Source organism: Uloborus diversus, chromosome 8 (genome assembly GCF_026930045.1).
Source record: "Uloborus diversus isolate 005 chromosome 8, Udiv.v.3.1, whole genome shotgun sequence".
NCBI lineage: Eukaryota > Metazoa > Arthropoda > Arachnida > Araneae > Uloboridae > Uloborus > Uloborus diversus.
In genome coordinates this window covers 27,036,684-27,180,862 of record NC_072738.1, presented here as the reverse complement: position 1 = coordinate 27,180,862, position 144,179 = coordinate 27,036,684, and positions in this window count along the sequence as shown.

Sequence of the window (144,179 nt, the reverse complement as noted above, 5' to 3'; positions counted from 1 at the left end):
ATTTGTAGGAGCATTGTTTCAGCCTCATATTAGAGGATTTAGGCAAAAAGTGTAGATTAAAATTAGAATAGACAAATAATTAATGGTTAATTAATTAATTTGATCATAGAATATGGCATTGTCGTTGGGTCTGAGATAACATTCAAAATTTCAAACGAATCCGATCACAGGAAGTGAGCGAAAATTGAGTTGCAAGGTTCCACCCAAATGGATTTCCCCTCGAATTTTGAAATGTTTTTCTCGATGATTTTTGTGTGCATATTTAAAGAGTTTTTAGGGGTTGGGGGGGATCGAGCTTCCTCACAGTTTCGAAAAATTTCTCTCGAATCCACTTGCACCCCTGAATATACCTTGCAGGCATGACACAAACGTGCTCTATTGGCGAGAGATCTTGTGATCTGGAAAGCGATGGGAACACTCTATTCCTTCAACTCATTATCAGGAGAGTTGCGCAATATGTAGACGAGCGTGTCATGCAGATAAATTGCACTTGAGCGATTTGATAGATAAGGCAGTATACACGAAGTTAAAATGTCGTTTACTTAACTGCGAACCATCATAGTGCCCAGAAGGACGACGGGATGTGTTCGTTTGAACAAACAAATTGTTCCCCAACCCTATCACATCTTGTGTAACTGCCGTATGACTCTCGATAACAAATGCCGTATCAAACTACGGATCTAGCCGCCTCCACACGCACGTGAGTAGGTTATGACAACTGGGACTAAATCGGGATTCATCGTTGAAGATAAAAGCCTACTCCGAGTCCCAATCCAACGTGTCCAGAGCGGCGAAGATCCAATCGGCGGCCGCTATGAATGTTGGGTGGTCAGTGATTGCCTTCATAATAGACGCCAGTTCAGGATACCAACGTCTTCAATCTACTCCGAATGGTTTTTCTTGATACTGTCAGATGCCTGCTAGGTGATAAACGGCATGGAACTAATTTTAGCGACGTTGTCGATATGGAAGCGGCTGCTCTTATGACTGCGCCATCTTCTCGCTCATTTGTGTTTCTGGGATGCCCTAACCGATCAGAGTGATCCATTGTCGTCTACACTGAGCTTCTACCATATGGCTCAACCGAGGTGGCAGCAGATACGCCCGTACAGCCAACCTGCATCTCTGAGACCCTTACAAGTCGACTATTTCGTTTGAATAGCTCTTTGGAAAGAGCTATCTCACTTTCAAACTTACTTTTCAGCGCATTTCGTATGGGCATAATGCGCTTACCCTTGCTTCATTCGTGACAAAATTTGAAACATTTGTATGTCTCTTACCAGACTATATTCCGGCCGAATTTTTTGGTTCAAGCTCAATTTCTTATATACAAATTTTTTCTTGAGACAGCATTTTATTTTCTGAACACAGTCCAGTTTGCGTGACTTATTCACTCCCAACGATTTCGAATTTAAATTTAAAATTTAAGTCGATGCACTTGAAAACATTTTTTTCGATTAAAAAAGTAACGGTAAAAAAAGTTGTTCGTTACTCCAAAGTCGAAATCGCCCTCTATCAACATTTTTTTGAACTTCATCTTTGAAATTTATTCTTAAGAAAATACTGACACAAAGAATCATTTTACACATCAAACGAAGCGACCGATTTTTCCGTTTTTCGCCATCATTTGAAAATTTTAGACCCTAAATTGCCATGACGCCTTTTTCCTTCGGAGGACGTTTGGGACTCTTCGTTTTATTAAATGTTATTTGGGATGATGTGTACTATCACCCTTTAAAGTTTTGCCCAAGAGTGTTAAACAATCATTTTTTTGAAACATTTTATGTTGTTATATAGTAATCATTCTTGCAAGTTTTCAATCATTTAACAGATGCCATAATTTATTTTATTTCTATTTTAAATTTAGAGTTTTGAAACTTTTAGCCAAAAAAAAAAAAGAGGTTATGATTATAGTACGAATTTTTTCCAAATAAATCCAACACGGTAAAATTACTTACTTAAAAATATTGCCAAAAGAAATTTTTTTCATTTCTCCTGAAATATTTTTAGTACTTCCTTTCTATTCTAATAGTTGCGATACAGGATAAAGATATTTTAATTCAAATATGCATTTTTTCCCCGTCAGAAATTTTTTTCGAAATGGTTAAAATCACTAAGTATGTCTTACTAGAATGTCAATAGACGGCAGCAGTGGTTTAGCTTTCATCTCCTTTGAAGAGAAAGAGCCGATAGCACGGAAAATCGTGCAATCGAGATTAGAAAATGAACTCCGTATACTTATACACTAATTAATCACTTTTCAAGTAATAGTCAAAGAAAAAATTATTTTTATTATTTTTCTATTACCTATTTAGATAATAAATATAATGGATATGGGTTTTCGATGTAGCAGTGATATAGCGAACATTTGTTTTTGAGAAAGAGAAGGAAAGGCAAGTGTGGAGGAATCTATATCAAGATTCCAGGGTGAGTACACTTTAGGAAATTCGATGCTGGTCTGATCGCTGTTCCGGATACTTAAATGGATGATACTTTCACGTGCCGTCACAGCCCAAGTTTTTATTTTATCAAGTGATTCATTGTAAGAATCGTGCGGTGTTTACTGTCGGGGGTGCTTTCGACTCAGCTGTCTGCTTTGAAAAAAAAAATGGTTTTAAAATCGAAGAACTTTTGGTTGCTTGTGATCCAGGGCAGTCGCTAGGTCAAAAAACTGGGGGCGGGGGGGGAGGGTACGCATTTGACGGCCCCTTAATTGTTTCAAACGCATATTCCAATTTATATATAGAGAGAGACAGAGAAAAGATTTAGCTCCTGATTTAGCGCATGGATAGTCATATTACTAGCAATATAAATTTAATCCGAAGGATAATATTCAGTCAGAAATAGGGGTGTCGGAGGGCTTCCTCCTGTCCTTTTTTTCCGTAATTAAAGATATAAAAACGCAGTTTTAGACTATATTTAAGTTGGGGAGGAAATAGAAAGGAAGTCCGATAACCACTCCCAATAATCCCCCACCAAATTCAAGTTCCTAAAACACAATCGTACATTATTTGATGGGTTGTGCCAACCTACTTGGAAGGTGAACACCTTTAATTTAATGCTTTTAAATTTAGTATGAAATAATATTACCACTTGAAATGCACTCTAAAAATTCTGAAAAAATACTCAAAATAGCAATATTTTGATGACTTCCATTCTGAAACCCGACTCAAAATGGAGTGGGACTTTTTACTTGTCCTTATGAGAAGGGTAATAAAACAATTTGCAACATGTTAAAAAAAAATTTAGGGGAATGTTTGGGTCCGACCCCTATTTTTACTGTACTGTCTATGTTTGCACTCCAAATACTTTTGTCCTAATTAAAGCATAATGCTAAAAAGTGTGGTAGCGTAAGAACTGTTTTATGTTTACATTCGTAAATTCTCTTGGTATCTTCTTTAGTCATTTTTTTCCTTTTATTTAAAAATTCTCCTTGAGTGAAGAATTATACACACTACGCATTGCATCGCAGACATATAATGCATCACTAAAAATCTTAAGTAATCAAGCGTAAGAAGTAGTAAGGTGAAGTTTTGGCTGAAATAATGCTTTAGAGCTATTTTGAAATGGAAAAGACAGAAAAAATAAATAAATAGTACAAACAGGAACTTCTAGGATTTTTTTTCTCCAAGTAATTATAGTTCGTTCGTCTTGTTCACTTTTGTGCCTAATAAGGAAAGTTGCATTGATTAGAAATGTTTCTATGGTTTACAAAAAAAAAAAAAAAAAAAAAAAAAAATTAAAACTACCTAGAAAACCAACATTACATTAAAAAATATATATTCCTATGTTATTTATCTGTAATTAAGGTTTTTGCTGACCACTTTCATAAACTGGATTTTACATTTTCAATGCTATGAAAAATTCATGAAAACGTTTTGAGGGGGATAGAGAGAGATTTGGTTGTTCAAAAAACTCGTTCAAGAACAGAGCCGGATCTATGGGGGGGGGGGGGACAAGCCAGGGTTTTTGCCCCATGCGCACAGTTTTCAAAATTACCGATTTAGGTGGACAAAATTCAGTTTTGCGATACAACTCTCATGTCTCATCTATTTCCATATGTTTTTTCATGCTGAATTCATTTCTTCAGTTTATTTTTGCTGAGAGTGCGCCCGTTTTTACGATATTCATGGTTTCTATCAACAAATTACTCATTTATCTTAGATCCTAATGTATTTGTATGTATTTTTCCATGGTGGATTCATTTATGTCACTGTTTTTATCATATAATCTTACAATTCGAAGTTAACATCAAATTATGGCAACGAAATAACTGCTTAAATTTGTAATTAATCTAATTTTTTATTGGAATGGAAACATTGAATTGGAAAAATCGAAAATACATATAGAACCGAAAAAAATCTTTGAGTAACAAAACTATACTTATGTTTAAACAAAATTATTCAAGGATCATGTTGAGGCCCTCACCATGCCGCTGGGTGGCACACCAAACTTTTTCCTTCGAAACAAACTAAATAATGACAGTATCATTTGTTCTGCCAAAAACCCTTGCTTGGGTTGATCAACAATTAACCTTAATTGATTTTTGAAGTGATTTTGAATTTCTGCTTTCTTCAAAGCAACCATTTGTTTATCTTCTATATTCCTCACTACACCCTTTTTTTTAATGTGTAATCGATACGACAAATGGAGAAGGAATTCGAAAGTTCGAATCCAAGCATGTAATGTTGATAGGCCATAACTAATTTTCTACCCTATCCGGTGGAAGCATTACGTTAGGATTTTTCAAAATCTTAGGTGTGGCTGAGCAAATGAAACACGCGTCTGACCTGATTTGGAATTTGTCAAAGCGTTGCTAACTTTGCCATCCACCATCGATAATCAAATCATGCATGATGGATACTTCTGTCCCGTTAATAGTAAATGTAGTAGGTACTAATTTTTTTTATATTTTATTTGACGTTATCTGTTTTAGAAACAATCAATGGTGTTGTTTCTTTTAGGAACATAGATTTAAGGGGGCGACAAAATCTCGTTGAACCAGGGACGTTATTTTTCCATGCGTAAGTGTGGATATTATTGCTAAGGCGCAGATTGATTGGAACTATAGTGAACATAAACAAATATTCATCATTGCTTGATGCATCAGTGGTAAATTTTTGTTTGTATTTACTGTGTCCCCCCGTTACCGTCACATCCCCATTTGCTGTACAAAATGATTATAAAATTATTTCAACGATGTAGTTATTCAGTAGTACTTAATAACATAATAAACTACTGGTGTTATACATTATTCTTTTTAGTTTTTTTGGTTTTTACGCAGTCGGGTTTTTTTGTTTTTATTTATTATTTTTTTCTTTTACACTTTTCAGGTAATTTTCATTGACTTAGTTATTATGATTATAAGAGGTACATTTCGCAACCTTGTCATTTCATTGTGAGAGTTTGTTTGTATCGTGAGGTTTATTAAGTAACTTGCGGTGGTCTAAACTACTGATAAATAGTCCCTCTACCAAGCAATAAAGTGATTAAAAATTCTTCATTTTCTGAGCTACCAGGATCGATTTTTTTCTGTGGCCAACGAATTCTTTCAAATAATTAAAAAAAAACGTAGCTCAATCTTGAGGGTTTTTTTTTTTTTTTTTTTTTTTTTTTTTTTTTGTCGCCAAGTTTTGTTTCTTTGTTTTCCGCGTCGCGAAGAGCGAAATTAGGTTTCGTTTTTTTTTTTGGCGGAAAATAAACTATGAAAAACAATATTCTATAACCTGTTACGACATAACGTATCGACTAAATATTTTTAATGACATAACGAATATACTTTTTTTTTAATGACATAGGTTTAGCATTTTTTTTCATATACGAATAAATACCAAGAAACTTGAATTTTTTTTATAAAATTGGTATTATCACGCATTTCGATTTCTACACATTTTGATACATTTTTATCACGCATTTTGCAAGTGATTTTCTGATTTATTCTAATTATATTTTCTTACATTAAATTTTGGGATAGATTAATAGTTTAGTTGTTAAAATTAATTCATGATTTTAAACTAATAAAAAAATAATTAATAATAAAACAATAAAAAACGTATTCTTAATAATGTCAATTAAAATATTTTTTTTTTGCATATAAGAATTCTTTGAATTACAATTTAAAGGGCTTGATTTCATTTCTTAAAAGCAATACAATCTTCAGTTTTAAGAAAAAAATATTAAAAAATTAAAATTTAAATCAAATTAAAAAAAATGAATTAAACATCCAATTGAAATCTGCGCACATATGTATATTTCATTTTTAGCTTACTTTCCCAGTAAAAGTCAGAGAAAGAAGAAAATAGCGTGAAAAGCTTACTGCAACTTAAAAAATACATCGCGAAAAACAAAAAAAAAAAAAAAAAAGACAAAAACAAATAAAATAGTTAAATTAATATCGAAAAATTAAAAATTTTCAAGTAGGATATTGAAATGGCGGAAATGTCTGTCGATCTATCCCCCCCCCCATTACTTTTGAGTGAACGGTCCAATTTGAACATTTTTTTTTTGATCGAAAGAGGACGCACCATTCCCACATTTTATTTTTGATTTGAACAATTTTTCGTTAAATTTTGAACAGTTCAAAAAACTTAACATTCGCGCCTACGGGGAAATTCAAAGCAAATATAAATTTTGAGCTTAAAGGCGACTTAGCTTCAATGAAACTTTGTACGAAAGAGCTTTTGATGAGAAATAGATAATGCCATTTGATCTGAACAATTTTTCGTTCAATTTTCAAACAGCTGTTAAACAAATTTTTCTTGAAAAAATAGAGATCTAAGAAAAAAAAAAAAGGTTTGTGAGTCTTGCAGGGGGAATAAACTCTGTATGTTGTTGTTGTTGTTGTTGTCGTGTCCAAAGAAGTGCAGAGTGCGAAAGGTTTAAATGGCTCCAAAAGTCTTAAAAACAAGATCCGCTAATTTTGGAGCCCGATGACTGTAAAGGATTTCATGTGGTGGTGCTCCAAGTTGGAGGAGGGAGCGAATAATGGCCTGGCAATTAAAGACATGGTCCGGAGTTAGTTGTGAATAGAGACAGTGCTTGCAGATGGGATAGGATTTAATATTATTTGGTAGAATCTTCATGCCCTTGAAATGTCCAGTACGAGCCTAGCTATTGTAGAAGAGAGGTTTCTTGGGCAGTGGAGGTTAGGGATTGTTGCCTTGCTGAAAAGCTGATTATAGATCCTTCGCCTGGCTACAGCATTAACGTCTTTGAAGGTGGCTGTTAGTGGTTGGTCTTGGTCTCGTGCCTCCTTTGCAAGGGCATCTGCACACTCATTTCCCTCGATTCCGACATGAGCAGGGATCCACTGGAGAATGCAGGTTGTCTTGAGTGAGTGGAGAAAAAAATTTATTTCTTGTGTCAGTCTTGTCATACCGTTACGTATGGATTCAAGTGCTGATTTTGAGTCGGAAAAAATCACGATTTCTTCTATTAGGTCTTCAGGAGTAGGGGAAGAAAGACAATGAGCAAGAGCCTCTTTAATAGCAACAAGTTCGCTAGTAAAGTTTGAGGCGATTTGGCCAGTGGGTATTTTAAGCTTGACATTATTTCCTGAGGGATAAAAGATGGAGATTCCTGCGCCACCTCTATTACAGTCAATGTCAGAGGAACCATCTGTGTAGATTAATACACTGTTTTCTTTTGCAAGTGAACGAATAGTGTCTTCACCTTTCTGTAATAACATTTGATTTGGTTCCTTCTTAGAGCATGGTTCAAGTAGGTAGGTATTGATTTTAGTACTCTTAGGAGGTCTAAAAGTAGAGAGTGGTTCTTGAGTTATGTCCAGGGATTAATGGGCAAGACCAATGGCTCTTCTGATATCCCTGTCTAACTGCAGCGTTGATGATCTCTGAAGCCTTGATGTGCCTGTCCAAGCGTTGAAGGCTCTGTGGGCAATGTGGTCTTTATTCTGGCTTCTGATTTTATTTGTGAACTTTACAGTAGCAAGTTTCCGTCTGTTCTCGAGGGAAACAAGACCACTTTCGAGTTCAGCCTTGGTGTTAATAACTGCATAATTTAGGGAATTAACTTTTGCATAGGTTTTCTTGTCATACGTGAAATGCTTCATTTTCTATTGATAACTACTTAAAACACGCACACAGGAGTTATGAATTTTGATTTGAATCCACCTTAAGATGAAATCACCCAATTAAAAGTCCAAACTATCAAAGTGCTTACCGCTTACCTTTACCGGGAAAAAAAAAAAAAAAAACATAAATCAAGTATCGATTAAACAGTATTCATTATCTTTTCTTTTATTTTTTTTTAATACATGGGTATGAAATAAAATTTAGTTTAAACTATGTATGAATAAAAACTTTAAACAGTTCAACGTGTTTCTTCCGAAAACTTACAAGGAGACTGCACGAACGTGGGGTCGGAGATTTGCGTCAATTTTTTTTGTGGTGAAAGAGGACCCCTAATACCTTACATGGCCAAAGTAATACGACGCAGTACTCAGAAAATTATGAGAAAAATTGATTTAAAGTCACCATGCAGTCTCTTAGGCGCCTTATAAGTTTAAAATGTCAGTCTTTTGACGAGCCGCCGCTAGCCTAGTTGGTTGAGGCGCGATATTGTGCACCAGAGATAGCACGTTCGAATTCCACTCTGGACCCCCCCCCCCTTTTTTTTTCTTTTTGCTATCACCACAATTAGTGGTAACGCTTTTTACCCTTATATTACTTTCTGAAATTTATTTTTGCCAAAGATCGCAAACTTTTTCATTCACAGAAAAACATTCTTGCTCGTTATTCTGTTGGGTTTGTTTTGCCTAGTAAAGGTTTTTGACATGTGGTCCCCTTACGGTTATAAGGGACAGCTACTCATAGGACATTCGGATCTTTTTTTCTTTCGTTATCACAGCAATTATTGAAACATAATTTCTCTTCCTTTCATAATTTTTAAGAATTTATTTACATCATTTTTTTAAAAAAATTATTAACTTTTTCTTCCGGCAAAACAGTTTAAAACAATTCATATTTTTCATTCTAAAGTATGTAAGGAGGAACATTGATATTTTAATGAGAATAATCAAGTCTATAAGGAAAAATTCAATTTTTTTTAATGATTATGTACAAAAACCGCAGTAGTAGTTATCATAGAAACAAACAAAAAGCAATACTTTTTGCGACATCTTGCGCAACAATTGCGTATTTTTTACAATTGCAGGGAATTTGCAATATATTAGTAGAATACCATCCCTCATTAACATTTATGAAAATATTTCGAATAGTGGATAATTTAGGCGCAAACCAGGCGTACTGAATCATGTCTTGGAATATTGGTGACGATAATTGATATTGAATAATTGAATTAATTTTTATACAATCTTCTCATGAATTAATTTCTCCATTTTGCTCTAACAACTCGCTGCAATTTTGCAAGCGCTTTATGAAATTTTTGACTTGTCTGTAGAAGTAAACATTACAAGGTTGCACCAAGGGAGTGCATTGTACATGGATTCTTTGGGAATTTCCTCTCCTTCCAGAAGAGCAAGCAACTTCTTCAGCCAAAATTTTTAATTTTGATTGTACGATAACTTTGCGTTTAATGGAATAGACACGTAGGTTCACGTTCACCACGAAATAGAAAAATTAACTGCAGTGCAATTCACTTATGAGTAGATGTCCCTTTAAGGGGACCACAGGTCAAAAACCTCTACTAGGCGAAACCAACCGTACAGAATAACGAGCAAGAACGTTTTACAGTTGATGGAAAAAGTTTGCAATCTTTAGCAAAAATAAATTTCAGAAAGTAATATAGGGGTGAAAAGCGTAACCACTAATTGTGGTGATAGCAAAAAAGAGGAGAAAAGAGTCCAGAGTGGGATTCGATCATGCTATCTCTGGAGCACAAGATCGCGCCTTAACCAACTAGGCTAGCGGCGGCTCGTCAAGAGATCGACATTTTAAACTCATAAGGCGCTAGGAGACTTTAAATCGATTTTTCTCCTAATTTCCTGAGTATTGCTTCGTATTATTTTAACCCCGTAAGGTACTAGGGGACCTCTTTCACCACAAAAAAAAAAAAAAAAAAAAAAAAAAAATTGACGCAAATCTACGACCCCACGGTCGTGCCGTCTCCTTGTTAGTAAGAAAAAGTATCTACAAATCAAAATGATTCTCATACACACAGATCAGTAGCGGGTTATGGGGGGGGGGGGTCAGAGTCCCCTCCCGAAGGATAAATTAATTAATTTATTATTTTTAATTGACTTCTATACAACATATTTTATTTTATTTTATTTAAAAAGAACACAAATCATACACAGCATATTTTGAATAAAAGCATTTTTACTCAAAGGTTTGGAATTCAAGGGAACGTGATATCGCGATTCGATCATTAATTCTTCTTTGATGGAATCAATAATTTTCTTTAAAAATGTGTAGACGTTCTTAAAAGAGTCATTTCGATCAGGAAGCTATTTTAGAAATAATAGATTTATTTTTCAGCTCATAAAAACGCAAAATGAAAGAACTCACATGGTAGTTTCGTTGCAAAACAATTATATTAATGGAAACAGCAGGTAGTTTCAAAATGTCACCTCAACTGCATCATTGCTTTAAAAACAAATCTGTAACTGCTTTGAAATTCGCATAGAAATAGTTTCTGCAGGCCCGGATCTGAAAATTTTGGGCCCTTCTGCAAAAAATCAGCAATGCCCATAATCTTCTACGTGATTACTCACCTCCTACTCCCCCCCCCCCCCTTAATAATGAAAAGAGTGCTTGTTGTATATTTTTAACTGCTTTAATATTTCTACCTTCTAGATAGTTATGTGGGCTTTTTAAGCCTCATTTTTTAGCCTACTTTCCCAGTAAAAGTCAGAAAAAGAAGAAAAAAGCATAAAAGAAGGCTTAATGCATCTTTAAAATATCGCGAAAAAAAAAGAGTCAAAAATAAATAAAATAATGAAGTAAATATCGAAAAATTAAAAATTGGAAAGTAGGGTTTGAGATGGGAAAAAATGTCTGTCGGTCTGTCTGTCTGTCCCCCCCTAATAACTTTTGAATGAATGAATAGTCCGATTCAAACAAACTTTTTTTAATCAGTTCAAAACTTCAGTTCTTTTTTAAACAGTTCAAAAAAACTTAACATTAGCGCCTACGGAAAAATTCAAGGCGATTCCGAACTGAGAGGCGAATTTGCTTCAAACAAACTTCGTAGGAAAAAGCTTTTGATGAAAAACTTGAATATAAAATATCTTTCTGATCTGAACAATTTTCCGTTCAATTTTGAACAGTTCAAATCCCTTAACATTAGCGCCTACGGGGAAACTGAAAGTCAATGTAGATTCCGTACTTGAAGGCGGATTTTTTTTTCAAACAAATTTTGTTGGAAATAACTCTTGACGCCAAACTCCAGACTCCGACTCCGAGAATTTAGGGGCACCTGACTCCAAATCCGACTCCTGTGCCCGACAATTAATCAGACTCCGACTCCCCGACTTCGACTCTGACTTCGTAGCTTTGGCAAAAATTTAAACACGGAGGACAAATAACTGACTCCGATTCTTGGATATTCGTCTCCGACTCCTTTATCCCAAAATGAGATTGATTCCGACTCCGACTCCGCAGCTATGGGTTTAACTGTGAAATGAATATTGTTGATATGACTTGTTTTCATTTTCACGCTAAAGTTTTAATTTAGGTATTCAGTTTTCGGCGAATAAACTCGAAGTCATTTTTGTTTCTACATAAAGATATACACAGACGATTTTTTTTTTTTTTTGGACAATGAAAAGTATTTCTTTACTTGACATTTTATTGTTTTTATTTATTTTGGAAGTGCATTAATTCATTTAAAAAATTATTTTTTGCAACAGGGGAAAAAGAAACTTTTATTTATTTATTTATTTATTATTTATTTATTTATTTATTTATTTTTTTTTTTTGATATGATGTATTTATTTTAATGAGCTTATTAACTTGAAGAATTATTTTTTCGTTTTGAAAGCTGTTGAAGAATTTTTTTTTTTAAATGGAAAAAAATGTATTAGCTGCTTTGTTTAAAAGGTGCTGCTATTTTATTTGTTCGGTTTTATTTATTTATTTATTTATTTATTTTATTTTTTCATTTTTTTTTACGCATCTAATTTTTTAGATGAGTGAGGATAATATTTTATTTCTAGAAATTAGCTTAAAATATTTAAAATATATTTTTGAAACAATTTGCGATTTCAGCTCTTTTTGAGAATATTGATCAGGTGTACTAGAAAGTAGTATGGGTATACGGGAAACTAGGCTGGTATAGTTCTAGACGGAACTTCTTGTTGAAACTTATTTTATTTATATATTATGTCGGCAAAGAAACAAGTTTCCGATAAATTGACATTGTTCCCCTCTCCCGAAATTCAAAAAAATCTTGTAATTTCAATGTCGGCTCCTATTAGTTAAGATTCGCTATTGTTCTTGATGCGTAATATGCGTTGAGTTTATAATTTTCCTGAAATTGTTACTAAAACATTACAAAAATATTTCCATCTTTTAAAATTTGAGTAAAGGTTCCTTTGATTTTTTTTATTTTTTCTTGGTTTCTTGGGCCGTGGGCTCGTTAGTGGGCCCGTGGCAAGACCGTATCCAGAATTTTTTTTCGGGAAGGGCCCGTTTTCGCTCTTTCCGCACATTGCCTAACACACACACTTTTTTGTCTCGTTTTTAATGCTCCCCGCTGTTTTTATTTTAATTTCTTATCATTTTTAATTCACCATGTAACCGGAGAGTGGCCCTTTAAATGGGATGTAGAATATGCATAATTTCAGGGGTTCCAGGGGTTTCTCCCCCGGGAATATTTTTGAAAAATAGATATAAAAATCTGTATTTTGCGGCCTTATATGTTGGTAATTGAGACTATAAAATATGAAGAAAAAGTTGCAAACAAAACCTTTTAAATGTTATGCACACGACAATAGTTGAGTTCACAAAAATTTATCTTGAAAAATATGCTACAAAAGTCGTTTTTGCTTTTACGCAGGATGTATCAAGGAGCTGAATTAGGTGTATCTTGGTAATCCGACACTTGCCTAGTCGGAAACTAGGGGCCCGAAATTGGCATACTGCAAGTTTCATAAGCGTTTTCGGGGAAAGAGGGGAAGTCTACCAAACTGACCAAGGGCCTGCCTTGGTCCTGGAGCCCCTGAAATAAAATATAAACAGAATGAAATGAAATAAAATAAACAATTTAAATTAAAAATAAATCAATAAAAAAATTCAAATAAATAAATAAAAACATTAAATTAATCACTCCCCCCCCACAAAAAAAAAAAACCTTTTGAGGGCGCAACTTGCGCCCTAATCCCTTCCTGTGGGCACCCCTGATTCGCTTGAAATGTTAAAGATATTTTACGTTCTCATTCAAAGCATATTAGTGCATAATATTTATGTACATAAAAGTAGACGAAAAGGCCCTAAGTGATACTAAAAGAAACATTTAAAAATAAAGCCATGAAAACTTTGGTATGAAACATTGTATGGGGAGAGGTGAGGGGTGTCGGTGTGCGCTATTCAATTTCCGGACCCCACCAAAAGTTTTTTCCGTATCCGCCGAAGTCACAAATGAACCGTTATCCCTGAGGTTTTAACATTTTGATGCTTGTGTAATAGCAATCATATGCACTACAAGTTGGCATTGATTGTTATATAAAAATCCATACGCATCCCATTTAAAATCCAACACTGGAACCGGAACCACATTGAACAATGCAACAATGAACATGAACAACAAAAGAGCCCTCGCCAAAAGGCATCTTCGCCAAATATCTGCCAAACGAGCGATAAAATAGCCAAGCTGGGAGCTGAAACCACACCCGAAACCCTCACATGAAGGCGGCGAAAGGCTTCCCCCGGCTAAGGGGAAGTGAGCCATCCAGATATTCTAGTTCAGATCAGTGGCCGTCACAGCCAAAGTTCTTATTTTATCACGTGATCAACATAAGAATCGTGCGGTGTTTACTGTCGGTGCTTTCCACTTGTCAGCTGTCTGCTTCGAAAAAAAGGCGGACATTAATTACAGCGAAATCCTGGCAATTTTTACAGGGACATTTACGGCAGCCTTGATATTTGGCGACGAAATGGTTTGGCGCGCGAACAAACGGTAGATACACGAGGGGGCCTGAGGATTTAGGTGATTGTGAGGTACGTTTTAATGATTAATTTTAATTTATGTTTCACAAAAACACACAAATTAACTCTTGAAAATAGTAATGTTGCAAGTTTCATTTGTTATTTCAACGAATATTTATTAAAAAACTGCCTAATGTCTTGCAAAATGGTTTCGCTCGATCTTACATGTCATAAATGTGATTTGATGTCAATAACATGTTACAATGTATTTAATATTGAGCTATTGAGATGAAATGATTAATTTATGTATTTCTCTTTCTTCAAAGTGATCTCGTAATGGTTTGGCGCTCGTGAACATGAGAACAAAGAGGATTTTGCTTTGATTCATAAAGGAAACAAACAATGGTACAATTTTATTCATATTTTAATTAAAGCATAAGTAAACTTAGATAACGGCTTGTAATTCAGTGTAGATTTCATATTAAATCAACTAATTTCTAAAGAAATGCATCTTAATAGTATCTTACAAAACGGTTTCGCTCAATGATGAACGTCATAATTATGGATATGAAGTAAATAAGGATTTGATTTCAATAATTTCTTGCTATGGACTTAATACTTTGCTCGTTAGACGAAATGAGATTTCTCTGTTAACTAATAACTATTTCTGCAATAGTTATTATATTTAGCTTCCTATATAGTGTATCTGTTTCATTTGAGTAAAATTGCAAAGTTACAGACAGGAGCAAAATATGGTATTTTCTAGAAGAAAAATATTTTATGCATTTTTCTTTTTCAAAATGCAGGTACCTATTGACCAAATTATGTTTTTAAACAGGAGTATATTCATCTGATGCAGATTCTTACCTTTTTGAATTATAAAACAGTTATCAAACAATCATTTTTTTCCTTCTAGCTTTTGCTATTTAATAGAATTCTGTGTAACGGAAATCTCAAATTAAATAATTCACTCATCATCCTTTAAAAGATCTGTCAATCATGCTTTTATTGCTGAATTGCTTCATGACTTTCAGAAAAATAACATGCAGATTTGATTTTCTTGCCAGTTCCAGATATAGTCACATGCTTAAGGATAAATACTGAAGTATTTAAATCAAAGTATCATGTGGGGTGCAGTAGCTGTGAGCAGCAACAAACGCTCCAGGTTAAAGTGCTTATATGTTGAGGATTTTTACTGCTTGATATTTGTTTTTATTCTTGAGATTTTTTCTCCATACGTAGAAAGATGTCCAATCTATTTTAATTTATTACAGTTCTACTTTTTGAAACTATTCTATATTGTTTATCTGTTTAATTATTCCTAGACTGTTATGAAACTTGATCCTCAACTTGAATTGGTTTTGTATCATACTATAATTTGAGAATTGGTTTTGTATCATACTATAATTTGAGAAATTTTTCCTGTCATAAGCAGGTCGTGCATTCAATTCTTGATGTAATATTATGAAGCTATCATAGTTGAAGTATATTTTTTTATAATATATGGTCACACCTTAGTGTAATAGACAACACAAAAAAAGTTAAAGAGAGTAAGCTATTGATAACAGCTAGTTTACTATTGTACCTGTTGAAGAATGTTTTAATTAATAACATGTTGAGAAGCAAAATATATTAATTATTTTCTGAATAGGATGGATACCTATTTAGAACTATTGTATGCTATTCCATTATCATTGTTATAGTGTTGCATTCAAATTTTAAATTAAGTTTTTCCTCCCCAGAGTCTAAAAACTGTTTCTGGTGTCCAGTTGCAGAGGCTGAAAATTCCTGACTGAATGGCACATAGTAGAGGGAATTGGTTTCATTTGCTGCCGTTTCCTCTGCTTATGCTTTTCGGTTTTTTCCGAGCTTGAAGAGTAATTACTGAATCAATGGAAGTGTGGGTATGTTTGATCTTTAAAATTGTTACTTTCTTATGGATGCTATTCTCTATCGTTAATCTGTGTAATTGGAAACTTGGATTACTCCCAGACTGTTATTAAACTTGATTCTCAACTTGAATTGGTTTTGTGCCATACTATATTTAGAGAATTTTCTTGTAATACACAGGCAATGCATTTAATTCTTGAATAATCTTTCGTATGAATGTGTCTTGCTTCTATTCTTGATATAATCTCTATTATGAGGCAATCATAGCTAAGTAAATTTTTTATATAATACGTGGTTACGTTACACCTTGGTGTAATAGATGACAAAAAAAGTAATAGCAAATAAGCTATTGATAACAGCTATTTTATTATTGTACCTATTGACGAAATATTTTAATTACAAAAATGTTGAGAAATAAAATATATTATTTTTCTGAACAGGATGAAAAACAGGATTGTGTCCATTAGCATTGCATAATATTGTTGCTTTTAAATTAAGTTGTTTTTTCTTCCCAGAGTTCAAGAACTATTTCAGGCGTCCAGTTGCAGAGGCTGGAAATTCCCGACTGAATGGCACATTGTAGAGGGAATTGGCTTCATTTGCTGCCATTAACTCTGCTTGTGCTTTTCGGTTTTTTCCGAGCCTGAAGAGTAGCTACTGAATCAACTGAAGAATGAGATTCTCTCTCTCTCAACACTCCAGGGTCATACTTACTACAACATAGAGATTAACCAGTTGGATGAGGCCTTGAAGACAGTTCTGGTTTTTTGATTCAGACCAGGAGCCAAGCAACCCCTGATCCAGCAGTCCCAAAAGTATCAATCTGGCATGGGAACTTGTACTTTAACCATGGATATATTTAACAAGCCGTGGTCACCACTAATCATCACTGAGGTCTTCAATCGTCTGGAATAAATCCCGGAACACATTATTTTTTTATTTGTGTTATACAATCAACTCTCAATATCTCAAATATTCCATGAGGGGCTGTGGTAACTTCCCATAACTTGAAGTTTGAACCAGTCTGAGATTTGAATGAACCAGTTTACAGTTGAACCTCCATATATCGAACTTCCACATATCGAAATTTTCTATATATCGAAATCCCAGCATATTTCTATATTCATTACATAGAAAAATTGTTTCTATCTATCGAAAAAATCTCTATATATCGAATTTTTTTTCGAGTCATTCGCAGATTTTTTTTTCCTTTTTAGACTGTTTGTCTCATGAAAAATAAAGGTTAGGGGAGAAAAATTATGTTCACTAAAGGTTGCTACGAAACTCATAAGGAATCTGGGGTTTAGGGGTGTGTAGATAGGTCGTTCTAGAATTCTTAAATTCCCTCAAGTTTATTTCAAATATCTTAGTTGTAACCAGTAACATTGTAAAATCAGTTTCAAGTCATCCCTTTTGTCTGTTGATTATCGTTCCTAGACGTTTTAGCTGCAGTAAAAATCATTCAAGTTAAGTAGTTTAATTTTTACTTTTCTCTCAATTTGTCAAAACGAAAATCCCCTAATGTTGCGGATCAAGTTGAATTGCCGAAGAATAAAGATGTATGAAGGTGCAAAAATGTAATTTCTGTTATTTTTTTAATTATTAACTTTCATTTAATCCGATGCTGGTATAAATTAGAAATTCGGTTTCATACACCAAAATTAGCTTTAATTTTAATGTTTTAGGAGATTTTTAGGATAAAATATGACTGTTTCTATATATCGAAATTTCTATATATCGAATTTTTTCCCGGCAATTTGCTATTTCGATATATGGAGGTCCGACTGTATATATTTTGACTAAACATAATAAAGTGTAACCAAAAGTGTGGGGAATTAGTGTCATTGAACCCTTTAATTTCCAATGACTGGCACAACTAAACTTTTTTTTTTGTGTGTGTGTGTGTTTTTTTTATAAATAAGGGGTTTTTTTTCTCATATCACTTCTTTAAAAACCTCTCTCTCTCTCACTTTACACAACCTTTATAGAAATGTATAAAGCAATTTTACTTCAGGTGTGGGAGCTTCTTTGAACATCCCATGCTTTGCTCAGTAAATCATCATCACAATTAATCCCTTTTCCTTGATACCTCATTGCTATTTTTTTCATGTCCTGATATCTTACCCAAGGATGCCTCTATGGTCTGGGACTCAGTTGCATTCCATGTAGTCTAGTAATCAAAGCTGATGTCATTAACCCACATAATCCCTAATCTGGGCCAAAGGGAAAACCAAAGATTTTTGTATTGCTATATGGTTATTATCCTAAGGCTTCATGTTAAAAGTAAAGATGCTTTAGAAAAAAATAATGGCATCAACTGCATCACCTGCTTAGCAAGATTAAATCAACTTTATTAAAAGAGTTTTGTTTATAACCATGTATCAAATTTCTGTTTCATTAATCACAAAGTAAAGATTACATATTTTGAAATGGCGCCTATATTTTTTGCAGCTATAAATAAAATTCTTATATCCAAGTCTATGTGTCTGTATATTTAGTTTTTTCTACTAAATAGTTATATTTTTGCAAACCCTCAAATTTGCTACTTCTGTGTGATATCTTACAAGTGTGATAAAGTTACATCAATTTATAAACTTTTTGCCATAAGGAAGAAGCCAGAAAGGGGAGGGGCCATTTTAATCAGGTGAAATCTGGTTGCTAATGTAGCAGATAAGAATTAGTTCAGTTATGTTTGATTAAATATGAGTAGAAGAAATTGTCTCAGACATACAGTTCATCAATTGTTTGTATATTTATATAATACAGAGGATATGTTTCTCTTTTGAAAATGAACACTAATAAAAGGTATAGTGAAATAGTAATTAGAGAAACTAAGCATTAGTTTCTGACTAATTGATGAGTGTGAGAAATTGTCTCAGTCAGGCAATGTTCATCAAGGACATGCTTCTTACTAATATTATATATGCGAAAGTTTGTATGTATGGATGTTTGTTACTCTTTCACGCAAAAACTACTGAACGGATTTTGATGAAACTTTACAATAATATAGCTTATGCATCAGAATAACACATAGGGCAGTTTTCGTCCCGTTATGGGGGGGCAAAACCCTCTTAAGGGGGCAATAAAACACAATTTTTGAATAAATTATCTAATATTGGGATGAAAAAATACTTGCACATATTTACATTATATGTCCATCGAAAGCTCTGATTTTTCTGCTGAAGATGGCACCTGTTTGAGATTTCTAAGCAGAATAAAAAACGAGTTATGAGCTTTTTAGTTCCATGTTCGAAGGCTTTCCTAAACTCAATACAGTATTTAGTGTATCATCTCAACTCCCTGTCGATAGCGACAATTGTTGTATTGTTGACTTTCTTTGCTTTTCGTGATTGTTCAAGGCTTTTCTCAAGTCAAATCTTGAAGTAAGATTTTTGCACAAGATTGGCAAATAATACATCATTTGTGTGTGTGGCTGATGATTTTCCATTTAAACGAAACTTTAATGTAATTAATGGTTTTTATTATTATTTATGCTGATTGAACACTTACTGATTATCCAATCAACCAGCAGATCGCCAAAATTTTTGCAGAAAGATTTCCGTAGCTGATGCATTTTGCAGTTTTTTCAACGTTGCTGTTTTTGAAGCCGAAGACTACGTCATAATGTTTCTCAGCTTTCACCATGTAAACAAAATATCGCCAATCAAAGAATTTTCAAAAGACTTTTTTTACTGTGTTAATTAATCCAGCAACTAAATTAGGCAAATCCATAAACAGCACAAAAACTTCCATTAATTTTCCTTTTTGCACAATTTCAAACAATCACCAAATTTTATTACTTATTTTGGTAACATTTCGGATGAAACTGTTTAGCGCCATTTTATGGTGACCAAAAATATCTCAGCATCTGGCGACGATATCTCTGTAACGAAAATTAATATCATAACGTTTTACAAAGTAAGGAAAGAATGGGAGAGCATCATCGAAGGTACCCCAAAACGACTTTCGCAAATTCGGTAAAATCGCACCAAGAGCCCACAATGATTGAAATTTCCCGAAATAACTAAAGCAAGAATAAGGGGATTACGAGCACAGCTACTTTTTTTTAATCACTTCGTACTTCATTAGCCATACAGAGAAGGTTTTAGACTCCATGTTAAAAAAAAAGTATCAACAGATTAATCTTTTTAAACATGAGAAGATTAATTTCATGTTTTGTAAATTTGTATATGCTTAAATATAGTGCTTTCGTTTCTAAATCAATACTATTTTGTTCTTTATACTTATTGCTATTTTAGTTTTATGGGTAAGGAAGAAACTCGATTTTTAATCACGTCAAAAAGATGTGTTTTAAATTCTTTCACTTAAAACAGAAAACAAAAGCAAGTAACGATTTTTTCTAATAATTATTACTGACCCAGGCAACGCCGGGTATTTTTGCTAGTATTTATATATTAGAGAGGATATGCTTTTCCCTTTTATAAATCAACTAGAGGACCCGACAGACTTTGTTCTGTTCAAACTTTGCAAATTGAAAAGTTAAAAAATTTCAATAAACCCATGTTGTTTAAAAAATTAAGTAAAAAGGAAATGATTTAAGCTGCTTGGTGTCAGAATGCGTATATGTATTACAATTTGATTTTTTCTAATTTACACTGAGCAGTTGTTCTATGAACTATTTTTTCTCTTGTACTTGATGGCTTGTTCCTTCAGCCATACTCAAAGCATAAAAAGCGTCCTCAGATATTAAGTTAAAAAAACTAACTACCCATCCAGAACAAACGGGAAATCCCGCTGCAACGTCCGCCATATGAATAAGAACAAAACACTCGAAAGGATATTGTTTTAAAAAATGATAAAGGGGTAAGAACAGTTCTCTGGAAAAGCAAAGCCCCCCCCCCCCAGATGTAAAATAAACAAATTCTTCAACTAAAATGACTAAACACTCTTTAAAAACGAAAACCCATTCTTTGCAATTTGAAATATTCCGCCAAACAAGCAAAAAATACAATAAATTACATTGACAGTAGCTTTAAAGTGTAAACAAATGATCACTCAACTCTATTGTTTATAGCTAAAGTCGCGAAGCCACCACGTTACTGTAATCCAGCCGATCAGTGAGCGAAGCTAACTCCGACCGATTAGCGGTCCGATCTTATGAACAAAAACATTTAAAACTTCATGTATAGCCTAACTTGTTCTATCCCCCAAAGATAAAGATCTTCCACTGCACTGATATTTTGTGTACAGAACTACCCTGTTGTAATTTATCTGGACTAAAATAAAATTTGTTTCGTCTTTAAATTCTGAACCTTCCAGTACTTTACTTTAAAATGTATCAAGGGACCTAAAATCGTTGCTTTTAAGAAATGAAGGTTTCACTCTCTCTCTCTCTCAACGTTTTATCAATTCTCAATATTGATGTATCACAGTAGGAAATTTCATTACAAAAGCAGAGCTGGTTTTCGATTGTCCTTTGGCAACGGGTTAAATATTTATTTCAGTTCTCGCTCAACAATAGGTTAAAATAAATATTATCATTTGGGAAATATAACCATCCAATGTTTAAATTAATTAATTAATTAACAAAAACGTTTCCGATTCGATCCATCGCGTTTCAAAACCATGCTTGCCACAACTTAATTAAAAACAAAAAATTTGATTAAAGTCGGTCCAGCCGTTTAAAAGCCTTATGGTGACAAACGTCCGCACAGAAGATTTTTATATATTAAGATACACGAATTGTAAGCTAAGAGCTCACTCATTTTCGCTTTCTCTGTTGCAATTTCTTAGTTTTCCAGATTTTGTTTATTTTCCATTGGCAAGGTTTAATTTCAAATTAATACTTTTATTGATAAAGAATGTATAGATTAAAATTAAAAACTTGTGTAACATTTGTTTATCACTTCAAATTTTTTGAAAAATTGAAAAAAGTAATATATTTTTATGGCTGTGCTAACAAAGGGGGTACCACCAACTATGGAACTTGGGCCAAATTGAAAATATCAAAAAGAGATTAAAATTCATGATTGATATTTCTAAGTTCCACCAAAATGGAAGGGATCGGTGTAGTACATTCTGTCAAGAGGCCGCACAAAAAAGGATATAATATAGTTAAATAGAAATGAAAGAGACTAAATAATTTGCAAATATTTTATTGATTTCCTCCCCCATTTTGGGGATTTAAATGTGTATTTTATTCATTTTCTCCCTTATGGAGAGAAAAAATTTTAAATATAAGTTTTTATTTATTTATTCTTATTTTTTTTTTCTAGTGACTCAAGAATTTAAACGGAATATCAACGTCATTTTTTTCCTGGTGCGGAGTAGAGATGCGACAATACATTAGCATATCTGTCAGCGGCCCCTTTAACAATTTTTCTTTTTCAGCCGATTTTTACCGATTAATCCGCGAAAAGATGCTACGAAGTTCCCACGGTAACATTCGTACACATATATGATAAATAAAGACTGGGATGCCTCGAAAAATAATATTCCTTCTAAGGCTGCCGCGAATCGAAAAAGTTTGGGAACACCTGCGCTATGGGATAGAATCGAAACCAAAAGTGAAACTTTTCGGAAAACGATGGTCCGCGTTTCTATTCCCTATAGTTTTGAATATATGAAAAAAAAAAAAACTAAATTTTAATTTAAAAATGTAGATTTCACATGTTAAAAGCATCTGTTAAATAGGTGGAGACAAAACCAGAAAGTTAGAAAATTTGAAGAGAATGATGAAATTTTTTCAACAAACACTACCTTTATGTTTGTATGATGAATATGATTTTTGAGACTTTGATACTAATTTATATACCTGAAATTATTTTCGTTAGTAAATATTGGGCAAAATTTGACCATATTTAAAATTAATAAGCTGCCCAGCCACCAGAAAAAATGTCAATGCTTTATTGAAGGTATTTAATAAACGCCCTTTCATAATAATCGAAGCTTTCTTTTTTATTACTAATTTAAAATAAAAATATTTTCTTAGTTACTCCGTAAAATTACACATACAAATGTCTATGTATGCAGGCAGTCGAGGAGGGGGGCGGGGAAGGGAATAACAGTTGCAATTTGGGCCTGAGCTCACAGATTGGTCCTGTAAACGAGATGCCTGTTCAAAATTTTGTTTTGCGATTTTTTTTTCTGTTTTTTGTTTAACTATGGGTTTTTAGGAGTTTACTAACGAAATTTTTTTCGAGCATTTCATTTGCATTGGGCTGCGAAAAAACAAAGAAATAAATGCACCAAAAAAAAAAAAAAAAAAACTGATCTGATTAAAACAAAAAATTTATCTTTGTACTGAAATGAGAAATTTATATTAAACAAAGTATAGAATGCGCAAATTTGCTATCCATTGCAAATTTTATTAAGGAACGGCTCCAGATGGAGACGGGTACCCCCTATTCGAGCTCAAGAAGAGCAATATGTGACACTACTCCCCCCCCCCCTTTTCTGAATAACCCCCTCTAAAAGCAGAAGTTGGATCCGCCCTTGATTTATGCCTGCTCCGACTGATTCGAGCACTATTATGTAAGTTTGTAGCAGTGTGTCTCATGTCTTTTGTCCCAATGGCCCGCCATTTCAAATTTTCTGGAATGGAGGGAGGGGGATAATGTCCCCCCTCCATTCTAGAAACTTACATTATAAGTGCTGGAATAAGTCAGATTGTGCGCAATGCATTTAATTTAAAAAAAACCCCAAATTCGTACAAAAATGCCCAATTTCAGAAACATTTCAAAAATCCAGGGGGAAAGGGCAATTGAATCCCTGATCACCCATATGACGGGCATGGTTGTATGTGTTGGGGGGGGGGGGTTCATGGGACAGAACTGCGCTGCCATTAAAATTTTCTTTTCAGGTATTTTGGTTTCGTTCTTGGGGGGGGGGGTATCACACTCTTGAAGGAATGGGCCCCCCTGCAGATCATGGCACAAACTTTGCCGTTGATTTTTTTTTTCGGGGGGTTGAGGGAGTATTTAAAAGAGTCTCTTTTCTTTCATTTATGGTGTCTCTTATTTTTGCGGGGGGGGGGGGGGGGGACTTTGTACAGATAGCTCCAATGAGTTATTAGAGTCCCTGTATGAAAAGTTTATGACCCTATATGACTCTACCATAAGTATATTAATCAACTAACATGTAACCAAATTTCACGGTGAAGTTATAATAAAACAAGTAACTGCATTTAAACTGTGTAATTGTTTGTTTGTTTGGGGCTTATTAGTGCTTGCTTTTCAAACGTGGTACAAGTCGATTTTTTAAAAATAATTTTTCATATTCGCCTCTTATGTGACATTAAAAATATTTTTTAATTAATTAAAACGAATTGGATGAATAAAACACAATTTAGGAATGGTTTTTTAAGTTCAATTATAAACTAATATATTTAAATTATTAAAAATAAAAAATTGTTTTTGTTAAATGTTTTGTTTTTCTTAACTGTACACCATTAATGAAGTAACTTAACTTGATCCGTAACGATTGTATCAAAAGAACTGCTTCATTTTGCTTATTGCCAAATATGGCGATAAGCAAAAGAATCTAGCAACCTTTTTTAAATATGGTGACTGGATTTCGCTGTATTTAACGGACGGTCGAAAAAAAAAGGGTTTAAAATCGAAGAACTTTTGGTTGCTTTTGATCCAGGGCATTCGCTAGGTCAAAAAACTGGGAGCGGGGGGGGGGGGTACGCATTTGGGAGGCCCCTAATTGTTTCAAACGCATGTTCTAATATATATAGAGAGAAGATTTAGCTTCTGGTTTAGAGCAGGGATAGTTATATTACTAGACCTTAGTACTAGCAATATAAATTTAATCCGAAGGATAATATTCAGTCAGAAATAAAGGTGTCGGAGGGCTTCCTCCTGTCCTTTTTTCCCGTAATTGAAGATATAAAAACGCAGTTTTACACTATATTTAAGTTGGGGAGGAAATAGAGAGGAGGTCTGATAGCCAGTCCCGATAATCCCTCACCCCAAAACACAACCGTACATTATTTGGGGGGTTGTGCCAACCTACTTGTTAGGTGAACACCTTTAATTTAATGCTTTTAAATTTAGTATGAAATAATATTCCCACTTGAAATGCACTCTAAAAATTCTGAAAAAATACCCAAAATAGCAATATTTAGATGATTTCCATTCTGAAACCCGACTTAAAATGGAGTGGGACTTTTTACCTGTTCTTATGGGAAGGATAATAAAACAATTTGCAACAGGTTTAAAAATTTTTAGGGGAATGTTTGGGTCCGACCCCTATTTTTACTGTACTTTCTACGTTTGCACTCTAAGTCCTTTTGTCCTAGTTAAAGCATAATGTTAAGTGTCGGAGCGTAAAAACCGTTTTATGTTTACATTTATAAAAAATTCTCTTGGCCTCTTCTTCAGTCATGTTTTTTATTTTATTTAAAAATTCTCTTTTGAGTGAAGAATTATACACACTGCGCATTGCATCACTGACATATAATGCATCACTAAAAATCTTAAGTAATCAAGCGAAAGAAGTAGTAAGGTGAAGTTTTGACTGAAATATAGTTTAGAGCTATTTTGAAATGGAAAAAACTGAAAAAATAAATAAATAAATAAATAATACAAACAGAAACTTCTAGGATTTTCTTCTCCAAGTAATTATAGTTGGTTCGTCTTGTTCACTTTTGTGCCTAATAAGGAAAGTTGCATTGATTAAAAATGTTTCCATGGTTTACAAAAAAAAAAAAAAAAACGCACCTAGAAAACCAACATTACATTAAAAAATACATTTTCATTTGTTATTTATCTTTAAGGTTTTTGATAGCCACTTTCATAAACTGGATTTTACATTTTCAATGCTGTGAAAAATTCATGAAAACGTTTGGAGGGGGAGGGGATAGAGAGAGATTTGGTTGTTCAAAAAACTCATTCAGGAAACCCAACATTACAAAAAATATACATATGTTTTGGCTTAAACAACGATTTAAATTTACCACCAAAGTAGTTAAAACTAAACAATCAAGGTAGCGTAGCAAAGCGGGACAATGGGGACACATTATGTTTGTTTAAATATTTTTTACTTGATTTAATTCCTGTATCATATCGAGAATTGTTCTTCAATTCAGTTAGATGATCAATTGATGAATGTGAATTAAATCACGGATGTTTGAAATGAAAGACTCGATTTTCCTTCAGGAATTGGTCGGTAAAGCAAACAAACAGTGCTACTCAAAACATCTTATCAAAAGCAAAATAAACACCTCTCGCACTATTAAGTAGATTACAGTAGTCCAGATTGGCCAGCCAGTGATCAAGTGTGGACGCCGCTTACTACCAGATTTTTTTCGCTCAAGAGTAAATATATATATAAAATTGTTTTTCGCTAAATTACGTCTCTACTTGCAGTATCGACGAACTTAAATCCAGGGCGTTTTAACATGCCGTTTTCACGCCTATGAATGCAGTGTACGTGCAGAGTTGTCAGGTGAGCAGTTCTCTCGCCCAGTTGAGATGTTTCAAAAATTACGGCGGGTAAATTTTGCAGTCGGCGAGCTGTGGATTTTTGAGCCGGTTGAAATTCCGCAAGTCTACTTTGCAGTTTACTGTGACATCAAAGCAAAAAATTAGAGCATTGATTATGTTTTTCGGATAAAATATGCACGAAATAAATAAAATAATTTCTGTATAAGGGATAAAAACGGTAAAGCTGCTGTGAAAATCAATCATAACTATCAAAAAAAAAAAAAAAAAAAATTAAGTACCTGTTAAACATGCTCTAATCACTGCTTTCCAAAAGACATCTTGTTTCATGATCTTCAATGTGCTATTAGGTGTGTAGTCGCTTTTATCATGTCAGTGCGGTACAGGCAAATGAAATAATATTGTACTCGTCGATAGCGCAGTAAAAAGGTATAGGCAAATGAAATATTGATTTTTTTTTTGATGGACATCCCCAAAAAAAAATCTTCATTTACTTGCTAATAATAGAGATTTTAAAAAGATAAAAAGTCACAAGTGGTCACAAGTTTTTATCCCTCACTGCAGCAAATTTTGAAGTTCATTCTAAGAAAATGGGATGATTGAACCTTTATCCTATTAGGGTGGTTCGAAAAAAATCGATTTCTCTATTTCGGAACCGCGTTACCTCATAAAAGTTGTAGTTTGGTATCCTCTATTGTTGAAAAATAATAAAAAGATTCTAAGTTGACACCATCAGTTCGCGTATGAAGCTGAAAGTTTGGAAAAAAATATGCTAAAAATTGAATTTTTCAAAAAATAATAAAATTAGTTATTTTATCCCGGAGATTGACGACTAAATATAAGGCTTTCTTCTTCGCTAATAATAAAGCTGAAAGTCTGTGTCGTTGGATGTCTGTTACGCGCATGGCGCCTAGACCGTTCGTCCGATTTTCATGAAATTTGGCACAAAATTAGTTCTTAGCATATGGGTGAGCACCTCGAAGCGATTTTTCGAAAATTCGATTTTGTTCCTTTCTGTTTTAATTTTAAGCCACCATTGGTGGATTTAACTCCTCTGCAGCAATATCGAGCGAATTACCATAACATGGACGAGCAAATTAACATAGCATATTGGCCAGAAATTCATCATCCAGTATTTGTAAATCTACAGGCGAATCAAATCACCTTTTAATTTTCTACTACGGGCAAAGCCATGCAAATACCGCTCGTCTTTTTTAGAAAAACAACACATTTCTAAGTAGGGGAAGGTCGTTTAGTATCGGACAGCGGGTAGTATCGGACAAAGGCTGTTCTTAATTCCTCCGCCTGGGACAGCACGTACTGGGTCACCATAGTGTGCCGTATTGGGGAAGAAAGCCGCAGACGCCATATTGGTTCAAGTCAACCGTTCGTTCTGGTGTGCAAAGCTAGTTGTTTGTTTGTTGAAAGAATTGCAGTGCACGAACTTAACTTCTGGGGCATATATTTGCACATAGAGTAAGTTATATTGTTTCATTGTTATACCTGTAGACTGATAGTATATTAATCTAAGTATTATGAACTATAAAAGTGTCTAGCTTAAGTAATAACCTAGTTATGGTTAAACAACTGTAGCTTTACAGTCGGATTGTATCGGACAAACCAATTTCGGGTTGTATCGGACAAAGTTACCGGCAAAAACAAAATTACAGACGGTGTTTCTCTTTGTCCAACACGTTGAAATGGAAAAATCACGACATAAATGGAATGAAACAAACATAAAAGAAGCCATTGAAAAAGTTGGACTTGTTGAAAAAAGTTTTAAAATTTAGCAGAGGAGAAAAAAAGATTGAGAGAAGAGAAGCGCCAAAAAAAAAAAAAAAAAAAAAAGAGAAATGGGGAAAACCGAAACCAAAGAAACAAAAAATAGTTCAACCTAAAATGAAAAACAAAGAAAACACTAAATGAAACTTAAAGCATGATGATGAGCCGCAGGAAAACGAAGAACTGACACTCGGCATAATTTGTAATGAGACATTTAAAGAAGATTCGATCCATTGATGGGCACATGAAAAATGTACTAAGCTGCAACCGGACAGTCTTTACTACACATGTGATTTGTGTTCCAAAGTTTAAAATGAATTCGTTTCAGTTAGGGGATCCTAAACCAACCATAGGCTATATTTTTTCAACTTTTATAAAGAAGTATTACTTATTTTCATTTTTAGACTTGTATACTATTCTAAGTAACCAACTACACTGCTCAAAACAATTAGGGGAGCAAGCAAAAACGTGAAGAAAACCGGGCGAGACGGCCATGTATTGGCATACAATGGATAGTACACGCGTATCAATGCGCAATACAGAAAAAAAGACGTAAAATAATTGGAATTAAGTTTTAATGCTTTGAAAGTATGGAAAAAACGCTAAAAGATGATTTAGGGCAACAATTTGGTTACATGTAAATGATGAAAAAAGACACTGTTTAGACATGATGCATAAGTTTTAATAAGGCGTGTGGGCTCCTCGAACACCTAAGACTGCTGCACACCTGTTTGCCATGGATGCAATGAGGTTATCTATCTGACTTTGGGGAATACTGTTCCACTCCCCAAGAAGTGCAATTTCCAAGTCTCGAACAGTAACAGGCGGCCTTGATCGCGCAGCAATGCGTCGTCCGAGCATGTCCCAAACATGCTCGACTAGATTCAGGTCAGGAGAGCACGCTGGTCATTCCATACGCTGTATTGTTTCAGCTTCAAGCATGTTCTCTACCAGACGAGCTCTATGCGGTCGGGCAATATCATTCTGGAAAACAACGGAATCTCCAATGGCTCCAGAGTATGGGATGACATGAGGTCGCAGTATCTCGTATGCATACCTTCGGCCAGTCAAAGTGCCATTCCGAATGATATGCAGGTCCGTACGTAAGCCTATGCTGATTCCACCCCATACCATCCAACCAACTCATCTGCATTGTGACTTTTCACGAATGAATGCGAGGTTATTTCGAGTGCCCCTGTCCCTCCATACCAGAAAGCGTCGGATGTCACACTCTAGGCTGATTTGGGACTCATCTGTAAACAACACTTGGCTCCAATCATGTTGCTCCCAATCTCGATGTTCAGCATCCCATCATCTTCGGGCAGCACGGTGGCGTGGGGTCAACGGAATGAGGACCATTGGCCTACGTGCATAGAGCTCTCCCTCATGAAGCCGATTACGTACTGTTTGGCTGGACATCCTTCGTCCTGTTGCCAAGAGTAACTGTCTTTGCAGCTGCGTAGCATTCTCTGTTCTGTTTCGACGGGCTATTAACAGTATATACTGGTTATCAGTTGCTTCAGTGGCATGTGGCCGACCTTGCCCTGGTCGACGTCTAACATTTCCTGTCTCTTGGAATTGATTCCAAAGCCTTGCAACACTTCTGGAGACTCAAACAGCGTCCGCGACACTACGTTATGTTTGCGCGGATTCCAGTCTGCCTATAAGATGTCATGTCATGGATTCCGGTAAATCACTCTGTTAAGACATTCTCAAGTAACCTTGTCTCAAGAAAAAATACTGTGCAATCGAATTTCACAGTTACGGCAATAAAACGGACGTTTCTGCAACATCTCGATTTCTGCTCTTATCTCCTTTTTCTGGTTTTTGACGTCATGAACACTGATTGGCATATAAAGTTTTCTTTTTCCGTTTCCTGGTAGGCTTAAAATTATGGATGTTTATATGTACATACATTTTATGTTATTTATTAGTATGCATCTTTGCGTAATTTTGTTAAAACCATGTGCTCCCCTAATTGTTTTGAGCAGTGTACTTAGTTCGATTCATTTTTTTGCACACTAAAATGTTATTTCTGAACTATTTGTTTTTATTTCAACATTTTAATGTTTTGTCCCATACAACCCTCCAAAATTTAAAATTGGCCAAAAAGAGAGTCTGACAAAAATTTGTTTAAAAAATACGACTCCATGTTTTTTTAACCAAAGTTCACAATTTATGTTAGGTAACTTAGTACAGCATAATTTAGTGTAAAAACTAATTCTTTACAAATAAAACAAAAAGTGTTATGACTGAAATGACTTAGGTGTCCGATACTACCCGACCTTCCCCTACAACTTTGTCAATCTACGGCAGCCAACATTAGCACGCCGCCGTGTGTTTGTTTTCATTTCTGAGCTGTTGCCTACTGAGTGGAAACGAAGTAATATGGGAGTATAGAACTGTGCGAGATGGGGGGTGGGTGATGCTTCCAGAAAGAACTGATTTCTATAGGACTTCATTGGTTCAGTCAACCAATGTAGGTGGGTGTTGGGGGTGAAAAATAAAAAATAAACATCACGGTTAAAGAAATTAAAAAAAAAAGGCTTAAACCACGGTTTACACCATCTCTGGTAATAAATAGGCACAATGAGGACAGCTTTTTGTTTATTTATATTTTTGTTCACTAGATTTCACTACTGTACCATATTGAGAACTGTGGCTGATTTATAGCAGTGGCGCCTATGGCCCGCGGGCCAATGAGCTCGCGGACCTAATCCATGTGGCGCATTTTGTTCGTTCAATGATACGAATCGAAACACATTTCTGAAAAACAGATGAAAACGTCTCCTTCAAAAAAAAAAAAAAAAAAAACATCAAGTAATGACAGCTATTCATGGTTTTCGATTTCCATGTTTTCCACTTGCAGACAGCGTAATCCATTATTTTTTAATTTTATATGCGTTCTGGCCTGCAATATACCATCCAAATATGATGTGTGGTCAGAGGGTAAAAAAAGATTAGGCACTCCAGTGCTAGTGCTGAACGCCGCTAACTCCCAGTTTTTTAACCTGAACAGAAAGGCTTATATATAAAATTGCATTGCTCTTTTAATGAATTCCATTGGCTTTAGACACAGCTCCTGTTAAAAAGTTGGCGTGTTTGAAAACATTCCTGCCGAAATATTCTGCGGTATGTACTCGTACCTTAAGTGTTTTTCATTTCATTATGCTTTTTAGTTGTGTGAAATGCTCTATTCGATTTTATATACTTCGATCAGACAACGGCTAAGACGGCCAAATTGACGGTGGCGGAGTTCGGTAAATTTATTCAGTCGATAAAATAAAATTAAACAATAAACTGCACCATAAATAACATTGCAACTCAAGAAAGCATTTAGCTTTATTTAAATTTCAGTGTATTATATAAGTTCAATGCAAGTAGTAGAATATTTTTTACGCGGAAATATAAAAAAAAAATGTCATACATATAGTTCTCTGCAAATGAACGGGAAACACATAGATGATTACAAGAATATACCAGAGATGAGCTATGCAAAAATAAAAACATATATCTTCTAAAAAGTTGCAGTTCAACCTATTATTTTATTTACATTGAAAGTTCGCCACAATTTTGAAATATTTCTTACATTTTTCAAATTGCTATGATTATGTAAATTGCTTTAAGCATTTTGGCAAATTTTAAAAAAGCATTGTTCGACAATGACCCTGAACAACAACGACTTTTCAATTGAAGGCTCACCTACATTTTTGCAAAAAAAAAAGTTAAAAAAATTAGAATTCACGTTCTAATTACATTGGATTGTTGGGAAAACATTTATCTGATGCGAAAAAATATGGGGTATATTTAAGTTAAATTTGTAGGAGCATTGTTTCAGCCTCATATTAGAGGATTTAGGCAAAAAGTGTAGATTAAAATTAGAATAGACAAATAATTAATGGTTAATTAATTAATTTGATCATAGAATATGGCATTGTCGTTGGGTCTGAGATAACATTCAAAATTTCAAACGAATCCGATCACAGGAAGTGAGCGAAAATTGAGTTGCAAGGTTCCACCCAAATGGATTTCCCCTCGAATTTTGAAATGTTTTTCTCGATGATTTTTGTGTGCATATTTAAAGAGTTTTTAGGGGTTGGGGGGGATCGAGCTTCCTCACAGTTTCGAAAAATTTCTCTCGAATCCACTTGCACCCCTGAATATACCTTGCAGGCATGACACAAACGTGCTCTATTGGCGAGAGATCTTGTGATCTGGAAAGCGATGGGAACACTCTATTCCTTCAACTCATTATCAGGAGAGTTGTGCAATATGTAGACGAGCGTGTCATGCAGATAAATTGCACTTGAGCGATTTGATAGATAAGGCAGTATACACGAAGTTAAAATGTCGTTTACTTAACTGCGAACCATCATAGTGCCCAGAAGGACGACGGGATGTGTTCGTTTGAACAAACAAATTGTTCCCCAACCCTATCACATCTTGTGTAACTGCCGTATGACTCTCGATAACAAATGCCGTATCAAACTACGGATCTAGCCGCCTCCACACGCACGTGAGTAGGTTATGACAACTGGGACTAAATCGGGATTCATCGTTGAAGATAAAAGCCTACTCCGAGTCCCAATCCAACGTGTCAAGAGCGGCGAAGATCCAATCGGCGGCCGCTATGAATGTTGGGTGGTCAGTGATTGCCTTCATAATAGACGCCAGTTCAGGATACCAACGTCTTCAATCTACTCCGAATGGTTTTTCTTGATACTGTCAGATGCCTGCTAGGTGATAAACGGCATGGAACTAATTTTAGCGACGTTGTCGATATGGAAGCGGCTGCTCTTATGACTGCGCCATCTTCTCGCTCATTTGTGTTTCTGGGATGTCCTAACCGATCAGAGTGATCCATTGTCGCCTACACTGAGCTTCTACCATATGGCTCCAACCGAGGTGGCAGCAGATACGCCCGTACAGCCAACCTGCATCTCTGAGACCCTTACAAGTCGACTATTTCGTTTGAATAGCTCTTTGGAAAGAGCTATCTCACTTTCAAACTTACTTTTCAGCGCATTTCGTATGCGCATAATGCGCTTACCCTTGCTTCATTCGTGACAAAATTTGAAACATTTGTATGTCTCTTACCAGACTATATTCCGGCCGAATTTTTTGGTTCAAGCTCAATTTCTTATATACAAATTTTTTCTTGAGACAGCATTTTATTTTCTGAACACAGTCCAGTTTGCGTGACTTATTCACTCCCAACGATTCCGAATTTAAATTCAAAATTTAAGTCGATGCACTTGAAAACATTTTTTTCGATTAAAAAAGTAACGGTAAAAAAAGTTGTTCGTTACTCCAAAGTCGAAATCGCCCTCTATCAACATTTTTTGAACTTCATCTTTGAAATTTATTCTTAAGAAAATACTGACACAAAGAATCATTTTACACATCAAACGAAGCGACCGATTTTTCCGTTTTTCGCCATCATTTGAAAATTTTAGACCCTAAATTGCCATGACGCCTTTTTCCTTCGGAGGACGTTTGGGACTCTTCGTTTTTATTAAATGTTATTTGGGATGATGTGTACTATCACCCTTTAAAGTTTTGCCCAAGAGTGTTAAACAATCATTTTTTTTAAACATTTTATGTTGTTATATAGTAATCATTCTTGCAAGTTTTCAAATCATTTAACAGATGCCATAATTTATTTTATTTCTATTTTAAATTTTAGAGTTTTGAAACTTTTAGCCAAAAAAAAAAAAAAAAAAGAGGTTATGATTATAGTACGAATTTTTTCCAAATAAATCCAACACGGTAAAATTACTTACTTAAAAATATTGCCAAAAGAAATTTTTTTCATTTCTCCTGAAATATTTTTAGTACTTCCTTTCTATTCTAATAGTTGCGATACAGGATAAAGATATTTTAATTCAAATATGCATTTTTTCCCCGTCAGAAATTTTTTTCGAAATGGTTAAAATCACTAAGTATGTCTTACTAGAATGTCAATAGACGGCAGTAGTGGTTTAGCTTTCATCTCCTTTGAAGAGAAAGAGCCGATAGCACGGAAAATCGTGCAATCGAGATTAGAAAATGAACTCCGTATACTTATACACTAATTAATCACTTTTCAAGTAATAGTCAAAGGAAAAATTATTTTTATTATTTTTCTATTACCTATTTAGATAATAAATATAATGGATATGGGTTTTCGATGTAGCAGTGATATAGCGAACATTTGTTTTTGAGAAAGAGAAGGAAAGGCAAGTGTGGAGGAATCTATATCAAGATTCCAGGGTGAGTACACTTTGGGAAATTCGATGCTGGTCTGATCGCTGTTCCGGATACATAAATGGATGATACTTTCACGTGCCGTCACAGCCCAAGTTTTTATTTTATCAAGTGATTCATTGTAAGAATCGTGCGGTGTTTACTGTCGTGCTTTCGACTCAACTGTCTGCTTTGAAAAAAAAAATGGTTTTAAAATCGAAGAACTTTTGGTTGCTTGTGATCCAGGGCAGTCGCTAGGTCAAAAAACTGGGGGCGGGGGGAGGGTACGCATTTGACGGCCCCTTAATTGTTTCAAACGCATATTCCAATTTATATATAGAGAGAGACAGAGAAAAGATTTAGCTCCTGATTTAGCGCATGGATAGTCATATTACTAGCAATATAAATTTAATCCGAAGGATAATATTCAGTCAGAAATAGGGGTGTCGGAGGGCTTCCTCCTGTCCTTTTTTTCCGTAATTGAAGATATAAAAACGCAGTTTTAGACTATATTTAAGTTGGGGAGGAAATAGAAAGGAAGTCCGATAGCCACTCCCAATAATCCCCCACCAAATTGAAGTTCCTAAAACACAATCGTACATTATTTGATGGGTTGTGCCAACCTACTTGGAAGGTGAACACCTTTAATTTAATGCTTTTAAATTTAGTATGAAATAATATTACCACTTGAAATGCACTCTAAAAATTCTGAAAAAATACTCAAAATAGCAATATTTTGATGACTTCCATTCTGAAACCCGACTCAAAATGGAGTGGGACTTTTTACTTGTCCTTATGAGAAGGGTAATAAAACAATTTGCAACATGTTAAAAAAAATTTAGGGGAATGTTTGGGTCCGACCCCTATTTTTACTGTACTGTCTATGTTTGCACTCCAAATACTTTTGTCCTAATTAAAGCATAATGCTAAAAAGTGTGGTAGCGTAAGAACTGTTTTATGTTTACATTCGTAAATTCTCTTGGTATCTTCTTTAGTCATTTTTTTCCTTTTATTTAAAAATTCTCCTTGAGTGAAGAATTATACACACTACGCATTGCATCGCACACATATAATGCATCACTAAAAATCTTAAGTAATCAAGCGTAAGAAGTAGTAAGGTGAAGTTTTGGCTGAAATAATGCTTTAGAGCTATTTTGAAATGGAAAAGACAGAGAAAATAAATAAATAGTACAAACAGGAACTTCTAGGATTTTTTTTCTCCAAGTAATTATAGTTCGTTCGTCTTGTTCGTTTTTGTGCCTAATAAGGAAAGTTGCATTGATTAGAAATGTATCTATGGTTTACAAAAAAAAAAAAAAAAATTAAAACTGCCTAGAAAACCAACATTACATTAAAAAATATATATTCCTATGTTATTTATCTCTAATTAAGGTTTTTGCTGAACACTTTCATAAACTGGATTTTACATTTTCAATGCTATGAAAAATTCATGAAAACGTTTTGAGGGGGATAGAGAGAGATTTGGTTGTTCAAAAAACTCGTTTAAGAACAGAGCCGGATATATGGGGGGGGGGGACAAGCCAGGGTTTTTGCCCCGTGCGCACAGTTGGCACAAAATTACCGATTTAGGTGGACAAAATTCTGTTTTGCGATACAACTCTCATGTCTCATCTATTTCCATATGTTTTTTCATGCTGAATTCATTTCTTCAGTTAATTTTTGCTAAAGTGCGCCCGTTTTTACGATATCCATGGTTTCTATCAACAAATTACTCATTTATCTTAGATCCTAATGTATTTGTATGTATTTTTCCATGGTGGATTCATTTATGTCACTGTTTTTATCATATAATCTTACAATTCGAAGTTAACATCAAATTATGGCAACGAAATAACTGCTTAAATTTGTAATTAATCTAATTTTTTATTGGAATGGAAACATTGAATTGGAAAAATCGAAAATACATATAGAACCGAAAAAAAATCTTTGAGTAACAAAACTATACTTATGTTTAAACAAAATTATTCAAGGATCATGTTGAGGCCCTCACCATGCCGCTGGGTGGCACACCAAACTTTTTCCTTCGAAACAAACTAAATAATGACAATATCATTTGTTCTGCCAAAACCCTTGCTTGGGTTGATCAACAATTAACCTAAATTGATTTTTGAAGTGATTTTGAATTTCTGCTTTCTTCAAAGCAACTACTTCTAAAGATACTTCTGTCCCGTTAATAGTAAATGTAGTAGGTACTAATTTTTTTTATATTTTATTTGACGTTATCTGTTTCAGAAACAATCAATGGTGTTGTTTCTTTTAGGAACATAAATTTAAGGGGGCGACAAAATCTCGTTGAACCAGGGACGTTATTTTTCCATGCGTAAGTGTGGATATTATTGCTAAGGCGCAGATTGATTGGAACTATAGTGAACATAAACAAATATTCATCATTGCTTGATGCATGAGTGGTAAATTTTTGTATTTACTGTGTCCCCCGCTACCGTCACATCCCCATTTTCCGTACAAAATGAATTCATTATTTCCTGCTTCGACTAGCGGCTACAGTACAGCATATTGAACCTCGCATAATCGTCGAGCGTTTGCGTTTAACAGAGTTTGTAACGACACTTCCGCCCTCGTCTCAGATATCTCAGTTTGCTCAGGGATACAAGATTTTTTTGACTGCCGAATTTTGTAGTAAGGGGGATATAAGTTGTGCCCAACATGATTAGCTTGCTCTCTCAACAAACAGTAATTGCTCTCTCAACAAACAGTAAGAAACCTTTGTTAACCTACAGTCTAAAAACAATGCCAATGCCTCATCGGTTGTTAAGAGTCTAGCATTTGTACAACCTTAAAGTTTACTCGATGAAATGGTACTCGAGGACGATGCCTCATTTTTAATTTGCCTCGATGCTTTGCGATTGCCAGAACTGTATAAGGAAACTTGTGCAGCATAGGCCAATTGTTCTGTGCCTTCTTTGAATAATTCTCTGATTTGACTCTCTTTTTTTTTTTTTTTGGTCCTATCACTCGATTCAAAAAAGCTTTTTCCCGGTCGACCAGGAAGCTGAGAAGCATTTGGTTTCACAACTACAATCCGAGATGTTTTTAGTTCAAAATCCGACTTGTCTAGGCAAGATAATTTGTTGAAAATGTCCAATTTTCCGTGGGCCTTCTTCCAATTTTTGGAGATGTTGCTGGACACTTCCATTACCGCTTGCTTTAGCAATTTTTTGTCTAATTCGTCACCATCTTGTCCATAATTTTCAATAATGAAATTCACCAACCTGTCGTGACGATCTTCCTTCGCTAGTGCCCTCTATTTCTCAAAAAACTGCGTTCTAGGAATCTTAATAGTTATTCCTGCAATGAAATTTCGAAGTTTAATCGAAAAGCGGAAAAAATCGAAAAAAAAAGGGGGATGAAATCGAAAAACAAGACATTATTAGCTTTCCAAATATACCACTTTTATTGTGACCGCTCGTGGCCGTGGCAATTTTTTTTTTCGTTTACTATCGAATAATTTACTTGGCACTTACCTTCTTCAAAAACATCCATGATTCAGGAAACACGGGCATCAGTAATGCAAAACGAAACATATGAAAACAACAACTTATATTTGAAGATTAATTATTGTGATGGGACTCGTACAGCAGAACAAATCATTAACAACTAAGAAGTGACCTTTGAAGCTTTATTATTGGGACAGGATAAGGCAGCTGTTCAAACTCGCTGACTAGCTAGTATGTATCTTATCTATATATATATAAATGAATGTTTGTCTGTATGTCATCCATGAACTCAAAAACTACCCGGCAGATTTGGCTGAAACTTTCACCGTTTGTTATTTTTGGTACTGGGAATGTTTATAGACCAGTTCGAAAAAAATCCGATCCATAGTTCCTTTTTTATTCCAATTTAAGTCACAATCCACTGGATAAATACGAATAAAATTATCGGCTGCAGAAATTAATTCGCGTGAAAGATCTCATTGATAAGAAGTTAGCTGTTGCCATTTTTCTTGAGTTTGAACAAATAAATTCTTTCTTTATTGTTTTATGGCTTTTCATGCAACGGAGGGATTTAAATCTTTTTCTATTTGATATTTTTAGCGATTGATTGATCTTGCAAACTGCGTGAGTACAAAATTTGAGTATAGTCACGGCTTCACTTGATACCTGGACCGATTATTATGAAAATTGCTATATATATGTATTTTTCCACGGAGAAGGTGCATAATATGCTCATTGAAGCCACTCGCCACCAGGTGGCACTGCAGAGTAGCAACTTCTGCCCCGTTCAACCGATTGTCATGAAAATCAGTATAATGATGTATTTTTTTGTTGGCGTAGCAACGCGCGTCGGGTACAGCTAGTTTGTAAATAAGAAACGACTTTCGGGGTTTATTATATAAATTTCTGCCTTACAGCACTAATCAGTAATGATATTCGAAGCATGTATCATTAATTTTTAACATAACTTTTATCCACTTAAATCGGTGATTTTGCCCATTGTGGGGCAGCAACTTCAGGGGGCGAGCGGCAAATTCGAGTGGTGCTTCCAGGGGCGGACGGATCAACCGACCTGCGGGCCGGGGCGCCTCGCCCATCTCAGCGCCCTTGTGGCTTCGTTTTTTCCCCTCCACCTATTTGCTTTTGTTTTTTTTTTCCGCCCCCAAACTTACGCGACTGCCACTTTTTGTTTTCTTGTGCCCTCAAACCTATGCGTCTTCGGTTTTTTGCACACACCTGGATTCCAAAAGGGCTTTGGATTGGGACTCCAGGTTGACGCCCTCTTGGGGGACCCAGTCGACCCCTGGGTGCTTCCGGCAGGAAAAATAGGCTTATTCTAAAAAATTTCAGAAAATACACGAAATATTAAACATTTAAAATATGGAACTAGGAAGAAAAAGTAATGCAAAAGTGAATGAAACTAAAACAAGTGCTCACTAAAAAAACTTAACAGATAGGATAAAATCGTATAGGTGGGATTTTATGCTTTTTCCTGTATTTGGCTGACATTTGAAAATGATTAATAGAGTCATTTATTTCTAAAAATAGTGGCATATTTTTCAAAAGATGTCGATTAAACGAGGCTCTTTAGTATTTACACCAGGGTTGTCAGATTTAAGAACAGTAAATACGGGACAACTACTACTTCTATGAGTAATAAGGGAGAGGGGGGGTATTTTTGAGACGTCTATTCATGATAAGCATTAAAAATTCAATCGCAACAAAGCATTAAACTTCGCAAAATTCCCCTATCAAAATATAAAAATCGTTTTCATTGCTATTGATTGACGAATCATGTGCAGAACTATTTTTCCAGCATTAGTCAATGAGCAAAGAAGAAGCAACCATACGGCTCCTCATGGTCTGCCACCAAAATAAAAACATACAAACCATATTAAAACGAAAACAATTTTTGCGATTGCTGCCACATGATTTTCTTAGAGCTCATTATTTCACATTTTTTGTTTTACTTTATTGTTTCCCCATAAAATGTCTCGTTCTGTAAAATATTGTTGTCAGCTAGAATACGGGACATAACCGTCCCGTAGTGAAGTTCTCCGGGACGCCGGACAATTTTTCAAAATACGGGACTGTACCTTGAAATCCGGGACGTCTGGCAACCCTGATTTACACAGGCACTTTCGGTGTTAAAGAGTGGGATAAGTACGCACTTTTAGTATGACTGAAGTGGAACACGTGTACTAACCACCTAAAAAGTGTCGTCCCTATAGTAAATTAAATAATAATTTACTGAATATTGATTGCTTCCTCGTTCTTCAACTACTGGCTCCGGGGGTAGGCGCCGTGCTATTATCAATAGTGGATTATTTTAGGGGGCGGCACATTTTACGATTAAATGAATGAATCAACTTTTTTCTTCTTGTGATAAAATAGCTTTTCCCTTACAAATATTCTAACTCACCCTTTTCTTAGAAACGAGGGGTGGAGGGATGAGCCTGTAAATTTTGCTTGCTTAGTATAAGGTAATATTTAATTCAGGTATTACGAAGAGGGTCATTCTGTAAATATTTAGACTAACTTAAGTTATAGCTGAATAAGTCTATGAATATTGGCATTGACAATTTGCTACTTAATAGCATAAATGCTAAGGGTCAAATTGAGATCTTATTTTAATATAAACCTTCAACAACATTTGATTGACAATTGGGCTGTTGACTTAAACTCAGGTGATAGTGGTGCAACCAAAATTGAGGGGGGGGGGGCACGCCCTCCGCCCCCAGAAGGCCGAGTATAATATTTTTTGAAAAACATTCCATATTGTTAAAGAGAAGAAACAAACACGCCTTGTCTAAACAAAGTTGTTTTATTAAGAAAAATATAGAATGTTGGGGAAGAATCTAAATTTCTTCATAAAGAGGCTTGAAAAAAGTTTATAGTTTTAGATTATTCATCAGTTAATCACCTCCTACACCTCTTATTTCTCTTATCCCCCCCTCCTCCTTCTTTTTCCCAGATCACCAAAAAATAAAGTCTTCAAAATGCTATTCTTCGGAAGCCCCTCCCTTAGCCGAGACCTAAGAGCATCTCATATCTCGTTTCAGGGCTTCGATTTCACAAAACCCCAGGGGAGAAACACCAAACACCTCGCCTTCTAATAACATCGAAAATCGTTTAAGACTGCTTTTTTTTTTGAAGTACAATTTAAAAAACTGCGGAGTCAATTGGTTTCCACATATGGTCTACAGTAGCGTTTTTAATACTTCAATTTCGGAAAATTTCCGAACAAGGCCCTCGAACCTCCTTTCTCAAATAACATCCAATTTGTCTAAAATTGGATTTTTTAAAACGACGATTGAGACGCTTAGCACGCACTCCCCTTAAAATAAAATGAGCTAATGCTCCCGTGTAAAATCTGAAAATGAAAAAAACTACAATTCAAAAAAAAAAAAAAAAAAAAAATAAGGTGGGAGGTTTTAAACCCCTCCACCCAGTATGAATGAATATTTCTTTAAAACTTGTCTTTTAGGATTTCTATTTCAAAAGGTTTTCTTGAAGGAAAGCCTCAGAGTACCCCTTTCTCTAACAGCTTCAAAGTTGTCGTTATCTTTCGTAACAAAACTTAAAATATCCGTTTTAGATTATATTAGATTTTTACTTACCATACTTTTTAACTTAAATTTGAACATGTTTCAGCGTATTTAACATCTGCATGTTTTTTTTATTATTTGTAAAGGAATTAGTGTTATACAAAAAATAAAATAATAATAAATAATTTATAGCAATAGTAAAAACGCATTACAATTCACCTTAAAAACATTAATTGCAACATACTGACCCAATTTTCGATCAAATCGTTTAAGTATTAAGCATTTATGAGAGCGGACCGCCGCCATCTTTGATGACAGTCTAGAAAATTTACCAGATGGCAAATGTCCCGCCAAAGCTCCAAATACTTTCTAGGACACCTACTAAACTTTTCTGATAAAACATTCTCCCTGCTCAAACTTTCTACAGAAGTGTTGAGCATGTATAAGAGCTACCAGCCGCCATCTTTGATGACGCCATAGCAGAAAAATATACCAGTTGGAGGATGTCCAACTAAGCCCAAAATACTTTCTATTACACCAATTAAACTTTTTGAAAAAACAATCCCCCAACTCGAATTTTCCTACACGTGTGCTATCAAAAATCCTGGACTTAGGGGCGAAAACTAGAAGATTTTAGAAGTAAATAAGCACCCGTGTTTGAATAGTGAACTCGTTTTCGAAAAAAAAAAGGAGAGAGGGTTTTAAGTTGCAATTTGTTTAACGGTATACCTCTGTTTTAAAAAAAATCATACAGACATGATTAGTATAAAGTGAATTTTTGATCAAACCCTTTCGCACTTTGCAGTTTATTAAAAATACTAAGATACAACTTGATAGAAAAATTTAAACCAAGATAGAGATGTGTGCGTGTGGGGGGGGGGCGGCATTTTGAAGTTTTGCCCCACCTCGGAAACTTTCTAGATCCGGCACTGTTCAAGAAACCCAATTTATCACCAAAGTAGTTAACTAAACAATCAAGGTAGCGTAGCAAAGAGGGACAATGGGGACACATTATGTTAGTTTAAATATTTTTTACTTGATCTAATTCCTGTACCATATCGAGAATTGTGATTCAATTCATTTAGATGATCAATTGATTAATATGAATTACATCATGGATGTTTGAAATGAAAGACTTAATTTTCCTTCAGGAATTGGTCGGTAAAGCAAACAAAGTGTTACTCAAAGCAGTGACACATATACGTTTTTATTTTGGAGGGGGCCCATGCAAACAAGATTAGCTCCCCCGCCTTTTTTTTTGTAATTTCAATTCGGGAGGGGGAGCAACAGAGCCCTGAACTTTTCATTTTTTTCGAGGTTGTGCAAAGACTTCATACTGTCCCCCCCAGTGCCGCAGCCAAAAAAAAAGTTTTTGGAAAGCACTCTTAAAAAAGCCTCGCTTCTGATTGGGGGAAGGGGTCCGGGGGGTTCTCCCCCGGAAATTTTTTTGATTTTTAGTCCAAAGAACGGAGTTTTAGACGTTCTATGGTGATGCAAGGGGATGGAAAAAATCGGGGGAGGGGGGGGGGGCTTCAGCCAAAATTTGCGGGAATTGAAATTTTAAAAACGTCATTATAGGCCATATTTGTTGAACTTAGTGTAATGAAATTAATAGGACTATTTAAAGTTGCCCTCGATTTATTTTTTCAAAAAATACAGGGAAATCCCCCCCCCCTAATGTTTCCAAATTGAAGTTCTAGAAACTAAGTTTTAAAGAGATATTCAGTGATACTAGGTGGAGGGATTTAAACGTTCTCCGGTTTTATTTTACTTTAAGGTTCTTTTCAAAAGCAATTCAAGTTTTTTCCCGACATTAGGCAACCTTTAAAAAGGAAGACTTCGAAAATCCTCCCCTGAAAGATAAAACACAATTTCAGGTTAACTTTGGAGACGTTTAGAGGTAAGGAGCGTTTTTATGAACCTTCCTCCGAAAATTTTAAAAATGGAAATCTTAAAAGCACCATTGCAGACTATTTTTGGTAGTAATCTTAGTGAACGGGTGTTGGTTCGGGGACCCACCTCCAGAAATGTTTGAAAATTGATGTCCGAAAAAAGCCTAAATGAATGCGTTCTTAGGATATCAATTTCCATCATTACTCCAACCGAACAGCTAAAACTTATTTCAACTTTTTTGCATGGACGGGAGTTAAAGAGAGAAACATTTTGAAGACCCTTCCTTTCAGACTGACTAGGAAAGAAAAAAAAAGGATCTTTTTTTTTTTGGGGGGGGGGGGAGAAAGAAAGCGAGGGAAACCTAATTTGCTACGCAACAATAAGCTGCATCTGTTAAACATTTTCAAATTAAAAATTTCTTTTTGGTAGAATTGAGATTTTTTCATCAACACTATTTGCTTTTCTTTATGTTTAACTACTTCTCTTTCCCAAGACACGTCCTTTCTTGAGTAAGGGGTACGAATCACCTGAACCCCTGACCTCTACTGAACACCATTGCCTAGTGCCTTCTTCTGACACAGTTTTCCCAAACTTTAACAATTCGCTGCACGTTTTGAAGAATTAGACTTTTCTCACGAGTTCTTAGTCTAGTGTTTTATATACGAATTATTGTTACTATGGACACTTTGCGGTGCCCCACACCTCTTCCTGCGGCATCCAGTTCGGAAATCTCTGATCTCACGTATTATAATTATTATTATTACTACTGTAATTTTTATTTAATCTTTTTTTTTTTAACACGCTTTTATTAGCTTCACTTGTGTGTTTGTAATTCTCCCTTGGACTAAGAGCTAGTGGCTTATAACTGTTAGTACACTCCGAAACTTTATGAGCGTTCGTAGCCAAGCGGTTTAAGGCGCGGGTCTTCGCTGACGTCCATCTCTGGGAATCATTGGGCGTGCGTTCTATTTCCGTCTACACCGAAATGAAATTTATAATCTTGCAACTCAATTTTCGCCCACTTTTTGTAATCAGATTCTTTTAAAATTTCGAATGCAACCTCAGACCCGATGACTATGCAATATTCTATAATCAAATTAATTTATTAACGATTAGTTATTAGTTTATTCTAATTAACCACGCTTTTATTAGCTTAACTTGTATGATTGTGGGTCCAATTTTCCTTTGGACAAATAGCCAGTGGCTTATTAGAATTACTTACAACGTACAAATCGGAGCTGCGGAGTGTAACAATGTTTGCACATTAATTTACCAGAAAGCATTCAAAATGTCTGATGCAAATAATGCAATAGAATACTAAGATACATTCCATTATAAAAACCGAACACACGCACAAAGATTTCATTTAAGAGTAACAAGTGTTAGCAATATTTAGTATCTAAATCTTTCTTGAAAAAAAAATAATTTAAAAAACTTAAAAAACACGCTTTAGTAGCAAAATGAACTAAAAAGTTAAAAATTATCTTTGGATGACAAGTATATAAAGTAATTGACCAAACACTTAATTTTACTGTAATAAAAAAAAAGCGTGGGGGGCTTCTTATCAGTTGTCTTAAATTTCTTCCACTTGTTATCCATGCAAAAATGTTAATAGGCAGCCCCCCCCCCCACGCTTTTTTTTATTACGATAAACTTCAGTGTTTGTTCAATTACTTTATATACTTGTCATCCAAAGAATATTTTTTACTTTTTAGTTCATTTTGCTACTAAAGCGTGTTTTTTTTAGATTTTGAAACTATGATTTTATTTTATTTATTTATTTATTTTTCTAACTAAAAGTTTGGAAATAATTTGTGAGCGACTAAAATCAAAAATAACTACCTACATTTATTTATTTTTTTCCAGATTTTGGAGGGTGCCTGGACCCCCTCAGCACCCTTCTTATATACGCCCTTGACTCAAAGCATCTTATCAAAATCAAAATAAACACCTCATCGCTCTACTAAATAGATTACAGTAGTCCAGATTGGCCAGCCAGCGATCAAATGTAGACAACTCTTACTACCAGATTTTTTCGCCTCAAGAAGTAGTTATATATACAAAATCGTTTTTCTACTGATACCTTTCAAGCATCTATCTCGCTAATAGAAGAGGGCGTTGAAACATTCCGTTTTATCGCCTACGAATGCAGCGTACATGTAGTGTTGCCACTGATCTGAACTAGAATATGTGGATAGCTCATTTCCCCTTAGCCGGGGGAAGCCTTTCGCTTTCGCCGCCTTCATGGAGAGAGTTTTGGGTGTGGTTCCAGCTCCCAGCTTGGCTACTTTATCGCTGGTTTAGCAGATATTTGGCGAAGATGCCTTTTGGCGAGGGGTCTTTTGTTGTTCATTGTTGCATTGTTCAATGTGGTTCCGGTTCCAGTTGGATTTTAAATCGGATGCGTATAGATTTTTTATAACAATCAATGCCAATTTGTAGTGCATATAATTGCTCTTATACAAGCATCAGAATGTTAAAACCTCAGGGAAAACGGTTCATCTGTGACAGGGGCGGATACAGGAAAAACTTTTGGAGGGGTCCGGAAATTGAATAGCGCAACCCCCCCCCCCTCCGCATACAATATTTTATACTAAAGTTTTCATTACTTTATTTTTAAGTGTTTCTTTTAGGATCACTTAGGGCCTTTTCGTCTACTTTTAGGTACATAAATATTATGCACTAATATGCTTTGAATGTGGACGTAAAATATCTTTAACATTTCAAGCGAATCAGGGGTGCCCACAGGAAGGGATTAGGGAGCAAGTTGTGCCATCAAAAGTTTTTTTTTCTGTGCGGAGGAGGATTGTTTTAATGTTTTTATTTATTTATTTGAACTTTTCTCATTGATTTGTTTTTAATTTAAATTGTTTATTTTATTTCATTCATTATGTTTATATTTTATTTCATTTATTTATTTAGTGTGTGTGTCATTGGCGTAGCACAGAGCTTTTCTGATAAAATAATCATAATAGCAATTAAAAATAAATAAATAAATAAATAAATAAATAAAAAATAAATACAATAAAAAGAGAGAGCGAAAGCGAATAAAAATTTTAAAAAATGGAAAGAGGATTGTGAAAAATGGTTGGGGGGGGGCGTGCCATTGAGTTTGGGGGGGGGCATCCTTGAGGCGAATTAAATACTAAACCGAATATAATATCACCAAGATATTATAAAATGAACGGTTTTAATTAGGAACATTATCATACTGATTATAACACGAGGGCAAGGCTATTAAATAAACCCATACCTCATTTGAGTTTTTATAAATTAATTTATATTTTAGCTGTAGAATGTCGTGTAATTTGGAAAATCGTAACTTCATAACACATGAGTTTTATTCAAGAATTCAGAAACTCAGGTCTGGATCTACGCACCCGCAGGCCAGGGCCGTATCCACAGGGGGGGGGGAGACGCCCCCCCCCCAAAAAAAAGTTTTGCAACGTAAAACAGAAGAATTTTTTTTTTTTTTAAGTGTCAACTGTGTAACTATTAAACGAATGAAAATTTGAAGAAATAACAGAATAAGCAGTTAGTTCTCATTAGCTGCAAAGCATACTTAAAGTAGTTTTCGACACTTATTAGGACTTCCTGCTCTCTTTCCCAATTCAATTCAGGGCCGTCCAGGACCAAGGCAGGCCCTTGGTCAGTTTGGTAGACTTCCCCTCCTCCCCCGAAAACTCTTATAAAACTTGTATTACGCCGATTTCGGGACTCCCCAAGGGTCGGGACCCTAGTTTCCGATTAGGAAAGTGTCGGATTACCAAGATGCGCCTAATTCAGCTCCTTGATACATCCTGCGTAAAAGCAAAAACGACGATTCTCGCGTTTTTGCAGCATATTTTTCAAGATAAATTTTTGTGAACTCAACTATTGTTGTGTGCATAACTTTTAAAAGGTTTTGTTTGCCTATTTTTCTTCATATTTTGTACTCAATTACCACCATATAAGGCTTCAAAATAAAGATTTTTATGTCTATTTTTCAAAAATATTCCCGGGGGAGAAACCCCTGGAACCCCTGAAATTATGCATATTCTACATCCCATTTAAAGGGCCCGTCTCCGGTTACAAGGTGAATTAAAAATGATAAAAAATTAAAATAAAAACAGCGAGGAGCATTATAAAGCGAGACAAAAACGTGTGTATGTGTGTGTTCTATAGGGCAATGTGCGAAAAGAGCGAAAACGGGTCCGTCCCGAAAAAAAATTCTGGATACGCTCTTGCCGCAGGCCCACTAATGGACCCACGGCCCAAGAAACCAAGAAAAAATCAAAAAATAAAAGGAACCTTTACTCAAATTTTAAAAGATGGACATATTTTTGTAATGTTTTAGTAATAATTTCAGGAAAATTATAAACTAAACGCATATTAGCATCAAGAATAGCGAATCTTTACTAATAGGAGCCGACATTGAAATTACAAGATTTTTTGAATTTCGGGAGAGGGGAACAATGTCAATTTATGGGAAACTTGTTTCTTTAACAAGGTCATTTTCCAGTGTCAAACGATTTCTTGATTTCGTTTTGAAATTCATCTTTATGGTGAATCCTTGTTCACAGTTGTAAGATGTAGAAAATGACATCAAAGTTTTTAGTGCTGTTGAGGACAGTCCTGGGTGTGCCGTTTTAATACCATACATTTTTAATACCCATTATGATAGAACTTGAAGGAGCGCAAGGTCAATAACTTCCATAGAACTACTGCAAGATTATAAAATCAGTAATGTCTACTGAAGTCTCTTATTATAAAACTAGCTTTTGCCCGCAGCTTCGCTGATGTTGATGTAGTTTTTTTCAATTGATTTAAGTTAATGGTCATTGCAGGCAGAGGTCAAATAATTACTAAAAAATTGTTTGTCTCTAGTTTCGCCGACATTTAAATTGTCTGCCCCTTAAATGTATCAAAAGGTATGATTTAAACTGAAAATTAGGTGGAAGGGGAGTAAATGAAATGTCAGCAAAACTGAGAATCGGCAAAACTGAGAAGACACCCAAAAATCACAAAAAATAAATCCCGAAAACGTTCAGGAGTTGTAAAGAAGTCAGTTTGGGTAATTCCCAAAAAATCTAATTCGAGTGAGGTCAACTATTCTTAAATAAAGTGAAACAGTTCCCTTATAATCCCGATCTCCATCAAATGCACATTATCCAGCGCTACACCGGCAATCTAAATTATTGTATAATGTATAACTTCTTACCGTAGAAATCGTCCCAAAATAGGGTCAACGATGATGCTACTGTCTAACCACGGATTGTATGGAAAGACAAAAATCCGGTTTACACGCGGAAACGGAAGCATCTATTTGTTTTCAGGGATGTTAGATTTTGCAGATGTATGCCACTAAATTAAGCAGAGTCTCATTCAAATGAGCGAAATACGCGCATAAAATTTTTATTTTCCCCTTCATTCAGATGGAGTCTCCTTAACTGGATGTTTGCCAATTCCATACCATCCGTGGTCAAACAGTACCCGAAATGTTTCCAATAAACAGTAAAAATTTGGCAATTGCTTGAAATTGTGTGCAAAGACAAAGTAATGGAAGTTTTTGCGCTGTTTATGAATTTGCGAATTAGTTGGCAAATTATTTTACGTGTTAACAAATTTAAAAAAAGAAATATTAATGAAATGGCGACATGGTAAAAACCGAGAAACACAGTACTGCGTAGTCTTTAGCTTCAAAAACAGCGACAGTTGAAAAAAATGCCAAATGCCTTAGCTATTGAAATGATTGAACAAAAAAAGTTTGGCTAGATTCCAGCTGATCGATTAAATACCCAGTCAATACAAATAAATAAAAAAACCCATTAATTGCCTCAAAGTTGCATTAAAATGGAAAAAAAATCAGCCAAATCCATGTATTATTTGCCAATCTTGTGCAAAAATCTTACTTCAAGATTTGACTTGAGAAAAGCCTTAAACAGTCACGAAAAGCAAAGATAGTCAACAATACAATAGTCGCTATCGACAGGGAGTTGAGATGATACACTAAATATTGTATTGAGTTAAGGAAAGCCTTCGAACATGGAACTAAAAAGCTCATAACTCGTTTTTTATTCTACTTAGAAATTTCGAACAGGTGCCATCTTCAGCAGAAAAATCAGAGCTTTCGATGGACATATGATGTTAATATGTGCAAGTATTTTTTCATCCCCATATTAGAGAATTTATACGAAAATTGTGTTTTATTGCCCCCCTAAGAGGGTTTTGCCCCCATAATGGGACGAAAACTACCCTATGTGTTATTCTGATGCATAAGCTATATTATTGTCAAGTTTCGTCAAAATCCATTCAGTAGTTTTTGCGTGAAAGAGTAACAAACATCCATACATCCATACAGACAAACTTTCGCATATATAAAGTAGTAAGATAATTCAAAAATTCATGTTTATTTTACTAGTTACTTGTGTTTCTAAGGATAAAACTTAGCCATTTGAGTAGTTTTTAGTTATTGTTTTAGGGTTAAGACAGAGCTAAAACTTTAAGGGGTCGCCAAAATAGGGTCGGGTGGGGTGGAATGGGTATAAAAACAGGCATTTTTGAAATGATAATGAATCTATTTAAATATGATATCCAACAATTTAAAAAAACGTAACTTAGTTTTTACATTTTAACAATACACTTCACATATCCGTAGTTATTATTACTGAAATAATTTTATTGTTTAGTGAAAACGCTATTACTTCAAAGTCTGTTTTAATACCCATTTCACCACATGGGGTGGGGTGAAATGGGTAGCATTATTTTAAATTACATTTCAGAGTTTTTTAAAAAAAAAGGAATTTATTTATTATTTTTTCACAAGAAGATATTAATAAAAAGGTAAAAATATATAGAACAAGTTAGTCTGTAATTTCACTGCACGTAAAGGTCCACCATTATTGAGGATTGGCTGACTTAGATTTTTATAATCTGCACTGTAAAAACGATTCAGAAACGTTATTGGAAAATAATAGGAAGCTGATGTGCCCAATTTCTGCCAGCAACATATCTCGCAAAACCAGAAACGTTTTCTGCTAAACTTTAGTAACCTTCCTAAAATTATTTTAAACTCTAGAAACCTTCCCGTTTAAAGCCATTCGTGTCTGGGTAACTTCAGAGTAATTTAGGTAGAGATAATATAACAGCTTGGCACCTTCCCGTTTTATGAAAACAGTTCCAAAAGCAGTACCGTAAACACGGTCTGAGCTAAGCCAGAACTGCAAGTAAGTATCAAGCTTCTCACTTGATTGCAAAAGTACGTAGTCCAAAGACTAATTCGCTCCCTTTAGGAGCTTAATCAGTCTGGACGAACCGTAATCGAACTGAAGCCGATACACCTTATAAATACTCTCAGTTAATCTCTAAACTGGGAACTATAATTATTTTTCACGATAGTGAGAAGTCTGCATTCGTGCAACTCAAAGTAATTCAGGAAACTTTTTGACAGTGATTCTTGATTTTTCCAGGAAGTGGATAAAAACCATTGAAATCCCGAAACGTTGCACGGAAATACTCAGTAACGTTTCGGAATTTTTTTACAGTGTGTTCTTCTACAATCTCCATTTTCGCATTATTGGGGAAGGTGAAAAAAATTCCCATCAAAGATTTCTTAAGAATTTTTACAACATAAGCACAAGTGTCTAAATAATCTAGAACTTGAGTAATAAAAGACTTTAAATTTCTTAGCAATGTATTCAACTAGTACCCAATCTCTTGTAGATATTGTACTTGTACATAATCTTAGTGGAAGAGAAGTTTGATCAGACTGGTTTTAAATTTATTTAGTCAGATATGGGTTTGTCTAGAGGTTGCAGGGTATGACTCTTATCAGGCGGTAGGCAATTGATAATTTCGCTATTGATAGCATGTTTTACACTTTGATATGTCAGATGACTTGCATGTCTTTTCAGATGCTTGCGAAAAGTTTGAACTGTTCTTCAAAGATTGTGTCTTACATCCAAACAGATTTAGCTTAACCACAAGCAACTCTATAACAAGGATTTCAGAATATAAAACTTTCGATAAAATGAACAACTTACTTCAGAAAAAAACCATTAATGAGAAAAAATGTTAATTCCGCAGCCAATGTCATTAAGCCTAATATTATACCCATTCCACTCCACTTAAATTTTTTTAACATATTTCTTAAAACGTATGGAATTTTTCTTTTCTGATTTTTTCAGTTGGCAAAGGAGACTTCCTTTAACGAAAATAACAGCAATAGAATGCTATCTAAATTCAAACAAAATCCTGAAAACTAAGTTTCAAAGATATCAGCTAGTTTTGATTTTTACAATGTAACTTTCAAGAAGGCTGCCACTAAACTGACTGTTTGCATTCAGTTTTTTTTTTTTTTTTTTGGAACTAAAATAAAGTCCTAACTATTATAAGTAACAGGAGTGTTTTTTTTTAAGGAATTGGGATTTTTTTCTGTAACTCAAAGATTAATAAACTACCCATTCCACCCCGCCTGAGCCTACTGAGTCTAAAAAGGGCTCACAATGTCTAAAAGTTTGAGAACCTCTGGGTTAGGGGAATCTACTATGCTCGATATACCGAGGAGTTTATTAATATGGATCAACTCCAGTATTTAAAACAATATCCTTCTCAGTTTCGCACAAAAATGCATCTAGATTTCACATTGTTTAATGAAGCGATTCACGTCATTTTTTCCTTTCAAATCATTATTTAAACATCTTAATTGTTTAGTAAGTTACCGCCCTATAGCTAGGACTGTTATTTGCTAATCAACAATGAAAAAGAAGGAATATTAATAAAGTTTTTGTTTTTATGTTTTAAGAAATTTTACTTTTCAATATTTAAGTACATAATTTAGAATATGTTTGTAAAAAAAATAAATAAATAAAAATAATAAATAAAACGGATTGAGCAGCTCAGAATCCTTGAATAAAAGAATCTACCGGAAATATTATTGAAAGAGTTTTGTAAAATTGATTAAATTATTACAAGGCAAGTTATTTACAGTGGCAAAAAGTTTTCTTTCAGTTTGGCTTGATAAATAAACTTAAAATAAGTTCGTGTTTTAATTATAATGAAGAAGTTTAATTCTTTTTAGTAAGCAAATACAAAAATTTTTCAATATAGCTCAAAATTGAGTACTAAAATAATTTATACAAAGCAGTCCTCGTTTCAATCAAAAGGTACGATCTTTTTCTAAAATTTTTCAATATATTTAGAATGGGTAAATGATGTTTTATGCATTTAATGCATTGCTGTCAAAAATTTCAAAAAATGTGTAACAGACTCTGTAACTGTGAAAAATGAACTTTTATGCTTTAACAATAAGTGAAGCAAATAATGAATAGTGGTATTCACAATAGAATTTTTTTAAATGAATCTCTCTCAGTGATTCACCAAGGACAATGTTAGAAAATTTTCTGTTTCCACAAAATTAGTTTTTCATATACAAGACAGAAATTACAAAAAAATATTCGAGATTCAAAAGATTTCACTTAAAATTTCACAACATTTTTTTAATTAAACTTGACACTAAATCGTTACACCGCAGATTGAAGATACATGTATATCAGAGAAATTGGGATGAACAAACATTAGGGATGCGCTGTTTAGCAAAATGCCTGCTATAGTCCCTGGTCAGAATACCGGTGTCATCAGAAAATATACAGGTAATTTGAGAATCATTAATGAGAAAAATCATGCCTGAATATTTCATAATGGGTCAATATAATTGCCCGCTCCTGAGGGACCTCAGCCGTGACTGGGTGTTCGTTTGAGAAACAATCAAATATTTACACTCGATAGCATCTTTTATGAATAATTAATGAAAGAAAATGGTATAGAGTAAAATGTATCTTTCTTATTTGTTGCATTTATAAAGCTATTTTTTATAAACACAAAAAAATCACCCCCCCCCCCATGGAGCGATGGGCGCTAAAGTTGAACAAACGCCTGTTTACATATGGATTCACACTTATTCCAAATTTCATCCAGAGCGTAGCATTACTTCTTGAGATATGGCACTCACAGTGGAAAAAAAAAAGAACGTTCGATTGCGCCACCCCTTTTTCAGCTATTGACACCAAAATAAAACCAGCTCTTATACCCTCTAAGGGCTACTTGTCGATAAATTTCTGTTCGATTCCGTTCATTATTTCTTGAGATACAGCAGTCATAATTGACGACAGAAAAGTGTTCTATAGCTCAACCCCGTTTGAGCTATTGACACCAAAATTGAATCAGCGCCTGTACCTGTTAGGGGCAACATATGGACCTAGTTTTGTTTGATTCCGCCAGTTACTTCCTGGGGAATAGCAGGCACGCATAACTCAAAAAACGTCCCATTGCTCCACCCCCCTTTGCAGGAATTCACGTCAAAAAACAATGGGCCCATAAGTGTTCACATAGGGGCACATAAGTGTACCAAATTTCATTCGATTTCATGCGGTTACTGTAGAGCGGCCACAAAAACTGCTCACACACACACACACAGACAAACATTTTTCAAAAATGGTCGAAATGGACTCAGCACACCTCAAAGCGTTCGAATCCGTCAAAATTCGAAAATTTGCACTTATCCAATACTTTCTTCTATATATTAGATATAGAAGAAAGTAATAAAAAATTATTAAATAAAAACAAAAAACCCGACTGCGTAAAAACCAAAATAAATAAATAAATAAATAAATAAAAATTAAAATCTATAAGCCAGTAGTTTAGAATGTATTAAGTACTACTGAATAACTACACCGTTGAAATAGTTAGTACACAGATAAGACAAATGAGGCCCCTAGTTTCAAAACCGGACACTTGTAGAAAATCAAATTTTACAGGAGACGTAAAAGTCCGGTTTTGAAACTGAGGCAGACCTTCCCGCACCATTTCAAGGGCAGTGGCGGATGGGGCCGGCGGGCAGTCGGGCAAATGCCCGGTGGGCCGCCTCGGTTTGGGCCGCATTAAATCTTTCAATTAAATAGTATAAAAAGAAAAAAATTTTTTTTTTTTTTCATTTTTTCTTCCTTAAAAAACTAGTGAAAAAAATCTGTCGCCTAGAAGAGGCGAAATCAAACCACTTTGCGACGTTGGAAAATCTAATTGGTTCACACATTTTTGTAAACGGATTTCAAATGTTTGTAAAAATCTCGTCGGAAGACCCTTGCCTTCTTTAAAAAATAAAAAAAACCGTCGACTCGTACATGACGAAAGCCTTCTTTTTCTTCCCTTGTGGACCGGCGCACCACGCACTCGGCGCCAGATTAAGCAATCGATTAGCACCCCACCTCATTAGCCCTTTCATTGATGATAGCCGATAACCATTTCACGGCCATCTGTGTACAGGGACAGGGACCAACCAGTACATCGAACACTACTTGGGACGGGACGGCAAAAGCAGTTTGCGGAACGGAAACAGTTGTTTTTCATTCGAAGATGCAAAGAGAGAGGTATTTTTTCGAACGTGAAGCCGAAAGCTGAAGGGTCGGGATTGTTTCCTTTAATTCTTTTCAGTAATTTTTGCTTTAGGGTAACTGAGGATTATACCACACCTACCACTTCCTTTTTTATGGCTTTGTGAACAAAAGGGATTCGCGCGTTGAAACTTGTAGGCACTGGTAATCTATTTATTTTTTCTCCACTTTCGAGGCAACAGGACTGAAGAATGATGGAGTAATTTGTAACACGTTTTAGCTGTAATTAAAAATCCTTTTAAAGTTATAATGAAATTGAAATTCATTTTGATGATTCAAACAAAGGATTTTGAAGAGCAAGTTTGGTTCGTAAAAAAATTTACTTATTTCTAAAACTTTTACTTTAGTTATCCATTACCGCTTTTAATTTGTAAAAATGTTTTGGAGACTTTTGTTATTTATACTATCATTTCCAGGGTCGGATTTACATTTTAGTTGAAAGCTATTGCTTATAACGAAAAGTTGTGTGAATTGTCGTTCCTAAAAAAAAAAAAAAAAAAGGAAATACTTGAAAAAAATCAATTTCATTTTCAAATGCTTGAAATTTTGCAAAAATGTGGCTACAAGCCTTGAATTTTAAAATTTCTAACAAAATTGCAGTTGATAAGGGGGAGGAGTGCCAAAATATGTTAAATTCAGTGTGTGCTTCAATGTATGTTCGTCAAAGTATGCTTCAATTTTATTTCTTTCTAAGAGTATAAACTATGAATTGTTCAAATGGGCAGTATGTTACTCTCTTGCTACCTATTTTCTAAGTGTGTACCCTATTTCTTTTAAAGCAATTTGTAGATGGGTTGCAGAGGTGATTAAAAACTAGCTGTATCGAAAGTCCATGAGCGCAAGTAACAATGCATTATCCTTTCTCCTCCCTCGCTCTATCTCTCTGTCGACTGTCTCATCGATCTGTCGACTCCTAAAAAAATTTTACTGTGCATTATCTTAACTTGCAAGAGTACATAATTTAAAAAAGTTTTGTTTGCCTACTTTTCCCCGAATATTTTTGATTCCAATCTTCCTTTATAAGGCTTCAAACTGCAGAATTTTACTATATATTTTTTTTCTTCTAAAATTAACTCTGGGGGAACCCCCGGAACCCCTAAATTGGGATCCCTGCATCATTCTCTCGATGCTATTTCCCTTCTTAAGGGGGTCCAGGACACAAAAATCCTCAAATTTTGCAAATTTTTTTTATAATTTGAAAAATTGCTCCGTTTTTTTCTGCTTAAGAGGACGTTTGAATCTTGTTTCTACCTTAAATAGAACGAAAGTTATAGTTATTTTTGTTGCATGCATCTAACGAATGTGTACATAACTTTAAAACTTTAAACGCGTTTTTCTCCATGATGCAATTTTTCTTGATTTCTTGCATTCAAACTCTTATAAGTCAGGAACCGATGGAGATAAATTAATGAAACTTGGAGCATATCTTTTTCAAGCAATTTACTTTAATTTTTATTCGGCGAATTTCAAAAAAACGTTTACTGCAAAAATTATGATTTTTTTAAAAAAAAGTATCTTCGAATTTTTCGAAATTTTTCTTCAAATAATTTTTATTTTTTATTGAATCAATATTTTTAAAATCGCCGAATAAAAATTGAAGCTTAGATATTTGTGCATACTTTTTTGAAAAAAAATTGAAAATTGACCAACAATATTTTGAGTTATAGCAATTTAAAGCAACCCCATTTTTTTGAAAAAAACTAATTAAATTTAAATAAAAAAATAATTTTTTTTCATATTTATGTTATGATTTTGCTTATTAAATAAATGATGAATCAGTTCAAAAAATTTCAAAACTCTAAAGTACATAATAAAAAAATTTTCAAAATGTGTCCCGGACCCCCTTAAGGGAAATCCAAAAAGGCAGGCAAACGCACATTAAAAAAACACACACAAAAAAAAAAAAAAAAAAGGAAGGAAGGAAGAAAGAAAGAAAATAATGCATAACTTTATGTGTCTCAGGGGAAAAGACAAATATAGAGCAAAAAAAGTAATAATAGTCATTAATAAAAAAAAAAAAAAAACACTTTAGCATTTCCTCTTTCGCCACCGACAAAGTGGTCCGGATTACAAAAAAAGCCCCATACCTGAAATAACTTAAGGCCCCGTTAAGTCTAAATCCGACCCTGATCATAAATGTTTTAGAAATAGTAACAAACTGGCTTTATATGCTAGTCTATGTAATTATTCTTCATTCCCTTTTAATATGGGATCTTCCGAACCACTCCTCTTGTTAATATTACCAAAGATCGTCTACAAACTGAGTTAAAAAAAAACTTGTAAAAGTTTCCAGGGGAGGGTCCCCCACCTCTCCTTTTCGCCAGCATCGTTCAAGATTGGCCGATTTTGATAAATAAGGTGTCATTCGTTTCGTAATTGAGACCTGGGTAACATAGGCTATATTTTTGCAGACTTCAGCAATAGGAAAATTTGATTTAACCTTATACATCCTGATTTTAACCAATTTCATTCCTTTCTCTTTTCAGCACGGGTTTTAAATAAATATAACAAAAACTAACCATTCTACGGAAAAAGCATCATTAGGTAAAGAACAATTTAGGTGTTGATTATTATTATATTCTTATTAAGTAAGAGCAATCTTTTATAATCTGTCTACCAGTTTTATGTAGTAACACTGTAATTTAATTTATCTTTCATGTGTTTCAAACTAAGATGCTTGCTTGCAGGTATATAGTGCTCAAGCTATAGTATTATTCGTTTTTACCCGACTACGGCAAAGTCAAAAGAAAGGGTTATGATTTTAGCAGTCTATGTATGTTTGTATTTACAGTTGTTTCACCGCAGCGGCAAAACTATTCATCCTATTTTGATAAATAATTTCATCCACTTCCTGAGAAAATAGAGTATATTTGTCAAACAGTTTCCTGAATTGCCAAAACCGACACGAATGCAGACTTTACACTGCTGTGAAAAATATTTTTTCGCTACCAGTTTAAAGACTGACTGAGCTTGTTTATTAACTGTGTCGGCTTTACCACGATTACTGTCTGTCCAGACTGACTAATGTATCGGTACGAGCGAATTAGTCAAGGATCGCTTCAGCTTTGCCAGGAGTATGCTTAGTATCTTACTTGCAGTTCTGTCGTGTCTGCTTTAATGCTTCTGGAGCTCTGTTGGTGGAGCGGCGAGGCTCTAAGTAATTATATAAAACCCACCAACCATTGTTCTCGAAGGTTCCCGAGACATGGCTGACTTTAACGGAGGAGATTTCCCAATTCTTTAAATAGTTTCAAGGAAAGTTTCAGAAAGGTTACTGACTTTAGGAGGAACATTTTTCTCTTTTTCACCCGGCTGCGGCGAAGCCAAAAGGAAGGATTATAATTTTAGCAGTCTATGTATGTTTTTGTATTTACGTATTTTGTATTACGTATGTCCACCGTAGTGCCTAAACTATTTATCCGATTTTGATAAATAAGGTGTCAATCGATTCCCTATTATAGCCCGAGTAACATAGGCTATATTTTAACCGACTTCAAATGTAGCATGAGATGATTTATTTGCTTTAAAAAAAATTAGCAGTCTTTGTATTTGTGTATGTTCCACTGTAGCACCTAAACTATTTATCCGACTTTCATGAATGAGGTGTCAATTGATTCGGTAATATGGCCCAAGTAATGTACACTATCAATCGACTTCAACAATAGGAGGAGTTGATTTTACCTCGTAAAACTCGATTTTAAAGGATTTTTTTAGCGTGGGTTTTAAATAAATTTATTAATAACTCGACTAAAGGAACAAAGGGTAAGAAACAAGTTTGGTGTTGATTACTATTATAGTCTTTTTAAGTAAAATCAATCTTTTTTTGTTTAAATTTTCTATCAGCTTCATGTAATAGCAATAAATTAAGTTTACCATTCTTGTATATCAAACTAAAATGCTTACCGTAAAATACTCACGCTATTATTTTTTGTCCATCTTAGATTAAAACGGAAAATATTTAAATAAAATAAAAGATAAAAAACTGAATCCCGACTACGGTAAAAAAACCTAAAAGATAAGAAACAAGGTAGGTGCTGTTTAATATCATCGTCCTATTGAGTAAAACCAGTAATTTGATCGTTCTCAACTACAGTTCTACTCTACCGCACGACTACGGTATTTGAATTGAATTATAATGTTATTAATGCGAAAGTGACAGAGGATTTCAATACAACTAAATAAATAGGAATATCTAACCTATCAAGTTACTAGTTTTACTCAATAGGACGATGATATTAAACAGCACCTACCTTGTTTCTTATCTTTTAGGATTTTTTTTTTTTTTTTTTTGCCGTAGCCGGGTTTCAGTTTTTCAATCTTTTATTTTTTAGAGCTACAGTTTCTGAGAGAGTGCTTCAAACCTCTTATCCCCTACCATTATCAAAGACAAGTAGAATGCATCTTTACGACTGCAAATTAGAAAAATTTCTTGTTGCGGGCCTTAGAATCACTCATCCACGTCACATCACAAAAAGAGCGCATTAAACTCCGTTTTTAGCATTACAATTGCAGAAAAAAATCCGCCGGACAACCCCCGAACCACCCTCCTCTGAACATTATTGGACATAATGTTTGCGTTTTGAACGTTTCAATTTCGAAAAACGGGCGTGGGGAGAGAGTCGCACCCCAGCGCATAATATTACGAAAGACAGTTAGAATGCATTTCTAAGAATACAAATAAAGAAAAATTTCTTGGAATATGGATCCTCAAATCTCTCCTCACTCTAACATCATCAAAAAGATCGTATAAAACTGCATTCTTAGAGCTACAAGTTCGAAAAATAGACAGGTGAGCGACACCGAACCTCTTCAATCCAAACATTACCGAAGATCGTCTAAAATGCGTTTTCAAAACTAAAAACTTCGAAAAGTTTCCGGGGTTGAGTTAATACTATATGCTTAAGGTTTGTTCATATCGGCTTCCTTTTAAATCAGAAATCCTATACAGCCGTCACAGAACAAACAGTACTTACAGAAATACCACTTTGAGGCGACGATTATGCATACATTTGTTGAGAAAAAGGCTGTAACCTTCTCAATAATTTTTATTCTTATGATAAACTTGTGTCGCCTAATAAAAATTCCTTAAAAAATGCTCTGCTGTGAGCAATAAGATGCTTTACTGTGTGTTTGTAAATTCATCGGTCGGCCGATAAGATAACTTTGTTGCATACCTGTCCAGTACCTTCTAAGGCCCTAACAGCTGCCTGTAATAATAGTCTGTAGGGGACAATGAACACGTAAAGGCAGGGCCGCCTCCAGGGATGGCGTAGAACCGTGCCTGCCAATTTTAATTTAGGGATGAACAAAGTAAAAAAAAAAAGAGAGAAACCCTTCTCAGTATTTAAAAAAATAAATAGAAGTAACAAAATACCAAGTGGAATTCCCGTGGCAAAAAATATTTCCTCAACAAAATTTTGAAAGAAAATGCAACCCTTGAATATTAAACCTTTACTAACTAAAGGTAGCTGAAATTTTTCGAGACATTCTGAAAAATTAAAAAAAAAAAAAAATCAACCAAAAAAGTATTCAGCACATAGTAAAAACCTATGACAAATTTTAATTTAATGCAATGAATGAATAGCTAGATAATAATGGCGGTTTCATAGGGGACGCCGAAGCATGTTTTAAATAAAAAAAAAAGTTGTAAGGGAGATTTAAAACATTGTAATGTAATGAATACTGAGTGTAACATATTCTAGCTGGAGGATATTTAAAGTAAAATAAACTTGGAAGAAGATCTGGTGTCCCTGAAAAGTACCACATCAGTTCAAAAAGTTAAAAAATATTTTAACGAATCTCAAACTGTTTATTTTCAAAAAACTTCAAACATCAGTTTGGAAATTGAAAATTTCACTATGAAAAAAAACCAAAGAACTAAAATGATCTCAGAAAAGATATACTGGGGGAAGGTTTTTCCATAACATTTGCACCAATAATTTAATAAAAAGATAGGGACTTAGCAAAGAATGCGGAAGGGAGAGACATCCTCTAGCCTTACCCTTCATTTTACACCTCCAAGGTAGATTAGAAACGTGTTTAAAACTTTTATTTTGAAAGAGTGCAGGGGAAGTTTCTAAATCGGAACCCAGTCCCATCTCATATTGCCTATAAATATCAAAGATGGCCTACAATTCGTATTTAGGACTTCAAATTCGAAAAGCTTCCAGGAGAGTGATCACCCAAATCCTGCAGAAGTGCTTCCACCCCATCTTTAAGGATCATTTAAAATTTCGTTTTTAGGACTACAATTAAGAAATTTTTCAGAGGTCATCGAATCTCTCCTCCCTCTTGTATCACCAAAGGTGGTGTGAAATTTCTTTTTTAGGGTTTCAATCCCTAAAAGATTTCTGAGAAGAGCCCGTGAACCCTTGGTAACATCAGCGAATATCATCTACGACTGCGTTATTATAATTCAAATTTCGAAAAATTACCGAATGAAAGTCCCCGAACAGCTTCACCCACTAACATTACTGAAGATCGACAAAAACTGCGTTTAAAAAGCTAACTTAGAAAATTTTTTGTTCCCAACACGCTCGCCAGCATCACTAAAGGTCCTCTCAAATTTTCGTTTTATGGGATTCAATTCCAAAATATGTCCCGAAAATTCCTCCCCCTCACGTCATTGAAAGTCGATGAAATAACGTTTTTAAACTTCAGTTTCCCAGAATTGTCGGTCCCCTTTACGTTATCAAAGACCTACAATCCCTTTCTTTAGATTTCAATTACGAAAAATTCCTGGAGAGCACCTTCGAGCCTCTTCTCTCCCAAACATTACCCAAGATTTCCTAGAATGCATTTTTAAGACAACTAATTGAAAAAAATTCCCGGAGGGGTGGGGGGACACCGGATCTTTGCTCTCATTAACATTGTCAAAGATATTTTAAAGACGTTCATCAAAATTATACTTTAACACGATATCGCGTGAAAAGTTCCTCATCAATCGTTATTGCACATAAGACCTTCAGATACTGACTTTAGAAGGGGGGTGGGGCAATTTATAGGTAACAAACTTTTTGAAAAACTTCAATTTCAAAAAACATAGCCCTCCCCCCCAAAGATCGTCAATTGTCACCTAAATTGGCGCTTTGGGAACTTCAATTGAGAAATTTTGTTCAGAAAGAATTCCTGAACAACCTTCTCCCCCCTAGTGTTTCAAAACAATGCTTACGCATACGTTTTAGAGCTCTGATTTTGAAAAAGTTTTGGGGGAATTCTCCAAATACCCCCCCCCCCCCTTCCTCCCGCAAACATCGCCAAAGATCATTTAAAAAGTCTAACAACGCGTTTTTGAAGCTATAATTTTGAAAATTTCCCGGGGGAGTGCCCCCGAACCCCCCTTCCCCCTATCATCAGCAAGAATATTAATTTTTACTGTGCAGGTGTTCGTATTATTGATTCTTTTTCTCCACATTCGTAACGCAGTTCTCCTAATTTGAATAATCAAATTCTAATGGTGACTCCCTACTAAAACTAGAAGATGTATCCGCTCTATCTTTTATATCTGAAAAAAAAAAAAAAAAAAAAACTTAAGGGTGGTGGGAGCGTCTCCTCTTCAAGGAGCAAGTCTTAAGGGGGCCGGCTGGGCCTGTAAATGCCAGGGCCGGTTCATGTTGCCCCATCCGCCACTGTTCAAGGGGGAAAGAAGCGGTTTTTGAACCTAATATTGAGCAGGCAAATAGGCCTTATGATTCTCTACAAGATTAAACAAAAAAAAAAAAAAAAAGGAAATCGAATTATTTGCAAGTATCCGGTTTTGAAACTAGGGGCCTCAAATCATAAATTCAAAAGCAGAATAGAAGGATCCACAGTCGAGACCCATTCCTTTCTGATTCAAGGAACCCCGTAAAATTTGAATGGGCCCTAACTGTTGATCCTTCTATTCTGCTTTTGAATTGATGGTTTGTCTTATCTGTGCACGATTATAAAATTATTTCAACGGTGTAGTTAGTACTTAATAACATAATAAACTACTGGTCTTATACATTATTCTTTTTAGTTTTTTTGGTTGTTACGTAGTCGGGTTTTTTTGTTTTTATTTAATATTTTTTTATTTTACACTTTTTAGGTAATTTTCATTAGGACTCGGCCGATGAATCGGCCTGGCCGATGCATCGGCGCCGATGGTTCAACAATGTAGCCATCGGCATCGGCATCCGCGGCCGATGCTAACTTGCAGGAAACATCGGCCCATCGGCCTTAAAAAACGTCGAAAAGCCGATGGAATTGGCCGATGTTTTTGAAAAAAAGAGCCTTTGCTATATTATTTTTTAATACAAAGTAAGGGGAGTTATTGTTTTCATATAAAATTGTTTACTTAAATTTCAGTACGAATTTCTATTTTTTAGTCACCCCTGAAAGAGTTTTTAGTACTGCAATTCAGGTACCAAACAAGTTAATTATTGCGTTGTTTCTTGCAGCTGGATGTACGTATCTCTCATTCTCCTCATAAGTCATAACTCAAAAATGATAAGCTGTAGAAGGATAAATTTTCGCATGTGGTGTGTGCGTACGTTCCAGTTGTGCACTTCCCGTTTTGTTTTCGATCGGGGTGTTCTGAAAAGCCTGTTTACTTATTTTTTGTGGCTATTAATTACTTATTTCAATGCAAAACTAATATAGCGTCTCAGACTGACGATCATTTGGTGATATATTGCCGAATTGGAGACAATGGAAACAAAACATGAGATGGCGAAACCGGTTTTTTGTGTCATTTTGTAAGATTTCCTTTGAACCGACGGTAACTTTTAATTTTCCGATATTTGTAATATGAATCACAGTAATGCAGTTTTTTCTGTATCGCTTCAGCGGAGCTACAAGTTTGGGACCCCGTCGAAATACATTTTGGGACCCTATTTTTCTATCAAAGCAGTTGTAAAACATTTATCATAAGCATTTTTGTAACTCCTACGGTGCCATTATGGTTATGGGGCCTCTCGCGCAATTGCAACATTTGCTTTATTTTAAATCCGTCCACTGCACGTCAAAACAAACTCGGTTGCAAGTTTTGAAAGGGTTTTTCTGCTCAATGTTTATGATTATTTTGAACTCTATTTTTTACGACTATTTTTTGAATTTCCAAGAACACTTGCGTACCCCTCCTCCCACTCCCCCAATTTCTGAAATTAAACTCTAGTTGTACTTCTGAGTTGTTTAAAACTAACACCATTCATAAAATTAGAGATTTTTTTTTTTTTTTTCAAACTTTATCTTTTGTTTAGAAAGAATTTAGAGCATTAATGTAAGAAATTGATTAAAGACGTTTTGAATAGTGACATAATTCTTAAATCAAAGAATCTTTTGAATTTTTTCTTCGGAAATGCTGAAGTAGATTCAGAAACTCTTCCGAGGCGTTTTTGGTAGTGGTTCTGTACTAAAAAAATGAGGTCGAGGTTGGTGTCGAAGAGTGAGTTACTCCAAAATCAGACGGTGACCCTTCCCTAACCCTCTCGTCGTTTCAAGCATTTCTTAAATATTCAGCGATTATTTATTTTGGTCAAGAAATATCATTTTGCGTATTTCTCATACTTGTTTCACCTATATTTCGTAATGCACCATCTTTTTTGCATCATTAATAAATATCGATATTTTTTCTGTTGGTAACTATTTTTATGTATTTATATAAAATCAATGAATAAGTTATTTTCTTTTTTTTTATAGAAACGTTTCAAAAAATTTTCTATTATGCAATTTTTTTAAATTTCAGAAACTTATTGTTAAATTGAAAAAATTAATTTGAACTTGTTTGTAAAGCTTCATAAAATATTAATCAATCAAATTGTTCAATATTATGTGTGCAAACATCAGATCAAGTAGTATATGTATTCAGTTATTAACTTGGTGTAAATATTGAGTTTGTTTATTGTAGCTGCGTTTTAAGAACCTCGCTCTTTTCATGGCTATTCCTTTTTTCAGCAAAATTTATGTCACTGTTATAGCTTTTATGAAAAATGCAAACTTTTCTATTCATAAATTTTAAATAAGTATAAAAATATTCCTATTATGATTTAATATTGTAATTTATCTGTTACCTTTTATGTTTAATTTGATGACTAAAAAATGTCTACGCGCAATCTTTCCACTTTAATTGCGTAATTTGTTGACGGTTTCATAGTTTTATTCCTTTTTTTTTTTTTTTTTTTGAATGATTAAGCAACATAATTTAATGTTTTTAAACTGTGTTTAGTGTACTTAAATTCATACATTATTACAATATTACTGAAATCTTAGTTATATGTTCAATTCAAAAAAAAAAAAAACAAATCAGTTGGTTACTAAACAGTCTCTTTGTTCTTCTTCTTTTTTTTTCCTTTCTTTCTTTTTTCTTTTTTTGGCTGTTGTTCTTTCGCTTTCATCATACAGCAGTCAAAAAAGGAGAAGCATAACTACACTCTATACAGATTGTTCGTAGTACGATCCAAAAGTTCTTGGACAAGCTGTATAAAACCTTACCCAGAATAGTTCACATTACCGAAGCACATCCACCTTCAAAAGGTCACCTTGAGGGACTATGTACTTCTGCCGGTGTTCCATATAACTTTTAAAAACACTCCTGGAAGCCATTTTTCGCTACCTTCTATGATGCAGCTTTATCTTCTCCTGACGGAAGAAAGCGGAGTACATGCAATTGTTTTTTTGCTGGGAACAGGTAAAAGTCACACAGAGCTAAGTCCGACGAAACGTTATGTTATTTGTTTGTCATATCAGAGTATTGACCAATCGAACCATGCATCCTCAACATGAAAGTCGCCTTCTTCCCCACGATGAAGTTAAAGCTGCAGCGCAAGTTGCCTTACAGGAGGTTGCGAAAAATTTCTTCCAGGAAGTCTTCTAAAAGCTATACGAACGTTGACAAAAGTGCATAGTCGTTCAAGGAGGCTATTTTGTAGATAGATGTGCTTCGGTAATGTGAACTATTCAGGTTAAGGTTTTATACAACTTGTCCTCGAACTTTTAGATCACACTACGTATGTATGAGTTTTCAACTTACTATTTCATAACGTTTTTGACGGACGCAAGTTTACGCGCATGAAGACATCACAAGAGAATTTGCGATAACTAATTGAGGAGGCGTTCAAAATGGATATTTCGGTCATCTATATGTTCTTAGGTACATATGCATGTACAGATGTGCCGAAAAAATTTGTGAAGTTTAAATTGGGTTGATTGTAAAATAGAAATTTAGGTCGAAATCTGATTTTTTTTATTTTTTTTTGTAATCACAATATCTTTTATCGTAGAAAGGAAGTAAAGTGAAATGAATCAATGATCCTTTAAATCCCTTACAATCTTATCAATTTATTTCAGTTTGATTTTTTTTTTTTTTTTTTTTTTGCCATCGGCCAACGGCATCGGCCATCGGCCATCGGAAATCGGCCATTTGGAGGAAAACAATCGGCCATCTTTGAACAATCGGCTAACAATCGGCATCGGCCCATCGGCCAAAAAATGCCATCGGTCGAGCCCTAATTTTCATTGACTTAGTTATTATGATTATATGACGGTACATTTCGCAACCTTGTCATTTCATTGTGAGAGTTTGTTTGTATCGTGAGGTTTATTAAGTAACTTGCGGTGGTCTAAACTACTGATAAATAGTCCCTCTACCAAGCAATAAAGTGATTAAAAATTCTTCATTTTCTGAGCTACCAGGATCGATTTTTTACTTCCTTTTACAAAAAAGGAAGTATTGTATTCGCGAAAAAATTTTCACTCAAAAATCGCCCTTAATTTCCATTTTGCTCACCCCCAAATGAATGTTGAGTTTTTTTTTCGATTCGACCACATGCGGAAAAGTGCCTAAGAATGTATAGACACGCGAAATATCCATTTTGACCATCACCGAGGTAATTACAACGACTTTTCTCGTGACGTCTGTATGTATGTGCGTATGTGCGTATGTATCTCGCATAACTCAAAAATGGTATGTCCTAGAAAGTTTAAATTTGGTACATAGACTCGTAGTGGGGTCTAGTTGTGCACCTCCCCTTTTGGTTGCTTTCGGATGTTCCTAAGGGGGTCTTTTGCACCTTTTTGGGGGGAAATCATTGTTAATTTCGATGTAAACTCAAGTGGCGTTATAATTTGTCGGACACTTGGCGATATATCGCCAGTCTTTTGGTCGCCAAGTTTTGTCGCCAACTTGGCGACAAATTTGGCGGAGTTTTTTTTTTTGGTTTCAATTTGGCCATTGTTGGTGATATTTAGAGAATAAATATTGAATCACATTAAAATAGCGAATAATGGGGAAATGACATTAAATTGGAGTAAAAGGAAGTCATGTGATGCACACATCAGCTCGTTTTCTGTGGCCAACGAATTCTTTTAAATAATTTTAAAAACGTAGCTCAATCTTGAGGGTTTTTTTTTTTTTTTTTGTCGCCAAGTTTTGTTTCTTCGTTTTCCGCGTCGCAAAGAGCGAAATTAGGTTTTTTTTTTTTTTTTTTTTTTTTTTGCGGAAAATAGACTATGAAAAACAGTATTCTATAACCTGTTACGACATAACGTATCGACTAAATATTTTTAATGACATAACGAATATACTTTTTTTTTAATAACATAGGTATAGCTTTTTTTTCATATACGAATAAATACCAAGAAACTTGAATTTTTTTTAATAAAATTGGTATTATCACGCATTTCGATTTGTACACATTTTGATACATTTTTATCACGCATTTTGCAAGTGATTTTAAGATTTATTCTAATTATATTTTCTTACATTAAATTTTACGATAAACTAATAGTTTAGTTATTAAAATTAATTTATGATTTTAAACTAATAAAAATCAATTAATAATAAAACAATAAAAAACGTATTTTTAATAATATCAATTAAAATATTTTTTTTTTTGCATATAATAATTCTTTGAATTACATTTAAAGGGCTTGATTTCATTTCTTAAAAGCAATATAATCTTCAGTTTAAGGAAAAAATATTAAAAAATTAAAATTTAAATCAAATTAAAAAAAATTTGAATTAAACATCCAATTTAAATCTGCGCACATATATATATTTTCATTTTTAGCTTACTTTCCCAGTAAAAGTCAGAGAAAGAAGAAAATAGCATGAAAGGCTTACTGCAACTTAAAAAATACATCGCGAAAAACAAAAAAAAGACAAAAATAAATAAAATAGTTAAATTAATATCGAAAAATTAAAAATTTTGAAGTAGGATATTGAATTGGCGGAAAATGTCTGTCGATCTATCCCCCCCCCCCCCATTACTTTTGAGTGAACGGTCCAATTTGAACATTTTTTTTGATCGAAAGAGGACATCCCGTTCCCACATTTTATTTTTGATTTGAACAATTTTTCGTTCACTTTTGAACAGTTCAAAAAACTTAACATTCGCACCTACGGGGAAAGTCAAAGCAAATATAAATTTTGAACTTTAAGCCGACTTAGCTTCAATGAAACTTTGTAGGAAAGAGCTTTTGATGAGAAATAGATAATGTCTTTTGATTTGAACAATTTTTCGTTCAATTTTCAAACAGCTGTTAAACAAATTTTTCTTAAAAAAATAGAGACCTAAGAAAAAAAAAAGTTTGTGAGTCTTGCAGGGGGAATTAACTCTGCATAATTTAGGGAATAAACTTTGCATAGATTTTCTTGTCATACGTGAAATGCTTCATTTTCTATTGATAAATACTTAAAACACACACACACACACAGGGCCGGACTGGACCTCTCAAAGGGGCGCAAACCTTGGAATTTCAGAGGGGCGCATGATATGTCTGCACTTATTTACCAATTGTAGATATATATAACAAGAGGGGTGCGAGGGAGAAAAGGTTTTCATGATGTGTCATTGCTCATTACTAATTACAAAACTTCTTGCATACGTGCTCACACGAGAGGGGCATTAAAACTTTATTTGGGCGTTTTGCGATGTATTTGGGGGGGGGGGGGAGTCGTCGTCCTTGGTGTATGTGTGTGAGATTATAATATTTTGCCTGCTATGTTTTTTTTGATTGACTTGAAGAGAGGGAATGATATTAGGAGAGTAGTGCAGGGTTTTCCTTTAAGTGATATATGTAAATGCTTTAAAATTTAGGGTGTCCGGGGGTTTCTCCTAATAAGGGCACAACAAGAATTTTCTTTAGGGGAGCACATAAAAAGAAAAAAAGAAAGAAAGATCCAGATCTAATAGGGAAGTGGAAGGGTGGGGTCCGGTGGTTCTCCCCCGGAAAAATTTTGACACTTGTGGTTTTAAAAACGCAATTTTAGACTTTCTTTGCTGATGTTAGGGGAAAAAAGTACATTGGTCTCAGCGGATATTCTAGAAGTTGAAGCCTTTAAAAGCGCGATTATAGGCCAGATTTACTGAATTTCGGATAAGGAATGGAGCTTCAGGGACTGGCCCCGATCGATTTTTTTTTTTTTTTTAACAGATCGAAATCAATTATTCCTCCTCCTTCAAATTTTCGAAATTAAAGTTTAAAAAACTCACTTGTCGACAAACTTTGACGATTTTACGGAAAAGAGGTTTTGGAGCTTTTCCCTGGAAAAGGGATGTAGCTAAGTGTAGTTTAAAGAACCTATTTTTTTTTATGCATCGATTCCCAAAGTGTGTTCCGTAGAACCCTAGGGTTCCGCCACGAGAGTTAGTTATTGCAAAACTTATTTTCCACAGTAAATTAATAAAAAATTAAAGAAAAAAAATAACATCAAGGATTTAAACTGCCACGACAGATTGTAGTTGTAGTCGTCATTATGTTTTGCATCGCCATGCCAGCATGACAAAGAAAATTCCAGCTGATTTGAAGCTAATTCTTCCTTTAGCTTTAACAGTAGTTTTAACAAGTTTCATGCCTTCCAGTTAAGACTATTCAGCTATATTTATACTGTTCATATTAGAGACATGAGTAGTTAACACAAATAACTACTTTCCCAGACAGAAATATGCTTGCTTTCCGCAGGAAAAGTTTTTATGAGATTGAATGAACTTCCTGACGAATTGAAGCTTTTTTAACTGGAACAAAATACATGAGTATCTGTAAGCTTTCAATGTTTTCCACGCGGAACGATAGGGATTGTAAATATGTACCGAATTTCGTCCGATTCTATGCTTTACGCTTTGAGTTGGAGTGCCCACAAAAATCTATCAAATACATGTAGACGCAGACACACGGACAGATTCGAAAAATGCTTAAAGTAGGTTGGACACAACTTAAAACTGGCTATTGTGTCAAAATATGAGAAATTTCTCGAAACTGAATTTCTTCTATATAAGTAACTAGCTGCACCCAACGCGCGTTGCTACGCCAACAAAAAAATACATCACTATACTGATTTTCATGACAATCGGTTGAACGGGGCAGAAGTTGCTACTCTGCAGTGCCACCTGGTGGCGAGTGGCTTCAATGAGCATATTATGCACCTTCTCCGTGGAAAAATACATATATATAGCAATTTTCATAATAATCGGTCCAGGTATCAAGTGAAGCCGTGACTATACTCAAATTTTGTACTCACGCAGTTTGCAAGATCAATCAATCGCTAAAAATATCAAATAGAAAAAGTTTTAAATCCCCCCGTTGCATGAAAAGCCATAAACAATAAAGAAAGAATTTATTTGTTCAAACTCAAGAAAAATGGCAACAGCTAACTTCTTATCAATGAGATCTTTCACGCGAATTAATTTCTGCGGCCGATAATTTTATTCGTATTTATCCAGTGGATTGTGACTTAAATTGGAATAAAAAAGGAACTATCGATCAGATTTTTTTCGAACTAGTCTATAAACATTCCCAGTACCAAAAATAACAAACGGTGAAAGTTTCAGCCAAATCTGCCGGGTAGTTTTTGAGTTCATGGATGACATACAGACAAACATTCATTTATATATATATATAGATTATGATAGCTAATGATTATTACATTTGACTTTCAGATCGTTAGCATTTTGTCTTAGGGGTTCCTTGAAGTGTAAGTGAAGCACTAAGGGTTCCGTAGCTGAAAAAGTTTGGGAACCGCTGTATTAGAGGAAGGCGGTTCGGGGACCCTTGCTCGTATATAAGTCTTAAAAACGCGAATGGATACCATCTTTTGTAATACAGTGGACGCCGGTTAATTGAATCAGTGATTAATTGAATCAACCGCTTTAATGAATCAAATTGTCAAAAACAGAATAAAATCCAGCTTTGTTGTATTAGCCACTTTATGGAATCAAAACTGTTTAGAGCAAACGTGATTCATATAAGCGGCTGTCACTGTTCTAGAGCCAGTAATTTTTCGAAATTAAAGCTCCAAAAATGCAATTTTTAGCGTTTTTTGAACTTTCTGGGTATTTGGGGCTTCCCCTGGAAATTTTGAGAAATTGAAGATTTGGACACATGAAATTTCAGATGCTACGAATGTTTTCGGTGTGGAAGGGGGGAGGGGGCGTCCGGAGGGGTAGCATTTTGAAGACTTACTTATTTTTAGACGAACTAGGAAAAAAGGAAAGGAATTGGGGGAAAGGGGTTGGGGGGGGGGAGATAATTAACTGAATAATCTGTAACTATTGAATATTTTTCATTCAAAGATTTCTTTGCAAAATGAACCTGTAAAGCTTTTATGACGTTTCTACTTTAACTGATTACATTTCATTGACTTTCTTGCTCCTTTTGAACGAATTAAAATATTATTGATTACCGATACTTGATAATATTAAATATTTCATTATAATAAAAGGAAAATATGATTCATTTGGATTTAAAATTATATTTAAAAATTGTGATTACCGTATCATAGTGTACAAGAAATTGCTCTTTTGGTCAACATTATTGCCACATCCCAAGCTAAAGTAACATGACTAAACATAAACATAAAAACGTAATATAATGTTATCTGAAAATAACGGAAAGTGAGTAAATTTTACGAAATAAGAAAATGAACTGAAGTCAATAATAGCGATTGTGTGGAATTGCAGATAAGAGAAGATATGAATTAATAAAATATGTACATAATGACGCTTCTTAAAAAGGAAAAATTTTCCTCAAAAAAGTAAAAGGTTATAAATATAAAGTTTAAAGGATTAATTTAATAAATATTCTCACAATGATAAAAGTAGTCTCATTTCTTGACTACCTTCCCACAGTTCGTCAATAACTTATTTTTCATTGTAAATTGCAAGACGTTTCTGTTGTCTCAAAATGTGTTTTTAATAAGTCTTTTCAAAATTCAAGATGGCAAAAACGGACCCTTCAAGAAACTATTCGCCTACAACAGTGTATAAAAAAATATCCTTAAAGACCTGAAAAATGGGGGAAGAGGCAGGCCCGGATTTACGTAACCGCACGCCGCAGTGTGGGGGGGGAGGGGGCAGGGCACACCACAGAGGGCCTCCTTTACCCTAAAATCAGCCTAACTCCTGGCTCTTCGCCTCTGACTCCGCAAACCTGGAGAAAAGACATTTTTGTCGCGATAACGTGAAGTGAAATACAGTAGAGTCTCGAAAATCTGAGGTAATTGGGGCTCGCACCACCTCGAATTACTGAAAACTCAGATTATCCGAAAAAATATTTGGACTACATAAGGACATGCAACGTTTACTTCCTTATGCTATGAAAAGAAAATATTGTCTCCTTGAAAAATTTATCATTCAAATTTCAACATATATATGTGTTTTAATTAACCCTAAACGAGTTTGGATAAGTTTTTTTTTCTTGATGTCTACACCTACTTGTGTGAAAGACTTGCAGGCAACCAAAAAAATGCCCTTCGATAGTCATAGAATAAATTTTTATGCGTTTTGTCGTGACATTTGTGTTTATGTGTGATCTTGCATATGTACCTCACATAATACAAAAACGTTATTCATAGAAGGAGAAAAAAAAATTGTACTACACAATTCGTACAACGTCGAGTTTTGCACTCTCCTTTTTAATTGCAGTTGGGTATTCCAAAAGAGCTGTTTGTTCGTTCTTTGAGGCACAACAATATGTTTTAGTTTCAAGTTATTTTTTGTGTCAACCTACTTTTCCTACTCTCTCCAAGGCGTCTCTTAATCTCTAACAGTCAATGAATTTTTCATGTCATGTTATTGACATGAACCTTTCAATGTTTTTTTAGTACCTTATTGTATGTTGTCAGGGAAGTTCTAAGCATAGCAAAATATTTCGATTTTTAGATTAAAACATTTTTTGTCTGTAAAAAATATATCTTTAAACTATCGACAAAGCACCTCGTACTAAGCGGAACCTCGGACTTTTGAGACTCTACTGTAACTGAAGGGGGTATTTAAAAACGCAACAGAGCGCTTAGAAACTGACTAACAATTACAAGTACGGGATGTTTGTCTTAATTCTAGATTGAAAGAGCTCTCTTATCTGAAAATGTTTTTTTAATGTCTCAAAATATCTGTTTAAGTAATTTTAAAATTAACGATCGCAAAAACGAGGCCCTCAAAAACTATTCTTTTAAAGACTTGAAAAAAGAAGAAAAGAGGGTGGGGGAGTCACAATATGGCTGCTGTAGGGCGCTTTAAAATGACAGAAGGGCGCAATTGGGCGTTTATAAATTAACGATTACAGAGGTACGAAGTGTTTGTCTGCATAAGGGAAAAAAATCTATAGGGCTTTTTAGAAGGCAAAAGGGCGCAACAGGATGTTGCTTTCTGCCAAATAAAGATGAGCCACCTCTAGATGCTCGTTAACTGTGTGAATGCACTCGGAGGTGCGATAGCAAGAAAACGGATGATTAAAATTGCAATGGAAAATATTGCGGTCCTAATACACTGTTACAGAAACAAAACGAGCTGTACAATTTTTATTTAGAAAAAAAGGAGACAAAATTTAAATTACTATTAAAAATGATAATGTAATATATGCAAATGATAATTACTTTTAATGATTCACCCATGAAAAAACTGAACTTTCTTTCATCCATGTCTACCCGCTCTCCTCCCTCCACCCAAATCACCAATGTAAAATTTCCCCGCCGGAATTTCGCAGGTGATTCTGGGTATTGAGTAAGCTATCAGCGGCTCCTGATTCCGGGAATTTATGTTACTCGTCAAGACCTAGGAGGATGGAAGGAAGGGGAGACGGCCAAAGCGGGGAAACATGTAGCCAAAACCGTAACCGGATTTTAACTGACGCGAGCAAAACAGTTCTAAACAAATGCGGCTTCGACAGTAGTGTGTTGCTTAAGTGTTATGGTGAATCTTTACTATCTATTAATCAAAAATGCCTGCTTGTGCAGCGTACGGCTGTACGAACAACCCAGAAAGAAAAATTCCAGGGATATCTTTTCATAGGTAAGTTTCAAAATTTTGTTTTAACATTTGTTAAACCTTTTGATTTATTTCGCATAGGGATATATTTCGCAACGTGCTGAAATGCCCTTAAAATGATCACTTAGCTTATAGCTTAATATTCTTAAATAACTTAATGCTGTGCAACAAAATTGAAGAAAATTTATTATATTGCAGCGTTTACTGATCTTAGTACATTGTTATTAATTTCTTTCAGCTGAACAATGCACAAATGACAACGTTATCGGAGCTTAAGATTTTAGCAGTATTTGTGACTTAGATCGTTTTTTACAGCACTAATAGCAATTTTATTATAATTGCAGTGTTTAATAATTCTCGTTCATCGTTGTTCACATTTTCTTTCTGCTGTACGATGCACAAATGACAACACTATCGGAGCTTAAGATTTTAGCAGTAATTGTGACTTAAATCTGTTTAATATTGCATTAAATAGCAAATTTAATATAGTAATTGCAGCGTTTAATAATCCTAGTTCATTGTTCATATTTTCTTTCTGCTGAACAATGCACAAATGACAACGCTATCAGAGCTTCAGATTTTAGCAGTATTTGTGATTTGGTATCTTTTATACAGCACTAAATAATACGCTTAATTATTTTTTTTTTTTCATATTTTTTTTTTTTTTTTAAATATTGTGTTTTTATTGAAAACAATTGATTAAAGGAAACTAAATGAAATTCATAAAATTCAATTTTGATCAAAAGAATTATTATTTTTGTAGTATACAGTTCTTAATGTATGTTTTGTTTTGCTGTTTACAGAATTATTTTTTCATTTTTTTACTTATTAAGTTTTGTTTACTTATCTAGTTATTTAATTTTTCACTGTTGAAAGGTTTGCTGCAATCTTTTCAATGCAGTTGAGTCGAGATAACTCGAAGTTCCAAAGGATCGACTAAAAGGCATTCAACATTAAAGACGCTAGGAACAATTGGACACCTTAAGTACAGAAAAAATAAGTTATTTTAATAGGTAAAGGGTATTGGAGAAAAGACAGAAAAGGTAATGATTTAATGTATCATGCAGTAACTAGAAAAATCAAAATAGTTCTTCCAAGTATTGCATAAATGTTAAGGTTTAGAAATGTTTTAATCTGTGGTGTGTTATTAGAGAGAAGTGGTTTTGTTTTGACTACTGTTTTAAAATTTAAAGTTCATAACTTTCACACATGCATTTTGTTTTGTCATGCATTTATTTTACTTTCAAAATGTAAACTTTTACTGTGCATAATAAGGATATTTTCTGTGATTTTTGCATTCTGTAGTTCTTTCAAGCAATGTTCAAAACTTATGAAAAAAAAAAAAATTCACGCTTTTATGTTCATACACTATATACAGACAATCTAATTTTTAATGAGCACTATTTTAGACATACTTTTTCGTAAATTAAGTGCATTTAAGCTTCTGAAAGCGTGTTGTAATGGTCGAAAATAAATAACTACATCCCAAATTAAAAAAAAAAAAAAAAAAAAAAAACGAATACAAATTAAAGGAAAAAAAACGTTAAATTTATAGCTTATTACATTGTTATATATGATAAAGCATATTTCACATTAAAACAACAAATATTACGGAAATGAAACACATTTCTCTCTCTTTCTAAACCTTTCCCCTAGTACTCAACATTGAATTTCATCGCTTAGTTTAGAGCTCTTTTCCCCTTCCCCCTACCCTTTCCCACCTCCCTCCTTCTAGGGGGCCCTGAAATAGAAATGTGCCCTATGTCCAATATCAGAATGATCGGGCTCTGATACCAGCGGTCCCCAACGTTTTTTATACCAAAGGGCACATGCTAACATGCCGGTCGCACGCAGAGCCTGATTACTGAATAGACTGACTAACTATAGAGCCCCCACTTTTTAGGGGCCTCCAAATGCCTTAAACTTTCAGCCAACGACAAAAATTGTGAGGTTTAGACTAATATACAAAAGGGCCTCGAAAGAGCGTTTGACCTAGGTTCCAGATAACTTAATCGGGCACTGTGCACCCAGGGCTGCTCACCCCCTCTAAGAGTAAGGGCACCCCCCCCCTAAATATCACAAAGACATCCCCCCCCCAAAAAAAGCATGAGCCCCTCCCCAAATGAGAAAAATATCCATCAGAGCACCCCCCGTAAAAATTTTAATGGTGCAGTCTGCGCCTTGACCCCCCTTTTCTAGGTGGGCACCCCTGGGGGTAAATTTTCTCAAATGCCTTTCGAAAAAATTCTTACATGTAAAATAAGTTTATACTAAATAATGAAAGCAAACTATACGAAGTCGTAGCAGAAAAATGAATTGCAGTTCAAAGTCAATATAAGTTTCGGAACTTCATTTTATTGGTCATCATGGGCGCAGCTAGAAGGGGTAAGGGCAAGGGAAGGGAGGGCAGCTGCCCCCCTCCCATCCAAAATAAAAATTGTTTAAGGCTACAATAGAGTTTTAAAATGAGAAAAATCGACCAAAATTTGGATTTTTCATTTTTTCCCTTACATTAATCTTTGAACTGTGGCACTAGCGCAGCCAGAAATACCTTCTGGAGGTTTCTTTCTTTTTTTTTTTTTTTTTGATCAAAATACTTTCAGGAGGTTTTTTTTTTAAATGACTATCTAAAAAGGCATAAGCAAGTGCTTGTATTTTATGGCTCTGATAAAAAGACGCATGACCTTGAGAGAGTTCATTTCTATGTGGAAAAAAAATAGGAGTCGTGGAAAATGGGGACTCCTGGCAGAGACTGCGCCATTGGTATAAAAAGGGGGAGGGGATTTTAGGAGATTTTAAAATCGTATTTGGGGGGGGGAGTCTCGTTAACGGGGCGTGCTTTTTGAATTTGAAGGTGTGTGCCTTCCTCCTAAGGGGGGGGGGATATTTCTCGTTTGGGTGCAAACGGGGGTAAAAGGGTAGTCTTTTTTACTTAAATTTATAGGGGGTAATTTTAGAGTTTTTTTTTAAATTTCATTTTGAGGAGTCTTTCATTGGAGGGCGCTTTTTAGCGTTCGAAGGAGCGATACGTTGCCCATCTACCCAAGAACGATGACACACCCTTTCCATTGCACGGAGCTCCCTCCACCCCCCCCCCCCCCCCAGGGGACTGCATGAAACAAGATCGAAAATCTTCTTCAATTACTCCCCCTGAAAATTTCAATGTTCTAGGTGCTACACCTACCCCCTCTCCTCACTAGGCACCCAGACATAACTATCTGAAAAATTATAAGCAAAAGCTTGTATTTTATGGCTCTGACGAAAAGATGCATGACCTTGAGAGAATTCATTTCAGTGTGAAACAAAGCAGACAGCGAAACTCAAAGCGGGGCGGGGTGAATCCGGGTTAAGACAGTTAATCATTAAATCATGTGCCATGAAGTCAAATAAAATTCTTAAACTACCTCCTAAAAATTTCAGCACTGTCTGCACCAGGACCCCCACTATCGACAAAGCACCTCGTACTAAGCGGAACCTCGGACTTTTGAGACTCTACTGTAACTGAAGGGGGTATTTAAAAACGCAACAGAGCGCTTAGAAACTGACTAACAATTACAAGTACGGGATGTTTGTCTTAATTCTAGATTGAAAGAGCTCTCTTATCTGAAAATGTTTTTTTAATGTCTCAAAATATCTGTTTAAGTAATTTTAAAATTAACGATCGCAAAAACGGGGCCCTCAAAAACTATTCTTTTAAAGACTTGAAAAAAGAAGAAAAGAGGGTGGGGGAGTCACAATATGGCTGCTGTAGGGCGCTTTAAAATGACAGAAGGGCGCAATTGGGCGTTTATAAATTAACGATTACAGAGGTACGAAGTGTTTGTCTGCATAAGGGAAAAAAATCTATAGGGCTTTTTAGAAGGCAAAAGGGCGCAACAGGATGTTGCTTTCTGCCAAATAAAGATGAGCCACCTCTAGATGCTCGTTAACTGTGTGAATGCACTCGGAGGTGCGATAGCAAGAAAACGGATGATTAAAATTGCAATGGAAAATATTGCGGTCCTAATACACTGTTACAGAAACAAAACGAGCTGTACAATTTTTATTTAGAAAAAAAGGAGACAAAATTTAAATTACTATTAAAAATGATAATGTAATATATGCAAATGATAATTACTTTTAATGATTCACCCATGAAAAAACTGAACTTTCTTTCATCCATGTCTACCCGCTCTCCTCCCTCCACCCAAATCACCAATGTAAAATTTCCCCGCCAGAATTTCGCAGGTGATTCTGGGTATTGAGTAAGCTATCAGCGGCTCCTGATTCCGGGAATTTATGTTACTCGTCAAGACCTAGGAGGATGGAAGGAAGGGGAGACGGCCAAAGCGGGGAAACATGTAGCCAAAACCGTAACCGGATTTTAACTGACGCGAGCAAAACAGTTCTAAACAAATGCGGCTTCGACAGTAGTGTGTTGCTTAAGTGTTATGGTGAATCTTTACTATCTATTAATCAAAAATGCCTGCTTGTGCAGCGTACGGCTGTACGAACAACCCAGAAAGAAAAATTCCAGGGATATCTTTTCATAGGTAAGTTTCAAAATTTTGTTTTAACATTTGTTAAACCTTTTGATTTATTTCGCATAGGGATATATTTCGCAACGTGCTGAAATGCCCTTAAAATGATCACTTAGCTTATAGCTTAATATTCTTAAATAACTTAATGCTGTGCAACAAAATTGAAGAAAATTTATTATATTGCAGCGTTTACTGATCTTAGTACATTGTTATTAATAGTAGGGTAATAATGCCGGTTCTGCCCCAAGAGGCGGCTCTGCGGCTATGAGCCGCCTCCCAACCCCTCCGCCTCCTGATGCCGCCTCCACCGCCTCCCAACCCCTCCGCCTCCTGATGCCGCCTCCACTGCCTCCCAATCCCTGCGCCTCCCTGATGCCGCCTCCACCGCCTCCTCCGCCTCCCTGATCGCGCCTCCTAAGCCGCAGAAGATGACGGGGTTTTCGCGCACTCGCCTTTTCGCTCGCCTATGATTTCGCGCGTTTTTGGACTTAGAATATTTTGAACTTGTTGTCATGGTATCCACAAAGTTTTTACTTTTAGGATGGCAACTTTTAAGAACGTTCGTGGCGCCATCTATTGAGAGATTGATTTTTTATTTCCGAACTTTGAATAATTTCGACGAATGGTTGTCAAGACAACCAAAGTTTCGCGAATTTAATTATTTTTTTTTCAGAGTGTCGCGGTTGGGAATCGAACACGCGTTCACCAAAAGGTCTTCGTAGTCGAGGGATATTAAGCACACGCGCTAACCACTCGGCTACGAAGACCTACATATGAGTACGCTAATTGTCATCCCAATATAATTTTCACGTGAGGTAAATGTACATGGCGCCATCTGTTGAGACTTTGAAGATTTTGTTAATCAGGAGAATATAAAAACAGTATTAATTTTACATAGTATGTTATTTTTAGATATGGCATCCAGAGAAGAGGTTGTATGGATTACAGTCCTTTATCTCAGTTTATGCTGCGTAATGGGTATCATCTATATTCTGACAGGGAAATCAGATTTTGCCGTTGATTTTCTACTTAAACCGAATGATACCTCCAATTCACTCATAACATTCCGAGGATGATTCATTTTAACGTGTCGAATAACCATTTTTCCTGCTGCAATGAAGAAGGCTTACCTGGAGCCGGCTCAAGAAGCAAGTTTTGGCGGTGTCAATGCATTATTTCGTGCTTTGGGCGGAGAAGAAAGCAAGAAAGACATTCAGAATTATCTAGCGGGAGTCGATGCGTACACGCTTCACAAACCTGTGAGAAAGAAATTCCCGACGAATCGCGTCATCGTACATCATAAAGATTTTCAATGGCAAGCGGATCTCGCCGATTTGACAAACTTGCAGAAACATAATCGTGGTTATCGGTATATATTAACATGCATCGATATTTTTTCAAAATATGCATGGGCGAAGCCTTTAAAAACGAAGCAAGGTCGAGAGATTGTCGACGCCTTCAAATCCATTTTTGCGGAGAGGAAACCCAAGTTACTTCAAACGGATCAAGGTGGCGAATTTAAAAATGCACTATTTCAAAAGTTTCTACGAGACAATCAAGTCAAGTTCTTCACAACTTTCAACGCAACCAAGGCTTCAGTAGTGGAAAGGTTCAATCGTACTTTAAAAACCAAAATGTGGAAATATTTTACGAGTCAAAATACTTACAATTATATTGATGTGTTAGACGATTTGATAAAAAGTTATAATACTACTTACCATTCCACCATCAAGAGAGCCCCTGTTGAAGTGAATGCGAATAATGAAGGACAAGTGTATTTCGCGATCTATGGAGATAATCAGGACGCGGAAAGGAAACCGTGTGTTTTCAACATCGGTGATGTTGTTCGTATTTCTAAACAAAAACTCACTTTTGAAAAAGGATACGAAACGAATTGGACAGAGGAATTATTCATCGTCACTGATTGTGTCAAAAGAGCTATTCCCGTATATCGTGTGAAAGATTTAATGGGTGAACCCATACAAGGAACTTTTTATCCTCAAGAATTGCAAAAAGTGAAACTGAAAGAAGATTATACTGTCGAAAAAATATTACGAAAGAGAAGAAGGGAAAATAAAACCGAATATTTTGTGAAATTTCGCGGTTATCCGGAAAAATTTAACCAATGGATTCCAGCCTCGCATTTATCAGACCTATAAATACTTGAGACATGATATCATTTGCTCACTCTGCAAGATGGGCTCTTTCTATGTGACTTTGCCCAGCGACAGCTCATTAAACTATTTCCCAGATAATAAAATATCCCATTTTATTACACGTCTACCGACCCCAATTGAACTGACTGGACATTGGGATTGTGCGCTAGTAGAAGTCATTTACCCGCATACTTGGTATAATGTGAATCGAGAGAATAATTTAATTGGATTCGATCTAGGTGATGGAAAAGAATTAGGACGAAATATTCCACCCGGATGTTACGAAAATGTATCCGACATTTTGAAGGCAATCAACATACCCGATCATGATAATAAGATTTCCTTCAATTACAATCACGTCACGAAACGCGTTCGTGTTAAAGTGAAAAACAATGCACGCGTTGTCTTTCATGAAGGATTATCGCAGATGTTAGGATTTCCCCCAATGGTTATAGGGGGCGATAGCGACAAAAATGTTGAACAGACCGTGTTCAGCCCGCAGATTGCAGATCCTAATGCACATTTCAGAGTGCTAATGGTTTATACAGATATTATCGAACCTCAAGTCATAGGCGATGTGTATGCTCCGCTCCTGCGAACAATTAAAGTCAGCGGTTCCGACGGAGAAATGGTCAGCGTGGAATATGAAAGACCTCACTATTTGCCCGTGAGTCGAAAAATTATTGACACTATCGAAATCGTTATAAGAACCAACACAGGAATGTTAGTGCCATTCGAGCGTGGAAGGTCGTACGTGAAACTTCACTTTCGTCAGAAATTCCTCTCATGATGTATATTCCATATCAATGCTGTCAAAAATCCTTTGAGGATTACTACACCCATCAATCTGGAAATGGTCTTAATTATTATCAAGGTGCACCCTATCAAAGAGGCTATGGTTTCGGAGGACTCTTTAAATCTTTCTTCAGGGCTGCAGTCCCACTTTTCAAGTCGGGTGCCAAAGCGGTCGGTAAACAAATTTTAAACAGCGGTGTTGATGTATTCAACGATGTCTCACGTGGTGAAAATCTCAAAGTGGCCGCTAAACGACGTTTGAAGGAAGCCGGCAAAAACTTGACGGATAAAGCTGCAGTTAAATTAAAGACCATGATCGGCTCCGGCAGAAGGAATAAAAAGCGCAAACTTCCCAAGAAACAAGTCAGTGTTCGTAAAACCAAGAGAGTGAAAACACATCACGATATTTTCTCTTAAAAAAAAAATGTCTTCTCTCATTCATCGCGATTCTCCAGTGTGTGTGAAATCAGAACTGGACTTATTCACACTGCCTCCCACTCAAGCTGCTATTGAAAAAGGACAATTTGTCGAATATCACCCTATCGCAAGCATTCGAGACGGATCGCCTCTCGAATTTTCAATATCTGGAAGCGGTGTGGAATATACAGATCTCAACGCATCCTACATTTACGTGAAAGCGAAAATCGTCAAAGCGGATGGATCCCCCATATCACCGAAAACCTCCAAGCCCGATGGATCGGAAGTTGAAGAAGTTGTAGTGCCAACCAACTTATTTCTCCATTCTCTGTTCTCGCAAATCGACATCAGTTTGAATGAACGAAATATTTCATCTGCAAGCAACACTTATCCATATCGTGCATACATTGAAACTCTGCTAAATTATGGAGAAGATGCCAAGAAAAGTCAACTTACCTGTGAGCTGTTTTACAAAGACGAAGATCCTGAAGAAATCGACCCCAAGGCTGTGAATGCTGGACCCGGATTGAAATCAAGATATGAGCTCAGTAAACACAGTAAAACATTTGATATGATCGGACAATTACACTGTGACATATTCCAACAGAATCGACTCATGTTAAATTTAGTCGATATTAAAATTAAAATGACTCGAAGCAATGCAGCGTTTTGTCTTCTATCGTCAAAAGTGGATGCTGCATACAAAGTGGTATTAGAACATGCGTCATTATTTATACGAAAAGTTCAAGTGAGTCCTGGAGTTTCGCTAGGTCATGCGAAAGCTTTAGAAAAAAGTTCTGCCAAGTATCCCATCGACAGAGTTTTATGCAAAACTTATTCTATTTCGAAAGGAAGTTTTTCCTTCATGCAAGATAATGTATTTCTAGGTGCGATGCCGAAAAGAGTAGTGATCGCATGCATTGAAAATGCGGCTATGAATGGACAATATTCAAAGAACCCTTTCTTATTTTCACACCACGATGTAAATTTCATCTCTATTTACGTTGATGGTCAACCCGTACCAAGTAAACCTATGGAATTGGATTTTAAAAATAATAATTACATTCGTGCCTATCACAGTTTGTTTGATGGATTCAATAGTGATAAGGGTATCTATTTGTCTCGTGAACAATTCGCACGCGGAACGACACTTTACAATTTTGATCTCACAGCAGACCTATGCAACGGTCCTCATTTAAATTTACAACATCAAGGAAATTTGAGAGTTGAAATTAAATTTAGCACTGCCATCGAAGAAACGCTATCATTATTGATCTATGCCGAATTTCAAAACGTGATTGAAATTACAAAATCTCGTCACGTGTTGTGTGATTTTGCAAATTAAAATGGATTCAAATCAAATACAAAGTATTCTACAAACTGATCCAATCACCAAAAAATATTTTCTGGGTGTATTCCCAAGTGATCATCTGAAGGACATTGTCATCGATACAACCCCCCACCTGTTTTATTGCAAACGTGGATACTTCGACGGAAGCCGGAAGCCATTGGGTGGCTTTTTATGTAGACGGAAAACAATTGGAATTTTTCGATTCTTATGGGAATCCGCCTTCTTTTTTCAAAGGACACATTGATGATTTTGTATCACAATTTTCAAATGTAAATTTTAATCCCATGACATTGCAAAGCAATGTCACGGCAGTATGTGGTCAATATTGTATTTATTATTTGTATTCAAAATGTCGTGGACATTCCTTGAAAAATATATTGTCTTCTTTTATAGATTCGCATGTTTGTAATGATAAGATTGTATACAATTTTGTAGCAAAACATTTTCATGTATTTCCAAATTTTAATCAATAAATATATTTAAACGAATATTTTCTTTGTCTGTCTCTCATTCGCCATGGAGTTTCCAAAGTTGGAGGTTCCTTTTACGATGGTCGCAGCCGGACCAACTTCTTCGGGAAAGTCATTTTTCGTTGCCGATCTCATCAAACATAAACGTGAGATGTTTTCAATCATCCCCGACAAAATTGTATGGTTCTATGGAATCTATCAAGAATTATATGATACGATCCCAGATGTGACGTTTGTGGAAGGATTTCCTTCAAATTACCGAGAGTATTTAGGGAATTATACGGTTTACATAATTGATGATTTAATGCATTCTTGCGGTAAAAATGAAGTCATGACTAAATTGTTCACGCGTGGAAGTCATCATATGAATATATCTGTAATTTTCATCACACAAAACTTTTTCCACAAAGGAAAAGAAATGCGTGAAATTACTTTAAACGCACATTATATTCTTCTTTTCAAAAATAGGAGAGATTTGAGTCAAGTGACTCATTTAGGAAAACAAATTTTTCCAAGACATTTAAAATTTTTTCAAGAAGTGTATGAGGATGCGACGAAGGAGAAATTTTCATATCTATTAATCGATTTGAAAAATGATACACCCGAGGAAATGCGCCTGCGCACAAATATTTTACCCAATCAAACTCAATATATATATCAGAGAAAAATACTATAAAAATGAATGGGTATAAATAATAACATTCATTTGTCATCATGACAATTACAAAGCAACAACTGAACGAGCTGCACCTTCTGCAAATCTGTCCAGCAAAACTTCAAAAAGAGTTATTGAAAAAGATTGATGTGAAATGTATCAAAGCAATTTGTGAGTGCTGTCACAACACACTGAAAGGAAATATTCCTCTATCGAAACATCAAAAGAAGAACTTGTCAAAGCACAAGACAACTTTGCGCAAATTAGCAAATCGCAAATTAGCATTGTCAAAAAAGCGGAAGCTGGTTGTTCAAAAAGGTGGATTTTTGAATTTTTTAATCCCCGCAGCTGTAAGCGTACTATCAACTATTCTTGGAAATGGAACACGCTAAGAAATATTCCTTGGTTCCCGAGGAAATATTTCTGAAACATACAGTCACTTCCAATCAGTTGAGTGAATTGGATCGTGAAATGTTAAAGATTTTACAGAGCAAGTTAGCGGATCATGAAAAGTTATTGAAATATACAGAATTGCTACAAAGGAAGTTGAACATGACAGAATTCAACCCAAGATGGACCCAACCTCAAGAAAATAAAGTTATTGAAAAAGAAGAAGAAGAAGAAAGAAAAATAACAAAAACTGAAAATTATGAACCTACGATACTGAAAAGTGTTGCAAAGAATTACCTGCATCAAGCAAGAAATCTGTTGGATCTCCTGAAGAAACATTCCGATCTTTTATCATGGAATGAAAAAGGACAAATTATTTATAAAAAAACAAAACATTCCGAATAGTAATATTGCGGATCTGATGAATTTAATTTTCAGCAATCGAAAAAATATTCATGTACCATGGAAAGATGAATTTTTACACACGTTAAATGAAATAAATGTACCCAAACATTTTGTGAAAAATAAGTATTTAACAGATGTGACTCCAACTTTTGTACCTAAAGCTGTCAATGTACCTTCGTCTCTCGATACACCTAGAATGAAAAGGGCGAAAAGACAGCCCGATTTTGTATGGGATACTATGTATCAATAAAATATTTTAGTTCATTAATTCTGTCTCGTTATTATTTTCGCTGCATGCAAATGAAAACAATAAATGCAGTTAAATGGAATAATACATTTATTGAACAAATAAAAATAGTATATACAAAAACTACTTACAAATCAGACATTCTGGCTTTCAAATAATCCAAGGTGAACATTTCAATTTGAGTCTCACTTAAACATATTTTTTCGGAAATACTATCGCAAAGTTCACAAAAGTTCATGGTGATGAAGATAAACTCGTTTTCACACAATAAGGTATATTTCTCTTTTGTGGTTAACGACATACATTCATGTCTTCTTTGTGAGGGATGATCTACCTTACATCCACCACACTCAAAGTTTTTTAATACAGTTCGCCGCATTTCTTCAATGAAGTAATCGTGTACAAGTTCTTTCGCTTCAACTTCATCAATCATTGGAGCTTGAATCTTTTTTTGTTCAGTACAAAGCATTTCGCGAAATATAGTGAACATTACACGGAGGATCTCTCCTAGAATACCGTCATCTTCTTCTTTCAAAATTTTTCTTACATCGTCTCGTAATAAAACGGGAGGTTTTTGTATACATATTTTACCGTCGACTTCTTCTAACTGATGCACTTCGCACTGCTTTTCTCTGGTAATAACAATAGCATCCGTTCCAACGACAAAGTTACTACTCACGTAGTGGGAATTAAAGTCCCACATTTTTGTTAAAAAATGCAGCCAACTCGGTGGTTGAAAATTCACTTCAGCACCTGAAACAGTATTTTCCAACTGGATCACGATTTTTCCATTTTGTCGTAGGCATACACTAATGTTCAAATCAGTCGGCAAGCTTCTAATGTTAATCTTTTTCTCTTCAAAACGCTGAAGGGAGCTCAAAAGGAACTTTTCCAGCCAATCGTTCTGGGGGAACGTAGAACTTTCTTCGCTAAACGGTGAAACGACGGGGGAGGGATCCACTGAGGCATGAGGCGAAGCAAAGTTCATTGTCGCATCGCTTTCTTGAAGTAACGCGCTTGTCGAAATTTTCGGTTGACTGAAGAGGGAGGCATCATCATCCATTCTCATTCGTTTCGCTGTAGGCGGGTTTGCGTCAGTCACTATGTTTCGAAATGTAATGCTAATTCTCGGTAAAGTCACACTTCTGTCGGGCTTGATTCCATGCGTAAATAGTTCATTGGTAGGTGGTAACATCACGTACATACTGCCATGGCGACATAGTAATTCTTGAGGTTGAAATCCACGTCTTTCAAATGTCAGCGTTCTGGACGCACCCAGACTCACACAGGCAACACCGTTGGAGGGGTTTACGCTTTTCTCGTCGTCTTTATGCGAGCCCAATGCCGCGGTCCCATCGGGAAAATAGTTCAATAACGCGTAGTTGTACGATTGTCCAGTCGCAGCTTCCACATCTTCTTTTATTCGCAACATCACCGGAGTCCATTCGTGTGCAGGGTTCGACGTGCCAGAGTATTGGTAATCAAGTCCAGTATCTCCGAATGCGAAACTTTTGCGTTTTGGGGTATAGTGTCTCCCATGGACGATCACATTGATAGTCTGGAACGGCAATTTCAGCAGTTCATTGAATATGTTGTTGGCGACTTCACGAGTGTAGAATTGTTCTTTAACTAGAACATTCAAACCATTTGCACTTAGTAAGTAATCCATTCTTGAAGAGAGGGAGAGAGCACCGAGCAACTGAACACCACACATAAAAATCTGAGCGAGAATGAAAATTTTATCAAGATAACAACCTCACTTCCAGTCGTGGCGCTGTAATCGCTCTGATTGATAATCACAAGATCGTTAATCATCGACCTCACGTGCCCAGAGGAAGGGACATAGCAATGACATCTTATCAATGCTTAATCAGCTGATTCACCATCCTGTGTTTTCAAACTGTGTCCGTCCGGTGCTTAATCATCACTGACCGAAGGGTAATCATTATCAACGCGTGTGATGATTAATCTATATTCGATCATGTGATCTTCAACCTTTCGTATGAGTCGACCTGATTAGAATTGCCTCATTTGCACGTTGTAAGTTGCCATGCAAAGAGGTTTAAATCGCTTAGGATTGAACATTGACGATTTTGATGTTCGCATTGCGTGAGGCTAATATCATGACAAGTCCAATTTCAAAACGTTTTGCGATTCGAGATGTGGATGATTTCCCTCTCTTCAATCATCCTGAAACGGTAATTGCATCGGACAGCTCTCCTCTACGAAAAAAAGTTCCGAGTCGATACACCGCATCTCAATCTGTTTTTGAAAGTTGTGAATTAAACATTGTGAATGCTGTGGACGAGAAGTGTACTCCTGCCGAACAAATTGAACTTCCAACGTTGGAGAAACCCCCCGCACCATCAACAAGCTTGATCGAAGAAAACGGACCCCATCAGATTCTCAATATGAACGAAAGACCTCCCATGGGGTTGACTCCCATTCTTCCTTCCGATGACCGGGTTGATGCAAATCTAAAAGGTACCCTTCCACGATTTGCTGAGAGAAAGATAAAAGCTTATGATTTACAATTGGGAACCTTTCTATATGTTGTGGTTAAACCAAATGGAAGTATAGTAATGATGATTGAAGATTGCAGTAATGGGAAAAAAATTAATTTCTCACCTCACGCTTTCGTCGACTTCATGGGAAAAATGTGCAGTTTTAATCTTGTGTATAAAGACTGCAGTTTTGTTGCATACAATGAAATAATTGTATTTAATGTAGCAGGACAATGTACAATGTATCATGTTGATATCTCTGAATCGAATGTTATATTCAACAATGAAAAATTCGTACTTCATAGTGAATCTGCGAAGTGCTTAGTGAATAGTTTTTGCATGATTATGGAAAAATTACTCGAAATAATGTTTTCAACGATTTTACAAGATATGATCCGTGTTTATCGTGATGAATTTAAACCGAAAAAAGTGATTAACGAACATAGTAAAATTCATAAGCGTATGTTGAGCAGTATGCATGATTGTCTGAACGAAAACTATCGCTGTGCGAGATGTAAAATATTGTATCAATCGCAATCGAAACATGAGTGTATGTCGCAAAACTTTCATTCGAAATATCTATGCAGCGAAAATTATATTTTTCTAACTGTTAATTTAAATGAACTTGCAAGTAAAATTTCACAATCGGTTTGGATATATGATAGTATGATACAAGAAATTGATTTTAAATATTTTAAAAGTCTAAACACCTATCTGTAAGTACTTTCATTATTATTAGTAATGTGTATGTTAAAATTAATGTATTTGGTTCAATTTCTCTGTTTTTATTTGTATGTATTTTCAACTATGACAATTTATTTTATACATTTTTTTTTTTAAATAATAGTTTGAGAAAAAATATTATATGAATAAAACTATTTAAAGACTTAGAAGAAACGCTAGAATGAAATCATTTGAGAAATGTTTTCCTTCCATTGTGTGTATGTGTGGAAGAGAGAGAGAGAGAGAAGTTCTTATCTTCCTCCCCTTTGACCATTTGTGGTTTTCGCGTGTTCACTGATGCGTGAATTCGTTGACGCATACGGAGAAAGACTAACGTTTCAAAAGGAGGGGAATGTTTATTTTCGGAAGGGGAATCGTAAAAAGTTGCATTTTATTTCAGCACATTTTAAAGGGACTTGTGTCTTTTAGCACTTCTAGAGCCCTTCTTTGATTTTTTTTTTTTTTTTGAGAAAATTTTATTTCAGGAAATTTTATTTAAGAAAAATTTTATTTTGGTACTTATTCCAAATTAGCTGCATTGGTATGCATCGGCTGATGAAAAAAAAAAAAAAAAAAAAAGTTGATGGGGTGTATTTGATACACCGGGCTGGTTGGTGGGACCATCAACTTAAAACAAAAGTTTATTTTCAATCTTAAAGATCCTATTTCACTCTGTAAAAATAAAAATAATTAAATTCGCGAAACTTTGGTTGTCTTGACAACCATTCGTCGAAATTATTCAAAGTCCGAAAAAAAAAAAAAAAAGAATCACCGAAAGAATGATAAATATAACAGAGTTGGGATTTATTTTTACAAGTATAATAAATGCATGAAAATAATAAAATGACAGTGTAAACGATTAATAACGCGATTAAAACATAACTCATGAAAATGTATAAATCATATTGAATATTAAAGCTGATTGGTACTATGAAAAAAAAAAAGTTTTGTGAAAAAATGTTTAAAGTTTGAAAACGCTCGAAAATAATCAAAAGAACGAAAGACGTCGAATTAGTCTAAGACCTGAATGTAAAAAAAATTTGAAATCTAAAATGAATAATCAAATTCATGAAAAATAATCCAAGTTCATAAAGCATTGAAATAATCAAATTCGCGAAAAATATTCAAAAAATAATTAAATTCGCGAAACTTTGGTTGTCTTGACAACCATTCGTCGAAATTATTCAAAGTCCAGAAAAAAAAACTCAAAGTCACGATAGATGGCGCCATGTGCATTTACCTCATGTGAAAATTATATTGAGTTTCATTTTAACTTCCTCTAGCTCGAAAGCATTGGTGGCTTAATTGGCATGCGCGCGTCAATTAAAGCGTCAATGCTTTTTGGTGGACGCGTGTTCGATTCCCAACCGCGACACTCTGTAAAAAATAAAAATAATTAAATTCGCGAAACTTTGGTTGTCTTGACAACCATTCGTCGAAATTATTCAAAGTTCGGAAATAAAAAATCAACCTCTCAATAGATGGCGCCAGGAGCATTGCAAAAATAAAATCTTCAAAGTTCGCGTAAAAATATTCACATCCGAAACGTTGAGTGTTGCCATCCCAAAACTCGTAAAAGGTTACGAAAAACAAGTGTTGCCATCCGAAAACTTCTACGAAGTGTTGCCATCCCAAAACTCTGGTTGTCATGACAACCAGAAACCTCGTAATCTTTCACGGACAACTCAACTCACGCGGCGAGGGAGGGAACGGCTGGGGGAGGGGGGGAGGTCAGTTGGGAGGCGGTGGAGGCGGCATCAGGGAGGCGGAGGGATTGGGAGGCGGCTCATAGCCGCAGAGCCGCCTCTTGGGGCAGAACCGGCATTATTACCCTACTATTAATTTCTTTCAGCTGAACAATGCACAAATGACAACGTTATCGGAGCTTAAGATTTTAGCAGTATTTGTGACTTAGATCGTTTTTTACAGCACTAATAGCAATTTTATTATAATTGCAGTGTTTAATAATTCTCGTTCATCGTTGTTCACATTTTCTTTCTGCTGTACGATGCACAAATGACAACACTATCGGAGCTTAAGATTTTAGCAGTAATTGTGACTTAAATCTGTTTAATATTGCATTAAATAGCAAATTTAATATAGTAATTGCAGCGTTTAATAATCCTAGTTCATTGTTCATATTTTCTTTCTGCTGAACAATGCACAAATGACAACGCTATCAGAGCTTCAGATTTTAGCAGTATTTGTGATTTGGTATCTTTTATACAGCACTAAATAATACGCTTAATTATTTTTTTTTTTCATATTTTTTTTATTTTAAATATTGTGTTTTTATTGAAAACAATTGATTAAAGGAAACTAAATGAAATTCATAAAATTCAATTTTGATCAAAAGAATTATTATTTTTGTAGTATACAGTTCTTAATGTATGTTTTGTTTTGCTGTTTACAGAATTATTTTTTCATTTTTTTACTTATTAAGTTTTGTTTACTTATCTAGTTATTTAATTTTTCACTGTTGAAAGGTTTGCTGCAATCTTTTCAATGCAGTTGAGTCGAGATAACTCGAAGTTCCAAAGGATCGACTAAAAGGCATTCAACATTAAAGACGCTAGGAACAATTGGACACCTTAAGTACAGAAAAAATAAGTTATTTTAATAGGTAAAGGGTATTGGAGAAAAGACAGAAAAGGTAATGATTTAATGTATCATGCAGTAACTAGAAAAATCAAAATAGTTCTTCCAAGTATTGCATAAATGTTAAGGTTTAGAAATGTTTTAATCTGTGGTGTGTTATTAGAGAGAAGTGGTTTTGTTTTGACTACTGTTTTAAAATTTAAAGTTCATAACTTTCACACATGCATTTTGTTTTGTCATGCATTTATTTTACTTTCAAAATGTAAACTTTTACTGTGCATAATAAGGATATTTTCTGTGATTTTTGCATTCTGTAGTTCTTTCAAGCAATGTTCAAAACTTATGAAAAAAAAAAAAAAAAATTCACGCTTTTATGTTCATACACTATATACAGACAATCTAATTTTTAATGAGCACTATTTTAGACATACTTTTTCGTAAATTAAGTGCATTTAAGCTTCTGAAAGCGTGTTGTAATGGTCGAAAATAAATAACTACATCCCAAATTTAAAAAAAAAAAAAAAAAAAAAAAACGAATACAAATTAAAGGAAAAAAAAACGTTAAATTTATAGCTTATTACATTGTTATATATGATAAAGCATATTTCACATTAAAACAACAAATATTACGGAAATGAAACACATTTCTCTCTCTTTCTAAACCTTTCCCCTAGTACTCAACATTGAATTTCATCGCTTAGTTTAGAGCTCTTTTCCCCTTCCCCCTACCCTTTCCCACCTCCCTCCTTCTAGGGGGCCCTGAAATAGAAATGTGCCCTATGTCCAATATCAGAATGATCGGGCTCTGATACCAGCGGTCCCCAACGTTTTTTATACCAAAGGGCACATGCTAACATGCCGGTCGCACGCAGAGCCTGATTACTGAATAGACTGACTAACTATAGAGCCCCCACTTTTTAGGGGCCTCCAAATGCCTTAAACTTTCAGCCAACGACAAAAATTGTGAGGTTTAGACTAATATACAAAAGGGCCTCGAAAGAGCGTTTGACCTAGGTTCCAGATAACTTAATCGGGCACTGTGCACCCAGGGCTGCTCACCCCCTCTAAGAGTAAGGGCACCCCCCCCCCCCTAAATATCACAAAGACATCCCCCCCCCCCCCAAAAAAAAAGCATGAGCCCCTCCCCAAATGAGAAAAATATCCATCAGAGCACCCCCCGTAAAAATTTTAATGGTGCAGTCTGCGCCTTGACCCCCCTTTTCTAGGTGGGCACCCCTGGGGGTAAATTTTCTCAAATGCCTTTCGAAAAAATTCTTACATGTAAAATAAGTTTATACTAAATAATGAAAGCAAACTATACGAAGTCGTAGCAGAAAAATGAATTGCAGTTCAAAGTCAATATAAGTTTCGGAACTTCATTTTATTGGTCATCATGGGCGCAGCTAGAAGGGGTAAGGGCAAGGGAAGGGAGGGCAGCTGCCCCCCTCCCATCCAAAATAAAAATTGTTTAAGGCTACAATAGAGTTTTAAAATGAGAAAAATCGACCAAAATTTGGATTTTTCATTTTTTCCCTTACATTAATCTTTGAACTGTGGCACTAGCGCAGCCAGAAATACCTTCTGGAGGTTTCTTTCTTTTTTTTTTTTTTTTTGATCAAAATACTTTCAGGAGGTTTTTTTTTTAAATGACTATCTAAAAAGGCATAAGCAAGTGCTTGTATTTTATGGCTCTGATAAAAAGACGCATGACCTTGAGAGAGTTCATTTCTATGTGGAAAAAAAATAGGAGTCGTGGAAAATGGGGACTCCTGGCAGAGACTGCGCCATTGGTATAAAAAGGGGGAGGGGATTTTAGGAGATTTTAAAATCGTATTTGGGGGGGGGGGAGTCTCGTTAACGGGGCGTGCTTTTTGAATTTGAAGGTGTGTGCCTTCCTCCTAAGGGGGGGGGGGGATATTTCTCGTTTGGGTGCAAACGGGGGTAAAAGGGGTAGTCTTTTTTACTTAAATTTATAGGGGGGTAATTTTAGAGTTTTTTTTTAAATTTCATTTTGAGGAGTCTTGTCATTGGAGGGCGCTTTTTAGCGTTCGAAGGAGCGATACGTTGCCCATCTACCCAAGAACGATGACACACCCTTTCCATTGCACGGAGCTCCCCTCCACCCCCCCCCCCCCAGGGGACTGCATGAAAACAAGATCGAAAATCTTCTTCAATTACTCCCCCTGAAAATTTCAATGTTCTAGGTGCTACACCTACCCCCTCTCCTCACTAGGCACCCAGACATAACTATCTGAAAAATTATAAGCAAAAGCTTGTATTTTATGGCTCTGACGAAAAGATGCATGACCTTGAGAGAATTCATTTCAGTGTGAAACAAAGCAGACAGCGAAACTCAAAGCGGGGCGGGGTGAATCCGGGTTAAGACAGTTAATCATTAAATCATGTGCCATGAAGTCAAATAAATTCTTAAACTACCTCCTAAAAATTTCAGCACTGTCTGCACCAGGACCCCACTCCCCCCCCCCCACCCACCCGCCTGTTTCCTTTCACATTGAAATCAATTCTCTAAAAGGTCATACATATTTTTTATCACAGTCTTACAATTATGCTTCTTCGGATTGCTATATACGTCAGGAGTGACCACAGGGGGGGGGGGGCATAAGGTAGCCTGTACCATCAACAATTTCTGTGGGGGGGGGGTAAAAAAGGTTTTTGATATCATTTTGTTGAATCTCACAGTTGTAAGAAAATGCCATCTAAATGGGGCCGGGGGGAATCAAAAGTTTTAAAAGTTTTTTGTTTCAATTTATTTATTTTTATTTAAATTTTTTTTTGAAAACTGTTTATACTTTTTTTATTTAGTTAGTTTGTGTGTCTGTGTATGTCATATGCGTAGCACAGAACTTTTCTAATAAAATAATAATAATAATTAAAAATAAATAATCATAAAATATTTTTTAAAAACAAATTTATTTAAAAAAGAGCAAAAATACGAAAGGAAAAAGGATCGAGAAATTTTTTTTAGGGGAGAGGGTGATTTTTGTTAGTAAACTTGGGGGGGGGGGGGGGTGGACACCCCTGGATTTCATATGTTTAAAGAAAACTGCTTTCAGAAAGTTAGGTTTAGCATCTAATGAAACAAAAAAAAAAAAACGTATTAAAAGTAAAAAAAATACATTTGGCAAAAACAAAATGTTATCTGGTAAATGCACCGAGAAGAGAAAAAGAAGTTTTTAACGAAAATTTACGAAAAACAAGGACATTCTTTGTGTTTGAAATTATTACTTTAATTCTCTGACCGGAATTTATCTCATTTTCGATGCTTGTTTTCCTCGCGCTATTGTGACTCAAAGGATAATATTTTCATTTCCAGGTGTTAAGGGAGAGTATCCTGGGTTGCCTTAGATGCTTGAAAGTTGAAAATTTGAAAAAGTATGCATATTATAGCAAGATATCTAATAAGTTTGACAGTCCAAAACACATTGTGTTTGCCTGTCAGAGAGCTTTGTTGGCCTCGCTATAGGCGCCATCTAGGGGCGAAATTCCCTGCCCCTGTCCCTCGCTTTCGAAGGGAAAATAACAGGCTCTCCAAGCAACAGCACAAATTCTCGTAGGCTACGCCCCTTCCTTCCATCCTCCTTGGTCAAGACAGTGGGGGACCAGGGATTTTGACCGTCAAATAACCTTTAAAGTCGCCCAGTGACAATGATTGAGAAGAAAGAAACAAGTTTTGAAAAGGAAGGCAAAATAATTTGAAGTTCTTCAGTGATTAGCTAAAAGGCTTATATTGCCGTAAAACTTATGCCTGAAGAATTTCGAGGTGTCAGGAATAGACAGTAGAAAAATCGACAGTTAAAGGGGAAAAAATATTTTTTAAGTAGCAAAAAAAAGGGATTTTTTTTTTTTTGCAAAGAACCTTTTTGAACAAAAAAAATAATCTGGCGTAGGGGCGCGTCGGCCATGTGGCCGGTTGCCCGGCGGGCCATTCCAGGCCTGCACACACACACACACAGGAGTTATGAATTTTGATTTGAATCCACCTTAAGATGAAATCACCCATTTAAAAGTCCAAACTATCAAAGTGCTTACCTTTACCGGGGAAAAAATATATATATATAAATCAAGTATCTATTAAACAGCATTCATTATCTTTTCTTTTCTTTTTCTCTTTAATACATGGGTATGAAATAAAATTTAGTTTAAACTATTTATGAATAAAAGCTTTAAACAGTTCAACGTGTTTCTTCCGAAAACTTACAAGGAGACGGTACGACCGACCGTGGGGTCGGATATTTGCGTCAATTTTTTTTTTGTGGTGAAAGAGGACCCCTAATACCTTACATGGCTAAAGTAATACGACGCAATACTCAGAAAATTGAGAAAAATTGATTTAAAGTCACCATGCAGTCTCTTAGGCGCCTTATGAGTTTAAAATGTCAGTCTTTTGACGAGCCGCCGCTAGCCTAGTTGGTTAAGGCGCGATATTGTGCACCAGAGATAGCGCGTTCGAATCCCACTCTGGACCCCCCCCCCCTTTTTTTTTCTTTTTTTGCTATCACCACAATTAGTGGTAACGCTTTTTTACCCCTATATTACTTTCTGAAATTTATTTTTGCCAAAGATCGCAAACTTTTTCATTCACAGAAAAACATTCTTGCTCGTTATTCTGTAGGGTTTGTTTTGCCTAGTAAGGTTTTTGACATGTGGTCCCCTTACGGTTATAAGGGACAGCTACTCATAAAACATTCGGATTTTTTTTTCTTTCGTAATCACAGCAATTATTGAAACATAATTTCTCTTCCCTTCATAATTTTTAAGAATTTATTTGCATCATTTTTATTTTTCAATTATTAACTTTTTCTTCCGGCAAAACAGTTTTAAAACAATTCATATTTTTCATTCGAAAGTATGTGAGGAAGAACATTGAGTTTATAATGAGAATAACCAAGTCTATAAGGAAAAATTCAATTTTTTTTAATGATTATGTACAAAAACCGCAGCAGTAGTTATCATAGAAACAAGCAAAGCAATAATTTTTGTGACATCTTGCGCAACAATTGCGTATTTTTTACAATTGCAGGGAATTTGCAATATATCAGTAGAATACCATCCCTCATTAACATTTATGAAAATATTTCGAACTGTGGATAATTTAGACGCAAACCAGGCGTCCTGAATCACGTCTTGGAATATTGGTGACGATAATTGATGGTGAATAATTGAATTAATTTTTATACAATCTTCCCGTGAATTAATTTCTCTATTTTGCTCTAACAACTCGCTGCAATTTTGCAAGTGCTTTATGAAATTTTTGACTTGTCTGTAGAAGTAAACATTACAAGGTTGCACCAAGGGAGTGCAATGTACATGGATTCTTTGGGAATTTCCTCTCTTTCCAGAAGAGCAAGCAACTTCTTCAGCCAAAATTTTTAATTTTGATTGTACGATAACTTTGCGTTTAATGGAATAGACACGTAGGTTCACGTTCACCACGAAATAGAAAAATTAACTGCAGTGCAATTCTTACAGGGTTGCGCAGACTTATTAGTAGATGTCCCTTTAAGGAGACCACAGGTCAAAAACCTCTACTAGGCAAAACCAACCGTACAGAATAACGAGCAAGAGTGTTTTTCAGTTGATGAAAAAGTTTGCGATCTTTCGCAAAAATAAATTTCAGAAAGTAATATAGGGGTGAAAAGCGTAACTACTAATTGTGGTGATAGCAAAAAAGAGGAGAAAAGAGTCCAGAGTGGGATTCGATCATGCTATCTCTGGAGCACAAGATCGCGCCTTAACCAACTAGGCTAGCGGCGGCTCGTCAAGAGATTGACATTTTAAACTCATAAGGCGCCTAGGAGACTTTAAATCGATTTTTCTCATAATTTCCTGAGTATTGCGTCGTATTATTTTAACCCCGTAAGGTACTAGGGGACCTCTTTCACCACAAAGAAAAAAATTGACGCAAATCTACGACCCCACGGTCGTGTCGTCTCCTTGTTAGTAAGAAAAAATATCTACAAATCAAAATGATTCTCATACACACAGATCAGTAGCGGGTTATGGGGGGATAAGAGCCCCCCCCCCAAGGAAAAATTAATTAATTTATTATTTTTAATTGACTTCTATATAACATATTTTTTTTATTTATTTAAAAAGAACACAAATCATACACAGCATATTTTGAATAAAAGCATTTTTACTCAAAGGTTTGGAATTCAAGGGAACGTAATATCGCGATTCGATCATTAATTCTTCTTTGATGGAATCAATAATTTTTTTAAAAAATGTGTAGACGTTCTTAAAAGAGTCATTTCGATCAGGAAGCTATTTTAGAAATAATAGATTTATTTTTCAGCTCATAAAAATGCAAAATGAAAGAACTCACATGGTAGTTTCGTTAATGGAAGCAGCAGGTAGTTTCAAAATGTCACCTCAACTGCATCATTGCTTTAAAAACAAATCTGTAACTGCTTTGAAATTCGCATAGAAATAGTTTCTGCAGGCCCGGATCTGAAAATTTTGGGCCCTCCTGCAAAAAATCAGCAATGCCCATAATCTTCTACGGGATTACTCACCTCCTACTCCCCCCCCCCCCCTTAATAATGAAAAGAGTGCTTGTTGTATATTTTTAACTGCTTTAATATTTCTACCTTCTAGATAGTTATGTTGGCTTTTTAAGCCTCATTTTTTAGCCTACTTTCCCAGTAAAAGTCAGAAAAAGAAGAAAAAAGCATAAAAGAAGGCATTTAAAGATGCATTAAGCATCTTTAAAATATCGCGAAAAAAAAGTCAAAAAATAAATAAAATAATGAAGTAAATATCGAAAAATTAAAAATTGGAAAGTAGGGTATTGAGATGGGAAAAAATGTCTGTCGGTCTATCTGTCTGTCCCCCCTAATAACTTTTGAATGAATAGTCCGACTCAAACAAACTTTTTTTTTGTTCGAAAGATCTCGGCGAGGACACCTCATTCCCATGTTTCACTTTTTCAATTGAACTATTTTTTGTCCAATTTTAAACAGTTAAAAAAAAAACTTAACATTAGCGCCTACGGGGAAATTCAAGGCAATTCCGAACTGTGTGGCGAATTTGCTTCAAACAAACTTTGTAATAAAAAGCTTTTGATGAAAAACTTGTATATAAAATATCTTTTTGATTTGAACAATTTTCCATTCAATTTTGAACAGTTCAAATCCCTTAACATTAGCGCCTACGGGGAAACTGAAAGTCAATGTAGATTTGTACTATGTACAATGTAGTACTTGAAGGCGGATTTTTTTTTTCGAACAAATTTTGTTGGAAATAGCTCTTGACGCCAAACTGCAGACTCCGACTCCGAGAATTTAGGGGCACCTGACTCCGAATCCGACTCCTGTGCCAGACAATTAATCAGACTCCGACTCCCCGACTTCGACTCTGACTTCGTAGCTTTGGCAAAAATTTATACACGGAGGACAAATAACTGACTCCGATTCTTGGATATTCGTCTCCGACTCCTTTATCCCTAAATGAGATTGATTCCGACTCCGACTCCGCAGCTATGGTTTTAACTGTGAAATAAATATTGTTGATATGACTTGTTTTTATTTTCACGCTAAAGTTTTAATTTAGGTATTCAGTTTTCGGCGAATAAACTGGAAGTCATTTTTGTTTCTACATAAAGATATGCGCAGTACAAAAATATATATATACTAGCAAAAATACCCGGCGTTGCCTGGGTCAGTAATAATTATGAGAAACAATCGTTACTTGCCCTTGTTTTCTGTTTTAAGCGAAAGAATTTAAAACAAACCTTTTTGACGTGATTAAAAATCGAGCTTCTTCCTTACTCATTAAACTAAAATAACAATAAGTATAAAGAACAAAATAGTATTCAATTAGAAACGAAAGCACGACATTTAAGCATATACAAATTTGAAGAATTTCCGAAATATGAAATTAAACTTTACATGATTAAAAAAGATTTATCTGTTAGTACTTTCAAATCTAAAACATTCTCTGTATGGCTATTGATGTACGAACTGTTTTAAAAAATGTAGCCGCCCGTGTTCCCCTTACACTTGCTTCAATTATTTTGGGAAATTTCAATTTTTGCGGGCACTTGGGTGCGGTTTAAAATTTTACCAAATTTGCGAGAATCATTTTGGGGCACTTTCGATAATACTCCCCCTCCTTACTAATTTTTATTATAGAAATATTGTTGCCAGATGCTGAGATACTTTTGGTCAAAAAAAAAATGGCGCTAAACGGTTTCATCCGAAATGTTTCGAAAATAAGTAGTAAAATTTGGCGATAGTTTGAAATCGTGCAAAAAGAAAAATTAATGGAAGTTTTTGTGAGGTTTATGGATTTGCCTAATTTAGTTGTTGAATTATTTTACACAGTATTTTTTTTTTTCTAAGTATCTTTGATTGGCGATATTTTGTTTATATGGTGAAAGCTGAGAAACATTATTACGTAGTCTTTGGGCTCAAAAACAGCGACAGTGGAAAAAACTGCCAAAAGCAACAGCTACTGAAATCTTTCTGAAAAAAATCTGGCGATATTTCTGCTGGTAGGTTGGATATAGTGAGCAAGTGTCCAATCAGCATAAATAATAATAATAAACCATTAATTACATAAGTTCCGTTTAAAAGTAAAATGATCAGCCAAATCCACTCATTTTTAGTCAATCTTGTGGAAAAACGTTACTTTAAGATTTGACTTGAGAAAAGCCTCAAAAAGTCAGACGAAACGCAAAAATATTCAACAATACAACAATTCTTGGGAGTTGAGATGACACACTAAATAATGACTTGGGTTGATGAAAGCCTTCGAACAGGGAACAAAAAAGCTCATAACTCATTTTTTATACAACTTAGAAACTTCGAACAGATGCTATCTTCAGCAGTAAAATTGGCGCTTTCGATGGACATATAATGTTAATATGTTCACGTTTTTTTCCACCCCATATTGGGGCATTTATGCGAAAATTAGGACTAAAATTGGAATAGAAAGGGAACTATCAATCGGATTTTTTTCGAACTGGTCTATAAACCTTCCCAGTACCAAACTGAACAAACGGTGAAAGTTTCAGCCAAATCTGCCGGGTAGTTTCTGAGATCTTAGGGAACAAATTTACCAAACTCCATTTTTATATATATAGATATATTTTTTTTTTGGGCAATGAAAAGTATTTCTTTAACTTGACATTTTATTGTTTCTATTTATTTTGGTAAGTGCATCAATTCATTTAAAAAATTATTTTTGGCAACAGGGGAAAAAGAAACGAATTTTTTTTTTGATATGATGTATTTATTTTAATGAGCTTATTAACTTGAAGAATTTTCTTTTTCGTTTTGAAAGCTGTTAAAGAATTTTTTTTAAGTGGAAAAAAATGTATTAGCTGCTTTGTTTAAAAGGTGCTGCTATTTTATTTGTTCGTTTTTTTTTTATTTTTATTTTTTTTATTTATCTATTTATTTTTTTTTTTTTACGAATCTAATTTTTTTAGGTGAGTGAGGAATATTTTATTCCTAGAAATTAGCTAAAAATATTAAAAAAATATGTTTGAAATAATTTGAGATTTTAGCTATTTTTGAGAATATTGATCAGGTACCAGAAAGTAGTATGGGTATACGGGAAAGTAGGCTCGTTTAGTTCTAGACGGAATTTCTTGTTAAAACTTATTTTATTTATAAATTATGTCAGCAAAGAAACAAGTCTCCGATAAATTGACATTGTTCCCCTCTCCCGAAATTCAAAAAATCTTGTAATTTCAATGTCGACTCCTATTAGTTAAGATTCGCTATTGTTCTTGATGTGTAATATGCTTTGAGTTTATAATTTTCCTGAAATTGTTACTAAAACATTACAAAAATATTTCCATCTTTTAAAATTTGAGGAAAGGTTCCTTTGATTTTTTGATTTTTTCTTGGGCCGTGGGCTCATTAGTGGGCCGCGGCAAGACCGTATCCAGAATTTTTTTTCGTGAAGGGCCCGTTTTCGCTCTTTTCGCACATTGCCTAACACACACACGTTTTTGTCTCGTTTTTAATGCTCACCGCTGTTTTTATTTTAATTTCTTATCATTTTTAATTCACCTTGTAACCGGAGAGTGGCCCTTTAAATGGGATGTAGAATATGCATAATTTCAGGGGTTCCGGGGGTTTCTCCCCCGGGAATATTTTTGAAAAATAGATATAAAAATCTGTATTTTGAGGTCTTATATGTTGGTAATTGAGACTATAAAATATGAAGAAAAAGTGGCAAACAAAACCTTTTAAATGTTATGCACACAACAATAGTTGTGTTCACAAAAATTTATCTTGAAAAATATGCTACAAAAGTCGTTTTTGCTTTTACGCAGGATGTATCAAGGAGCTGAATTAGGTGTATCTTGGTAATCCGACACTTGCCTAATCGGAAACTAGGGGCCCGACCCTTGGGGAGTCCCGAAATTGGCGTACTGCAAGTTTCATAAGAGTTTTTGGGGAAAGAGGGGAAGTCTACCAAACTGACCAAGGGCCTGCCTTGGTCCTGGACGGCCCTGAATTGAATTGATGAATTGGGAAAGAGAGCAGGAAGTCCTAATAAGTGTCGAAATTTTAAGTATGCTTTGCAGCTAATGAAAACTAACAGCTTATTCTGTTATTTTTTCAAATTTTCACTCGTTTAACAGTTACACAGTTAAGACTTAAAAAAGAAACTTTCTTCTGTTTTACGTTGCAAAACATTTCGGGTTTCGGGGTGGGGGGCGTCGCCCCCCCCCCCCCCCCAGTGGATACTGCCCTGGCCTGCGGGTGCGTAGATCAAGGCCTGAGTTTCTGAATTCTTCATTAAACTTATGTATTATGAAGTTATGATTTTCCTAATTACATGACATTTTACAGCTATAATAATTTATAAAAACTCAAATGAGGTATGGGTTTATTTAATAGCCTTGTCCTCGTGTTATAATCAGTATGACAATGTTCCTAAATAAAACCGTTCATTTTAAAATATCTTGGTGATATTATATTGGGTTTAGTATTTAATTCGCCTCAGGGGCGCCCATCCCCCCCCCAAGCTCAATGGCACGCCCCCCCCCCCCATTTTTCCCAATCCTCTTTTCTTTTTTTTTAACCGACTTCAAAAAGGAGGCGGTTATCAGTTCATACCGTATGTATGTTTTTTTTTTTGTTTGTCCACTCATGGCGTCTCACCTAGTGAACCGATTTTGATGATTCTTTTTTTAATGGATAGAGGATGGCTCAACTTAGGTCCCATTACTTTGTTTGACCATATTTGTTCTTTAGAAAAAAAGTTATGGGCAAAAAACAGTAAATTTCCCTATTAAATGATTAAAATGATATTGTAGCGAAGTTCGCACTTTTCATCCGTGGATAACGGTGGCTCAGTGGTAGAATTCTCGTCTCCCGCACGAGCGACCCGGGTTCAAATCCCGTCTAGGACAAAGTGAATTTTACTAAAATTTCGTTTGTACTGTTTACCGTATTTTCTCGAATGTTCTATTAATTTCTGTATCTTTTCAAGTCTGGAAAGTTCCAGCAGTTTTTCAAGTTGTATATAAGGAGATGTAACGTTCATTCGTGGTTCTGAATAAAGATCTCGAGTTGAGACTAACGAGTAGTCGCTTCATTTGGCTTTCACATTGTCTTCGCTATCTTCATCTACGCGACAATATGAAACTCATTGTTATAAAAGTTTGGTGCCATATAACTGTAACATTAATAGTAATTGTAATGATAATTTTGAATAAAGGCTTTTCTAAAGCAATACAGTGATATAGAGCCGCACTTCTTACTAGGTAACTTTTTACTTTTACTGAAACATCTACATTTACACTAAAAAGAATGAAATAAAAAAATTTTGAAAAAAAATAGAACCGACTTCAAAATTGCTCTAAAAAGTGAAAAATAATTTTATTCTTTAAACACCATCGATAATACTTTTAAACATAATTTTTGAAGTTGGCGCAAAAACAAAAAGTAAAATTCATTGTAACCATGCTTCGTTCATATTTTTATCAAAAAATCATCCAAAGTTAGGAACGAAACATTTATATCGTTACTCAAATATGCTGTCATCAATGCGTAATGCATGTGGTAGTGAAGAAACTGGACGTGGTTAACTTTATACTTGTAGTTGAGTTATGGCTGTGAATGATTTTATCGATCGTTTTTGCGCCAACTTCAAAAATTATGTTTAAAAGTATTATCGATGGTGTTTAAAGAATAAAATTATTTTTCACTTTTTAGAGCAATTTTGAAGTCGGTTCTATTTTTTTTTTCAAAATTTTTTTATTTACATTTTTTATTTGTTTTTGCTCTCTTTTTTATTATATATTTTTTTAATTAATTAATTTATTTATTTTTAATTGCTATTGTGATTATTTTATCAGAAAGCTCTGTGCTACGCCAATAACACACACGCATACACACGCACAAAAACACACACACACTAAATATATAAATGAAATAAAATATAAACAGAATGAAATGAAATAAAATAAACAATTTAAATTAAAAATAAATCAATAAAAAAATTCAAATAAATAAATAAAAACATTAAATTAATCACCCCCCCCCACACACACACACAAAAAAAAACTTTTGATGGCGCAACCTGCGCCCTAATCAATTCCTATGGGCACCCCTGATTCGCTTAAAATGTTAAAGATATTTTACGTCCACATTCAAAGCATATCAGTGCATAATATTTATGTACATAAAAGTAGATGAAAAGGCCCTAAGTGATCCTAAAAGAAACATTTAAAAATAAAGCCATGAAAACTTTGGTATGAAACATTGTATGGGGGGGGGGTTGAGGGGTGTCGGTGTGCGCTATTCAATTTCCTGACCCCTCCAAAAGTTTTTTTCTGTATCCGCCGAAGTCACAAATGAACCGTTTTCCCTGAGGTTTTAACATTTTGATGCTTGTGTAAGAGCAATCATATGCACTACAAGTTGGCATTGATTGTTATAAAAAAATCTATACGCATTCGATTTAAAATCCAACACTGGAACCGGAACTACATTGAACAATGCAACAATGAAACAACAAAAGAGCCCTCGCCGAAAGGCATTTTCGCCAAATATCTGCCAAACCAGCGATAAAGTAGCCAAGCTGGGAGCTGAAACCACAACCGAAACCCTCTACATGAAGGCGGCGAAAGGCTTCCCCCGGCTAAGGGGAAGTGAACTATCCAGATATTCTAGTTCAGATCAGTGGCCGTCACAGCTGTCACAGCCAAAGTTTTTATTTTATCACGTGATCAACGTAAGAATCGTGGCGGTGTTTACTGTCGTGCTTTCCACTTGTCAGCTGTCTGCTTCGAAAAAAAAAGGGTCTAAAATCGAAGAACTTTTGGTTGCTTTTGATCCAGGGCATTCGCTAGGTCAAAAAACTGGGGGCGGAGGGGGGGGGGGAGGTATGCATTTGGAGGCCCCTTAATTGTTTCAAACGCATGTTCCAATATATATAAAGAGAAGATTCAGCTTCTGGTTTAGCGCAGGGATAGTTATATTACTAGACCTTAGTACTAGTAATATAAATTTAATCCGAAGGATAATATTCAGTTAGAAATAGAGGTGTCGGAGGGCTTCCTCCTGGCATTTTTTCGTAATTGAAGATATAAAAACGCAGTTTTAAACTATATTTAAGTTGGGGAGGAAATAGAGAGGAGGTCCGATAGCCCCAGTCCCGATAATCCCCCACCCCGCAAATTTAAGTTCCCAAAACACAACCGTAGATTATTTGGGGGGTTCTGCCCCGGATACTTGGGAGGTGAACACCTTTAATTTAATGCTTTTAAATTTAGTATGAAATAATATTCCCACTTGAAATGCACTCTAAAAATTCTGAAAAAATACCCAAAATAGCAATATTTAGATGACTTCCATTCTGAAACCCGACTCAAAATGGAGTGGGACTTTTTACCTGTTTTTATGGGAAGGGTAATAAAACAATTTGCAACAGGTTTAAAAATTTTTAGGGGAATGTTTGGGTCCGACCCCTATTTTTACTGTACTTTCTACGTTTGCGTGTGGGAGCGTAATAAGAACCGTTTTATGTTTACATTTATAAAAAAATTTCTTGGCCTCTTCTTTAGTCACGTTTTTTATTTTATTTAAAAATTCTCCTTTGAGTGAAGAATTATACACACTGCGCATTGCATCACTGACATATATTGCATCACTAAAAATCTTAAGTAATCAAGCGAAAGAAGTAGTAAGGAGAAGTTTTGGCTGAAATATAGTTTAGAGCTATTTTGAAATGGAAAAAACTGAAAAAAAAAATAATAAATAAATAACACAAACAGGAACTTCTAGGATTTTCTTCTCCAAGTAATTATAGTTGGTTCGTCTTGTTCACTTTTGTGCCTAATAAGGAAAGTTGCATTGATTAAAAATGTTTCCATGGTTTACAAAAAAAAAAAAAACCTACCTAGAAAACCAACATTACTTTAAAAAATACATTTTCATTTGTTATTTATCTTTAAGGTTTTTGATAGTTACTTTCATAAACTGGATTTTACATTTTCAATGCTGTGAAAAATTCATGAAAACGTTTGGAGGGAGAGGGGATAGAGAGAGATTTGGTTGTTCAAAAAACTCGTTCAAGAAACGCAACATTTAAAATAATATACATATGTTTTGGCTTAAACAACGATTTAAATTTACCACCAAAGTAGTTAAAACTAAAAAATCAAGGTAGCGTAGCAAAGAGGGACAATGGGGACACATTATGTTTGTTTAAATATTTTTTACTTGATTTAATTCCTGTATCATATCGAGAATTGTTCTTCAATTCAGTTAGATGATCAATTGATGAATGTGAATTATATCACGGATGTTTGAAATGAAAGACTCGATTTTCCTTCAGGAATTGGTCGGTAAAGCAAACAAACAGTGCTACTCAAAACATCTTATCAAAAGCAAAATAAACACCTCATCGCACTATTAAGTAGATTACAGTAGTCCAGATTGGCCAACCAGTGATCAAGTGTGGACGCCGCTTACTACCAGATTTTTTTCGCTCAAGAGTACTTATATATATAAAATCGTTTTTCCTTAAAGTACGCTTATTCTAGCTCTTTCCACGAAACTCATGGGCGTTTTAACATACCGTTTTAACGCCGATGAATGCAGAGTTGTCAGGTGGGCAGTTCTCTCACCGAAATGAGTTATTTCTGAAATTACGGCGGGTAATTTTTGCAGTCGGCGAACTGTGGATTTTTGAGCTGGTTGAAATTCCGCTTGTTGTTGAGTGAGCGTTCGTGTGTTTGTTGAGTAAACTTACAAGTGTGGTCGAAAATCAGAGAGGAAACGGGTATTTTTAGGGGCCATTAATTAATTGCGTAAGGGTTCCGGGGGAAGGGGGTTGGAAAACTCTCTACATACCCATTACTTGAGGGAGGGGGGGGGGATCATTCTTACGGGTAATATTTTCCGATATCTTATACAGGGTCATTCCATAGAAATGTCAACCTCAACCTCAGAATTTTTTTTTCCACAAAGCCTTAATTGTGACCTATCATTTCATTCAGCATACTTTCTAGTACATAAATCCAATAACAGTTTGCAAAAATTTCATTCGGTGTTTTTCTTCTGGCTCAAAACGTGCGATGTTGTAGAAAAGGCTTAGGATGTGCAAAAAACATGCGTCTACGTTTTCTTGTGTAATGTAAAAATTTTTGCAAATTTTTAAAAGAACTATGTTTATTCTAAATGAATAGATGTTGGCCCAATAAAATTGACTGTTCTTTTTGCATGCATTATAAGATAAGTCTTTTAATTAGTTTGGTTATTTCACTGAAAATATTTACGTTACGTTAGTCACGAAAATGTACTATTTTCTGCTTAAAAACTAAACCAGATGATTGAACCAAACAGCACTTTTTATTTTCTTACATCTGTGTCATATCTACTTAAAAAGTGCAAAATATTCATTTTAGTATCAGTAGATGTAAAATAATTAGTGTGACTAACGTAACATTTGAGCTGTGACTAACGTAACGGTTTGCATGTGACTAACGTAACATTTTAAAAATGACTGCTAATATTTAAAATTTATTTAATTTAATGTAAATTTTCATGAACAATTTTGAATATGTAGGCATTCTATATTGATTAAAAAAATAAAGGGTGAAAAATACCAGTAATATTACATTGTAGACCTTCTGTTTACTTAGAAAAATACTTTTTTAAAGGTCTTTATGAAGATACTTCCAATTTAAAGAATTATTAAAAAAGAAAAAAAGTGAGTAAAGCAAAATGAGTACTCTGTTGAATGTGCATTCAACACAAGAATCCAAGCTTAAGAATTAAGATAATAGAAATACAGTCTTAACAAAGAAGAACGTCTCTATTTTTTAGAAAATACATCTCCACCTATTATTAAAATGAAGTAACGGCTGCTCGTTGGAAAACATTTGAAGATGTTACATGATACAGTGACAATAAGCGCTGCTCTCATATATTTCAGAAAATGCAAGAATGATCATTTAGAAATTCAAACATTTATGGTGATATCTGGAATTAAAATGCATTCTGATAAAACGTTCGAATATTTTGTTTTTTCAATATTACATTTTAATTCAAATGGATGCACAACACTATTCGTTCGATGAATCAGTAAACCTTAAAAAATAATATGTTATTGAAAAGTACTACGGAATTTCTTATAACGATAACTAGTATATCAGCAGAATACTAGAATTCAGTGAAACTACCAACTTGTAAAAAGTTAATTTTTTAAAAGAGAGATATTTAGGATTTAATTAGACCCAAGAATGATGTTATTCAGTTTGTAAAAGCAGGTTTTTTTTTTATTTGTTTTTTTTTCGCACATTCAAATTGAGTTAATTGAACTGAATCCTTCTATTCAATTTCTTACACTAATATAGAAAAAAAGTAAAGAAAAAACCATAATACAACACAAAGAAGGTTCCTAAAAAGTGTAAAAGTAATATGAGAGCAAGAAATTAACTATAAAAAGTTTTTTATATGCATTCATTGCTTGTTATTCGATGGTTACGTTAGTCACGTTACGTTAGTCACACACAGTTTTTCGGAAAAGTACCATTTAGGGCCAAAAAAGATTTGTCTGTAACAAATCTGTAGTACGATTTTAAAAATAGATTGTTTACCTCTTACAAATATATCGGCCAACTTTAAATGTCTGCGTAAGTTTCAGAAAAAATTAGCTCGTAACATAAGCATTGGTTCTCAGGGTTGCAAAAATGTTACGTTAGTCACGATGCCTTTTTTGGTGAAAAAGCACCTGCTAGCGTTTATTTTGCTTCAAATTCTTGGTAGAAATAAAAAATAGTCACCTTGTAAATTTTAGATCTGCATATTAAACCAAAACACATTTATTTTTACTCCCGGTGTAAGTAAAAAGAGTTTGAAAATCAGCTGCGAATGTTACGTTAGTCACTATGGAATGACCCTACAGTAAAATACCGCTGATGCGGACACTAACGGGACAATTTTTTTTTGTCCACAATAGAGGGGTGTCCGCAGGTAAGGGGTTTAATAATGTTATTTGCATTGGAATAGGGGAATTGAAAATTGTCCGCATAAGAGGGGGGTCCGTTAGGAGAGATTTTACTGTATGTGAAATCGAGCTGTCAAGTGATTTCGCAGGGATAATACAGTATTGTGGCAATTAATTGGGAAATGAATTTTTCTTTAAAAAATCAGTTCTATTTAAGTTTTTAATGAATACATTTGAATCTAATAATTAATATGACCTCCCCAAGATTTAATAACATCACAGACTGGTTTTGGCATGGGATGTACTAGACTGGCATATATAGTTTTAATTTGAACGTCTTTATACCATATGTCAATAACAGACGAAATTAGCTTTTCCTTCATAGTACTGTCAAGCTTCTGAAGACGTTTTTTAACAATAGCCCAATTATTTTCAATCGGATTTAAGTCCGGTGAGTTTCCGGGCCAATCCAGTACAGTAAGTTTGTTTTTAGAGCAGAAAATGACAATTCGCTTCTATGTGTGACATCGTGCGCCGTCTTGTTGAAAAACACTATCTCCGTTCGGTCAAAGTTTAGACATGATTCGAAGCACATTTTGGGTCAATATCGATTCTTAGCAGACACTATTCATCATTCCTTCTACGGGAACAAGGGATTCGGTTCCTGAAACGCAGAAATAATCCCACAACATCTTTTTGGTCGGATACTTGGGTGCTTGATTAATGTGGTGCAGACGAAAAGGTTCTCCTTTGCTCCTTCTCAAGAACCTGGATCCTAATTCCTGAACCACAAAATGTGTTTCGTCAGAAAATAAAACCTTTTCCCAGTCCTTCTCAGTCCATGTTCTATATTTCCATGCCCATTCTAACCTTTTTTTCTTCATGCGAGGCGTGAGAAGCAGCTTCTTGTACACTGAACGTGCTTTCCGCCCACGTTCTAAAAGCCTGTATTTCACCGTTGAAGGTGCAATGTTAACACCAGCTGCCACCATGAACTTGGACAGATCAGAATTAGTTAATCGAGGATTCATAACACTCATTCGATGTAAACTTTTGTCCTCACGAGCCGATTTTGATCTTTTTTGGCCGCATTTTCCAATACGGTTGGTTTCAGCATTTCCTGTTGTCTTAAACCACTGCCATATCCTCCCATTACTTGATTTACTCACTCCACATATTTCGCCTATTTCTTCTAACGTTTTAGAAGTGTGTTCTCTAAATGCAATCACTTTAGCACGTGTTTCAGAGCTGATATCCATGACTCTAATTACTCCTTCAACACTCGAGCAACTAACACTGCCAACTTTTAGCCACTTTGGCGGAAGAATTTATATGCCTGCTACTTACCTGATGCATACAAACAGCTTCTAGTTTGACAATAACTGCCATTTGAACTCTGAGCTGAATTTGAGTGCTTATTCGTTCGCTTACGTGTGATAAAGTGAAAAAAATAACATTTCCCAAATGAAGATGAACATATTACTTAAAACTACCCCATAAAATCCTAATTAAAGCAGCCTGTGCACCATGAACTCTCTCTCCGCGCATATTCCTTCCTAAACAACGTCAATGGTCCTGTTCAAGCGACGTATCAAATTAAGGACAGTAGTCCCTGAAAAGCTTCATTTGAATGACAGGGGTGCTCATCCCCGATGGGCTACTGCGCATCTCCTCAATATCGCAGAAAACACCCCTCCCCGAGCAAGAGTCCCCCCGAATGAGAAAAATGCCCGTAGAAGCACCCCCTAAAAATGCCATGATCCCCCCCTAGGTGGGCACCCCTGTGAATGAGGACATTTAATACTCAAGAACTCAAGCTATATTATAAAAAGAAAAACATTCCCCAAAAGTCTCCATTAAGAGAAAAAGACGGCAGTTATCTCTAAGAGATCTATTTTCCAATTAATAGTTCTTAACGCCTTTTGCCCTCTAAAAATCTCCGTAGGGACTTTATGGAATACTCGTACATTCTCCCCCCCCCCCAAAAAAAAAAAGAAAAAAAAAACAAATCCAAGGGGAGTCCTCATCACAATAAGGATCCCACAAAATTCTTATACACATCAGCATTTTTTAAGAATAATCAAAAAGGAAACATTTAAACTGCTTTCGCTTACGACAAAGCCTTAAAGCTTTTATAACATTGGTTCCGAGCGTATTTCTCTGCACGCAAGAAAAAAATGGCAACAAACAATATTACTCAACTGTATAATTCGTCAAGTAATTTATTTCCTGTAGAATTAGAAACTTTTCGCCAAAATAAGCGCTTACTTTGCCAATAAGTAGCCCCTACTGGAGTAGACTACCTTAGCCAACCATAGCTGCTTATTTTCGAGGAGTAGTAGCAACGTCCTATATAAATGGGACAAGTGACGTCACAGCCAAAGGTTTTTATTTTACCACGTGATCAACGTAAGAATCGTGCGGTTGCTCAAAAAAAATTGAAGTACATGTTAAACATGCTTTAATCACTGCTTTCCAGAAGTTATCTTGTTTTATAATTTTCAATGTGCTATTAGGTGTGTAGTCACTTTTATCATGTCAGGCGGTACAGGCAAATGAAATAATATTGTACTCGTCGGTAGCGCAGTAAAAAGGTATAGGCAAATGAAATATTGAGGTTTTTTTTTTTTTTTTTTTGATGGACATCCCCAAAAAAATCTTCATTTACTTGCTAATAATAGAGATTTAAAAAAGATAAAAAGTTACAAGTGGTTACAAGTTTTTATACCCTCACTGCAGCAAATTTTGAAGTTCATTCTAAGAAAATGGGATGATTGAACCTTTATCCTATTAGGGTGGTTCGAAAAAAATCGATTTCTCTATTTCGGAATCGCGTTACCTCTTAAAAGTTGTAGTTTGGTATCCTCTATTGGGGAAAAATAATAAAAATATTCTAAGTTGACACCTTCAGTTCGCGTATGAAGCTGAAAGTTTGGAAAAAAATATGCTAAAAATTGAATTTTTCAAAAAATAATAAAATTAGTTATTTTATCCCGGAGATTGACGACTAAATATAAGGCTGTCTTCTTCGCTAATAATAAAGCTGAAAGTCTGTGTCGTTGGATGTCTGTTACGCGCATGGCGCCTAGACCGTTCGTCCGATTTTCATGAAATTTGGCACAAAATTAGTTCTTAGCATATGGGTGAGCACCTCGAAGCGATTTTTCGAAAATTCGATTTTGTTCCTTTCTGTTTTAATTTTAAGCCACCATTGGTGGATTTAACTCCTCTGCAGCAATATCGAGCGAATTACCATAACATGGACGAGCAAATTAACATAGCATATTGGCCAGAAATTCATCATTCAGTATTTGTAAATATACAGGCGAATCAAATCACCTTTTAATTTTCTACTACGGGCAAAGTCATGCAAACACCGCTAGTCTTTTTTACAAAAACAACAAATTTCTAAGTAGGGGAAGGTGTTTAGTATCGGACAGCGGGTAGTATCGGACAAGGGCTGTTCTTAATTCCTCCGCCTGGGACAGCACGTACTGGGTCACCATAGTGTGCCGTATTGGGGAAGAAAGCCGCAGACGCCATATTGGTTCAAATCAAACGTTCGTTCTGGTGTGCAAAGCTAGTTGTTTGTTTGTTGAAAGAATTGCAGTGCACAAACTTAACTTCTGGAGCATATATTTGCACATAGAGTAAGTTATATTGTTTCATTGTTATACCTGTAGACTGATAGTATATTATTCTAAGTATTATGAACTATAAAAGTGTCTAGCTTAAGTAATAACCTAGTTATGGTTAAACAACTGTAGCTTTACAGTCGGATTGTATCGGACAAACCAATTTCGGGTTGTATCGGACAAAGTTACCGGCAAAAACAAAATTACAGACGGTGTTTCTCTTTGTCCAACACGTTGAAATGGAAAAATCACGACATAAATGGAATGAAACAAACATAAAAGAAGCCATTGAAAAAGTTGGACTTGTTGAAAAAAGTTTTAAAATTTAGCAGTGGAGAAAAAAAGATTGAGAGAAGAGAAGCGCCAAAAAAAAAAAAAAAAAAAAAAAAAAAGAGAAATGGGGAAAACCGAAACCAAAGAAACAAAAAATAGTTCAACCTAAAATGAAAAACAAAGAAAAGACTAAATGAAAGCTAAAGCATGATGATGAGCCGCAGGAAAACGAAGAACTGACACTCGGCATAATTTGTAATGAGACATTTGAAGAAGATTGGATCCATTGATGGGCACATGAAAAATGTACTAAGCTACAACCGGACAGTCTTTACTACACATGTGATTTGTGTTCCAAAGTTTAAAATAAATTTGTTTCAGTTAGGGGATCCTAAACCAACCATAGGCTATATTTTTTCAACTTTTATAAAAAAGTATTACTTATTTTCATTTTTAGACTTGTGTACTATTCTAAGTAACCAACTACTTAGTTCGATTCATTTTTTTTTGCACATTATAATGTTATTTCCGAACTATTTGTTTTTATTTCAACATTTTAATGTTTTGTCCGATACAACCCTCCAAAATTTAAAATTGGTCAAAAAGAGAGTTTGACAAAAATTTGTTTAAAAAATACGACTCCATGTTTTTTTAACCAAAGTTTACAATTTATGTTAGGTAACTTAGTACAGCATAATTTAGTGTAAAAACTAATTCTTTACAAATAAAACAAAAAGTGTTATGACTGAAATGACTTAGGTGTCCGATACTACCCGACCTTCCCCTACAACTTTGTCAATCTACGGCAGCCAATATTAGCACGCCGCCATGTGTTTGTTTTCATTTCTAAGCTGTTGCCTACAGATACGGATACAGATAGGAATTTATATGGACCAGAGCGGAGCTCTTTTACCCTGTATGAGGGAAAGTCATGAAGGAGTTGATTTGAAATGGTGTGAGGGGGGGGGGGGGAGGGATGGAGTAGAAAAAAAAAGGAGTCTTTTCAGAGCCACACTATATACATATTTACAGGGATTACATAATTGAAATGACAGGAGAATTGAATAATCTGGAATATGATAAGAACTGAGTATATACAAGTATTTTCATGGAATGTACAAGTGGAATGAAAACTGATAGGCCTAGTCCTATCAGTGCCGAGAATGAAAAGAAGCTTAGGCAAAACCTAAGCAAACAAGAATCATCAACAGAGCTGTTGCCTACTGAGTGGAAACGAAGTAATATGGGAGTATAGAACTGTGCGAGATGGGGGGTGGGTGATACTTGCAGAAAGAACTGATTTCTATAGGACTTCATTGGTTCATTGGTTAAGTCAACCAATGTAGGTGGGTGTTGGGGGTGTGTACGTGGTGCGCATGCGCTATGTTGACCGTTCCTTCAGGAACAATAAGACAACTAAGAGCGAAAAGGTAGAAATTTTGGCGAAAGAACTTAGTACAAAAATGAGATTTATTTCGAAACCAATTCCGTTGCAGTATTTTGATTGGAAAATCCAATTACAGAACCAAACATTTTCCACTAAATCTCAGTAGACGTTTTTAGCATAGGTGCAAATTTCGATATTTAATGGTACGTTTTAAACATACAGTTTCAATTTACAGCGAATCCCACGGTACGAAGGGGGGGGGGGGGAGAGTGAGGGCAGGGGACGTAAGCCTTGTGGGATCTCAGAAAGGGATAGGAACATTTCTTTCCTTTTTTTTTTTTTTTTTTTGTTTTTTGTTTGAAGTTCACGACAACAACGACAGAGGCCATGAAAAATCAATGCTATTCGTTAAAACAATGCAAAATCTTTAATAACAACATATCCTAACATTTTATAATTTTACATTAACTTATAGCAAAGTTACAGTAATGCGATCTTGGCGAGCTATAAAAATTATTATCACCACAATCATTCCAGACGGTTCACTAAAATTTAAAAAAATCCACAGAATAGATACAATTCGCCATCAAAGACCATTAAAAGTTTCATTTCATTAAAAAAAATCTACCAAATCAGTAAAATGAGCCATTAAGTAACATTCAAACGTCTGCTAAAATGAAAGACAATTAAAGCTAAATTAAACCGCTAACCAGCCTTATATATACGTTATTTTTCTGTGCAAGTAAGACATCTTTTTTTTTCTTTTTTTATCAATCAGTATAAAATTTTGATTCCTTTTTGCTGTAGTTGTGCGTTATTTTTTTATTCGCTTTGTAATTATTAGATAGTCGCATGATCATTTGCTGTATGAAACGAGTTAATGTTAGATAAGGCAATGGCTTGTCACTTCGGTTAGATTTGATCAATTTTATTTAACTTTAAACTGAACGATTAAGGCGACTATTTTGACGACACATTGTAAATAATAGCACAATGTAAAATAATAGATTTTTAATTTCTTTTATAAATCAACAAAAACAACCTTTCTTTTTGTTAAGGTGAATATTGCATATTTTGCAACCTTTGCATATGGCTAACTTTGTGCTTAACGTGTGGTTAAAAAAAAAAAAAAAATGCGAAAACAAATATGTATACAAAATGATTTTTGAATCATTTTTATAACTCGATGGGTATTTTACTTTAAATCATGATTTACTTTACAATTGAGAATGCTTGCCGAATTTTGTATTTATATATATATATAAGAAGAAATAAAGAATTCTTCTCTTAAATTATATATATATATATATATATATATATATATATATATATATATATATATATATATATATATATATATATATATATATATATATATATATATATATATATATATATATATATTAAGAGAAGAATTCTTTAGCTGAATTTTTTGCAATTTTTTTTTCCATTGTTGCCATATTTTTTGCACCCTAATCAGCTAATATACTTCGATCTTGATGATTTTGCCAGAAAGAAACAATAAATTGCCCAACATTTGGCGATCCAAATTTTCAACTTTCAAAATATTCCCAAACAGGCAGTTGCTTTGTTCAAATGAAGAAGCAATTTTCACCCAATCCATCATACCTTGACGACTGATTTTCAAGTTTTAATCCAAGCAATTGTTAAAAAATGTGAAATTTCATTTTTATTTTCTCAATTAAATTAAACGTATTTTAAAACATTAAAAAAAACCAATAAAAGTCCCATAAGTTTAAAAAATAATATTTCTAAACAAAAGCGAATTTCCAAGCTCCAATTTATAGAAGGAGGTACCTGTGTATGAGAGCGGAGGGGGAGGGGGGGGTTTCTGTAAAAAAAATGTAGCACCTGTTCTGAACATTTCTTGCCCTGACTCTGCTGGATAAAGTATAATGTTAAAAAATAGTGTGTGTAATAGCTTTTTTACGTCTACACTCCAAGCTCTCTTCTCTTTTTGTCTCCCCCCCCCCGGTTGTTTAAAAATTTTCCAGTGGGAAGAATTATATACACTACGCAAAACGCGATGCGCCTCAATGATGTATAATATATCACTAAAAAATCTTAATCAAGCAAATGAAGTAGTAAGGTGAAGTTTTGGCTGAAATATGCTTTTGAACTATTTTGAAATGAAAAAGAACTAAAAAAAGAAAAAAAGGAATATAAACCGGAATTTCTGGGATTTTTTTCTCCAATTAATTTCAGAAGAACTTAGTTGGTTTGCGTCGTGCATTTTTGTACCAAAAAGGAAAGGCATTGATTAGAAATGTTTCATTGATTTAAAAAAGAAAAAAAAAAGCACCGAAATGAAAGAATTTCATTAAAAGAAAAATATTAATCTGTTATGTATCGCTTCAGATTTGCTGGTTACTTAGCAAAAATTGGATTTTACATTTTCCAATAGTTTGTAAAATTCATGAAAATGTTTAGGGGGAAAAGAATTGGCGTTCCAAAAATAAAAAAAGCATTTCTGAAAAACGGATGAGCACGTCTCCTTCAAAAAATAAAAATAACCACCAAGTAATGACAGCTATTCATGGTTTGTTATTCCCTTGCTTTCTACGTGCAGACAGCGTAATACATTATTTTTTAATTTTATATGCGTTCTGGCCTGCAATATAAAGTGAAACCTCCGAATAGCGGACAGTCAAGGGACTAGAAGTTTTGTCCGTTATTGGGAGGTGTCCGCTATTAGGAGGAACTACTTAATTTACCTTTTTCAAAATGGACTGTTGTTCCCTTTGTAGAACACAATCGAAACAATTGCGAAAGGTTTACTACATTTTACGTCAAGTGTAATTAATCTGTTTTTTCTTTATAAAGGTACACTGACAGCACACACTTGTCTTAAAAAGCATTTAATCAATTAAAGTAATCAGTTAAAACAGTTTGACATCTCTTTTTTGCATTACCAACGGCGGCGATTCGGCGGAGCAACCCCCCTTCCCCAGACACACTTTTTATGGTTAATTTATTTATTTAATCTCGAGTATCACTATTGCATGATTGACAGTAGGCAATATGACCTTGAATATGAGCAAATCTTTTTCATATCTAAAAATTAAACAACCCAACGAAATCACAGCGCCATAAAGCCGACAACTATCGGCGCCGGTCTGCTCAATTGCATCTCCCGAGAGCTCCAGTTAGAAAAAGCGCCCAGTTTCCTCTTTTTTATCTCAACTTTTAAATAGTTATTGTGTATAAAATTCATTAAAATCTTAAGGAAAACGTACGTTAATTGTTAGACTGACATCAGTTTTCACTTATCTGCTTCAATACTCTCAAAACTAGCCGTTACAAAATTATGACCTTTTTTTTCCTTTTTCATTTTTTGCTGCCCGCAAAAAGTACCATGCCTTTTAGTTTTTTTTTCTGCCCCCAACTTTTAAGCCCCAATCACTGCCTCTGCCCGTTACCACTCTTTTAATTCGAAGAAACAGTGATAAAGAAATGACGGGTGGGGGGGGGGGGATATCAGTTGTAGAGGATGAAAAGCTTTGTAAGTAAGACAAGCAGTTACTAAGATATTCTGTGAAAAGAAAAAAAAACGGAAGTGCTACGATCGCAAGGGAAATTTTTTGTGAAATAACTGTCCGTTATTCGGAGTGTCCGTTATTTAGAGTGAATTACATGAAATGGCCTATATTGAGGGACTGGGACTTGCAAAAATGTCCGTTAATTAGAGGTGTCCGTTATTCGGGAGTGTCCGTTAAGGGAGGTTTCACTAACATCTAAATATGATGTGTGGTCAGAGGGTAAAAAAAATTTGGGCACTGAACGGCGCTAACTACCAGTTTTATAACCTGAACAGAAGCTATCATATATAAAATTGCATTCCTGTCATTCGAATAATATTTGCTGGGAAGACCGATCCTGTTAAAAAGCAGGCGGTTTGAAAACATGCTTGCCGAAATATTGTGTAGTGTGTTTCAAGTTAATTTATGCATTTTAGTTGTGTGAAATACTCTATTCGATTTTACATATTTCGATCAGACAATGTCTAAGACGGCCAAATGGACGGTGGCGGAGTTCGGTAAATTTATTCAGTCGATAAAATAAAATTATACAATAAACTGCACCATGAATAACATCGCAACTCAAGAAAGCATTTAGCTTTATTTAAATTTCAGTGTAAAATATAAGTTCAATGCAAGTAAAAGATTATTTTTTTTATGCGGAAATAAAAAAAAAAAATTAAAAGATAAATTAATTTGAATTCTGACTTCTTGAATTCAAATTATGTTTTTCTCGATCACGAGTGTGTGTGTTTGTGCCCAGGCATGAGTGTGTGTGTGTGTATACGAATTTGTATGTATGCGTGTGTGTTTGTGTCTGTGTGCAGGCATGAGAGTTTGTGTGTGTGTTTAGGCATGAGTGTGTGTGTGTGTGTGCAGGCATGAGTGTGTGTGTGTGTGCAGGCATGAGTGTGTGTGTGTGTGCAGGCATGAGTATATGTGTGTGTGTGCAGGTGTGTGTGTATGTATGCGTGTGAGTGTAGGATATGGGCGGGGGCAACCTGGAGACGGTTTTCGCTAGAGGAGCAGCATCGTTAGGCCGGTCGACGGTGGTGCTGGTGGGAAAATAAAATGATAGGACGCCAAAACAGTCAAATGAAAACAATAAGCAGTCGTGATTGCTCAAAAAAAAAAAAAAAAAATTATATTAATTTGAATTTTTGGCATCTTGAATTCAAATTATGTTTTTCGCAATCACGAGCGTGTGCGTGTGTGTATTCATGTGTGTGCGTGTTGTGTATGCAGTGCTGTGTGTGCACGCGCGCGCGTGTGTGTAGGCGTTCGTGTATGTGTGTGTGTAGGAGTGTGTGTTTGTGTCTGTGTGCGGGCATGAGTGTGTGTATGTGTGTGTGTAGGAGTGTGTGTTTGTGTCTGTGTATGTATGCGTGCAGGATATTGACGCAACCTGGAGACGGTTTTCGCTATAGGAGCAGCATCGTGAGGCCGGCCGACGGGTGGTGCTGGCAGAGGGTGGCGCCGGTGGGACATAAAATGATAGCACGCCAAAAACAGTCAAATGAAAGCAATAAGCAATCGTGATTGCTCAAAAAAAAAAATTAATTTGAATTTTGACATCTTGAATTCAAATTATGTTTTTCGCAATCACGAGTGTGTGTATGTAGGCATGTGTGTTTGTGTGTGTGGGGGGGGGGGTGTTGTGTGTACGGGTTATGTGTATGTGTGTTTGTGTCGGTGTGCTGGCATAAGTGTGTGGGTAGTTGTGTGTATGAATGTGTGTGTGTGGGGGGTATGTGTATGTGTGGGGGGGGGGGTATGCGTATGTGTCTGTAGGCATATGTGTTTGTGTCTGTGTGCAGGCATGAATGTGTGGGTAGTTGTGTGTATGTGTTTGTGTGTGTATGTGTGTGTAGGTGTACGTGTGTGTAGGTGTATGTGTGTGTAGGTGTATGTGTTTGTGTGTGTGTGTATGTGCGCGCGTGTGTGTGTAGTTGTGTATGTATGCGCGTGTGTGTAGGACATGGATGCAACCTGGAGACGGCTTTCGCTATAGGAGCAGCATCGTGTGGAGCCAGCCGGTCCACGGTGATGGTGCGGAGGGTGGCGGTGGGAAAATAAAATGATAGGACATCAAAAACAGTCAAATGAAAGCAATAAGCAATCGTGATTGTTCAAAAAAAAAAAAAAAAAACATATATTTCTCTACAAATGAACTGGAAACACATAGATGATTACAAGAATATACCAGAGATGAGCTAAGCAAAAATAAAAACACATATCTACTAAAAAGTTGCAGTTCAACCTATTATTTTATTTACATTGAAAGTTCGCCGCAATTTTGAAATATTTCTTACATTTTTCGAATTGCTATGATTATGTATATTGCTTTAAGCATTTTGGCAAATTTTAAAAAAGCATTGTTCAACAATGACCCTTAACAACAACGATTTTCTATTGAAGGCTCACCTACATTTTTGCATAAAATTAGTTAAAACAATTATTCGCAACTCCAACGAACTATAGGGGGCATTGAAGTCACTGTCTAATGGCGGAATTGAAAACTAAAACAAACGCACATGGTAACGAAGAAAATGCTAAAAGTGTTGTGATTTTTGTTCGTACGTATGATTGTTTCGCTTTATTCTTTTTAAATTAATTTTCAAAGTCTTGTTGATATTCTGACCCACGTAGAAAGAAATGAGAATTCAAGAAGCATTACTAAACGTCAAACATTAATGCAAAGTACGTAGTTCGTAGTTCTAAGCAGCCATTTTCACGATGTTGAATTCGATATTTATCAATTCTTGATAAAACTAAATAATAATTGTGGCCTGACAAGAATAACAATTAATGCTAGAAAATTTAATATGACATTACAAATAATTACTAAAAGAAGATGATACTTCTTTGCTTTGCTTTGGCTAGCGCTTGTTTTCCATTTGTAGCTGAGTTATTTCTCTTGAATTCCCGAATCGGTTAATTTAAAAATTTTCTGTTTCGATTTTTCTAATTTCTGAGTTACGATTTAATTGTGTCATGTTATGCAAATCATCAACAAAATTCTCACGGATATATGGTGGTAGTTTTCTTTTCAGTTGATTGACAATTATTTCTTTTTACTTATCGAATTCTGTAATCTTACTACCATTTTATTCCACTCATGATAAAAATTGAAAATGGTTTAACTAAAAACGCGAAATCTCGCCAAGGCTACTTTGCTCGCACAATGCCAAAATTATAACCCTAAACAAATTTGGCGATACCTTTCAGCTGAGAATAAAAGGAATAAAGTAAATTCTTTCTCGGTTATTCATTTTGTTCTACGATAATATATTCAAGAAAATATTTTGCATACTGTCCATTCCAACTAAATGCTGCTGTAAAATATGGTAAGTTTAATTAATTTAAGATTAAAAAACTCCCATATTCTTACAAATTCATACAAAACAATAAAATTTTTTACCTTGTAGAACGTTATCCAAGTTTGTTAATCCAGAATTTTCGCTTTCACCTATTATTAAGGAAATAATGAAAACTAACATTATTTTGAGGAGCTCGAGAATACTACTAAGGGACGAATTAATTTCTGTAGCTGAAAGCAAACTAAGACACATCGATTGCGTTAATAAATACTCAGAACAAACTGCCTGTGTTTACGTCAACAGACACACATGGAACGCAACGTGGCAAAGTTTTAGTTGCATTCGCAGTTTTATAAATCACCGCAAGGTAGCGTATTCGAGCGCTGGAGTTCCGAATAATTCACGTCCTAATTGCATTGGATTATTGGAAAAACATTTATCTGATGCTAAAATAATCTGGGGTTTATTTAAATTAAAATTTGTAGGAGCTTTGTCTCAGTCCCATATTAGGGGATTTAGGCAAAAAATGGAGATTAAAATTGGAAAAACAAATAATTAATGGTTAATTAATTAATCTGATCATAAAATATGGCATTGTGGTTGGGTCTGAGATTACATTCAAAATTTAAACGAATCCGATCACAGGAAGTGGGTGAAAATTGAGTTGCAAGGTTCCAACCGAATGGATTTCCCCCTGAATTTTGAAATGTTTTTCTCGATGATTTTTGTATGCATATTTAAAGAGTTTTGGGGGAGGGGGGGGTAGAGCTTCCTCACAGTTTCCAAAATTTCTCACTGTGTTCAGGAAATTTTACTTGAGTCCACTTGCACCACTGAATTAAGGCCCTTACAGTGGAGGAGCCGACGCATCCGCATTTTGGAGCAAACTTGATCCAGTGCTTCGTAGCGATAGCATTGCTGCGGGTAGTTAGTTCTCAGTATAACTTTATTCCGTTCCCAATGCGCATGCGTCAAGATACCTGAGCATGCGCTTGGCTATTTATCGCTAGTATTGGCGAGTTTTACAGCTTAAATATGATGAAAATGTTTCATACACTTGCTGCCAGATTCTGAGTACAATATTTCTCCTCAAAAGAAAATATCAGAGCATACGATCAAGGAGGAAAGAAGAAAGGGGAGACGCCCAAAGCGTAAGCTTGCTGCACGCACTTGAAGCCGTGGACAGAGCGGGTGAGGGAGAGGGGAAGGGGAAAACTCTACCCAAGAAAGCAATGGTATTCAATGTAGAGTAATAGGGGAAAACATTCAGAAAGAGAAATAAGTGTGCGGCACTTTCATAATTTTTATTGTTGGAGCAAAAAAAAAAAAAAAAAGCTTTATTTATCACATACAACAATGAAAAAAGCTATTTCTTTCAAGAATTTTTTTTTCTTATTTTTATTCATTTTTGTTGTTAGTGAATGCATCTTTGGAATGTAGAGTAGTTATTGATTTCCCCCGATTACCACACAATTTCAGAAGCTTAAACGCATTTAATTAATGAAAAAGTATGTCTAAAACTGTGCTTAGTTAGAATTATAGTATAAACACATAAGAAATAAATTATACTAAAAAATGTGGATGCCTTTAATCTTAAATTTTGAACATTGTTTGAAAGAACTGCAGAATGTACATTGCTTGAAAGAACAACAGAATGTACTAAGTACAGAAAATGTCTTTATTATACACAACAAATACTGACACATTGAACAACACAAATGTATGACAAAATTTAAATTTTTTAAAAAGTACCCTTAAAATAGCCAAAAATTTAAATCATTTTTCTATTACATTTTCTTTGTCAAGAGCTCTCTTCAATAAGTTTAGTTTAAAAAAAAAAAAAAAAAAATCTGCCTTGTAGTTCAAATTAAATGTATTGCTTAAGCCATTTGCACAAATGAGACATTTTTACGCACTGTATTTCTGGAATATTAAACTTGTTTTTAAATTGTGACAGTTAAAAATATGATGAATCATCATTATATATCATAATATGATGTAGCCAATTTATAGTTTTCTTGCATTAAAAAAAATATGTGCCATATTCTCTTTTTTCTATGGTTCTAGTAGAGATATTTCGAACAAGAAATGAGTTATTCAAGTTGTGTTGCCAGGGCTGGCAAATATTTCGCCACGGATAGAAAAAACCGCGGTTTTCCCCTTCCGCAAAAATAGATTTTTTGCCAGTATGCAAAAGGGAACAAATAAATGGAATTTTTAAATATAACTTATGTGGTTTTTTAAATTTTGCCCTCAGTAAATTAATAAAAGATATCAACATGCTTTAATTAAATTCTAGTTTTGGTTTTTCTTTGAAATCTGGCTTAAAAATAATGTAATATTAAACTTGCTTAAACAAATGCTTCCGAAGATAAAATTGAATTTACAATTTAATTAAATTCTAGTTTTTGGTTTTCTTTGAAATCTGGCTTAAAATAAATGTAATATTAAACTTGCTTAAACAAATGCTTCCGAAGATAAAATTGAATTTACAATTTGTATTTGAGACAGGAAAATAAATGCAAAGGATGATTGTCTAAAAGGACTAGACATTACCAGTTCTCAACTACTTTTTTTCGGTATCGATTTCCCCAGTCAGGAAAAAAAACGTATTATTTCTTTAGAGAAAAAAGATAATTTTCGATATTATTTGACTATTTTCTGTCAAAATTAAATAGCTTGAAAATCTAAATGAAATCTGGAAAAAGAATAACAGTTTAAATTTTTGATGAGGTTGGTCGTCCTGCCAACAGACCAAGACTAGGTTCTTCATTAATATAAATGTATAATTAAAACAATTTAAAGTAAACTAGGGGAATAGACAATGATTTAAAACTTGCGTATTGAGATGCAATGTTTAAAAAAATCCGTTGATATACCGGATCCAACTGAATTTGAATGAGCTTTGACTATTTTTTATGAGTACTTTTCAATAATAAAATTTTATTTAGTATGAATTATACATTTTTATCACATTTATATTTCACACAATATATTCATAGTTGACCTCTTATAATTTTTATTACTCTGTTGGCATTGCAAAATTTGCACTACTTCCCTGCTAAAAATTAAAGGATGAGAATTTCTTATTTAATAGTTAGGACGACAGTTTAATATTTTATACCAAAGTCAGTGAGTTGATTTTTATTGCTTTTTACTCTCCACTTTCTTTCTGCATTCATAAAATAAAAAAGAAAAGCAATTCACTAAAACAATAGATCACTGTTCCACTGATGCAATTTAATATTTTAGGCACAAAAACATGAAAATTATTAGAATGCAGTTAAAATTACTATGATAATAAACAAGTTAATATCCAATGCCCATAAATGAAGCAAATCTAGTTTTGCTACTTCCGCAAATATGGGCAAAAAAATAGTTTTGCCAGGACAATTTTAGAATTTTTTTCCCTACCTTTGGCAGAAATGTGCCAAACCTAAATTTTTAAACCTAACTTTTAAACCTAATTTTAAAAAAAAATTACTTATCTGAAATTTTATGTTTAAAAGAATTAGGCTCATAGAAAAGTTTTACTGCATTATATTGCAACATGTTGTGGTGGAGGTTTAAAAGGATTACTTTTGTTACTAAACGCAAATTTTGCAAATTAATAAATAAATATAATAAGTATTAAAATTGATAGCTAAAAAATTTTATTTCTATATCTTTGTTAACAGAACTCAATTCAACTTTCTCTAATTCTGTTTTTGCCATTTTTTCCACTGTCCTGGCATAAATGACTTCTTGCCTGCAAAATGTCTAACTCTTTGTGTTACCCACTATTGCCCTTTAAAGTGCAATAATTCTGAATATTAATTGTCTAAGTGAATTGCTTTTTTTTTCCAATATTTTTTCCCCAATACCTAAACCTTACATTTAAATATTCTTTTATAATGGCACGAAAGATATCCCTGGAATCTTGTTTCCCGGTCTGTTTGTACACCCGTACGCAACACAAGCGTGCATTTTAGTTAAATCAACTGAAAATATTCACTATTAAACACAGCATTCTAGGTAAAATAGCACTGATAAAGCCCTTCAAAGCCGAATGTTTTGGGTAGACTTTTCCCCGCGCCAGTTAAAACCGGTTACGGTTTTAGCTTCAGGTTTTGTTGCGTTGAGCGTCTCCCCTTTCTTCTATCCTCCTCGCATACGATAAATGAAGGAACCAAGTGTACCGCACAAAAAGCATAAAAGTAGGAAAAGTTGGAACCCCCCCCCCCACGGAAATTTTGGGATTTTTTTTTCTTTCCGAAGATGATTATTTCCATTAGTGAAAAAATGCAAACTTAAATTTTTTCGCCACTAAATAATGTGTTTGAAATGTTGTTTATGTGTTGCAAAACCAAGCATAAAATATAAGTAAAATTACATTTTAAAATCCAATTGCCCCCCCCCCCCCCCCGATTATCCAAATGTTGCCCAGTTTGAACTTAACTGCAAATCGAACAAAAAGCAATAAGAAAAAATGCTCACAACACGAATGGATCATTGAGAAACGCTCCAAGTCCGAAATTTTACATTATTTCGGAGTTTGTACTTTTGAATTTGATCAATTAGAGAAGTAGCAAATCAATGTAGATCCAAAAAAGTGATTTCACGCTTAAAAAGTTTTTTTTTTTCTTCTTTTCTGTTTAAAGAGTGTTTTGGTGTCTGGCATCCTACGATCAAAAAAAAAAAAAAAAAGAAAGAAAAAGAAAAATGAAAAATGAAAAAAAGATATAAAATAAAATTACTTTAATAATGTAAAAGCGGTAAAGTAATTTATTTTCTATGGCACCAAGGTAGTATTTACTTCTTTCACCATTAAAACTGTTATAGTTCAAAGTTTTTCGGAGGGGGGGGGGTCAAAGGGTTGGAAATTAATGCATCTTTTCAAAAAAGCATATAATACAAACAAAATGCATATAAACCACTCATTTTACAGCAGCTCATTGAAATTATACAACATTTGGCTTGGTTCAATTGACTTGAAATGTTACAGATATTTCACTTCCACATTCGCATTCAAAATAATTCAAAGTAGAAAAATGAATAGTATTTATGTGTAAAAAGTATATGAATTGGCCTTAATAAGGGATCCTAAAAAAATTAAAAAAAAAAAAAACTCATATTTGAAGATAAGTCATGAAAACTTCGCTATGAAAAATTGTAATGGCGGGAGGGTGAAGGGGTTAGTTCCTCAATTTCTTGAGCCCCCCTCCAAAAATTACTTCTGTCTCCGTCCCTGGTCAAAAACCCTAAAGATTAACAAAAGGTTCCGTGTTTTACACTGTAAAAAAATTCCGAAACAATATTGGGTATTTCCGTGTTACGTTTCGGGAATTTAAGTGGTTTTTATCCACTTCCTGGAAAAATCAAGTATCATTGTCAAAAAGTTTCCTGAATTGCTACAAGTTGTACGATTGCAGACTTTTCACTGTTGTGAAAAATATTTTTAGCTCCCAGTTTAAATATTAAGTGAGCAGTCTTCAGGACAATTCCGGCTCGTCCGTGCTAAAGAAGTTCCCAAAGGGAGCAAATAAGTATGGACTACGTAGTTTTGCAAGAATTGCAGGTGAGTAAAATTACCGTTACTTATTTGCAATTCTGGCTTAGCTTTGGCCATGTTTGCAGTAATGCTCTTGAACTTCCTTGATAAATCGGGAAGATGCCAAGCTATTATATTATACTTTCTTAAGTTTATTCTAATTTTCCAAAGACGCGTCTGGCTATTCAAGGGACGATTTCTGAATTTTTCAGAAAGATTCCAGCCTAATATCAGGAAGGCTCACTGAATTTTAGCGGAAAACGTTCCTGGACTTTCCAAGATATGTTACTGGCAGAAATTGGGCACATCAGCTGCCCATTATTTTCCTAGGAACGTTTCTAAATCGTTTTACAGTGTAGTATTTGTCGAACCGTTCGACTTTTAATAAATGGACAAAGTCATTTGGTAAAAAGCTACAACCTAATAAACTGAATGTTTGGAACATATTAGAACTGACACAGAATTTTCCATTTATATATATGCTTATTTATTAACAAATGCACATGAATTGGTAATAAGAAACAATACGCTTATAGGATCACTTTCACAAAGTCCCGAAGAATGCCGGAATATAACGAGGTTCGACTGTAAACCTATATATGTGTCTGTGTATATTTATAACATAAAGGCCCTATTTTTTTAATCTGCTGGAAGAGTGGGAACCCTTTGTGCATAATATTTATGTACAGTTTAAAAGTAGATTAGGATCCTTATATAAAAAAAGTCATGAAAACATTGTATTGGGGGGGGGGGGGCTATTCAATCTCACGGGTACCCTCCAAAATATTTTTCTGTACCCACTCCTGAAACTTACTATTGTGTTATTGTTCGTTTTAGCTTTTACACATATTTTTTTACATTTCAAGTTATCGTTTTTAGCTATAATTTTAGTGTTTGTTAGAGTGCTCATTTGATTATTATTCGGATTAGTCGCGGATAATCGGCAAGTTAAAAGAAAGAAATTATATCAAGGCCCTTTACAGAGTGGAGACCGTCGGGACAAATCCTCCCCCAAGAAATTTTAACCTTTCTCCAAAAAATAAAGAAAAGAATATCTAACCAAAACTTTTCTTTCTACTCCTTGTTACAAACGTTTTCAGTCAGACCTCTTCTCCTCCACACCCACGTACAATTTTTAAAAAAAACTTCAAAAAGGTCCTAATTTTTTTACACCTTGAACCATCACAGAATGTTAATGAGTCTTGTTGCGGATAACATTAATAATAAAAAAAAAAATTCTTTGGTGTACACTTCAACAAGAGACGTAACAAGTTTACATGATCAAAACTACCATTTTTAATCCAATCATACTTTTGATTAAATGCTTGATTTTAATAAATTAAAGCTAGTTAATGCATATTTGTATCCTTTAAGAATATTAATTTATTTTTGAGGTGGTGGCTTAGATTACTTTTCAACTACGATTTTTTTCAGTTATTTTAAAAGCCCTCGTCCCATGCATTTGTAATTGTAAACATGTAATAAACATTGTATGATGCATTATAGACCGTATAAGTGTATGTCTTCTTATTCTGTTGAGATCAGATAAAAATAGTAATATAGATCGTAAAATAAAATGTCATTACTCTAGAAGTTTTGCGTAATATAAGTCATCAAATATTAATGAACTAATTATTTAAAATATTTATTTTATACAAATTTGGTTATTACTTTAGTTTAATTTTTGCAAGTAACACAAATATAATGTTTAAATGCTATTTCCCCCCTTTTGATTTCATGCCTGGAACCAACTTTGCCTTCGACCATGTCCCTCCCCAAAAAATATCCTAGCTATGGCCTTGAAATTAATTAAAGCAAATTAAAAGTAGTTGAATCTATGCATTGCTCACCGTAGGCAGCTGGTGACCCCCAAAAATAGGAGGTTAAAAGTGACGAGGGGGGGGGATGAGTGATGGATTTAGTTTGGTCCAGTTTCGTATGTTATGGTTGAGAATCAAGTGTCATGGAAAAAATGTAAAAAGAAGGTAATGAGGTTCCCACTAATTCCAGAGTATATGAACTACATAATAAAATTAAAGAGAAATATTCTGTTTTGTTTTCACAAAAAAATAAATAAATAAATAAATAAAATAATATATAATGATAAAGAAATAAAATAAAAACACCCAGCCATAAAATTCAGAAATAACAGCAAGCACACATGTTTGCAATTATACAAGGTATTTTAATAGGCGTCACACAAATTTTATTTAGTTTAAAATATGAATCTTTATTAAGTTAACTAGAGGACCCGACAGACGTTGCTCTGTTCAAACTTTGTCAATTGAAAAGTTGAAAAATTTCAATAAACTATCAAGTGTTTCAACCGTTTTTGCTGAAAAAAATAAGTAAATAGAAAATGTTTTAAGCTGCTTGGTGTCAGAATGTACATATTTATTACAACTTGATTTATCTAGTGTCCACTGAGCAGTTGTTTTATCAACAATTTTTTCTCGCGTACTTCAAAGATCGGCAGAGATTGTATGGTTTGTTCCTTTAGCCATACTCAAAGGATAAAATCATCCTCAGATATTAAGTATAAAAAATAACTTTCCCATCTAGTAAAAACGGGAAATCCCGCTGCAACGTTCCCCATATGAATAAAAAAAAACATTCGAATAGATATCGTTTAAAAAATGATAAATGTAAAAAACAGTTCGCCTGAAGGAAGCGAAAATCATTCCCCTCCCCAATCCCGATGTAAAATAAACACTTTCTTCAATTAAATAGACTAAACACTCTTTAAAAACCAAAAACAATTCTTTGCAATTCAAAATATTTCATCAAATGAACAAAAGATACAATAAATTTACATTAACAGTAGTAAACAAATAATCACGCAACCGTATTTTTGTGGCCAAGGTCGCCAATCCACTAAGTTCCTGTAATTCAGCCGATCAGTGAGCGAAGCGAAGCGCAGACCGATTAGCGGTCCCATCTTTGTAACGAAAACTTCATATATTTGCCTAATTTGTTCTTTCCACCAAAGATAAAGATCTTCCACTGCACTGATCTTTTGTAAACAGAACTACCCTGTTGTAATTTATCTGGACGAAAATAAAATTTATTTCGTCTTCAAATTCCACTATCTTTTCCTTTAATAATGTACTGATTAGTTTGATAATCCTTAAAGCATTTTTGCCATTAGTGCCAAAACTCAGATGGATTTCAACCGAGTAACAAACGACGTTATGTACGGTACTATCCGATCATTTGGTTAGGAAAACCTAAAGCACCGACCCGGTCACATGGTTTAACTACGACGAAAAACACGCGTTTTGCGTGAACCTAGTGAAAGAAATCCGATTTCTTCCAGTACTTTACTTTAAAATATATCACCGGACCTAAAATCGTTGCTTTCAAGAAATGAAGGCTTCACTCACTCTCTCTACGTTTTATCTATTCTCATTTGACATGTCACAGTAGGAAATTTCATTACAAAAAGCAGAGCAGAGCTGGTTCTTATGGTCCTTTGGCAACGGGTTAAATATTTATTTCAATTCTCGGTCAACAGTAGGTTAAAATAAATATTAATCATTTGGGAGATATAACCATCCAATGTTTTAATTAATTAATTAATTAACAAAAACGTTTCCGATTCGATCCCTCGCGCTTCGAAACCATGCTTGCCACAACTTAATTACACACAAAAAATTTGATCAAAATCGGTCCAGACGTTTAAAAGCCTTATGGTGACAAACATCCGCACAGAATATTTTTATATATTAAGATAATATTTGGTTCTCAAAACTCTGGCACTGACTCTTGCAATGCTGTCAAACAATAATTTCAAGAATAAAATTATGTGGTGAAGTAGTATCTGGTAGCTGCTCCATATAAGGGGAAGTAACATGTAACAACCCTTGCACTTTCTCAACATTTTTTCCCTCAGTTCTTTTATTCAGCTAAAACGAATTCTGCAAACGCCTAAAATAAACATAATAACTAATTCAGCTCAAAACTCACAGATAAGCTTTACGTACTCATATAGGCATACTCAGTCATAAATATAAAATACCTCATGCAAAATTAGATGGATCATACATTACCAGCCTGGATACGAACAAACACCACAAATTTTAGAATGAACTGAAAAGTAGCAACAGAGAATTTGGTGTTGAATGTGAAACCAAATCACCCTGCTGAATACCATCCAGTATTAAAGCCAGCCTTCACTTTTTTCAGCCACAATAAAAAACCTGCAAAACCTAGAATAAACTAATAACAAGCAACTTCAACTTCGTGCAAAATTAATTGGATCATACATTACCAGCCTGGATACCAACAAACACCACAAATGCTAGAATTAACTGAAAAGTAGTAACAGAGGAAAAGTAGTAACAGTTGTTGAATGCGAAACCAAATCACCCTCATCCATATTAAAGCCACGCCTTCAATTTTCTCTAACCTTTCTTCAACCACAACAAAAAAACTCGCAAAGCCTAGAATGAACGAATAACAAACAATTTCAAAACAATGCATTCAAAACTCATAGATCAATCATATATTAAGATAAAACAAGCATTGAAATTTTTAATGAAGAATTCAACTTTTTAATGTAACTAGATTAGAATCAGCTCTAAAATAAGTTACATAAATTTGTACTGGAATGTTCACTATTGAATAAATATTCAATGTAAAACATAACTTTGATACATTTTGTTCTGTCTGAGACATTTTCTCACAATAGATTCTATAAAAATGTAGTTTTGGATAGGACGGTAAAACCACTGTATTTACCGTAGTGTCCCAAAACCTAGCCAACCCTGCTAAGTACCCCATTTTAGAATAAAAAATTTCAAGCGCTTGTATAATCATCACAAAATATTATCAAACAACATCATCTGGTGTAAATTTTTACGGGCTGTCCAAAGATATGAAACACAAACAGTACACAATTCGTATAGAAGAGAGCTTATATATACAAATTTATGGCTGTAAAATAACTTTCGAACACTCTGAGCAATTTTTAAACTCAATTGATTGCATAGTGATACAAATACGAACAAAAAAATCAAAATTTTAAGTCTCTTGGTCATTGGAGATCGAGTGGAAAAATCAATTACAAAATTCCACAGGAACAAACACACCAAACTAAGTTTACACGAAAAAAAAATGCCCTTAACTTGCAGAAAACTAGGGTACTTGATTATCATAGTAAAAGTAATACGTAGCTTTTTATTTAAAAATTACATAGCAGCATTCACATTCAGGCACGAATGCGATGGTTTACGGCAACAGACTAAAATAAAAATTTAAAAACTGTTACTTACTCCGAATTTGATTTTTCTCTTCCAGTCTCGTTAATAATTGACACCAATTCATTCCTTGGCAGCGGGAACCTAAACAAAGGTTGGGATGTCATTTATTTATTAATATAATACTCCTATTCCTGCACGCGTCATTCAGTACTCGGGTTATTTTGAAAATGGTACTACACGTCTCTCGTCACGCCATACGCCTAAAGTCGCCAAAAGCAGGGTTGTAATATTTCGGCTTCTGCCACGCATGCGCAGAAGCGCGGAATAAAGTTAAACTGAGATCCTTCCCATTGCTGATGATGTTTCCATTTATTTAGCATGTGCTAAATGTGAGTCAAATGGGTGGTTGTTCGGCTGTAAATTGTGCAAACAGCTCCAAAAAAGGATTTCAGCTCTTTAGATTTCCAGCAGATGCAGAAATAAAAAAGAATTGGATAATTAATAGCCCGCGAAGTGACTAGCAGCCTGGAAACGACGCCAACTAGTTCCAAAATTTCGCCAATGTCGACCTTCGCTCTCTGATTCTCTCGTTCCCTGTTTGGCGAATGATTGCCAATAAAGGTAGCTTTCCCTGTTGTACGCTTGCTGCAATATGGCGGATGCGTCGGCCTCTCGAAATGGGAAGATTGGGCGCTCGGAACATTGGACGCCGAGCACTTTGGGCGCCGGGAATTTTGGGCGCCGGGAACTTTGGGCGCCGAGCACTTTGGGCGCCGGGAACTTTGGGCGCCAAGCATTTTGGGCGCCTAACGTTTTGGGGCGCCGAGCACTTTGGGCTCCGGGAACTGTGGGCGCCGAGAAGCGAATTTTGAAAACAGTGCATTGGCAAAATTCGAAAGCTTCCAAAATGGTTGGCGAGAATTTCGCAGTGCTGCTCTCTGCGGAGCGCAATGTTGCTTATGCTCTGCGCAAGGCCGCTGCTTGCAACCTGTGTTTGAAAACAAAGTTCATTATAATCATTATAATAGTCGCGATTGTCATTGTCATAAAGTTCTGTATTTTTTAATCTCTGAACGATATTCTTGGTCTAATTAAACAATTATTTGAACACAAGATGAATCAAATTTTTAAATGTTGCAAGTCGTGGAATTAGTTAAATTTTGTATTGAGACTTATAAATTTTGTTTACAAATGCTCCGTGTGCAGTCGTGAAATCTGGCTTCATCTTCATACGTTATGGCTTTCATATTTTAACTCGTATTATATTTAGTATTTTGCACAATTAATTTGTGAAAAATCCTTGAAACTAATGTTTTATCACATACAATCTTATTTTGTGAAACAACCACGAATTTTGTTAGCCGTACTAAAAAGTTGTTATATTGTTGACTAATATAATGTAAAAAATATATGGATTTTTTGGGATATGTTTGATGTTTCTTTTAATTCAGTATTGATTCAATGTATTTTAATTCGTAAATATACTTCAGTTTGATTCTTCTGTGTGTTGAAGTTATGCATAATTCAAATTGCAGACGATATTACTTTTATATTTTCCGAAAAATATGAAAATGCATTTTACTTATGAGTTAAAAACTAGTTGGGTTGTGGAACAGTAAAAAGAATTTTTCCTCCTTTCCAGCAATCCTACTGGTGATTAAAAAGTTAAAGTTGAAAATAAAGAATGATAACGGAATATCCTATCAATTTATTTTAAATACGAATAAAATCTCGGTTGTGTTTCTTTAAAAAAACCCTATATTGTCCCCTCAAAGCAGCAGTAAGATATCTTAGTGTTATATCTGGGATTAGATATCTTACTATTGTTCTGAAGCTATGATGTATTTCGGTTTTGCATTAAAAAAAATCCGAATTTAGACCAGAATATCTAGGACAGCATCAAGACAAATAAAAAATTCTAAAGATGCAGTGGCAGATCTTCCATATTAAAAAATTGTAAGGGGCTCCCAGGACCATAAGGCTATAAAGATTATTCAAAATTGCAGCCTTTTTTTAAATTTTATTTTTTAACTTAGTTCTATGATAGACAAAGACTTATTAATTTTTTTAGAGATATCAATATTTTGAAATTTACCAAACTGAACAATGAGATGGGCTGGTCATCTCTTGAGAATGGATAAAAAAATTTTGAAAAGAAAATAGAACCGACTTCAAAATTGCTCTAAAAAGTGAAAAATGATTTTTTCTTTAAACACCATCGATAATACTTTTAAACATAATTTTTGAAGTTGGCGCAAAAACAAAAAGTAAAATCCAGAGTAACGATGCTTCGTTCATATTTTTTTCAGAAAATCATCCAAAGTTAGGAACGAAACATTTATATCGTTACTCAAATATGCTGTTATCAATGCATAATTTATGTGGTAGTGAAGAAACTAGGCCTGGTTAAACTTATAGCTGTAGTTGAGTTATGGCTGTGAATGATCTTATCTATCGTTTTTGCGCCAACTTCAAAAATTATGTTTAAAAGTATTATCGATGGTGTTTAAAGAATAAATTATTTTTCACTTTTTAGAGCAATTTTGAAGTCGGTTCTATTTTCTTTTCAAAAATTTTTTATTTCATTCTTTTTAGTGTAAATGTAGATATTTCAGTAAAAGTAAGAAGTTACCTAGTAAGAAGTTCGGCTCTATATAACTGTATGGCTTTAGAAAAGCCTTTATTCAAAATTATCATTACAATTGCTATTAATGTTACTGTTATATGGCACCAAACTTTTATAACAATGAGTTTCATTTTGTCGCGTAGATGAAGATAGCGAAGACAATGTAAAAGCCAAATGAAGCGAATACTCGTTAGTCTCAACTCCAGATCTTTATTCAGAACCACGAATGAACGTCACATCTCCTTATATACAACTTGAGAAAGTGCTGGAACTTTCCAGACTTTGAAAGATACAGAAATTAATAGAACATTCGAGAAAATACGGGAAACAGTAGAAACGAAATTTTAGTAAAATTCACTTTGTCCTAGTCGGGATTTGAACCCGGGTCGCTCGTGTGGGAGGCGAGAATTCTACCACTGAGCCACCGTTATCCACGGATGAAAAGTGCGAACTTCGCTTCATTTAATAGGGAAATTGCATAAAATTTACTGTTTCTTGCCCATAACGTTTTTTCTAAAGAACAAATATGGTCAAACAAAGTAATGGGACCTAAGTTGAGCCATCCCTTATCCATTAAAAAAAGAATCATCAAAATCGGTTCACTAGGTGAGACGCTGTGAGTGGACAAACAAAAAAAAAAAAAACATACATACGGTATGAACTGATAACCGCCTCCTTTTTGAAGTCGGTTAAAAATGATAGAGCTTCGTTGATGGTCTTCAATGCAGTCCCTTTTGGACAACGACCAAGGGGTAGACCAAAAACGAGATGGGTCAACTGTGTGGACACTGATTTTGATTTCATTAAAATCAAAAACTGGAGGTCAACGACAAAGAGGAGAGCAGCCTGGCGGGATCTCTTGAAGAAGGCCAAGGCTCGCAATGGGCTATCCAGCCAATTATGATGATAATTATAGACAAAGGGGCCCCCCAAAATATATTTCAACTGGCCCTTTAAGCCCATAAATCAGCCACTGGAAACTGATCTTCTGTTAACTCTGAAGTAATTTGAAGTGAATATTTACAAATACTTGAACTACCTTTAATGTGAAAAGGTAATTGTTTCTTATTCACAGTAATTATTACAACTAGCTAAAATCACATTGGTTTGTTCAAGACATGAATAATTACAGAAATTCTTAATTTCTTAGAATTCCTGAACTGCTAACACTTCGTATAAGCAGGCTTGTCATTTCGAATTTTTCCAGGGTTTGAGGGGTGGGAGAGGGTGTTTACTCAATGCAAATTTTATTGCAAAAACTACAACACCTTATATGTAACATTAATTTCTCAAAGCTAGGGGTGAGGCAATTGACCCTCCTAAATGACAGGACTGCTTATAGGAAGTTTAAATTTCGAAAGGGTCAACAAGAGGCCATGTCTACCTGGGGTAAACCTAACCTGGCAGCTCTGTAATGCTGTGATTAGGATTTGCGTAGCCTTCACAATATTCCCACGTTAGGTTTGCCCCAACTATGGTGGGCCAAGCTTGGAATGTAAGCGATATGTTATGGAGGGCTGTGCACCCCCTAGCTGACAAGGGTTGTTCTGTGACTCCCAAAGGTCCTTGAATTTAAATAGTAAAAATTAATGCCATTCAAATTGAAATGTTTCTTATTTCATAATTTTAAAAATTTTATATCATTGGCAACCTAATTATAATTGAATCAAGTTTATTAATTTTGAAAAATGGCATAATGAGTTGTCAGAATTTTCAACTTCAGTTCATTACTTCATAAAAAAGGGTAAAAAACAATGTGCACTATTATTTATTTAAGCTTACAAGAGGTTTAAAAAGTTGAATTGAATTCTAAGAAAATACTCAGCAGACAATGAAAAAAGATTTAAAATATGCACTTTTCTTTTACAACATAGGAAAATAAGAATATTTTTGTACAAAAAAGATTTTTGGGCTCACAAAGGCCTGTCATGTGAATGAAGTTTCAATGCCATCAGAATATAAACATGCAAGATCTATATAAATTCAATAAATAAAATTGGACTGGTTTTCGACAAACTTAAGCTTTTGTAATCAAGGATAGTAGTGAAGTGATAGTGTTTCTAATGTTATCCTTATGCATAAAATTTAGTCCTCTTTTCAGAATTTTGCTACATAATTCTAAATATCGTGCATAAAGACTTGGACACATCCAGATGGTATCGAGAAAGATCAGATATGTCCCCTTTCAAAAATAAACATTAAAAAAAAAAGACATTTCTAAAATTTAATTGATTGATGGTTGTTTCACTTTCAAGTTTTTACTGACGAGTTTGGCACTAGTAAAATTCAGTGCACCTTCAAACATTTATACTGCAGTGGGCAGGTAAATGGCAGTATCTGCAGAAAGTAGTTTTCGAGATATTTGAAGCAACTTGTTTTATATTCAACTAGCTGCGTTGCCCGGCTTTGCCCGGTCGACCTTGAAAAAAACCATTGCGTCAAGTGAAGTATCTTCAATAACCAGGATTAAATGAAAGAAAAAAAGCCATCATGCAAAATTTTCTCGCCAAACAATGACGACAGATACTAAAATACTTTTAAGGAATTAAAATAAAATGAGAAAGATGAATTTTAAAGGCGTAACCATGGAAACACAAAATAAAATAAGTTCAAGAATTGAAAATGAGAAAGATGAAAATAAACAATGGATTCAAAAAGCGTTACCGTGGAAACGCAAAATAAAATGGTTAAAAACTTGAATAGAGAAAAGATTTTTGAACTTCATTTAATTCGCTTGTAACTTTTTTTCTAATGGAGATACAGGGTTAAACTTTCGACCTTAGGTCGAGTTAGATCTGGAGTAAAAAAAGCAGCTCTATCCAATGCTATCAAAAAGAAAACTGTGGGACAATTCCTTCACTTTTTATTGATGGATTTAGTGAAGAAAGTAGTGCCTAAATTCCAGCTAAGCCTAAACAAATTCGAGCTAAAAACGTAAAAAACTCCCGCCGCAATTAAGTTAGAGCATTGGAACAAATTGCGTAGAACGCGGAAAATTCTTTCCTTTCCAACCATATATAATATTATTATTTACAAGTAATTTTTCACCCCCATATTCGGGAATTTATGTGAAAATTGGGCCTAAATTGGAATAAAATAAGAACTACTCGTCGAATTTTTTTCGAACAGGTCTGCAAACCTTCTCAGGACTTAAAGGAACAAACTGAAAATTTCAGCAAAATCGGCCGTGTAGTTCTCGAGTTTTGCGAGTTCAAACAAACAGACGCTTTTTGGAGACTTCATTTTATACTATGTAGAGATACTAAAAATAGGGAAATGTTGGAATTAGACTTTTTTTGCACTTTTTTTCAGCATGAAACAAATAAGCAAGCTTGTAAATTAAAGCTAACCTATAACAGGCAACAAAAATGCAAAAACATTAAAAATTTTCAGATACTTCTCCTTCGGGAGTTCATTGAAAAGGGACAGTTAATGGTCTTTTGTTAAGTTGAAACTGCCATGGATGTAACACAGGGTAATACAGCATCAAGAACACTTCCCTTTTGCAAACTCTCCATAAAAAAGCCATTTCTTTTGCAAAAGTGTGTTCTCAAAGCCGGATTTAAGGGAGGGCAGGCGGGGCTACCGCCCCGGGGCCTCCACAACAAAGGGGCCCCCACAATAAAATTTATACAAACTTTCATGGGTCAGCAAATTTTACGTTTTTTCTCCCAGACATGTTTTTTTTTTTTTTTTTTTTTTGTATTTCTAAAAAGAATGCTTGCACAAAATTATTATTATCGAAATGTAAGAAAGCCCTGATTACAAGTATCCATTTACTATCAATTTTTTATTTGATCGAGCATTTCAGTGGCAATATATTTTTTTTTATTCATTTAATTTGTAATTTGTACCTATGAGTTAAAGAGAAATAAAGTAAGTAAAAAAAAAATCGAAAATGGTTAGCTTTGCAAATCCTCCTTACAACTTTTCGTTTCTTGAGCTCAAAAATTTAAAAATTATTTGACGAAATGACTTGAATGGAAATTTTTTAAATCGAAAATATCGGATATATACATATATATCAAAATATTCAGATATATATATCAAAGTGTCGGATATTTTCGAAAATATGATCTTTTTGAACCACTCCTTCGTTGCCCCGAGGCCTCCACACTTCTAAATCCGGTCCTGTGTGTTCTAATGTGACCTTTGTTTTGGGAAAAGTTTTAGCAAATGTATATCTAGTGAAATCTAAATAATGAATAAAATTCTATATCATTCATATATTCTAATGATAGTTAATCATTAGATTATATGAATATAATGATAGTTAATCTTTCTCAATTAAATTAATTGAGAAAGTTGCGCTTTAAGCGCTCCTCCTCATGAGCAAATGTAAAAAATGACATTGAAAAAAAAAATCAATTGGTACTATACCCCAGCAAAATCAAGAATAGATGCGTGTAACTCATGCATTGCAGATTCAAATATACGCACCTATTAAATTAATATTTTTCGACACCTTTAAAATGTTTTACAAAAGTTTGGTATTTTCAAATTCAAAAAAAAAGGATGTTTTTTATGTCATAGGTATTTAACATTTGTAGGGAACTCTGTATTGTTTTGAAACAAATGATGTTCGGAACAACTACAATAAAAATAAATACTGCAGTTAAAGCACCGAGGTGGTACGATTCTTAAAAAATAATACAGCGTTCACATATAATACGGTAAACTTCCGATTATCAGCGGGTTGGGTGGCACAAGTGCCGCGGATAATAAAAATCGCGGATAAACCCCCAAGAAGGCTAAAATGAGGGACAATAAGGTAAAAATTGTCCTCCCACAAAAATATAATTGCATTGATGCTTTAATACTTTCTTCAAACTGAAAATTTATACAGTAAAGTAAAAAAGTTTTGTATTTTTGCACAACGGAACTTACATAAATAAACTACAAATGTATGTACTATAAAGAAAGTACTGTCGGTCTTTCACGAGTAAAGCTCCCAGAGTCAAGTCTGAGCTCATCTACTGCCGTAGAAACGGACTTAGTTCATTTTCTGTAAGGGTTAGCAGGAAGGCTTTCTGGGGCCATTTCGCATCTTGTCTGCTCGCCTTCATGGCGTTTCTCGTGATGGTCGGACAGTACAATAAATAAATGAAACAAAAATAAATGAGTTTATTTACAATTTTTAGACAAAAAACAGTCATTGTTGTTTCTGCTTCTTACTGCAAAAACACATGTTCCTGTTTGTTAAATGACTCGCGGATAATAGAAAGTTTACTGTAGTTTAATTTTTCCGCAAAGAAAAAAAAAAGAAAAAATGTAATAAAGCAAGTTTTGGAATAGTATTAGAAAAATTTCTGAGTGGGTTTAAACACTAAAAACCCACCCCTTAGAAATGACCCTGAACTGAACCCTCAGTGAGAATTTAGAAAGGAAAGGTTCCTCCAGGAGAGATTGCACATACCATTGCATTTTATAGAGAAAAAATTCAAAATACGTTGTTTCCAAAAGCTGAAGGGGAGCAATGACAAGCCCCCTGAATACACCCTTAAATAAACAAAATTAATTAATCATAATGCAGGGTGTTAAAAAAGAATGATCCGTGAAAAATATTGAACATCAGCACTTCATATTAATTTTAAACTATGTAGATAATGAACCAATTTTTTAAAACCAAATTAAAGTGGTTAAAGCGTCCACATTTTCATTTTAAAAAACTAATGAAGCAAAATAAGAATCTTAAGATGATTTGATTTTTGTCATACTTCTTAATTAGTTTTTGAAAAGAGTTTAGTGTACAGATGTATTCAAAAAGTACTTTATTTCAGTGACTTTAATTACAGCACAACTTTTAAAGTCAACTACATTGTAGTAGAAAAACATGTATGGAACAATCATATTCAGCAGTAAGTTATCCACGGCTAAGGTAGACATGCAATATAACGACAGCCAGGTTATGACATCCAGAGACTGCAGTTCCGTCATTGTTATGGACTCATCAGTCTGGAACAGTCAATAACTAAGCTGGAGGCAGATATTATCTTGTTGATACTTAGAGTGCCAACAGACTGGTAGCTATATTAAATTTAACACACCAGCTAGAGTCCCCAGCAATAGTGCAGTTTTCAACTCGTCAATTGCAAGCAGAGCATGGGTATAAAGCAGTTTACCACCTTTTAGCCAGGGTTAAGGTAGAACTACAAGCAACATGCGGAAATCATCTCATTAAAGCTGAATGCGTCTCGTATCTGCCTCGAGCTCGGTTCTTGACTGTTTCAGACTGATGAGCCCATAACAAGGATGAAATTGCAGTCTCTGGATATCATGACTGGGATATCAGTATATTGCATTGTAGTTCTGCCCTAGCCCAGTCTTAAGGGCGGTAACTTTCGGCTATGCATTGCCTTCGATTGTTTAGTTGAAGCACATCACTGCTGTGAACCCTTGTGATTTGCTCAATTAAATTTAGTTACGGGTTTGTTGACACTCTAAGCTTCAATGAGATGACTTCTGCCTTCAGCTTGGTGATTGACCATTCCAGACTAAGGAGTCCATAACAAGGATGAAATTGCAGTCTCTGGATGTCATACAGTGCATAATTGACAAATGTGTAAAAAAAAAATGTTTTTCTTCAAATCTTACTCCTAATCATCATTAACTTTCAAATTGGAAGCAGAAATCAAACAAAATTTTAAGTTCCTGTCTTGAATCTTGAAAAGTATGCGTGCCAGTCTTGTAGTTTTCTCAAATTTTCTTGATGCCATATCACTTTGATCTGTTTGATTCTCATTTCACTGTTAATTAGCAATTGCAAAAAGTCTTTATTTCGAAGCAACAATCATTAAATGAAATACACTTACAAGCAGCAAGTTTACCAATAAGGCAGATAATTTAATTGATTTAACCTGCCATTACTAATAAGCCAGCTAGTGTCGAGAAAGCAGGTGGTAACCAGGGCTGAGGAATTGGAGGGAAAATGACTCCGACTCTTTGACTTTGAAAAGAATAAGGTTTTGACAAAATGTCTTCTGCTGAAAGGTTCTTCATTCATAAGGGCGTAAGGATTGGTAGGCGCACCATGGGCTCTCACAACCCTTTGCTCTGAATCTTATTCAGCTCCCTATTCTGCCCAAAGTATGAAGTTGAGAAGATGATTGAATGTCATGGAGAAGGGTGCCATATCTTGCTCTCACTTAGACTTCAGATCTGGCCCTTCCCCCAATTTTCCTCCCGCTTCCACAGTGCCATGAATTCAAAATTAATTATAATGCAAGAATAATTAACTGCAAGCTCCTTCTGCAAACTTATATGGATTGCTTTGAACCTCAAAAAGTAAACATGGGTGGCTCACAAGTTGTAGGGTGCTTACTTTGGCTCAAGAGCCTCCCCCCCCCCTTTCCCCCAACTACCAATCACCTCTGAAGTGCTCCAAATTCAGAGTTAATTACAATACAATATGAATAGCAACCACTTCTGCAAGTTTTCCGGATTGCTTCACACGCCATGAATGTAAGGGGCAAAAACGGAAGCGAACAAGTTCAAAGGGTGCAAGAATGCACTAGCCGAGGGCACTCACTTTGGCTCCCCTCCCCCCTCTAACTTAGCTATCACAGGTGCTATGAATTCAAAGTCTATTATACAATACTAGCTGCGTTGCCCGGCTTTGCCCGGTCCACCTTGAAAATAAAAATTGTGTCAAGTGATATTCAACAATTGGGCCTAAAAAAAAAACTAAAAAACATCATGATTTCCCTTCCAAAAAATAACGACAGATATTAAAATACTTTTAAGAAATTAAGTCCAAAAAGATGGATTGAAAATGCGTAACCATGGAAACACAAAACAAAATAAGTTTAAGGAATTAAAATATGAAAGAAAATGGTTCACAATTTGAATGGAATCGAGATTTTCTTAAACTTGATTTAAAAAGGCTTGTAACTTTTCTCCTTTCGAGATAAAAACTTATTTTTTCGACCATAGGTCGAGTTAGAACTGGAGTTAAGGAGATCGCTTTTTCCAATGGCGTCCAAAAAGAAAGCTGTGGGACAATTACTTCACTTTTCAGTGATTTCTTTAATGAAGGAAATAGTGCCTAAATTTCAGCTAAGCCTAAAAAAATTCGAGCTAAAAACGCAAGTAACTCCCGCCATAATAAAGTTAGAGCATTGAAACAAATTGCGTAGAGCGCGGAAAATTCTGCCCTTTCTAACGATGTGTAATATTAATATGTGCAAGTAACTTTCACCCCCATAATCGGGAATTTATGAGAAAATTGGGCCTAAATTGGAATAAAAAAAGAACTATTCATCGAATGTTTCTCGAACTGGTCTGCAAACCTTTTCAGGACTTAAAGGAACAAACTGTGAAAATTTCACCGAAATCGGCCGGGTAGTTCTCGAGTTTTGCGAGTTCAAACACACAGACGCGTTTTGGGGACTTCATTTTATATTATGTAGAGATTTGCTGTAAACTCCTTTGAGTAGGGCTATACACTTTGAACGTATATTTTTTTTTAAATGAAGGGGCACAGGTCCATGGGCCAATAGGTCCATTAGCCCCTAGTAGGGAACATTTTAATATAATGGAGATTTTGGTGCAATCTGCAAATCGTTATCAATTATCAGTTCATTCAGGCAAGATTAACAAGGCCAGAAAAAAAAAATTTTTCAGAGCTCCGAATATATTATTATCATTAGCATACAAATGAACTCACAGCTATTAGACTATAATGATTTAGTACAGTTAAGGAGCGACATAAGCTCGGAGCGTGAAACAATCGAAATGGAACAGCTTTACAGTTCCCGAGGCCAATGACTACTGATTGCGAGTAGTTGATGGTAGCCAAACGTGTCATTTCAATTTTTCCCAGGAAATGGGGGGGGGGGGGAATGCGCAAAGGTTGTAAAATTACCGTATTACCCCGCATTATTCGGCATGCAGGAAAAAAGCAAGGTTGACCAGCATGCCGGATAATTCGAAGTTTATTTTGCAACAGAACAAAAGTTAATTTCACCATTAAATTCCAATCAGAACGCAAACCACTGCAAAGAAAAAAAATACCGAAAGTAACCTTCTTTCAAAAAAAAAAACTGTTATGCGTATAATATGTGCTTGTTATTTATGGTAGGTTATTATTAATCCATTTAATTATTTGTCAATAAAATAATCAATTCAGAAGCAATCATTGTTACTGCGATTTGTTCATAATTTTTTTAAATATATTTTTTTAGGTTCCTTTGAGAAAAGTAAGTTTTTAATTTTTATTTATTGAATAGCTATGGTAAATTCTTTTGCACTGGTTTAGGGTCGTCACTTACTGCTTAAATGTTTGCTTACTTAGTTTACATTTCATTTTAATAAAATTATTTGTTATTAAGCACTATTTTTCTTGTTAAATAACATGGCATTTTTCGTAAATATTTTTACTTCATCATTCATTGGCAGGGCCGACGACAAGGGGGGCAGAGGAGGCAAATGCATAGGGGCCCGGACTCACAGAGGCTGACGATATTAAAAACATCCCTGTGCTTGAAATGTACGCTCGTTGTTAAAAATTTAAATGACAAATAAGGTCAAATGCTTTAGAGCTGCTCTTTTTATTATCATGACATGTGCTTAATGGGCAGTTAATGATTAGTTTAGCTTCATTCTAAAAACTGAGCATGGTGGTGTGGCTGTGAGAAATTTCTAAGTACCGTGGTACCTGCCTGACACTGGTCACTCAAATTCTCACGAGCCCCACAGAACACAGGAGCAGTGACTCAATATCTTCCCACCCATCCCTCCCCCCCCCCCCCTTTTTTTTATAAAACTAAAAACTGAGACAGATGAAGGTGAAATTACAAATTAAATGAAAAGGATTATATTCTTTCCTGAGATAAAATGTATTTCTTAGGTCATTAAATGGTAGTATTTTTTACAGATTTTCTCACGACATTTTTATCTTTATCGTTAAAAAACTTGATGAACTAACCAAAATCTTCAACATTGTTCAACCATTGTTCATTGAGAAAACCAATAAATTAAAACATCAACAACATAAGAGAAGCACACTCAGATCGTGTTTCAGTTACTATTCTCAAGAATATTAAAAAAATCAACAGTAAAG